Below are 144,179 nucleotides of genomic sequence, written 5' to 3' on the forward strand. Positions count from 1 at the left end.
ATGAGATCAAGAAGAAAAATGTTGCCGCAGAAGCTGAAGTACCCAAGAAGGCTACTGGAATTGCTCTAAAACCCGAAAAGCAAAAAGAGCTCGTAGAAGAGGAAGAAAATTATGATGATGATGAAGTCGCCCTCCTTACAAGAAGATTCGGGAATTTTCTGATGAACAAACGAAGTGGAAAACAAAAAGAGAAAGGAGAATTGAGCATAAGATGCTACAATTGCAAAAAGATCAGGCACCGCATGGCCGATTGTCCTCTCTTCAAAAACAAAGGCAACAATCAACAGGGAGACAAAAAGAAGTTCAAAGCAATGAACACAACCGAATGGGATGAACTGGATGGGACCTCAACTGACGAAGAAATCGAGGAAGAAGTTGTCCATTTCTGTGTTATGGCAGACGAACCAAGTGAGGTAAACTCTAATGATGAATATCTCCCTTCTTATGAAGAACTAGAAGAAAATTGTAGAAAACTCTATATTGAATTAAAAGCATCTAAAAAGAAACACAAACTCTTAGAAGAAAATCATTCAAGATGCAAACAAAAACAAATCTGCTCATGTGACACTTTGAAAGAAGAAAACGCATCTCTTAGTCTTGAAAATGAAAAGCTGACTAAGGAATACCTAAATTGCAAAGAGTCTTCTCAAAAGGAAGTTGGAAGCTTGAAAAGACGAATAATCGAAATTCTTTAAGAAAACTCTAAATTGAAAAGAAGGTGGAAGATCAAAACAATACCATTTATAAATTTACAAATGGTAAAGAAAATTTTGATAAGTTACTTGGAACTCAAAGGTTTGGAATTTTCAAAGAAGGATTAGGATACGACCTATCATCTTTAGAATCTATAGGATTTGCATATCTTTATCCTAAAAGAAGCTCCACATCAAAGAAAAATCCTGCACCTAAACCAAACCCCTCACATCCTAATAAAGTTTGCATATATTGTGAAAGAAAAGGTCATGTACGATTTACTTGTCCCTTCAGGGGAAATAGAGGAAAGAACATGAATTACAAATGGGTGATTAAGAATACTAACCCCATAGGACCCAAGAAAATGTGGGTACCAAAACAAGTCACTTAATGCTGTGTGCCGATATGCTTGAAGACCGACTCCATAAGAAACAAATGGTTTCTCGATAGTGGATGTTCAAGACACATGACAAGAGATGCAAGCAAATTTGTCTCTCTCACCTACAAAAAATAAGGATTAGTCACATTTGGAGACAATGCCAAAGAAAGAATCATCAGTAAAGGTAAAATAGGTAATTCATCCTTGGCTATTGAAAATGTTGCTCTTGTAGATACTCTCAAACACAACTTGTTGAGTGTTAGTAAATTGTGTGATAAAGGGTTAAACATTACATTTCAATCCACCAAATGTTTAGTAAATGATTTAAGTGGAAAAACCATCCTCTTAGGAAAACATGAATCCAACATATACACAATTGAGTTTGATGACATCAAAACTTGTAACGTTAAATGTTTAGCAGTTACTAATGAAAATTGTTGGTTATGGCATAGGAGACTAGGTCATGCAAGCATGGATCTACTTCATAAACTCTCATCCAAAGAACTAGTAAATGGCCTACCAAAAGACAATTATGTGAAAGACAAAATTTGTGATGCATATCAAAATGGAAAAAAAAAGAAGTTAAAACCTCTTTCAAAACCAAGAAAATGATATCTACCTCAACACCCTTAAAGTTAATTCATCTTGATTTATTTGGCCCCAATGACGTAGCTAGTATTAGTGGAAAGTTGTAAGCATTTGTTATAGTTGATGACTTCTCAAGGTTTTCATGGGTAATTTTTCTTGCAAACAAAAGTGACACTTGTAATGCATTCATTCATTTTTGTGGAAAAATCCAAAATGAAAAGGGAATGTCAATTGTACACACTAGGAGTGATAAAGGGAGAGAATTTAGAAACAAAGAACTAGAAGACTTTTGCAACGAAAATGGCTATTCACACAATTTCTCTGTACCAAAAACTCCACAACAAAATGGAGTAGTTGAAAGAAAAAATTGCACACTCCAAGAAATGGCTAGGACAATGCTCAACGAACATAACTTGCTAAAATACTTCTGGGTAGAAGCCGTTAGCACAGCTTGCTATGTTAGTAACTGCGTCATCATTAGATCCAAGTTAGGGAAAACCCCATACGAGATATGGAAGGGTAGGAAACCTAACATTTCACACTTTAAGGTTTTTAGATGTAAATGTTTCATATTAAATGATAGGGATCATTTGGCGAAATTTGATTCAAAATCCGATGAGGGAATTTTTATAGGATAAGCCATGAATAGCAAAGCATATAGGGTATTCAACAAAAGAATTCAAACTGTTCAAGAATCAACCCATGTTGTGTTTGATGAAACAAACCCTCACACATCCAAAATACCTATTGAGATAGATGAAGATAATCAAGTCACTACCTTTAGAATTCAAAAAGAATTTGAGAAACTTAAGTTAAATAATGATTAAGATAGAAACTATCAAGATACAAACATTGATCATCAAGAATTATCTCCTCAAAAGCCTAATAAACCAGAAGAAGAGAATCATGAACTACCTAGAGCTTGAAAGTTTGTAAAAAATCACCCAACTAATCTTATCATAGGTAGTCCATCCCAAGGAGTTAGCACCAAATCTCACCTAAGAAGTGGATGTAATCATATCGCTTTCGTATCTCATCTAGAACCAAAAAACTTTAAGGAAGCTGAAAATGATGAAAACTGGACAAATGTCATGCAAGAAGAACTAGATCAATTTGAAAGAAACAAAGTACGACACTTAGTTCCTAAACCCAAAAATACTATAATAATTGGCACCAAATGGGTGTTTAGGAATAATAAAGATGAAGATGGGAATATTGTTAGCAACAAAGCTAGATTGGTAGCCCAAGGGTATAACCAACAAGAGGGCATCGACTATGATGAAACTTATGCCCCTGTGGCAAGACTAGAAGCTATTAGAATGCTACTTGAATTCGCTTGCTACAAAAACTTTAAGCTATTTCAAATGGATGTAAAAAGTGCATTTTTAAATGGATACATAAATGAAGAAGTATATGTCAAGCAACCTCCAGGATTTGAGAGCCACACTCATCCCGATTATGTTACAAACTCTCAAAAGCCCTTTACGGACTCAAACAAGCACCAAGAGCATGGTATGAGCATTTAAGTAAATTTCTCCTAGACAATGGGTTCACAAGAGGAAAATTCGACACTACTTTTTTCTTAAAACATAAGGAGAATGATATGCTAGTCATACAAATTTACGTAGATGATATCATTTTCAGTGCCACCAATGAAACTTTGTGTTAGGATTTTGCTCAAACTATGCAGGAAACATTTGAGATGAGTATGATTGGTGAACTAACATTCTTCTTAGGATTACAAATTAAACAAATGAAACATGGAATCTTTATAAATCAAGCCAAATACGTTAAGGACATGTTAAAGAAATTCAATCTTGAAATGAGTAAGTCTAAAGTAACCCCTATGAGCATCACGACAAAGCTTGACGCTGATGAAAAAGGGAAAAATGTTGACCAAAAACTCTATCGTAGAATGATAGGTAGTTTGTTGTACCTCACTTCTAGCAGGCCCGATATAATGTTCAGTGTTTGTCTATGCGCTATATTTCAATCTTGTCCCAAAGAATCTCATATTCATGCAGTCAAAAGGATCTTTAGATACCTAGTAGGCACCCATGACTTAGGACTCTTATATCCTAAGAATGCTCCCTTTGACCTGACATGCTACTCTGGTGCTGACTACAGTGGTTGCAAAACCGATAGAAAAAGCACTAGTGGAACATGTCATTTCCTAGGACACTCTCTTGTGTCCTGGTTTTGCAAAAAACAAACCTCCATAGCTCTCTCAACCACCGAGGCTGAGTATATTGCAGCCAGTAGTTGCTGTGCTCAAGCCTTATACATGAAACAACAGCTTGAGGACTTCTGAATCTTAGTTAAAGGTGCTCCAATCCATTATGACAATACTAGTACCATCAACATTTCAAAAAATCCATGCCTCTATTCTAGAACTAAGCATATTGAAATTAGGCACCATTTTATTCGAGACCATGTTCAAAAGGGAGACGTTGAGTTGGTTTATGTTCCTATTGAAAATCAACTCGCCGACATCCTAACTAAGCCACTCAATGAAGAGAGATTCCATAAAATTCGGCATGCCCTAGGCATGTGTACTCCTTCAAATATATCATAGGGTCCTTATATTGGTTCTTCCTCCATTCTTTACCTCATCCTACGCTTAACTCAAATTTTTTTTTCTCTCTTCCTGCTCTCATCGACGAACACAAGGTATTCGTCGCCGAGAAGTCTGTCATATTCGTCGAGAACACATGGGTCTCGTCGTCGAATTTTTCTTAATTTCGTCGACGAACACAAGGCATCGTCGATGAAATCTGTCGTGACACTTCATATTCCCGCTCGCACAACCCCTTCTTTTGCAAACCCTAGCCATCCTTTTTCGATCCCTCTCCTTCCTCTCGATGCTCTGTCTCTCTCTTCCCTCCTTCTCTCAACCCGCCTTGTCCCAAGCACCCTCTCGACCATCTACCTCACTCCACCTCTCTCTCTCCTCCCGATACACACTCTCTCCATAGCCTCCCCTTTCCTTGGCTCTCCACTCGTCGCTGCGCCTACCATCTCCCAACTCTCTCTTTCCTCTTCATCCTTCAATGGCTCCCAGACCTAAGCTCCATAACCTTCAAACCGAGGCCGGTGAAGGTTCCTCTCATCGTTCTACCACCACTCCTTCTCCGACTGCCCCTACAAACTCCGACCCCCGTTTCGTCTCTCCTGAGACCGCCTCTCACTATCAGAATAACATTCTAAAGCGGCACATTGTTTATGGGAAGATTGTGCCCTTCGACTTTCTTCAGCTCCATTTTCCCACTCTCCTCTCCAAAATTAAAGCTCTCGGGTGGGATGCTCTCTTCGACCTTGATGAGCTTGTCTATGAAGACTTGGTTCGCAAGTTTTACGCTAATTTTGTTCCCTCACATCGCGGCATTGTCGCCTACTCCATAGTTCGCGAGACCGTCATTCAACTGTCCACGGACACATTCTCCGTTGTGCTTAGTTGCGACAACTATCCACTCCGAGGCCTCCCCAAGGCTTCTTGGCCCACACGGTTTGAATGGTTCAACTCGCACGCCGCACTTAAGCTCATTACTGGTAACCCTCGCATTCCCGCCAATGCCTGCCCCAAATCCAAGGACCTCACAGTTGAATTTAGGGTCCTCCACCACATGATCACATACAATCTTTGCCCTCGCACTAGTGGACGGGATTGGGTCACATTGGGCGATATTCCCAGTATGTACAGCCTCTAGGTTGGGCGTGGTATTTACTTGCCCTCCATCATTGTTCAGAATATGGAAGAGAGCCTCAAATGGCAGCGGGGTTGCCTTCCCTATGGTCGTCTCCTCACGACCTTTTTTGATCATTTCGAGTTCATCCACGCTGGCTTGCCTTGCATTCGTCCTGCGCTCGAGGATATATACACCGAGGCGACCCTTCATAGCATGCATTTTGAAAAGGACGATGCAACCAACACGTGGGTCAAAGCCCGCGAGTAGGGTCAAGTTCTGATCAATGAAGTTGAGGCCGCCATGGAGGCAGAAGAAGAAGAAGGCGAGGATGAGGATACTTCCTATGGCCATATCCTGGAGCGCCTAGACAGACTTCAGCACGCCATGACGCAGTCTGAAATACGTCACCGAAATCGTTTTGATTCCCTAGATGCGTACCTTGCCCGTCTAGAAAACACCAACCGCGCTCGTTTTGACACCATTGACGCTTCCTTTGCTGCCCTCTTCGACCGCCTTGGTCACCCGTGCGAGTAGCCCTCTGTTTCTGCTTTTCCCCAATTTTGATGATGGCAAAGGGGGAGAGATATAGGCCTTTATTCGGATGTATTTCCAGTTGGTGTAGTAGCTTAGTAGTCACTACAAGTAATGTAGTAGTTTAGTATTTTGCTGAAATTATTGTACTTTGCAGGTATTGTAATTATTGAACATAAATGCACTATCGTTCTACCAACATGGTTGAATGCTATAATGATTGATATACTAGACTGTTACATATCGATTTTATGCAAGAATACACAACTTGGGAAATGTCTTACTTATAGATGGCATGCTGCCGAAAATTTAAATAAAACCTTCATTCATATAATGCAAACATTAAGGGGGAGAATTTACTTAAATTCTAAACCTATACATTTAGTAAAGGGGAGCATTTATTTTTCAAAAAGAACACTGATGGATTGCCATCATCAAAAAGGGGGAGAATGTTAGACCAAGTGGTTAAGGGTCTTTCATTCCAACTGTATTTTGATGACAACAACCCATTAGTAGTTCTTTAAGGCTACTAACCTTTTTTCTCTAGTCCTGTTCAGCTGCACAGAACGGCACCAAAGCAAGTAAGTCTCAAATCAGCCAGAAGCAACTTGCGACATAACCAAAAGTTCAGCCACTCAAAGCATTCATGGACTCTACATAATATGCAAGTGTTCTAAAGATTGAGTGTGAGAGTAAGAGAGATTATATTGTAAATCCCTTGCATATGGAGTGACTCAAATAAAGAGCAAAGAATGGGCATATCACACACATACAACAAAGACAAATAAAGCTACTTAAGGTGTCTAAAAAATCTTTAAACAGACAAGTACCTTTCTTAGAACTTAAAAGGACATTTTTTAAGGTAGTAAGAAGGGACTCGTCGAGGAACACAGGGCTTCGTCAACGAGTATAACACATGCCCTCGTCAACGAACACAGGGTCCTTGTCGACGAGAATATACTGAGAGTGCCTAAAAGTTCAAAGCACTCCTCATTGACGAATACAAAGGACTCAGCGACGAGGTATGTGCAACATTAGTCGATGAACATAGGGTTCTCATCAACGAAAAGAAACCGAGACTTGTCTGAATGCAAAACCAGCAACTCGTCGACAAACATAGGGCTTCATCGACAAACACAGGGTATCTCTAAGTGAGTACCTTGTTAAAGATCTTTGTTAGCAGTTCTGTGTATTGGCTTCTCCTCCCGAAGGAGGATCATATAGTGGATTTTGGGAATTCTTGAGTTGGTCTCAAGGCGTGGACGTAGGCAGGGTGCCAAACCACGTTAATATCGTCGTGTTAAGCTTCTCTTCTCTCCTCTCTCTTTTATTTGATCATTCATTACCTTTTGCTGCACTTTTATATTGTGATATTATGCACTTGTTCTTGGTAAGATTTTTGTGTTAGTAGAAAATTTACATATCCGTGAGAAAGGTCTATTCACCCCCCCCCCCTTCTGACGCTCAACCGGGCCAACAGGTAATAAGGCAGTAAGGAACTTTCTCAAAAAGAAGAAATTTGAATACAACCCTAAAGGGAAAGATGGTCTATATTTCCCAATATTTATATGAAATTGTGTATTTAACTCCTCTAAGATTGTTGTTCCAGATTATCTTAGCAAACACTATGAAAATGGAAAGGATAACTAACGAAATCTATAATGCTTTTAGAAAAATTACTATATGATTAAAAAGGATTTGGATCATGAGAGAGAGAGAGAGAGAGAGAGAGAGAGAGAGAGAGAGAGAGAGAGAGAGAGAGAGAGAGAGAGAGAGAGTAGCTTAAAAGTAAAAAAAAAAAAAATTCAAATCAACTAGACTTGGCGAGCTCTAACAAGAAATATGGTCACTAGAAAACTAGATCTCTAATGTTTTTAGAAAAATTACTATTCAAATCAACAAGACCTAGCGAGCTCTAACAAGAAATATGGTCACAAATGCTTATAACTAGGCTTGGACAAAGAACTAGACTATAGTCGAGCTAAATGATAAAAGTTGGCATATCTCATTACTTATTCCAGGATAGTAGCTAAACAAGTTACATCCTATTCCAAAGCTAATCCAGCCAGCTATAACCTCTGATAAACTTAAAGTTCAAATTTTTATAATCCTGAAATGAGTAGAAATTTTTATGAGCTACGTAATAGAATATGAAAAAACCATATTTTAAGGAAAATAACTGATTTTAGAATAACTAATTTTAAAAGATTAATTTCTCCATTGAATAATAAGCTAACTAATCTTGATGCCCATATTACTGATTTCAAAAATACCACAAAATTATCTCAAAAATAGATTTTGAAGATGAGGTCTTGAAAAAATCTTATAAATCCAAAGATCAAGAAATTCTAGAGATTAATGTTGATAACCAAATTTTAAAAGTGTTAAAAGAATAAAAATTTAAGAGAAAGCTAAAAAAAATACTTCCCAAAGAAATTTTCAATAAAATTGATATAAAAATGAACTTACGAAGGACTAAGAAAACTCTTGACAAAACCATAGATTATTATATTTATGATTTTTTTTCACATGAAAAAACTCAATGCTGATATCTAGTTTGACAAATGGAGTATGGAAACTATTGAATGAGGACTTGTGAAGGAAATTGTTCTTAATTTCCTAGAACCATTAGTAGATAATTACTTCTCGATAATTGTCAAATTAATACGTGATTTATGAAGTGCCCAAGAGCTATAAAAAAAAAGACAATGACTTTTGAAGTTTGCAACTCTGTCTTTATTCCTGCAGCCTTATCTCATTCATCCTCTATGTAGATATAAGGGGCTAAGTCCTTTGAGAGGAGAGGTAAGGAAGAAAAGATCCATCTCTTCCTCCTTTATTATCTTTGAGCCTAGGGAGTCTTTAAGAGTGTGATTATTAGAAAGTGATATTCTTTTCTCAAATGTTATTTTTGTGCTTTAGGCGTTTATTATTAGTATGATCTTAATTTCTTGTTATTCCTACATATTATTTTTGCGTCTCTGGGTATTTATTATCGGTGCGTTCGTCTTGATTTCTTATTGTCCCCTAATTTCTTTAATTGATGATCTCATGTAATGAAGATATTTGCTATTAATACATCATTGGTTATTAAATTCTTTTAACTGCCTGTTATGGTTCCATGTTCTTGTGGGTTACTATTTAATTTTCATATTTGCAAATAGGCCTTGGATCACCGCATGGCATTTAGTCCACAGCCACCAACGGTCATAACTTGCATATTGAGGTTTAAATTTTCTATATAATTTGTCATTTTATACATTTTTATAACACTAATTTATCCACAATAATGATTAAAGATAAAAAAATGATAAATAAAATACTTTAATTTAATCATTCAATATATATGACCAACCAATCATACCGACAATCATCTTTCCTTAAATTATTTCAATGATTTAAAAAAAAAATTTGTAAAAAGTGTTTTTTAGATTGGTCTGACAAATTGATGATAATTTTATAAGCTAATTTTTTTTTTTAAAAAAATAAGATGATCTCCTTATTTCAACTCTTCTCAAGTATAAAAATCTACCAATAGTATACATACCAGCAAGATAAAATTAGGCATGATACCAATTGAAGAAATATGAAGTCAACAAGATGAATAATCTTTTATTTGTTACAAGGAAAGATAAGTTTTTGGGTGCAAGTTTAAGTATATGTGCATGTGTGAATGTGTGCACATGCGCATGAGAGAGAGAGAGAGAGAGAGAGAGAGAGAGAGAGAGTAATGAAATATTTGAGAGCGAGCTATTAATGTACCTAGATTCACCCACATAAAATAATAATATAACGAGTCAAATTTCACGCTAGTCATTGGAGAAATAGTTAAAATTCAATTAATATTCTCAAATGGCTGAAATTTTCACCTTGTGCTGAAACATCTGGGTACTGGGTATCAACTGGGGCAGAAGGAATTACAGGCCAGAGGCATTTGAAGTTGGCCGCATGGCATTGATTATTGTGTAATTGAAGGGTGGGTTGATGCGTGAGAGGTCTTCCTCCTTTCTTCTCGACATCTTTTAATGATTTGTTCAGTAACAGGAATGGAATGACATGAAATTGCTCTTCACAATTTTACAAATTTGCTTTATAATTTATTTCATCTCGCTCAATCCATTTTCACTCTAATCTACCAAACATTGCCATAATACCTTCGCATTTCGCATCATGAGACGCATTGATGGGATCTCATGGGTGCATGATAGCCCAGTGTGCACCACACTCGATGCTTCCTCTTTTAACATTGTTGTCCAGCTGATTCTCAACACAGCTAAAGGTTTGGGTCAAAAAGTTCCTCTATTCTATCGTCTTCCATGGCTGTCGATTCCTCCCAAAAAGCAAAAATGAAGGGGGGGAAAACGAAAAGGCAAAAAAGGAGTGGGCCATTTGTGTTACACGAGTTCAATTGTCTCATTTATTGGCTCGAGTTTAAAGCAATAGACTAGACTGAGATTGTGCATGGATGATCATGTTTATGGATAGAATATCTTAAAACTTGGCATTTCTAAAATCTCATCAACAAAATCAATGGCTCAACTCTCGAGTAGACATGGCATAATGCCCAATATAAATATCCCCTTTTGCCATCGCAACTACAAGTATGTGTACAAATCCCTTCATCAAAAAGAACAAAAAATGAACACAAAAATAATAACAAAAACATAGACAAAAAAGGAAAAACAAAACAAAAATGAGACCACGAGAAAGAGGATAATCCACTGGATAGAAATGTGGTCAATAGATTACTCTTTGCCGCAAAATTTCTTCAGAAAATTCCAGTCAGTGCAAGGTATCTTTCACCAATCTTTAAGAGAAGTAGGTCAAGATAAAGTCCACTTCTTCCAGCAATTCTCAGCACATTCTGATAATGGTTATTTAAAACCATTTTACCACATCACCAAGTTGACTGAACCACAGCACCAAATAGAGTTAGCTCTGCCCATTCATTCAACTTCACACAAGATGATCAACTGCCAAGAAATAACTCCCGACAATTATCAAAGATGCAAACCCACTACGAGCCATTCGCAGCAAAACACCACGAAACAAAAGATTCCTATCAGCAGGGTGGATCCCTGTAACTCTTTCAAACCTATTCCCAGGTCGTTTCCATTTGAGAAGCCTCCTTTCCATGGTGATGTACTGCAACACAAACCAAATATTATGTCAGTCTCCATACAACAGGTATCAAATTGGATGGTTGGTTTTTCATTTTTATTTTTTCTATAACAGGTGAAAATAAAAACATGTAAATGACCTCTAAAAATAGAAAGGACCAGAAGACCAAATACTCCAACTTGCAAAGAATCCATGCTCCTACAATCCAACATTGTAAGTGCAATACTCAAGGGGCAGTTGGAGCCGTGGAGGACCTGGTGGTATGGGATGAAGTAGGTTACATTTTGATGCAACTACGACCATGGGATCTGCAATACTCAGTGAGTCATTCTCCTATGGCTTTATTTGCTATTTGCCCAGCCTCGTTTCCTTCAGGGCGAACGCCACCATACCTAGGCCCAATACAAGGATTTAATGCACACTCAATGTGAATTTATCCTCATTCTTGATATTTCATCATCCAGACATAAGGGAGAGCTAGATAAGCAAAACTGGGGCTTCTCATTACATCCTAAAAGGAAATAACAGTTATGATGATGATATCCACGATCCAAAGGGATGCAATGGAAGGAGGTTATGGCAATCCTACATGTTTGTGGTAAAATCATGAAAAAGGCTAAATTAGAAAGCACATTTCCTAGTCCTCACTTAACTTGTGTTACAGTGTATTGTATTATGCTACCTTCAACTCCACCTTCCGGCAGTTCGTTCTCCAAGGAATTCCATCCAACTCATTCTGCTGGTATCCTTCAACTTACCTTATTTTATGATCTCATTGGGAAATCATACAAAACAATTCCTAGTTGATAGCTGTTTGTGGCATTTGTACAAGTATTTTAAGATTTAGGAAGCAATTTCTCATCATACAGATCATGTATTAAACTCCCATAACTTAATGATACCCTATTCTTATGAATTACTGCATTTATATGAGTGAGCCACAAACAAAGTATTTGTACAAGTATTTTAAGATTTAGGAAGCAATTTCTCATCATACTGATCATGTATTAAACTCCCATAACTTAATGATACCCTATTTTGATACCTCTCCTTTTCAACCGAAATTCTGCAGTCTTCAACTCTCTTTACTGCTTCAATGGGGGTTTTACTAGGTTTGCATCCAAGCATGTCAGTTTTAGTTAGGAGATCAAGGATATACTTTCGTTGAGAGACATTGATACCCTTTTTTGATCTAGCATCTTTCATTCCCAAGAAGTACAGCATTCGTCCCAGGTCTTTAACTTCAAACTCAGCAGGTAGGACTTTCTTCAATCTTTCCATCTCCACTGTATCATCTCCAGTTAGGATTATATCATCAACATACACAATCAGAACTGTTTTCTTCCCACTTTCAGACTGTTGGAAAAACATAGTGTGATCTGATTGCCCTTGTTGATATCCTTGGTTCTTTATCACCTTCGCAAATCTATCGAACCATGCTCTAGGAAATTGCTTGAGTCCATACAGGGACTTCTTGAGTTTACATACTCTATTTTCTTCACCTTTCTTACTGAAACCTAGTGGTATCGTCATGTAGACTTCTTCTTCTAACTCGTCATTTAGAAATGCATTCTTAATGTCAAGTTGCTGAAGCGGCCAATCCAAGTTGGCTACCAAGGACAGGAGAACCCGAATTGTATTCAATTGCCACCAGTGCAAATGTCTCCATGTAGTCAATGCTATAGATCTTTGTAAACCCTTTTACAACAAGAAGGGCTTTATACCGTTCAACTATCCCATCAACCCGATATTTCACCGTGAAGACCCATTTTGCAGCCTACTAGCTTCTTCCCTCTCGGAAAATTCATAACATCCCAAGTTCCATTCTTTTCTAGGGCCCGCATTTCATCCATGATGACTTCCCTCCATTCAGGAACCTCCAAGGCTTCCTGGATATTCTTTGGAATTTTTATCCTATCAAGGTTAGAGGTAAAAGCATGACACCATATAGACAGAATTTTATAAGACATGAATTTTAACCAGGGATAGAGAGTACATGACCTAGTTTGTTTTCTGAGAACAATGGGTAAATTGATGTCATCAAGTGCAGACTTATCAGAAGGAAGTTCATGGCCATTTGGATTTATTATCTAATCGAGATTGGGAGTGGACTCATGGTTGCTCGGAGCTATCATTGGTTCCAACTCTCTTGGTGCATCAGGTATGAGATTCTCCCTGTTCTTTGATTTTGGCTTCCTTGAGAAAACAAGTATCTCCTTGCTATTTTGTTTTTCTGCATCTCCCCCTCAGTTTAAGTGGTCTTTTGTACATGACAGATCAGGGCCAATGGTGTAATGACAGTGGTGTTGACAGACTCAGTGTATGGCGCAAATTCATCAATAAAGAAATCAAAGAACTGATCTTCAATCCAATTCTCCCCTTAAAGAGAGGGCTTTTGGAAGTAAGGAGTGGTTTCAAGGAACGTGACATCAAGGCTAACAAACAATTTTTTTGTGACACGATCATAACATTTAGTCTTTCCGAGTAGGAGAGTAACCAATAAAAACGCACTTAATAGCACGAGGTTCCAATTCTTCCCTATTGTGAGCATGAACATGTACAAATGTAGTACACCCAAAAAATTTTTGGGAGAGATTGGAGTTGAGCCGAAAGTTGGGAAAATATTCTTGGAATTTTTGGAGAGGAGTGACAAAAGAAAGAATCCGACTAGGCATTCTATTAATGAGATATATAGCTATTAAAATAACATCGCCCCAAAAATATTTTTTCATATTTGTAGTAAACATCAATGCCCGAGCTACTTCAAGAATATGCCTATTTTTGCGTTTGGCAACCCCAGTTTGTTGAGGGGTATCCACATAGGAACTTTGATGGATGATTCCATTTTCTTGAAGATAATTTCCAAAAATATTATTGAAATATTATGTACCATTATCAGTACGCAAGATTTGAATGTGAGTTTGGAATTGTGTTTGAATCATGAAGTGGAAATTGATAAAAATATAACAGACTTCAGTTTTATCTTTCAACAGGTAAACCCAACAAATACGAGTGTGATCATCAATAAAAGTAACAAACCATTTCATGTGAAGCAATTAAGAGAGCATGAGGGCCCCCCATAAATCACTGTGAATCATAGTAAAAGGTCTGGATGATTTGTATGTGAATTTTGGAAAGGACTTACGTTGGTGTTTTGCAAGTTCACAAATTTCACACTGAAAATCAAAAGATGTGTTATTTGAACAAATGGAAGGAAATAAACGTCTTAAGTATTAAAAATTAAGATGACCCATCCTAGAATGCCATAACAAAATTTCACTATCCCCAGAAACAGATACAGAATCACAAATAGCAGTTTGACATTGTTCACTCATATTCGCCTCCTAAAAGTAGTAAAGTCCCTCACACTCCTTAGCACTGTTAATCGTCTTCCGCAATGATAGGTCCTGAAAAACACAAAGAGAGGAAACGAATTTATTAGAACAATTGGAATCTTTTGTCAATTGGCTAATGGATAACAAATTGCAAGACAACCTAGGGACGTGTAGGACAGATTCTAGGGTTATAGAGTCAGAGATTCGAATACTCCCTTTTCCTGCAACAAATGAGAGTGACCCATTTGCAATTTTAACTTTCAAATTTCCAGCACAAGGTGAATAGGATGAGAACAGATGATAGGAATCGGTCATATGATCAAAGGCACCAGAATCAATTATCCATGGTGATTTGTAGTAAGAGATGGTATTTAAGGCAATCAAAAAATTACCTCAACGGGCTAAAGAACCAGAAGGAATACGTGTGGAAGACTGACCCGATGCTTGAATGGTAAAGCACATTTTAGAGTTGCTCCAACTGTTCTAGACTAAATGCGCCACTTGAAGTGGAATTATTATTTTTCTCACCATGTGGTTTCTTGGCTGGGTTATCAATAGCAGCTTGGTAGTCACGATTTTTAGGATTCTGTCTCAGCTTCCAATCTATGGGCTTCCCATGTATTTCCCAGCAAGTATCTTTTGAGTGGCGTGGCTTGCAACAATGCTCACACCAAGGTCTTCCTTTCTGTGTTTTTTGGCTTGTCCCAGCAAGAGTTCCTCTTGAAATGAGGGCAGACATTTCGGGCCCATTGTTTCCGATCAGAACCGGCTCCTTCAACATCACTTTGCGACGGTTCTCCTCTCGCCTCACCTCCGAGAAAACGACTCGAGTTGAAGGCAGAGAATGTCGGCCAAGAATCCCCCCTCGCACCTCGTCCAAGTCTCGGTTGAGTCCGGCCAAAAATTTGAAGACTCGTTCATTCTCAAGTCTTTTCTTGTATCGGGCACTGTCTCCAAGGCATTCCCATTCTTCCTCAATGCTCAGGTCAGGTTCTTGCCAGAAATTCGTCATCTCCATATAGTAGTCTGACTTCCCTTTCTCCTTGTCGCATCTGCCATAGCCGAGTTTTGATCTTAAATATTTGAGAGTAGCTTTCAACGTCTGAGTATGTCTCTCGGACAGCATCCCAAACGTCCTTCGTCGTCAGTAGGAACAGATAGGTCTTGCCGATTGAAGGTTTCAAGGAGTTCACCTACCACGTAGTCACCATGGAGTTCTCGGACTTCCACTTCTGCAGAGCTGCAACGTCGCTTGAAGAAGGCTTCTTCTTATCGCCGGTAAGGTAGCCTAACTTTCCTTTTCCGTCAATCACAAGTTTGATTGACTGAGCCCATTCACAAAAATTATTTCCGTTCAGTCTCTCCATCGAGAGTGGGAAGGACAAGCAGTCTAGCCCATTCAAATTCAGGGTGGAGGCAGCTTCAGTCTCGCCGTCGAGAGTTTCAGAGGTGCTCGATCCTCTGTTGTTGATGGCTCCTTCTGCCATTGTTAACTAGGATTATAGAAACTTGGCTCTGATACCATGAAATCAGAATAGGTTTTCTGTATTTCTAGAATGAATCATTTGTACAAGCCGATACATTATACTTATAATACAATCGGGTATGCTAAAGATGAAAACAATCTCCTAAAATAATCCCTCTTAATAACAGACAATTCTTTACTTAAATATCCCCTAAATCACTCCAAGACACTCAGGATTTCTACATACCAATCAAAGTCTCTCTTTAAAAATCAATATAGTATTCAACATTTATAGCAATGTTGTTATTTAAGTAAATTAAAAGTAATTGATGAATGCACAAACATTAGCACAAGATCTTAAATTTTGATTTCAACTCAAATTTTGGAGCTCCAAATGTATGAAAATTTCGACAAAAATTTAGATTTCAATGCCAATTTCGATTTCGATTTGAAAAAATAACATAAATTAATAATAAAGTATGGAATTAAACTTTAGAAATGGCTACTAGACATAAATAATGTAAGTTTCAGGACTAATTTATAACAAGTTAAATACATCTATGTTGTGTATGAGGTGGAAAAGTTGTAATATAATGTATATCAAACATATTTGTAAGATAATTTACATTAAACATATTCAGTTAATATAAATGAAATGCATAAATCATTTAAATATTATTTATTATACAAATAATAATAATTTAGACATGAATGATTAAATAAAATGTTTTTGTAAGTTTATTTTTTCATATAATTTCAAAAGTCGTCGTAATAATTTTTTTTCGATAAAAAATAAATAAATATAATTAAGAGAGAAATTTCACTTCACTCCTAAAACTCTTATTTGAATTCTGATGAAATTACATTCTATAGTTAAAATATCGACAAGTTTCGCTAAAATTTGAGAGTTTGATATATCTCAGCTGGTTCATTGAAATTTTGACAAAAATTATGTATGACAGAAATTGACTGCCATTTCAATTTCTAGGGTGATGGAAATCGGAAATTTCAACAGAAATTTTGATAATTTCATGGAAATTTAAGCATTAGCATTAGTGTCCAAATATTGTATATATATGCTTTCCAACAAGTTTACAAGAAAACGTTAAAAAAAAAACAAAAAAACAAAAAAAAAAGAAACAAACAAAACAAAACAAAAAAAATCATGATCACTGTATGTACAACATGTATAACATCGCACTGCTAATATGACAACCTCAACTGCCACACACTATGATCAAGATCTGAAACCATATATATGCATCATGGCATGTAGATAAACAATTTCACATCCCTAGTGTATCATAGCAAAGACATCATGCATGTCCTACAAAATGTAAACAACTTTTCAGATAGAAAAGACAATTCAAAACACTTGAACAAATGGCCCAAGGGAGGTCCATGCCTTTTGAAATATAAGGGATGTCAGTCTTTTACCCATAAAATTATGAACATTGAAAATTGTCACTGAACATTCAAAACTGCCTCTGGATCTGCTTTACTAGTAGTATTTCAAGTAAAAGAATAATTTTTGCATTTTAAATAATAATAATTTTCAAAAGTAATTGAGATTCTTAAATAAGAAATTGAGTAGTTAATTTTACATGCACTGAATACTGCTAAAAAAGAAAATGGAAAAGGGCGCAGTTGAATTCATCTCGCACACTTGTAAAAATACACCAAATCAACATCCCACCAAACTGAGAACTTGGACAACTGCAGGTAATCTATAGCCTTGCACCCTTATCAAGAATCTCTTTCAAGGAATCTTTAGAATTCCAACAAGCATCCTAGAAGCTAATATAAAAACCATTGCACCCCTTTTAAATGAATGGGGCAGTTTTACCAGAAAATTGGGAGCTGGAAGGAGGACAGGGAGGGCAGGGGGCAATTGAGATAGGAGCACTGGCAGGGGCCGGTTCTCATCCTGTCCTTATTAGTGTATAAAACTAAAAAATTCTTAGCTTTTTATCATTTCTAGTTATTTATTGATTTAACCCAAACCTGAAGGTTACAAGTCCAACTTACAGAAACCTCTCCAAATGTGGAGGTAAGCCTGCACATATCTATCATGCCCTCCCCAGACTCCCAACATGTCAAGGGAGCTTTGTGCACTCAAGAGCTCTGTTTTTTTGTTAATTAGTTCTAAAATTAAATATTAAGTTTATTTTTAGCATGTTTCAACAAATAATAAATAAACAAAAGCTATCAATGGGTGAGCAGGGCTGGGCAGGGTTACGACTGGAGGGTCCCCTCACAAAGTTGCAATCCTACATAACAACTATCAAGTGACATACCTTGGGCAGCACAAGACATTGCGATCGACATTTAGCTGTGTCAAAACAATGAGAAGCAGCAGCAGCAATTGAACCAGAAAATCCCGCTGCAAGACTAACAGCTAAAGGAGACAATGGACCAACTTCTTCATCGGTACTGTAAAGAGCAAGCACATTTTCACATGTTAAAAAAGGGGGAAAAAACGTATGGCAAATCTAAGCAGTAAATGAGGATAAGACCCTTTTTTTCTCTATAAGCTGCACAAGAAAAAACAATTAGACAAAAAAAATATGGAGTATCTCAGAAATATGCAAAGCAACATAAAGCTTTTAACTCTTTAACACTGGAGCATATGCCAGGTGTGTATGCAAGTCTACGTCGAACAAAGCAAAACCAATTAGCCGCTACACTAACACCCCACCCCCCACATAAAATAATAATAAACAAACAAAAAAACTATGGTACATTTCTTGCTTTTGCATGGAAAACCACAAGATCTAACCAAAAAGAGGGTAGGGAAGTGAGCTTTGGGAGTCAAGGAAGAATGATTTACAGCAATTTGTGCCCTCAGCCTGAAAGTCATCAGTTTCTGTGTGGCTGGCAACAGCTAGCCATTAAGTCCTTGAAGTCATCTTTACCAGGGGAATTTGCAGAAGATGGGCAGAGAGAGGGGCTAGGAATGGTTCACATAATGGGTGAGATATAACTAGAAACAAAATATCTGCCATTTTCCTTTTTCTTTTTTGGTAACTTATTCTAAGGCCACACGAAAACATAAAAAGGAAAGCAGCGGGAAGAGGGGGGGGGGGGGAGGAGGAATAGTGATGATTGATAGATTTTTCTAAATCATAAGTTTTTCGGAAGGTGAGTTGAACAACCACTAGGTTCAATTTTTGTAATATAGTTTGGTTATGACTCAGTCGAATTATTTTTGAGAACTGCATGGTATTATTGGTTGGTTCTTTAAAAAAAAAAAAAAAAAAGACCAAACCACCTTTTGACTTTATTGTCATAGTAACCAGCAAAAGAAATATGAAAAGTTAACTGAATAATGATAATTATTTAAGCTATGTCCTTGTTAAAAAAAGAAAAAATTCAGAACACCTCGATGCTCTCCTCTCGGCCGTCCTATCCCTGGGCCTCAAGTCCTCGAGTACAACGTCTCCTTCCTCAAATCTTCTCCTAGCCCTCCTTTCGTCAGTAAAGTTAACTCATGTCTATTGCAGTTGTACCTCCATCCTCATCAATACCCTCGCCTCAAGTTCTTACTCCACCCAGCCCTCCGCAAATTTCCTCCTCTGCCACTGGTAGTTTATTTGAACCTACAAAACCTAAAAGCAATTGCAGAGGACATCGTGGTGGTTGCAACTCCATCGCTGACCTTCTAAAAGGTCACAAACCTCAAAAATCCGTTTTCACGTCAGTCACTGACTCGAAGCTCCATATTCATCAACCAGAGGGGTCGTCCTCCGCTACGCTTCATCACCTTCTTATCCTGAACCCTTTTCCCCTTCAAGAGATATCCTAACACAGAATCAAAGCTCCAACAATCAACTGAACCATCCCTTATGCAAATTGTGTATCATTTCAGCAAGCCCTCCTTGGCTGTTAGTTTCGTGCAGGAGCATTGCCCTAGCTTCTGCCTATCTTTCTGCTTTCTCTGCCTTTTCATTTTGCAGCCTTCAGTCAAGCTCAAGGCTTGGGGACCAGAGATGGTTGAGTTTTCCACTGTTAAAATTGATAGGAAGGTGTTCAGATTGACTCGGATAGACTCTACAATGTTTTGAATCATGAAATTCGCTGGATGTCATACTTCCTACATTGTGCTGAAGATAGAAGACTTTATTTGGGTGTCGAATATGATTGGGGTTCTTTGTGAAGGACTGAAAATCGTTTCTTGTTGCTTTGCTGAATTTGTCAAAAGTGAACGAGACTGCAGCAGACAGTATCAAGGGGAGACTTAGATGTCTAGACTGTTGGTTGCAGGATATATGAAAGGGGCACGGAGAGGAAGTTGGATATGATTACAGAAAACACCTCTTTCACAGACATTGTTAGGGCTGCTCTGGCAAAGAAGAAGACGAAGGAAGTAAGTGCCGAAGCCCAGGATCACAAGGATTCAGAGGTACCGTCTCCTAATCCAGCCCCTTTAGTTAAGAGCATCACAGCTGTGGGGGACTGTTCAAAATCTATGAAATAGAATGGGTTTAAAGGGCTGGCTATGAGTGGTGCTAATATACAGTTGAACAAGTCAGATGGGCCTAAAAAGAAAAAATTCATGTCGGTTTAGAGAACAAGGGCCTCTCCCTCTAATGGGCCATAGGTGTGCTTCACCAGTCAACATGAAGCTTACTAGATCTGAAGATGGAGAGAATGACAAGCTAGGTCGCGATAAGATGATTTGTATGGTCAGGCAGAAGGATGCAGCAAATAACAAGTGGGGTTAATTGGAAATAGTTCAGAGATTGTTGGTGCCTCCCATAGTAGGAAGGAAAACCCACACTTAGAAAGATACCATTGGACTGTACTGCAGGAACCCAATTGTACTTCACATCTTCAATCTTCGCCTTAAAAATCAGTTTCAAAGGAAAAACAGAAGTTTGATATTGAAGAGGAAACAGAATTTGATTATTCTTTTGATGAGGATGATGACTTGAGCAGCTTTTGAAAGGCTGAAAACAAACTTTTAGTTGACCAGATAAGAGCTGAGCTCGATCTAGCAGAGGAAAGCGATCTATTTCAACTTTTTGAAGGGGAGTATGGAAATGATGAATTAAATGGATCAGAACAGAATGAACACAGAGGTAAAGCCTCGCAGCAAACAGAGCTAATGCACCAACATCAGATTCCTGAATGTACACAGGTAGGTAAAGACTCTGTTAATCACTTAAAAGCGTTCTTTTCTATCCAACCTTGAGCTTGTTTCTCCTCTTGCTGATAATTTGGATGCTTTTTCAATTTATGTCTTTTTTTTGGGGGGGGGGGGGGGGGGGAAGGTGTCTTTTTGAAAAGGTAGATGCTTCTTCAGGGTATCCTTGTTTCTCTAAAACTAGTAATGGTATTCTCCCCCTTCCCACTCAGTCTGCTCTTATTTCTAATACTTTATGCCAAAGAAAGATTCCTTGTACGGGAGAGGGCTGTGGGCTTAGCTGCGAGGAAGGTGAGAGAGACTTACAAGACTCCAATAAACTCCTAGAAGATTTAGGCCTAAAACTGGTGGATCCCTTAGGAAAGAAGGTGAGGGTGGGTTTGAGTCCTAGAACCCATAAGAGAAAGAAAAAGAAAAGTTCAAGAAGAATTAAAAAAGTTGGTCTCTTCTATTAACTATGAGGGTAGTAAGGGAATCGGGAAGGATGGTAAGCGTGTTAAATTATGAAGATTACCAAGTGGGAATGTTAGAGGAGGTGGGGGGGGAGGAGTTTGGAAAAGGATTTTTATTAAGGTTTCCCAAGACATTGTGTTGATTCAAGAAACTAAACTGGAGATGATTGATCAAGGGATCATTAGGAGTATTTGGGGTGTTAGTGTAGGGAGTGGGATTTCCTATCATCTCATGGCGCTTCAAGGGGCGTTTTATCATATGGGACTCTTGGTCTGTTTCCGAAGTGGATAATTTGGTGGGTTTCTTTTCCCTCTCAGTTCTTGTCGAAGTGAAAGGGGGGGGGGGGTCAATGGTGGGTTTCCTCAATGTATGGTCCTTTTAGACCTACTCTCAAGAGCACGGTTTTAAATAAAGGCTGCAACTGTTACATAACGGTTTTTTGAGTTGCCAATACCGTTACACACCGTGAAATCGATGTGAAGAAAAATCGCAATTGTAGCGGCCGTGACATAAAGGCCGCTATGACCGTTATGAAACTGCTACAGGACTGTTACACCAAAAATTTTATTTTATTTTTTACTTTCTCTTCTCACTTTTTCCCTCTCTTTCAAAAATCATTCTGAATACACCATGTGGCGAGAGGGGGGAAAGATTATAATGAGGATGACAATGATACAAAATTTACTATTTCTTCAAATACTCGCAATAGATGCATTAATTAACAATTTGAAAATACTAGTTAGGAAAATATTTTATTTTGATAATATTAGTAATGTGATATTTATGTTCTATTTTTTCACGTCAATCATCTTTCTTTTTTAGCTATTTAGATTAATGGAGTGTATAATGTATTTTGTTCTATTAATTAATTTAGCACACATAAGAATTTATCACAGATAAGAACAATGAGAAGTATAAATGCACACACACACGTAATTTTTCTATCAGCAGTGGTTTAAAACAAATGTAAACTTGTTGCCCTTACCAAAGAACTTAGTTACTCGAACTAAATGATCCAAAATACACAAACTCTTTCTAAGAAGGGCTAAAAGCTTAAAACATGCAAGTATGCTAGTATGCACAATGTTGTGCACGCTTCAAAAAAATTCACGGCTGTTACACCTACTTCCCGTTATGTAACATTCGTTACTCCCGCTTCCCGTTACTGTTACGCTACCCACAACCGCGATTTAAAACCATGCTCAAGAGTGCATTTGAGGATGAGCTTTATTTCGTTTTTAGGTTTTGTTCCCCTGCATGGATAGTGGGCAGGAATTTTAACATAATGAGATTTCTAGGGGAGAAGAAAAGGGGGAAGGGGAAGGGGAGTTACTGCTATTATGCAACCTTTTGACTTCTTGATCAAGGAGTGCGGCCTTAGAGATCTGCCTTTGAGCAATGCTACCTATGCTTGGCTGTTTTTTTGGGTGGGGGGGGCAGCTAGGGTAGTGGCTAGTAGATTGGATAGGTTCCTGTTTTGTAGTGATTAGGAGAGTGAATTCTCTAATCTCCCAAACAATTTCTCCGAGACCTACTTCTTATCACTTTATGTTCTACTATAATCTAGTAGGGTTGCTTGGAGTCCCACTCCTTTCAAGTTTGAGAATGTGTGGTTAGATCATGCTTCATTTAAGCCATTAGTGAGAGAATATAGGGAGGGGTTGGGAAGGTTTCAGGTTTATTAGGGAGTTCAAGCATTTTAAGGAAAAGCTAAAATCTTGGAATGGGGGTGTTTGGTGATGTTAGGGTTAGAAAATCCAAAATCCTAGGTGAGTTGGAATCTTTGGATAAAAAGGAAGAATAGACAAATCTTTCAGAGAATGCAGAGAATATAAGGATCTCTTTAAAGAATGAGCTGGACAAGGTGGAATTTAAGGAAATGAAAAGTTGGAAGCAAAAAACTAAATTTAAATGGGTCAGGGAATGTGATTGCAATACTAGTTTCTTCCATAGGTTTGCTCATGAGACAAAATTTGATTAGAGAGCGGAGGTGGGGGGGAGGGACTAATATTAACGATCCTAATAGGAATGCTTTTGAGATCTCTATTTTTTATTTTATTTTCCCTAAAAAAAATCTCCATTTGAAGAGGGGGCTTGGAGATTGATGGTTGAGGGGTCAGAGTAGAATCCCATTTCTAGAGTTTGGTTAGAGAGACCATTTGAGAAGGAGGAGGTGAGGAGGGTAGTTTTTGGGATGGATAGGGATAAGGCTCCAAGTTTGAATGGTTTTAATTTGGCTTTCTTTCAAGACTGTTGGGATATTATTAAGGATGACCTATTTAAGGTTTTTTGTTGAATTTTATGGGAACAGGGGGCTGAGTAAGAACATTAATTATAATTTTATTAGCTCGTGCCTAAGAAATCTAAATCCATTGAGGTAGAGGACTTCAGACCTATCAATCTAGTACTCTAGTCTCTAGTGTGTATAAGATCATCATCAAAGTTCTAGCTAATAGGGTGAGTGAGGTGCTAGATAAGACTATTTCTAGAGCTCAAAGTGCTTTTGTTGGGGGGGAGGGGGGGTGAAGACAAATTGTGGATGCTATCTTGGGGGCTAATGAGGCAGCAAAGGATATTAGTAGGAGGAAGAAAAGGGGATTTTTTTTTTTTTTTTCCAAATTGGATTTTGAGAAGGCCTATGATAGAATTAGTTGGTGTTTTCTAGATAAAATTTTTGTGAGACAGGGTTTTGGTGAGCAGTGGTGCAAGAAGATAGGGAGTTGCTTGTCTAGTACATGGTTCTCTATAGTAGTGAATGAGGAACCTACGTCCTGGTTCAAGGCTTCGAGAGGCATTAGATAGAGGGATCCTCTTTCCCTTTTTTGTTCGTCCTAGTAGCTAATGCGTTGAGTAGAATGGTGGATAAGGCTGTGGATAGGGGGTTGGTAAAGGGTTGGAAGTAGGGAGAGAGGGAGTGGGGGTCTCTCATCTTTAGTTTGCAAATGATACCATTTTCTTGTTAGAAGATCACAACCTTTCTTTTGATTGTGTTATGGGTATCCTATAAAGTTTTTGAGAGAAATTTTTTTGGAGCTTAAAATAAATATGGGGAAAAGTGGTTTCACAAATATTAATGTGCTTATTAGTTAAGTTAGGGAGTGGTCTTTTGTTGTGCAGTATGGTATATTAGAGTGACCTCTGACTTATCTAGGGGTCCTGTTGGGGGCAATCCTAGATGTGCAACTTTTTGGAATTCGGTAGTGGAGAGAGTTGCTAGAGGTTTGACGATTGGGAAGGGGGCTTTTTTTTCTTTAGGGGGTAGAATCACTCATCTAGGCCTGCTTATCTAGTATCCCACTATATTGCGTCTCTTTTAAGAATGCCAATAGGGATTGCTAAGAAGATTGAGAAAATCATAAGGGGTTTCTTGTAGTCTATGGTAGGGGGTTTAGGGATCATTTAGTAAGATGGGATGAGGTTTGTAGGTATAAATTGAAGGAAGGGCTGGGTCTTGGAAATTTGATGTCTAAAAACATTGTCATTTTAGCTAAGTGGTTATGGCATTTTCCCTTAGAAAACTCCCTTTGGCATAGTGTGATTAGAAGCAAGTATGGGGTGGATGAGAATGGGTGGGGTGCCAATATTAGTTTGAGATTTTCATTGGAGAGCCCTTGGAAATCTATTTCTCAAATCTATCCCTCGTTTACACCTCACATTAAATTTGCGGCAGGGGTGGGTTCTTGGATTTGATTTTGGAAAGATATATGGTTGGGGAATGATATTCCAGCCACATCTTTTCCACGCCTCTTTGATTTTTAGCACAAGAAAAGATAGTATGATTTCCTTCTTTGTGATCGATTTGGTTAGCCCTTTTGTTTCTTGGAATCTTCATTTCAGAATACTTCCTAACGATAGCAAACTATTGGAACTTTCATCCTTGTTATCGTTATTGAAAAACTGCCATCTTTCTTTAAATAGGGATACTTGATCTTGGGTTTTGGATCGTTCGGGGGTTTACACTTGTAAATCTCTTTTTGAGTTTTTGACCCAATCTAATCCTTATTTTGCCGTTTGGAGGGCAAAAGCTCCTCCAAAAATTAAGGTTTCCATATGGCTGATTGTGCTTTATAAAATCAACACTAATAACCTGTTGCAGCTCAGGAGACCTTTGAAGGCCTTATCTCTAGATGTATGCATGTTATGCTATTTGAATTCTGAAACGGCACCTCATTTATTTTTACACTATGACTATATGCTTGAAGAATTTGGGATACTTTATTTGGTTTGATGGAAGAATCTTGGGTCTGTCCTGCAACGGTTGAGGAATTGTTGTCTATTTCCTTTGAGGGGTTTGGTAGAAGGAAGGAGACGATGACATTATGGAAGTGTGGGGTTTTTTTTTTTTTGCAGTGTTGTGGGGATTATGATTGGAGCGTAATGCACGTAGTTTTTCAGGAAGAAAATTAATTTGGTAGCTGATTTGGGAGAAGATTCATTACCTGGCTTCTCTATGGTGCGTTGCGTTTGGTTGCTTTAAGGGAGTTAGTTCTTCGAATATTCAGCGAGGCCAGAGGAATCCTCTCCTCTGATTTTTATGTTTTTTTCCAGTTTTTGTTTTATAAGTTTGTTTTTTCTGCTTTATTCCAGAATTTTGGGGGGGAGAATTCTTTTTCTACTTTATGTAAATTCTCCTCTTATCAATGAAATCTCTTATTTTGCTATCAAAGAAAGAAAAAAAAAATGTGGTTTCTTGCATAATAGAAAAAATCATAAAAATATAAAAAAAAAATCTATAAAAAAACTATTATTGATCATTGTTAGATCATTAAAAAGTTTTTTTCCCCATCCTGATTCAAAATAGTGTAACAAACAAGTGACCCAGTCAAATGTTTCAAAGCGCACAAAAACAATAACAAGCCTTATGTATATGTTCATTTCTTACTTTATCTTTTAATTTTAAACCACTCATGCACCTTAACATTTGCATCTCAACAACTTTTATTTTTTGTACAAGTTGTTTCTTAGTTACCCAACATTATGAACCATAAAGCATAGCTGGCCTTATAGTCATCTTATAAAACTTTCCTTTTAATTTTAAGGGTATTCTACGATCACACAACAAACCTGATGCAGTCCACCATTTTACCCAACCTATTTTAATTCTATATACTACATCTTCTTCAATTTCCCTCTTCATCTATACATCCAAGATATTTAAATCTATCAATGCTATTAATCTCTTGATTATCAAGTTTAATCTTGTTTCTATTGTGACTCCTTACATTACTAAAACTACATTTCATATATTTTGTCTTATTCCTACTTATCCTAAACTCTTTAGACTCTAATGTGGCTCTCCAAAGTTCTAGCTTAGATTCCACTCTGCTCCTAGTATCATCAATCAACACGATATCATCTACAAACAATATACACCAAGGGATCTCCTTTTGGATATTCCTTAAGATAGGGACTCAAAGTAGAACCTTGATGTACAGCTATTGTGATTGGAAAATCTCTAGATTCTCCTACAGTCCTAACGCAAGCCACTTCTCTATCATGCATATCCTTGACCTCCATATATATACTGCAAACTCCCTTCTTTTCTACGACCCACCAAAGATCTTCCCTAGGTACTCAATCATAAGCTTTCTCTAGGTCAATAAAAACCATATGCAAGTCCTTCTTCTTTTCCCTAAACTTTACCATTAACTTATTAAAAGATAAATAGCTTCTGTTGATATCCCAGGCATAAAACCAAATTGATTTTCTGAAATCTTCCTTTCTAATCTTCTTATATGTTCAATTACCCTTTCCCATAATTTCATCATATGATTCATGATCTTAATTCCACGATATTTATTGCAATTATGAATATCGCCTTTGTTTTGTATAAAGGTACTAACGTACTTTTCCTCCATTCTTCTAACATTTTCTTGGTTTTTTACAATACTGTTGAATAGATTAGTTAACCAAATAATTCCTTTATCTCCTAAACATTTCCAAACTTCAATTGGTATTTTATCTAGTCCTAAAGATTTCCCACTTTTCATCTTTTTAATGCCATCTTAGCTTCAAGGACTCTAATTTTGCGAATAAATCTCCTATTTTTAATCTTCTCCTCATTTGTCACTTCCAAGTTCAATCTTTCACTTTGGTTTTCATTAAACAACTTATCCAAGTATCTCTGTCACCTCTCTTTTATGTCTTCTTCTTTAATTAAGACAATATCATTCTAGTCTTTTATACCTTTTACATCACCTAAATCTTTGCATTTTCTTTCTCTAACTCTAGCAAATTTATAAATGTCTTTTTCTCCTTTTGTATCTAGTTTAGTATATAAAGTATTATAAGCTCTATGATTAGGTTCACTAATAGTATTTTTTGCATTTTTTTCTCGCTTCTTTATATATTTCAATATTTTCTATATTTCTACAATTTTGCCACATTTTATACCATTTTTTTTGTCTTAACAGCTTTTTGGACTTCTTGATCCCACCACCAACTTTCTTTACCACCCAAGTATCTTCCTTTGGACTCACCTAAAACCTCTTTTGCTATCCTTACGATAGAATTTGTCATTTTATTCCAAACAGTATTTGCATCAACCTTATCCCTTATTATCACACTCTTTGTTCATTTTATCTTTGAATTTTAATATATTATCTCCCTTCAAGTTCCACCATCTAGTTCTCTTGCATTGATTTATGCTGCTACTCTTCCATTTTTTAATATGTATATCTAATACTAAGACTCTGTTGTATAGCCAAAATTTCACCTGGAATAACTTTACAATTCTTACAAGATAGACGATCCCCATTCTTAGTTAAGAAGAAATCTATTTGGTTTATATTATACCCACTCTTAAAGGTTATTAAGTGTTCTTCTCTTTTTATAAAACAAGTATTCAATATAACCAAATCATAATACATGGAAAAATCTACAATCATATCACCAGCATCATTTTTATCTCCATATCCATGGCCTCCGTGCATCCTCTCAGACCCTATATTATTCTTTCCAGTGTGATCATTCAAATAAGCTCCAATGAATGTCTTTTCAGACATTGTTATCCCTTTTAAAATATTATCCATATCTTCCCAAAATAGCATTTTAAGATTGTTGTATAATGATCGAATATAAGATGCACAATGGAATAAGTAAATCAACAAGCAAATGAAACACAACCAAAAGATTAAGAAACAAACAAGAATCAACACAAGGTTTACGTGGTTCAGCAAAGCCTACATCCATGGAAGCAATTGGCACAAGAATTTCACTAAGAAATGTCAAAGTACACAATACACTTCACAATGATCTCTCACTTCTGTCAATACATGCTTAGAAAAACATAAATAAGACTCCCTCGGAGGTTTCCCTCCGAATTCCCAACCACCCCAACTTTCCAATTCAAAATTCAAATTATTTCTCGCAGCCCATATGCACTCGTCAACGAGAACAGGGCACTTATCAATGAGCTAGAGAAGGCAACTCGTCGACTAGTACGGCCACTTGTCGACGACCCCATTTTTCTGCTCTCGGTATCTCAGAAACTCTAAACTTTTGGACCTCTCGGTATCTACTCGTCGACAAGTCCATGCTGTGCAATACCCTTATGTTTTTCTTCCTTCTTTTGTTTATGAAACTCCAAGTATAAAAGCCACACCATAAACAACAATCTCCACCTTAGCAATTATACGCCCCTAAGGAGAACCCGAAAAACCTATCTAACTGCTCTACCTTAAACTTGAAACGCTAGGTTGGGTTTGTCTCCCTCCTACCAATTCGAGACATGGAGTAAGTTCAAGCAATGCTTGAGCTTTTCACTAGTCACCGATTTTGTCAAAATATCCGCTGCATTTTCAGACGTGTGAACCTTCTCCAATACAAGTTCACCTGAAGTAATCAATTCCTGAACCCTGTGGAACCTCACATCAATATGCTTGGTTCTAGCATGGTACACTTGATTCTTGGCTAAGTTAATAGCACTCTAACTATCACAATGCAGCACAACCCCATCTTACTGTAATCCCAGCTCTTTGACCAAACCGGTAAACCATAAGGCTTCCTTTGCAGCTTCGACAACTGCCACATACTCAGCTTCAGTCGTAGACAATTTTACCAGAGATTGAACCATAGATCTTCAACATATAGGTCCTCCTACAAAAGTAAAAACATAACCCGTTGTAGACCTTCTGTCATCCATATCCCCTACATAGTCAGAATCAACGAACCCCATAACTAAAGGACAACCCTTTTGCTTGCCAAACATGATGCCATATCCTGATGTGCCCCGTAAGTATCTAAATATCCATTTTACGGCTTCCTAATGTTGTCTTCCTTGTTTAGAGAGAAACTTACTTACCACGCTCACAGCATGTGCCAAGTCTGGCCTCGTACACACCATGGCACACATCAAACTCCCCACAGCGCTAGCATAGGGGACCTTTGACATGTCCCAGATATCCTCATCCGTACTTGGGTAATCTGCAGTAGACAATTTAAAATGACTCACTAGAGGTGTGCATATCGGTTTTGCATCAGCCATGCCAAACCTCTCCAACACCTTCTGTACATAACCGCCCTGAGATAACCATAACCTCCCTGCAGTTCTGTCTCAGCGAATCTCCATCCCAAGTATTTTCTTGGTTGAACCAAGATCTTTCATGTCAAACTCCTTATACAATAGTTCCTTTAATTGATTCACCTCAGTTAAATCTTTTGCAACTATCAACATGTCATCGACGTACAATAACAAGAAAATAAGAGAACCATCATCAAGCTTATTCACATATACGCAGTAGTCACTCACATCTTTTGTAGCCAATCTTGATCATGTAGGAATCAAATCTTTTATACCATTGCCTTGGAGACTGTTTCAACTCGTCAAGAGATTTCTTCAACTTGCAAACAAAGTTTTCTTTCCTCAGTTCACTGAATACCTCCAGCTATACCATATAAATCTATTCCTCCAAGTCACCGTGAAGAAACACCGTCTTCACATTCATTTGCTCCAAATGAAGATCAAAATGAGCTACCAATCCCAACGCAATCCTAATAGAAGTATGTCGGACCACAGGTGAAAAGATCTCATCATACTCTATCCCCTTCTTTTGTGAGTACCCTTTTGCCACCAACCGTGCTTTGAATTTATCTCCTTCCTTTTTCTGAAATTGTCTCCTTCTTTCTATATACCCATTTACATCCTATCAGTCTCTTCCCATCTGGAAGCTCCACCAAATCCCAAGTTTGATTTTTATGTAGTGATTTCATCTCCTCAGTCATTGCAGTCATCCACCTACCTCTCTTTTGGCCGTGCACTGCTTCTTGAAATGTAGTTGGATCATTGCAACTGGTAAGCAAAGCATAAAACACTAACACTTCAAACTCATACCTTGGTGGTGGTCTAATAGTGCATCTGGATCTCCGTATAGGAAGATCGTCAACTTGCTGATTTCTCGAGCTAGAGCTCCTGCAACCATAGGACCATGATCATTGTCGTTGCCCTGAGCTTCCAACTCCACCTGCACAATATGTTCATCTTTGCCCCAGTTTTCTGGCTCATGTTTTTGTTCATCACAATCTTGAGTAGACTTCACCATAGCCTTCTCATCAAAGACTACATCCCTACTAATCACCACCTTGTTTGGCACTGCGTCCCACAACTTATACCCCTTCACACCTTTTTGATATCCCAAAAAGATGCAACGACGAAACTTTGGGTAAGCTCTCCTCACTAGACACGTGAAGATAGGCTGGACACCCGAATACTTTCAATCCAAAGTAATCTACTGCACTTCCCATCCATACCTCTTCTGCCTCTTTACCCTCTAGTGACGCCCTTGGTGATCGGTTTATCAGAAAACAAGTCATACTAACTACCTCGGTCGAGAAGTTATTCGGTAGCCCTACATTAAGTTTGAGACACCGAGCTCTTTCAGCCAGAGTTCAGTTCATCCTTTCAGTCACACTGTTTTGCTGAGGTGTCTGGTGAACGGTAAAGTGTCTCTTAATGCTCTGCTACTCACAAAATTCCATAAACCGAGAATCAACGTACTCGGTCCCATTGTCCAACCTTAGATATTTGATTCACCTCCCCATTTGGTTTTCCACTTTAGTCTTCCACAACTTGAACCTGGCAAACATATCAGACTTGTGCCGCATGAAGTATACCAAGACTTTGCGTGAGTAAAAGTCAATAAAACTCACATAATACACATGCCCACCTTTTGATGCTACTTTAACCGAACCCCAAACATCAGAATGCACATAATCAAGAATACCCTTCGTCTTGTGAAAAGCTTACTTGAATTTTGCCCTATTTTGTTTTCCAAGAACACAAATCTTGCAAGTCCAGCTCACATGATTTCAAACCCTTCAAGAGTTTCCTCTTGTGTAAATCCTTCATACCATGTTCCCCCATATGCCCAAGTTGCATATGCCACAAGACGGTTTCATCAGATTCAGCATCTACAGCTGCAGCCCCACTTAAAATAGTAGTTCCCTGCAATGTATAGATATTCGCATCCAGTTTTTGCCCTTTCATCACCGTCAAATTTTCTTTCCATACTTTCATTACTCTACCTTCGGAATTGTAATTGAAACCATTACAATCCAAGGTGCCAAGTGATATCAAACTTTTTCTTAACTCCAGAATTTGTCTTACATTGCTCAAGGTTCTCACGGCACCATCAAACATTTTTATCTTAACATTTCCTATGCCAATAATCTTACAAGAAACATCATTCATTACCCATAAGAACTGAACCTGAATTCACTAACCAGTAAGTGCAAAACCACTCCTTGTTTGGAGTCATATGGTAAGAACATACCGAGTCAAGTATCCAAGAGTCCGTAAGGTTATCTGACTCCGATGAAACTGAAAGAACATCACCATCACTACAAACTGAACCTCCTTCTTGAACCACATTCACTGATTTCGAAATCCCCTCATGCTTTTCAGCATTCCCTTTCTTCCAATCCGAACACTCCAATTTAACATGCCCCTTTTTACCGCATTTATAATACCGAATTTCCTTTTTCTTCTTGGACTAAGTGCGGGATTTCTGACTTGACCCACTTTTGAACTTTCCTTTGCCACGCCCATTGTTACCTTTTACCACAATTCCTTTTCCTTCATCACATATTTTCAGCCTTTGATGAAAATTCAGTAAAGCACTTGTTACCTCTTCTAGAACATGAGTCTCTTTTCCCCACGTAAGAGTGGTAACTAGATTTTCATAGGTATGAGTTGATGGCAAAGAGCTTAGTAACATCAAAGCCTTATCATCTTCATCAAACTTAACATCAACTCTCATCAAATCACTTATAAATTGATTAAAGGCATTGATATGTTAATCTAAGTTTGATCCTTCAACCATCTTAAGTCAATAAAGACGCTGCTTAAGAAAAAGTTTATTATTGAGTGATTTGGACATGTACCGGCTTACTAACTTTCACCATATAGCCACTGGAGAATCCACCTCCATCACATGATAGAGCACTTCGTTGGCCATACACAAGTGTATTGTAGAAGCGGCCTTTGCTTGCAATTCTCCCCCATGTTGCCTCATTCATTTCATCTGGTTGAACACCAAGTAAAGTCTTTCCCATTCCTTGTTGCACAAGTACATCCTTAACTATCCTCTGTCATAGACCGAAATTTCTGGTTCCATTGAATTTGACAATGTCAAATCTTGCATAAGAAGATCCTAATGCCATGACAACAATCTCTCTGACACCAAATATGTTGTATAATGATCGGATATAGGATGCACAGCAGAATAAGTAAATCAACAAGAAGCAAATGAAACAACCAAAAGATTAAGAAACAAACAAGAATCAACACAAGGTTTACGTGGTTCGGAAAAGCCTACATCCATGGAAGCAATCGGCACAAGAATTTTACTAAGAAATGTCAAAGTACACAATACACTTCACAATGATCTCTCGCTTCTGTCAATACACGCCCAGAAGAACATAAATAAGACTCCCTCAGAGGTTTCCCTCCGAATTCCCAATCACCCCAACGTTTCAATTCAAAATTCAAATTATTTCTCGCACCTCAGATGCACTTGTTGACGAGAACAGGGCACTCATCGACGAGCTAGAGAAGGCAACTCGTCAACTAGTACGGCCACTCGTCGATGACTCCATTTTTATGCTCTCGGTATCTCAGAAACTCTAAACTTTTGGGTCTCTCGGTATTTACTCGTCGACGAGGACAAGGCACTCGTTAATGAGTCTCTGCTATGTAATACCCTTATGTTTCTCTTCCTTCCCTTCTTTATGAAACCTCAAGTATAAGAGTCACACCATAAACAACAAAGATTTTCTATTAAACCTATTTGGGAAGCATATGCACTAATGACGTTCACTGTCTCCAGACCTAAAGCTATCCTGATTTTAATGATCCTATACCATATTCTTTTAACATCTACTACATTATCTTTTAGATCTTTGTCTACAATAACACCCACCCCATTTTTATGTTTCTCTTACCAATGTACCAAACTTTAAATCCTAATTTTTCAATTTCTCTAACTTTCTCTCCTACCCATTACATCTCTTGAAGGCAAATTAAGTTAATTTTCATTCTAAACATTATTTTCTTTATTTCCATACTTTTTCCCTTAAGAGTCCCTATATTCCAAGTTGCTAATCTAATCTTAGTTTCTTGTGCTAACTTATTAATCCTCTCCCCTTTATATTGACTGGGTCCAATGTTTTAAAAGGCGTAGGCATAAGGCGAGGCGTTGGGGCGTAAGCCTATTGAGAATTTGTTTTTTAAGATAAAAATTTGTTAAATAAATTTCATATATTTTAAAAAAAAAAAGTAAAAATTAAGAAAATCACAAATATAATGTAAAAAAGAAAAACTAGATGTACTTCGCAAAATACTTGTTGGTCATTCAAAAATTGTCAACTTGAATACATGACATAAATCATGACAAGAGATAGCTATACCATTACAAAGTTCTAACTATTTTCATGACTTAAGATACAAGTCCAGTTATTTTGGAAAGGTTGAGGTTCAAGAGTTTTAGAAATAAACTCATATTATAACATTCCTTTTGTACAAACATATAGTTAAAATTTTCCAACCAATTCTAACTTGAGAAGCACACACCCAAAATGCGTAAGCCTCAACTAAAAAGGCGCAAAAAGCGTGTTTTTTGCAAAAATGTGTAAGCCTCAGCATGTAATGCGTTAGCTTTTTGGAATTTGGTATTTAAGATTCAACCTCAAGGCGTTTTAAGCATGCCTTGCCTTGAGGCGAGCCTTGATTGAGCCTTTTAAAACACTGACTAGGTCTATTCCATTGACTGACTGGGTCTATTCCATTGACTGACTGGGTCTATTCCATTGACCTAGGTGAATTTGGTAAGAATTCATGATAATAAGATTTGACAAAGCTTTAGGTTGGCTGTTAGCTACCTAACACAACAATACACCTTTATTTGGGCTTGGGACCGACTATGTGTACAAGGAATTTGCGTTACACAAGCGAAGTACACGTTCGCATTTCTTTTTCAGATAAACAATTTTCTAAATCAAACCCTACAACTAGTAGGAACCACACACATAATAAAAATGCATTAAAAAAAAAAATTAAGCATACACCGAAGGTAGACTACAATTTTTATAAAAAAAATGCAATATTACTTTTTTTAAAATATTTTCAAAGCACACCATGATCCAAAATAGCATGCCACCTAAACCTACCACCCATCCTCATACCATTAATCAACTAAGTGGTGTACCCTATCCCCATAATCATAACATGGCCCAACGTATCACATTCTAGGAAACTAAGGATGAAGCTAAACATCTAATAGCATTTTCATCTTTGTAGTTTAACTTTGTTCTACCACTTAAAATGCAGGGGAGAAGACATAACAAATTGATGTAAGGAAATATGAGGAGAGAGAGAAAGAGAGACAGGGGGACATTAATAGATTGATGTAAGGCAGCAGAGAAAATGAGCAAGAGGGGCAGGGGGTAGGAGAGGCAGAAAGGAGAAGAATAAGGAGGAGAAAAGGAAAGAAGGGAGAAGGAGAAAGAACAAGATGTGCTGTATGTAGAGATGAGAGACAGACACTCAAGGGAAATTGTGATTGATTTCAGATTTCAACTTATTTCTCACAATGCAACTAACAAATATTTAGAGGGCGAACCTTGCCTCAACAATAAGAATGTTACACCAAAATCTGAAGGTCAAAGGTTCAAATCACATAAACAAAATCGCGAAGCATTGAGGTAAGACTCGCCTTGCCCTTCCCAGACCTCAAATGAGATGGAATCCTTATGCATTGTGTATAGTCTTACAACTACCAACTATTTAAACACCCTAGAATTAACAATCTCTCCCACAACTAAAAAGGAATGCAACTTTCAAGTGTCTCAATGCAATCTCACAAATGTCATCCTCAGTAAGCCATGTAGCATTTGAAGTGGGTTGGCCTTTCTACTAAACCAAATATTGCAAAAAAAATCAATCTGAGGAAAATTGATGAACTTATCGCCTAGAACAGCATCAGTTGTATCGGATTTATTTTTGAAGCAATCAATGATGAAAGCCATAATAGTACCAAATCGCTAACAAATCACTCATGGGAAGTAGCTCAGCCACAAAAGTTATGAACCTCTGAAATAGTCCTAAGCTCACGCCACTCCCTAATGGTTCTAATCTAATGCTATCCTTGTGCAGAACCAAATATATATATATATATATTGCAAAGTTCTACGAAAAGTTGCACTTCTCAAGGCTAGCGTACAACTTAGTCTCCCTCAGGGTGACACAAATGTGACAAAGATGAATTAATTGCCCCACACTAGTCCTACTATAGACTAGTATGTCATCAAAACAGACACAGAATTTCCTACCAATGGTTGCTAGACCTAGTCATAACTCTAAACACTCATAGAGGAGCAAGGGTCAATAGAAAGTCCAAATGTATGACTAACAACTCACCATCTTGAGTGTTAAATGCATTTTTTTAATTGCTAAACAAAGTTTTAATTGCAATTTTTCACTCATATCCTAATCTAATTCTAATCTAGTGGTATTCAGTAAGATCAATCTTGGAATACCAACTAGAACCAGCTTATATATCAATTATGTCCTTAAGCCTAGGTATTGAAACCTATTGATGCTGCACACAAACAATACAATTTGAATTTTGGTAATTTTTCTTCTATTTTCGTTTTCTTTATTTATATTAATTAATTTACATAATAACCTTAACATTGTAAAAAAATTTCTTGAGATTTTATAGTATTATTATTTAGGACTGTTGAATGTTGCTCCTGCATCACCTCTACTAGATGGTAATCTCCCCAATTACTACTATCTATGCGCATACTCCAAGATCCATATTTTGGGTCAAAAGGACACACACAATGATTAAGGCTAGGCCTCACAAAACCTCTATCTAAAAGCTCTCCTACTTGCCAATTCAATTCAACACACTCCTTAATATTCAAGTATAGTGTCTAAGGTTAGGTAACTAGGATGAGAACCAAATCTATGGTAGCATGCTAAATATCTCTCATAGGTGGCAACTTAGGGACCTCACCTAGTACAGCATATGAAACTCAGTTAACAAATCTCCCATAGTAGGAAACATATCATATTTAGAATCTCTGACATCCAAATGGGTGTTAGTAGCAGCAAAAACTATCAAGTAGTTACACTTCCCACTCGCACTTTTAAATGCCTTATGTCTAGGATATGGTTTCTTTTGTTGACTAGATGTGAACATTGACTTCTTCTTGTTCTTGAAGTCCTTGAGTGTGGGTTAATTATGTCCTTTCCCACGTACCTAACTACACAAATATTCTCCCCACCATGGTTGGTTGCATTCAAATCATATAACAAGGGACATGATAACACACCATAGACCACTTCTATGCGTAACACATCACAAGTAAGCCTTATCCCTATAGTCCCTCCTAACTAAATGGATACTACAAACCTCATTGTGACCTGTAAAATGGTCTAGCTAACCCAAGCCATCATAAGAGCCACACAATATTCATACTACTACTCCATCAATGAACATACAAAATCTATTACATCAAAGGAAGTGGGGAAGATAGCGGTCCTCTTTCATTGATCCTTATCCACTGTAGAGAACAAAACAAATCTTACAAAAACATAGGCATCATTAACCTCAAAATCATCAACCATCTCACCCTCATCTCCAAAGCATGCAACTACATCAACAAACTAATCCTTACTACCCTATGAATCACCTAGCCCATACTCTAAAGCCATGGCTCGTTAGGACTCCAGGCATAAGAAGGATCACAAAAAGAGGGCTAGGATGAGTGATGGACCAATGCTACGCTGTAGTCATAGTGGTACTCTCCTTAGAAGCAAACTGTGAATGACCCTTGATTATGAAATACGTCTAGACTCTAGATTAAAAGACCTAATCCATAGTGACTCATTCACCTAAATAGATATCCTACAAGGAGTAATCTTCATGCACCTCTCAATGGCTAGGGTTTTTTGGTAGGCATTTCGAGAGTTTCAGGAGAACATCATTAAATCTCTCCCCAGTTTCATCAAGACTACAGGCAAACACAGTGACGGTGTGACATGTATACCACAACAAAGCATAAGCTCCTTAAAATGGTCCATATAACTAGTCTCATATGATTTATAGTTTGTTGACTAACTTATATTATCAAAATTACCCTCTTTAAACCAGGACTTCAAATTGACTTGAGGCTGAATACAATGAATAAAATATACTGCATGGTCTAGGAGCCGGACTCATCCTATTGAGTGCTGCAATTGGGTTGCTTACTGACTAATCTCGATCTCCTACCATAAGCCCTTATCATAAGTTCTTAACAACTTTATGACTTGTGCAAATTGTTTATTGAGTTGCTCAAATTTTGGTCAAAAAAATCCTGGAGTGTGTCAAGTATGGACATATAAAGCTTGAGCGTCAATCTGTGCAAGGTTAACCTATAAAGTTGAAGAGTCTACTGCATTGTCTAGGGGCTTGACTCATCCTATTGGGCACTACAGAAACTCTAGAGTGGGGAGAATACCCTGACCTGACCTAGAAATATGGAAATCCGTTGGGTTACTTGACTGATCAATCTTGGTCCCTGCTATAGCACCTTATACCTCACCAAGTACCTTAAAAACTGCCTTCCAATCATTCTCATCTGTTCCTACAATTTCTCAGCCATCACAACCAATTTTGTGCATTCTTTAATTTCTACAAGTTTTATCTGAAAATTGTGCAAAAAATTGACCAACTTCTCACAGAAAATCTCAAAATGTTGTAGATGAATCTCAATCTGATTGCTGGCAGGCCTAATTTCTCCTCCAAAACTCCTTCAAACTTCTGAAATTTGCAACTAAAGTCCAAGATGTCACAGCACATGTCAAAATACTGCAAGCAACGTTAAACTATTGTGAGATTTAGTCAATTTATGTGGTAGAGCGTTCTGTATGTAACAGTGGTGGAGGCGTCCCAAAATATTTCCGGTGTAGTGGTGTTTGAAGATGAGAGGCAGTGATTGTAATTTTCTGGGTATTTTCTGGTGATAAACAGTGCAACAACTGGTCTGTCTTTGCAATTTCAGGAGAGCTTCTTTTGTCTTTAATGGTTTAGTCAAAGAAAGTCAGAAAGCTGTGGATGTCACTCAAAATAATGCTCAGGTTTGCAGCTGTAATGCCACCGACAAGTTCTGTGTATATGTTTCAAATTTGGGCTCTGATACCAAACATGATGTAGGACAGCAGGAACATGGGAGATGAGAAAGAAAAAAGAAAAAAATGAAAGAACAAAAGGAAGACGAAGATGAAGAAGAGGACCTGTACACGGGAGAAAGACACAGGCGCGAAATTTGTGTGGAGAAAGACACACATGGGAAATTCTAATTGATTTCAATTTTTCAACTGATTTCTCCACAATGTAGCTACCAAATATTTGAACATCCTACAGTTGACAAAATAAATAATTACACAATAACCCTTAAGTAACTAAAAATACAAACAAACATAATTATTGATTTAACACATGAATCTTAGTTTCCTACACCTATGCTTATAATATGTGCATGTGTTCCAAATAGGCGGCCTAAGTGTGGCGGTGGTCCTCCATCATGGGTCTCTCTCTGCATGTGTGTGAGCTATCCTCTCTCTCTTTCTCTCTCTAAACCAGTGAGCATACATCCAGGCACCCCTATGGTAGTTTATTAGAGAAAAGAATTTTCCACAAGTAGTTACAAAACAAGAAAAATCCAAGAACTGAATCCAATTGGGCAGTTATAAAAGAAATGAAAATAAAACCTAGGAATGGGATCCATCCCAACTGCCTTCCAATTTAGCATTGTTAGGTGTAGGAATTGCCAGCTTGAAAAGAATATACCACCAAAAATGGAATCTCGAACTACTCCTGACCGAAGGCCTCTCCATAAAGCACCCCATCCTTCAAAGGAGATGATGTCTGGCAGCCTCCTAACATCACAGACAGAGGGTGGCCTCCCAGACCCAGTTATCATCCATGGGTATTCCTTTAAAGCACCAATCATATCTGGATGTTTCGTAGTCAAGGTCGACAAAAGACCTACTGAATGGTTCAATGCCTTCATATCTGGACTATATCCATGCAGTAGTCTTGCAATCACAGGTGCTACAGCTCTCTGTTCTGTAGTAGAGGTACAGGTTGGTATTCGAGATGCAGAAGTCACCTGTGCACGAAGTTTAATGAGTTCAAATGGGGAGCTGACAAGCGATTCCAGGGCACCAGCCACAAGCCCTGCTGAAAGGGCCTCAGAGACATGCACATAATTGTCTTCTTGACCATCTGCAAGGAAAGCATTTGTCACAACAACATAATTTCTCCACAGCAATGTATTGTGTGTTTATCAAGAATATAGTCCAATCATCTATATAAAAAATATTAGTAACTCATCTAATCATATCAAATTCAACGAGAGAGAGATCTGGTTGGACTATCTCATCTGCAGTCTCCATAGAAGTGTGTGCTTATCAAGAATAAAGCCCAATCATCTATATCAAACGAGAGATCTGGTTCACTTGTTATATCACAACTGCAATCTCCATAGAAAACAACTGCATGGTTGCACAAATTGTGTTACCATTGGCATTTGGCCCACAAACATGCACCTACTTCTTCACATAACAGGCTAGATAACATCAAGGTTACACCCTTTATTTTCTTTTTCAGTTGCATTCCCTTCTATTTTCTGCCTTACTTTGTGTCCCGAGGCATATATTTCATCTTTTCTCAAGCACTATTGTTTGTTTATGGGTGCTTTCGACTTTAGTAGAAATCAGAACAATAAGGAGACCAAGGAGCTCTCCCCACTTGTGACTTTGTTGGATTCCTATCAGTATTCTCATTGTGAGAATGTTATGATGTGTTGCTTGGATTCTTCTGGCATTTTTTCTTGTAAATCTTTCCATTCTAATCAAACCAGAACTTCTCTTTTTCCTCTTGCTAAGCAACTGGGGAAAGCTAAAACTCCTTCAAAGGTTAAAGGCATTTGTATGGACGATGGTTCTTGTTAAAAAACCACTTTACCCAAAAGTTTAGGTTGTGGGCCAACACAGTATAACAAGCTTTAACACTCCCCACAAATGCAGCCCGATAGCACGTGGAGAGATAAACAAACGACAAACAACACCCATTACAGGGAATAGAAAAAATTTTGAACACCACACAACAAACGTGGGCTACAAGACTAGATCTCAGGACTTCCTGATAACCAGCTCTGATACCATGTCAAAAAACCACTTTACCTAAAAGCTTAAGCTATTAGGCCGTGGGCCAACAATGTACACTAAGCTTTAACAGTTCTTGATAGAGTTAACCCGAAGAATTTAATGCAGTAATATGCGTTGTGCTATGCTAGTAGTGAGGATCATACTCATTTACTCTTCACTGATCCATAACTTGTTGCACTTGTCATCATTCTTTACAGGCTTTTACGTTGATTGGTTTTAGAGGTTTTAGGAGGCAAAAGAATGCGAAAAACTTTGTCATGGGACGCAATTTTTGCTGTTAAATTGGTACTTTGGTTGGGGAGAAATTCTCAGATCTTTAGAGATTGTGCTTCACTCTTGATTTGATATGGAACAGAATCGTTTTTTTGAGCATCCATATGGATTTTCTCTACAGATGTCTTTGGCAGCATGGCCTTTTCAGAAATTCAGGGTAATTGGTTGGCTTTATTAGCTTAATTTTTGTTTCCTATTGTGTTAAAATTATTTTTTGCTATTCAATTTTTTCCTTTTCTTTCCCGAGGATCTCCCATCCTCCTTGTACATTCTTCTCTCTTAATAAATTTCTTTTTTATATCTAAAAAATTTACTAGTTTAAGATACAACAGAGAAGCTTGACTCCTTCAAGACTAAAGCTTAAGCAATCATTAACCCTGAACATTTTACGCTCTGAATGTTTAGTGTTACCAGATACTACTTCACTCCACAGACCTAAGTGCAAAATGATCCTCCAAGTCACTCAGTAAACCAAGTTTAGAAATTTGCAAATCATAAACTAAACCACATCAGCTATCCAAAGACATCATGTGTAATTTGTAAACTAAGTGATGTAGGACAAGAAGCAAGACCTTGGGAAGATCCTTGCCCGAGAATAATTAAGATAAGTACGGTTAAGGAATTGTTGGGTTAAGTTAGTAACTTAGTATGTGTTTAGTTTAATTAGTATTGTGTGTATTAGGGGGCTTCTTTGTAGTAATTATATATTCTAGGGGTATGTATGTAGTTTTAGGGGTTTATATGTAATTTCAAGTGGAGAGGCTTTCTTACAAATAGTGTGTGAAAGCCATGTTGTAGGCAGTTATTGATGAATTTGAATTGGAATTGAATGTGAGTTTCCCCCTGGCATCTCTTCTCTCCTTCCTTCCCTTAACTTCCTCTCTTCTATTCTTTCTAAATTCTCCCATGGCTGCAGAACGTTGATGCTGCCCCTACATGATTTGGGAGCAGGGCCCAATATCGATCTCTATTCTTCCATTTCAAACCCCCCATCTTCCCTTCTCTCTTCTCTTCTACCATATTCTTCTTCTCCTTGTCTTCTTCTTCTTTCCTTCTCTCCTCTGTTCTGTAATTTCTTGCTCCCTCTCCGCTGCTTCTTCTTTCCTCTCTTCTTGTTCTCTAGCTCTCTGTTCTGTTCTCTCACTCTCTATTATGTATTAGTACTCCCTTCTTCTCTGTTCTGTCTTCTCCCTCCTCCTCCTCCTTCTTCATCATCTCTCCATTAATCTCTCCCTCTCCGTGTTTCTAATCTCATCATCTCTGTTCTGAACTTCAGTATTTAAAAAAAAAATAGAAAAAAGCAGTTCTGCAGTTTCTGAACTTCTCCAGAAATTCCAGTCATGTCCCCAAACCTTGAATACCACTTTCCAGCGACCATCCTGCAATACCACCCACACCATCAAACACAGAACACACCAACACCCCTTCCCCTACAATTTCATTGCCCTCCGATCACAGGAACACTCTCACATGCTGGAAAATATACTCCAGCCGTAGTCCTTCAAGAATCCCTAATTTCCTGTGTTTTTCTCATCACACCACTGTGCTTCCAACCCACTGATCTGCATTGACTTGAAGTTTCATCTCCGGAATTTTGCCTTTGGCGACCCACACACCCCACGCGCCAGTAAAGCGGGTGAGGAAGTTTCCCAGATTCTTCTAAAATTTCCTGTCTTACAAGAAATTGCCAGCAGCCACAATATTTTGAGTTTTTCCACAATAATTTGATCTGCAGCTTGATACTTTGATCGCGGGCACAATATATTGTAAGCATGCACGATAATTTGGCACAAAACCCTAAAAATTGTCATTGCCAGCATCAAAAATCAGGTTTTGTTGCTGTAATTTGTGAGTTTTCTTTGTGAATTTGTTTCATTACAGCAGGGCAAACAATATCAAGGTGAATTGAAGATAGTTTTTGAGAAATTAAGAGTAAGGCTTGCGGGAAATTGTGTCAAAGGGCTGTTGGTGATATATAGCTGCAGCATATATATGCATAAATTTGGCAACATGGTGACAAATTATAGGAAAAAGGAGTGCTCTTTGGCAAACTTTGGGCACAATTTCAAGCTTTTCAACATCTTGCTCAAATGCAGAGAAAAGGTTTGCAAATCACCATTGATGGAAGATGTCCAATGAATGTGCTTTCCATAAATGGAGTCACTCGAATGCAGCTTCATCTGGAACCTCACCCAGAGGCTTATGTGATATCTTGGGTTGATAACTCTACTATACATGTTTGCGAGAGAAATTTGGTTTCTATCCAAATGGGTGAATATTTGGCCAATGGTTAGTGTGATATCCTATCTATGAAGATTGGCCATGTACTCCTTGGTTCTCCTTGGTTGGATGATTTGGGTGTGACTCAAGTACATGAGAAGTGAGAACACATATGTCTTCCACTATAATGGAAAGAAAATCATTTTGAAGTCTGCTCTACCAACCAACCAGGACAAAGAATATGAGATTATTGATCACATCAAGATTACTAAACTTGAAGACACTGCAAGGCAACGAATGTGTTTGAAGAATCTAAAGTCTTTTAAACATTTCTTTGTAGAGTTTGTCATCCCCAATGAGTTCATTGATGCTAACTCCCAAGTCAAGTCTATGGTGCTGCCAATGGAACATGGTTTCTTATCTCATTCAAGTGTTAACTTAATCCAAGTTGGCTTCACCCTTTTGATCCTCCTACATTTCAAAATTTGAGGCCAAATTTTTTCTAACTGGGGGAGAGTTGATCTAGGACAAGAAGCAAGACCTTGGAAAGATCCATACTGGAGAATAATTAAGAAGAGAAGGGCTAAGGAATTGTTGGGTTAGGTTAGTAGTTTATTATGTGTGTAGTTTAATTAGTAGAGTATTATGTGAATTTGGGGCTTGTTTGTAGTAATTGTGCATTCTAGGGATATGTTTCTAAAGTAATGTAGTTTTAAGGGTTTATATGAAATTTTATGTGAAGAGGCTTTCTTATAGATAGTGTGTGAAAGTCGTGCTGTAGGCAGTTATTGATGAATTTGAATTGGAATTGAACAGGGGAGGTATCTCCCCTATCCTCCCTTCCCTTTCCTTCCTCTCTTCTATTTCTTCTAAATGCTCCAATGGCTGCAGAACCTTGATGCTGCCCCTGCATGTCTAAGCTTAAAGTCTGGTGGACACGAAATTTACACTTTTACAGTGAAAATACATTGCATATCCCATTAATAATGAAAAGATCATATACGGTAAAGAAAGGTAGTAAACCTCAGTTCCTGTAAAAGGAAAGCACATGAACAAAGTGCAAGATATCATAACAGTCAATACCTCACAGTTCCTAAAATAATTATTAAAAAATGTATGCTTAAAAAGATGCCAAACCTCAGTTTCATTATAATTAAAGTTGCTTGCAAAGTACAACATTCCATAAAAATTAATATGATATTTACAGTGTAGAAAATTCCACTCTTACTCGATTTTCTATTGCAAAGCAAGGTACCATATCTGTTTTACAGGAGGAATATATGAAGTTTCTACAAGTTTCTCTTCACATTGCAGCTCTTGCTTAGATGGGTAATCTAATCTCTCTCCCACTAGTCCTTCAGTTCTGATGGGTCAACTACTACAGTTAAGGGAATATAAACATTAAATCCTACTCCCTCTATCTCTCTCACTCTCTTCTATTTTTGTAAATTCCTAAGTTTCCCCATAATCTTATGTTTGTAAGATTATAAAGTCCATAAACTATTCCATATAACCTTCTAATGTAGGACAAGAACTAAGACCTTGGGAAGATCCTCGCTAGAAAATAATTAAGAAGAGTTGGGTTAAGGAATTGTGGGGTTAAGTTAGTAGTTTATTATGTGGGTTCAGTATTAATTAGTATAGGATTGTGTGTATTTGGGGGTTGTTTGTAATATTTGTGTAAAATAGGGGTACATTTGTAATGTAATGTAGTTTTAGGGGTTATGCATAATTTCATGTAAAGAGGCTTTCTTATAATTAGTGTGTGAAAGCCATGTTATAGTTATTGATGAATTTGAATTGAATTGAACGTGAGTTCCCCCCCTGGTATCTCCTCTTCCCTCCCTTCCCCTTCCCCTTCCCCCCTTCCTCCTCTTCTAATTTCTCCATGGCTGCAGGACCTTGATGCTGCCCCTGCATCATTTGGTATCAGAGCCCAACCACAATCTCATTCTTCCATTTCAATTCCCCCATCTTTTCTTTTCAATCTTCTTCTTGCCCCCTCTTCTTCTCTTCTTCCTTTCCCCCACTGTTCTGCAACTTCCATCTCCCTCTGCTACAACAACTTCTTCTTTCTTTCTCCTCCTCTATTCTGTAACTTCTCCCTCCCTCCCTGCTGCTGCTTCTTTCTCCTTCTCTTCTTCTTCTTTCCTTCTCCCCTTTGTTCTGTAACTTCTGCTCCCTCTCTGCTGCTGCTTTTTCCTTCTTCTCTTCTTGTTCTCTGGTTTTCTGTTCTGATCTCCTGCTCTGTCCCTAATCCTTTGCTGCCCAGCAGCCTTCTGCCCTCTTGCTTCTTCTCTGTTTCTCTTCTCCTTCTCTTCTTCCTCTTCCCTTTAATTCTCTCCTGTAACTCTCTCAACCCTCTTTCTCATTTCTGCATTTTGTGGCTGTCTCTTGGCAGTTCCTGACAGTTTCTGTCCAGCTACTCCTCTAACCTCCCATCTTCTTCTTTTCTCTCCCATAACTCTCAACTCTCTTTCACATTTCTGAATTATGTGGCCGTCTCTTGGCAGTTTCTGCCCAGCAACTCCTCCAACCTCCCATCTTCTTCTTTTCTCTCATTCAATTTCTTATCTCTCTCTCTCTCTCTCTCTATTTCTGAACTTCAGTTTTTCACACCAAAAAAAAAAAAAACCGAAAAACAGTTCTGCAGTTTCTGAACTTCTCAGAAATTTTAGTCGTGTCCCCAAATCTCAAACACTGCTTTCCAATGACCATCCTGCAATACCACCCACACCACCAAAAACAGAACCCCCTGAAACCCTTCCCCTCAAAATTTCATCGCTATCCAACCAATGGTGGAACCCTCACACGCCAGCCAAGCATACTCCAGCCATTGGCCTTCAAGTGCAATATTTGACACGAAACCCCAGAAATTGTCACTGCCAGCATCAAAAATCAAGTTTTGTTGCTGTAATTTGTGAGTTTTCTTAGTGAATTTGTTTCATTTCAGCAGGACAACCAATATCAACGTGAATTGAAGATAGTTTTTGAGAAACTGGGAGTAAGGCTTGTGGGAAATTGTGTAAAAGGCTGTTGGTGATATAAAGCTGCAGCATACATACATATATATATATATATATATATATATATATATATATATATATATGCTGCATAAATTCACCAACATGGTGACAAATTATAGGACAAAGGAATGCCATTTATCATACCTTGGGCACAATTTCAAACTCTTCAACACCTTTCTCAAATTAGGCGAAAAGGTTTGCAAAATCATTATTGATGGAAGATGTCCAATGAATGTGGTTTACATAAAAGGAGCCACTCGAATGCAACTTCATCCGGAACCTCACTCAGAGCCTTATGAGATGTCTTGGGTTGATAACTCTATTGTACATGTTCATGAAAGAAGTTTGGTTCCCATCCAAATGGGTGAATATTTGGCCAATGTTTGGTGTGATATCCTACCTATGAAGATTGGTCATGCACTCCTTGGTTCTCCTTGGTTGGATGATTTAGGTGTAACTCAAGGACATGAGAACACATGTCTTTCACTATAATGGAAAGAAAATCGTTTTGAAGTCCGCTCTACCAATGAACCAAGACAAAGAATCAGTCATAATTATTCAGCTTGAAGACAATACAAGGAAGGAAATGAATGTGTTTGAAGACATCCAAAGTCCTTTAGACATTCTAATTGTTGAGTTTGGCATTCCCAATATGCTTATTGATGCTAACTCTCAATTCAAGTCTATGACGCTGCCAAAGGATCATGGTTTCTTGTATGACCCAAGCACTGGCTTTCAAAGAATCCAAGTTTGCTTCTCCCTTTTAATTCTCCAACATTTCAAAATTCGAGGCCGAATTTTTTCTAACTAGGGGAGAGTTGATGTAGGTCAAAAACTAAGACCTTGGGAAAATCCTTGCTGGAAAATAATTAAGAAGAGTTCGGCTAAGGAATTGTGGGGTTAATTTAGCAGTTTATTATGTGTGTTCAGTATTAATTAGTATAGGATTATGTGTATTTGGGGGCTTTTTGTAATATTTGTGTAAAATAGGGGTATATTTGTAATGTAATATAGTTTTAGGGGTTATGTGTAATTTCATGTAAAGAGGCTTTTTTATAAATAGTGTGTGAAAGCCACATTGTAGTTAGTTGTTGATGAATTTGAATTGAATTGAACGTGAGTTTCCCCCTTGGTATCTCCTCTCTCCTCCTCCCTTCCCCTTCCCCCCCTTTTCCTACTTCTCTTCTAATTTTTCCATGGCTGCAGAACCTTAATGCTGCCCCTGCATCACCTTCTTTCCCCAATGTTTGTTGTCATCTAGAATTTGAAAACAAGGAAAACAATTGGCACATGAGGGTGGTGGCTTTTACTACTTTGGGTCGCCATCCTCTCCTACTGCCTGCACTGCTGTTAATACACCACTTCAAATCTATTATCACCTTGATCATCCTTCGCTGGACAAGTTAGAACAGTTGATTCTTACTTTTTGAGTTCGGTGCCTACTTTTAAGTGTTAATTCTTGTTAGTTCAAAAAGCACCATCACGTTTCGTCTGAATCCCAAGTCAATAAACAGGCAGACAACATGGTTTTAAATAACGGTAACATCCACGGCATAATGGTTGCAGCCATTGAGGACATTGCATGACAGGTAACAAACACCATGCTCAAGAATTCATTTTTTGGATTAGTCTTATTAAAAAACATATTGATTCACATATTTTGATCCGGGAATCATATAAACTAATGCTTTAAATGATTATTTTAGCAAATTTTAATCAATTAAATTTAACATATACGACAAGTATTGGATGTCATCTTGGTTGCTTTAGCTGCTATTGGCAAGAAGAAGCATGCATTTGCTACTTTTCACTACTTTACTGATTATAAGTGAAGTTTAAACTAAGAAATCATAAACATAAAGAAATATAAAATATACAATGCCATCTTTTGCACTTTCTTAGTCTTTAATGGAATTTTTGCTATACAAAAAGCAAAATATAGAATGTTCATATGTCAAACGAGAACAAAAATGCATAGCAATAGAACGTACTTTTGTCTCCAAATTAGGTGTAAGAAAAACACAAAAAAGAAAAGAATGAACTTACAATACAAACATATGCTATTTAATAAGACAAAAGTTGGTTTATTTGAAAGCTAGTTATTTAAAAAAAACAAATGCATACTAAATATCAAGGAAAATAAACCCAAAAATGAATTCTTTATAAAAAATTACTAACTAAAAAAAAACCAACTTAAAATTGAGTTCATAAGCATCAAGAAAGGCAAAGAAAGGAAAAAAAAAATGTAGAAAAAAAAGGACTTGAGAACCAATTTTAGTCATTCACAGTCAATCTAACATTGTGACAACCCGTAACGACAAATATCAAGACCATAATGATCGTTGTGGTTGTAAATGACAGGACCTCTGAGATATCACCCTATAATAGTCTCGGGAGCCAACGATACTATTACGCAAAGACCATAACAGCCATCATGCACTGATTTTAAAACTACAGCAAACCACACTTTCATGTTAGCTCATTCTAATGTTTGGGGCACTAGACTCCAAGTTGTGCTACGTTAAAGTTGGGCTTAAAATATTTTGTCACTCTCGTATATGATTACTCAAGGAAGACTTGACTCTATTTAATAATGAATCATCTTGAGTAATTTCAAATATTTTGTGTCTTTTCTTCTAAAATAAAGGCTCAATTTGATTTGCATGTCATTATAATTTCTAGTGATAATATTAAGGAGCATATCAATATCCAACTCACTACCTATATGACTATAAATCTAGTATGATTCAGGAATCATCTTGCTCATTGAGAAGAAAAACAAACACATACTTGAATTCACTTATACCGTGTTGTATCACATGAATGCCCATAAAGTAGGGAGTGATGTCATGTTCATTGCTTGCTCTCTTATCAACAAAATTCCATCCTTGTCCTTGGTGATAGAATACCCCATTTTTTTATCTTCCTAAATACTCATTTGTTCTCACTACCTCTTTGTATGTTTGGGCGTGTGTCACTTGTTCAACAATTAACTCCAATAGTAAATAAGTTGCATCATTGTGCTACAATTGTATTTTTCTAGGCTACTCTTGTACTCAAAAGGGATATCAATCTTATAGTCCTACTCCGCATCATTTCTTTGTCTTCACTAATGCTACCTTCTTTCCTTTCAATTCCTTAAGTTTTGCTGATCTTACTTAATCCTTTCCTCCACCTAATCTTTTGGATTTTAGCCTATTTCTCATCCCAATCCTACTCCTAAGTTGTCAACTCAGTTGAACAATTCTAGTCACTTGGATCATCCTTATTTGTAGGCAGACACACAACATCAACTCAAGGGAACAGATCCCCCTCCAAATTTTAATATTGCGCCCTTGATTTTCTCATCTGATAATCAAACTCCCCATGATATTTACCTTCCTATTGCCATCTGTATGCACATGTGCCCAACATCCAATCTTTGTTTTTATCTTTTATGATTTCTTGTCACCCTTACACTACTATTTTGTTACCACTTTTTCCACCATTTCCTTCGCAAGTATGTGTCTGAGCCTTAACTCACCATAGGAGGAGAGTTATAATGGTAAAAGAGATGTGAGTCTTACAGGGTATGCTTGGGAATTGATGCCTCTTCCAATGGATTACAAGTTTGTGGTTGGACGTTGAATGCATTGTGATGGTAAACTATGATGGTTCTATGGATTGCCTAAAGGCCCGTCTTGTTGCCAAAGGGTATAGTCAAGTATATGTTTAGGATGATTCTCACACATTTTCCCCAAACATGAAACTTGTATCAATCTGGATTTTATCTCCTTAGCCACCACTTGTCATTGGCCTTGCATTAGTAAGATGTGAAGAATACCTTCCTAAATGGTAATTTTCAAAAGGGGTACTATAAGGAACAACCTAGGTTTGTTGCTCTTAGGAAGTCAACATTGGTGTGTCATATCAAGAAATCCTTATATGATCAAAAGTTATCTCCCAAAGCATGGTTTGGTGCATCAATGCAGTAATGCTTGAGTTTGGTGTGTAGGAGTTGCAATAGATGATGAGGGTACCTAGAGCTTGAAGCATTTTCTTCAAGTAAAGTTTTAAACTAAAAGTTTGAGGCAATTGAAACACTTCTTGGGTATAGAAGTATCCAAATCTCGTATAGGAACCATCTTTTCACAGAGGAAGTATGTTCTAGATTTTTCAAATGAGATTATGTTGTTGGGATCCAAACTTATTAATACACCCATAAGTCCTATGAACAAATTGTTGCCAGAGACTCAAACATGTAGGAGATACTTTGGAAAGTTAAAGCTCACAGTCAATCACTCAATTAGATATATCTTTCACAACAAATTTAGTGAACCAATTTTTCTATTCTCCTCAAACAAGTTACATGGAATGTTGCCATTTGTATCTTGTGGTCCCTCAAAAGTGGACCTATGAGAAGTCTCTAATATCAAGATTGGCATACTCATGTTCAAGGATATATAAATGCAGATTGAGCTAGGTCACCCCCAACAAAGTATCCACCCCTTATTTGTTGTAATGTGGTATCATGGAAGAGAAGAAACAAATTGTGGTGGCCCAGTCGAGTTGTTAAGTTAAAATATAGGGCCAAGAACATGTTGGAAGGATTTGGTTTTTCAAAGTTTTAGCCTATGAGGTTGATGATGTGTGACAATCAAGTTGCTATTTATATCGTCTCCAATCTGATCTTCTATGAGAGAACAAAACATATTAAAGTTGAGAGTCAATTTGTTCAAGAGAAACCCAAAAGCTTGGGCAAAAGCTCAGTAACCACTTAAGTGAAGTCTAAATACCAACTTGCTGATTTGTTCATGGAAGTTTTTTGGGACGCTCGAGTTAAATCAATTTGTAACCAGCTAAAGCACATGATATCAACGCTCCAATTTGAGAGAGAGTCTTATTCATCCTTTAGTAGCATTACTTATCTTAGTAAGCATGAGTTAATAAGAGTATTATGGTCATTGTAATGTATTTGACATATACTATAAATAGAGGGGGAGATCTATAGCTAGGTTTTCCAAATTACTGAACACTGTTAACAATTATTTCCTTTTCAAAGACAACAAAGAAACTCTGCATGAATAAAACATCAAAGAACAAGGGTCAAGCCAAAACAAAATGACCATCTATGAGGAAATATTGAAGTAGCATACTAGCATAGAGAGGGTACCTTTATAAAAAGCTGTCAAAATTTCATAGATTCCAAAGCGAGTTCCAACACCCGATATCCTCCCCAACACTGACCAGCCAAGACCGCTATACAAACCTACAATGCACAGCATAATAAAATTGAAAAAAAAAATGATTAGAATAGGGATTAAATTCATAGTAGACCATATTTATAAAAGTATTGAAGACGGAAAGGGATGAACAAAAAACACTATTAAATTAAAAAAAGTACAAATTGAGCAAAAAAATCCCCACAAAACCTTTAGCTCGATTAAGTGTTTTTCTTGTATCTTTGTTTGCAATACTTCTCACCATTGTAGAATGTTTGAAAGCATTAATCTTCCATAATTCAGACCATCAAATTTAAGACCTACAGAATCTCCTATTCTTACTCCATTATGGTTCCCAAAATCATAACTGCCTATCATATCAAGTTCATTCTCACTATACCTCCATTATGAAGTGGTAAACAGCAAGACTTTATTTACAATCCAGCTTAAATACCCACTTCAAATCCAACATTTCCCAGCAAAATTAGTAAAAATTGTAATATGCCCTTCATACTGAATAAGTTATTGAAATCATAAATTTGTTCCGCCCCAACTCATAAAGACTAAAAACATTTAAAAATCAATTTATTCAAGTAATTCGAAAGAAGAGAACATAAAATGAAAATTAATGAAGAATTAGAAGTTACCCGAATTTCCTGACAATGATCGAACTCTATCTAGCACTTGAGCTGTGGTTAGAACTTTACTGGAACCTGACCCAACCTGTTCTCAAATTCCATCTCAACAAATCAGCACGATGGATTAAAGAAGAAGCAGAAACTTATGAAGCGTTATTGCCAATCAAGCATGTCCTTGAACAAGAAAAATCAAGGAGTGAAACAGGGGTTAAGATGAAACCTGGATAAGGATTTTGATGGTATCGAGAGGGTAAGTGAGAGCAGTTCCCAACGTCACTGACCCAACAGCGGCAATCGCATGGGTTGCAAATACCTGGTTCTTCAACAGTTCCTCCATCACGAACATTTACATCTACAGACAAGCCCTGAGATATTAAACATTGCATGGGTAAGTGAATCACTCAACTATTTAATTTTTAAAATTTATGATTATTTTCAAAATTTTATGAAACCGATTTAATTAAATACCTATTTTTATTTAATTAAATACCTATTTTTAATAAGTTTTTGTATTGAAAATAAAAATACCTTTCCTATATTGATCACACATTAGTATTTAACGGTCATCTTCTTGAAATATTTCTTAAGAACATTAACATGAAAAATCTATATATATTCTTGAAAATATTATAACATAGAAAATATTTCCGTAATAGACTTTCCATTTTGAAAATGAGATTTTTAAAAATATTATTTTATGTAAATATTTTTTATAGCGCAAACTATATATCCTCTAATGATTTTCATGTTTTATGTTAATGCTATGACTACTTTTCATGATATATTTTATTCAAATCCATAAATTCAAATTCAATAGCTAGTGAGAGACTTTGTTATTTTTGAATAGTCGGAAAGACAATTTCTTCCTCCTTCCCATTCCACCATTATTTTTTAATCACTTCAATTATGAAAAGAAATTTTCATTTTCAGTTTTCAAAACAATTGCAACTCTATTACCTTATTTTTAAATTTTTCATCATTTACATAAAAACTTTAAAAGCAATTCTTATAATATTATATTTATCCAAATGTACACAAATACAAATTTAAAGTATCTCTCGAACATTTCGATTCAGTTTGAATAAAAGAATACAACAATTCTCTCAAGAAAATTTTCGTAAGTTAACATTTTCATGATTAAGGCGATGAGTCCACAAACTATCCAGACTCCATGAACGCTATGAATTTGATTATAAATCTAAAATAATAGCTATGAATCACAAGAAGAAGAAGAACAAGAACGACATGTCGAAGAAGAATTAGGGGAAAACCTTCCAATGTCCATTAAAGGTATGAATTTAATCACAAAATAGTTACGAACAAGAACAAATTGAAAAAGATGAATTGGGGGAAAATTTACCTGAACGGCCACTCTACGAGTAGTAATTAGGGCTTTTCGTGTTTCTGCACGAACCGCAGAGAGCGAAGCGCAGGCGGAGCGCAGAGCTGCTGCAGCCTGCAAGTTTGCAACGAGCTCTCAATTTATTTTGCTTTCACACTTTATTTTTAAGTTTTCGAAAATTATTAAAAAGACTCACTGATCTTTCAGATATTATACTTTGGCCCCTAATCTACTAGCTTTTGTTTAGTGGGAACAGCTGGAATCCGCAAATGTAGCGGAGGCAAAATAGGGTGCCACTTGCAAATTATTAATTAAAATTACTTGTGGACCTAATTTGCCAAAGACAATATTTTGTCATTTTTTTTGGGTAAAAAGTATTAAACAAAAAATAGTGAATAAATTCTGTAATTTAGGTAGATAATAATTTTAGCATAGCTTCTATTTGGTACCATTGTTATTTTATATATTCTATTTTTCTTTTTGTTCATTGAAAAAATATATTATAAAAATATATTTATTTATGTTATCAGTCTTTTGTTTCTGTGGTTAGTTTCAACTATTTGCGAAAAAACTAAAAATTAGATTTTATAATTTTCACTCTAGGGATAAGTGAAAGCAATGATGCTAGCATTAAGGTATTCACTCTGTTGCAGTAGGTCAAGTCAATCAATACGTCAAATTCAATTCGACTGAAAAACTTAAAAAATGAAAACTCAGTTTGAAATTGATGACAAAATTATTAAATTTGAATTAAAATCTTTTAAAATTTAAATTTGACTTACTTAAATTTGATTTAATTATAGATTAATATTAAATATTTATATATATATTGACTCAAGTAAACGCATTATAATAGTTAAATTTGATTCAATTGAAAAATACTATGATTGAAAAATTTAACTCAAGTTTGATCGATTCTAAAATTATTAAATTCGAACTTGATTAGGCTAAAAGTTTTTAAAATTTGAGTTTGACTCGATTAACTTCAACTTAATTATAAATGAATATTATAATAATTGAATTTGATTTGGTTGGACAATATTAAGATCGAAATTTGTCTCAAAAACTTGATTCCGTCAGAAGTTCTTAAAAAATTTGAGTCAACTCAATTAAGTTTAACTTAGTTAGAGGTTAATATTAAATACATGTATATAATAAATAACATACACGTCTATATATCTATACTATATATAAAAATACAAATATTGTAAATCATTTTAAGGACAAATATTATTATCTTGAAAAAAAATTAAAAACTCCTATTTAAGATGTAATTGTAAATTAAATTTGTAAAATATTTTTATTTTTAAAAGTAAATTTCAATAATACCAACATTCCAAAGAAAAGTAAAAGGCTATATAAGTATGGATGGTATAAATTATTTTATTGACAAAATATTATTACTATTTTAAAAGTAAGACCAAATATTCCTAAAAAATAATTGTATAATATAATATAGAAAATAAATTCAATCAAAATTAGATAAAACTACATTTAAAGAGTATGAAAAAATGTTTGAACCTAAAGGAAAAAACTTTCATATAATTAAAAAAGAAATAAACTAACATTGTATGTAGATATTTATATTTACATTTATACTTGTAGTAAATTAATAGAGACAAATAAAGTTAAACATTTTTTTGGAAAAATGTTAGTATATTTTAAAAGTAATATAAAACATTCCTAATAAAGAATAAATTCAACCAAATTAAGATTAAGTCATATTTATAAAACATATGTTAAAGTTTGAACATAAAAAATAATTTTTTAGTCAAAAAAGGCACTGTGTATGCATATCATATATAGTGTGTATCTATACTAAAGTTTTAAAGGAGATCGTTCTGCCTTCAAATCTCTCCAAATCCCAAGCTTAATTTTCTCATATTTTTGAAAAATTTTAATTTCTAACTATTATCTCATTGATTAAAAATTTAGATTTCTCAATTTGATTGGTTGGTATATTTTTAAAATATAATTAAACATCAACTTCTTCTCTATTTATTCATCACTCATTATGCAACTTTTATAACCATTTTAACTACTTTTATTACCTTATCCAACTTAGCAACATTAATTTTGCCTAACTTTTAGCATTTTTCACTTTAAAAACCCTCACTACCTCAGTTATTCCCTAGTCTCTATACTCTCAATTCCATCACCTTCTGCTTTCTCTTCCCAATTTTTTTTTTTTTTTTTTTTTTTGTTTTCTTCCTCACCAATTGTGACAGGAATGGTGTATTCTAGGTGAATTGGGTATTTAAAAAATTTTAGATTACTTTTTTCCCAATTTCAAAACTCACAATCAGTATATCGCAACCTAAGGTCGTTATAAGCAATCACCAATTCCACAAATATAAAGATATGCAAAAATTTAAATCATGCACAACAAATTAAATATATCATTCAAGTGCGGAAGTTAAAGAAATAAGGAAAGAGAAAGCTCAGACACGATATTTTTATCGAAGTTCGACCAAACCAGCATGCGTCCTCGCCTTGAGCCAACAATCCAAGGATTCCACTATGTGCTCACTTAATCGGGCGGAGCGACGCTATTTACACTTCTACTTACGGGCGGAGTCACCCCAGCTCACTTACGGACGAAGCCAAACTACTTCTCCTTATGGACAGAGTCTCCCCAGCTCACTTACCGAGTTGAGCCAAGCCAAACCGGTTTTCCTTGCAAGATAGAGTATCCCTAGCTCAATTTATCAAGTTTAGTCAAACTAGTTCTTTCTTATAGGGCGGAGTCTCCCTAACTCAATTTACTAGGCCAAACCAATCTCATATAAGTATAAAATTTTTTCATACAAGTAAATGCTTCTCAGAAAGCAAAGATGTACAAATATGAAACTCAAAAATGTACTCTCAAATGATATGAACTTAAGCTCTGTAAAGTATGTATGTTTTTCTCAAAACAACTTTTGCAATTTTTGAATAAAATATATATGATAAATCCTTTAAAGATTAAAAGCCAAATAAATTTCTTCAATAATATTTTTCAATAAAAAGTAGGAGAATTTAGGGTTTTACCTTCAAATGATTTTTGCCCAAATAAATGTAAGATACCTTTCAAGCAAAGATATGTAAATAAAAATACGCTCAAAATTTTCTTAACCTACCTAAAGATTTTCTCAAAAATATATTTTAAAATAAATATAGGAGAAGCCTAGGGTATTTGCTCAAGAAGATTTTTGCAATAAAAAACTATGTGAACTTTTGGATTTTGCAATAGATGTGCAAAACGATTCACAAGCTAGAATAAGTTTTTCCAAAAATATTTATCAAAAAAATATATGGAAGAAACTTTAATCTTACTCTTGAAAATTGTTTTTCAAAATGAAAGATGAGTGAGAGTAAGTGTTTTAAAAATGATGGTATAAACGCCCACAAGAATTATTCTAAAACAACCCTCAAATGCAATAACCTTGCAAGTGAAGGGAGTAAAAGAAATAATTAAAGCTCTCTTAAAGAGATTTTTCAAAGGAATAGTAAAGAGAGTATGAATTTAAAGCACAAAAAATTTAGAGAGAATTTCAAGCTAATCAAGGTGCTAATTATGCTTTGGAATGGGCTATATATAGAATTCATTATGACCGTTGGGGACATGCTCGTCATTTTAGAAAATTTTAATTAAAAAATTAATGAAATTTAATGCTGAAAAATCTGGCCAACTCGAGAGGTACGGTCGGCTGGGGAATGCGCCGGTCAACCAGCCTAAGGCAAAATTCGAATTTTCTCAAGAGTTTGGTCGACTGTGCAAGATGTTGGTCGGCTGGCCATAGGCGATATGTAAAGTTATAATAGTTCGGTCGACCGAGCCTTATGAACTGGTCACCTGGGCATAAAGGCCGATCGACTAAGGCATTTTTGTTCTAAGATGGCCAATCGGGTGGGCTACACAAACTTGGCCAAAGTTAAGGCTAGTCGGCTTGGCATTTCAAGAGAAAACATGCTCGGTCGGTTGGACATATGTATCTTAACCAAAAGACTATGGTCAATCAAGTGAGGTGATTATAACGTGCATGGGTCGGTCAACCGAGATCATTGAAAACCTAAGTTTTTGTCCTATTTTTTTCATAAACACCATTAAAAACTCTTGCTTTGATACCATGTGAAAAAGAATATTTGGTGTTGGCAAAAAATTTTGTTACTATATGAATATTTATTTTTGAAATTACAAGATGTCTTCTCCCAATATATATATACAAAGCTAAGACAAAAAATCAGCAATCAGCTCCAGAACCAGCAAGCTGCTCCTCCAATTTTCTTGAAAATTAGCTCCAGCTTTCCTAAAAATCAGCAAGCCGCTTCTCCAGCTTTCTTGAAAATCAATATGCAGCACTGTCCATATTTAATGCATCCTGATTTTCTTTCTGATTTTCCTTTAGTTTTCTCAATACCTATACAAATTTCTTCTCTTTGTTTTAGCTTGATTCTTGAATTGTTCATCTAAGTTATGACAATGTTTGGTCAAAAAATGACTATTAGCAATTGCAAAAAGGAATTTTCACAAGCAATTTTTAAGGGAAAAAAAAGTAATTTTTGAAAAGCAATTAAGTATCATTTTTTTTTTTTCACTTAGAAATGGTTACTCTACATAGGCAACGAAAAGGTTGTAATTTTTACAGCTTCCCTCTTCTCTCCCCTCTCTCTCTCTCCTAAATTCTTTGGACGTGTGCATAAGGACTAATAGCTTGCTCTCTCCTCCCTACTCTTGCTGCCTCCACTACCAAATGACATCCCCCCTCCTCTAGCTTACGCCAGAAAGACCCTAAACCTTTTCTTCTCGGCCTTATGTCACCTCCACTACCAAATCTAGTGGTGCTTTGCCAAATCACCCTCTCTTTCTTGGGCCTGTGTCGAGGGAGGGACCTTGGGCATACCCCTCCTCTACCTCACACTACCTCTGCCGCTTCAATGGTGGTGCTTTGGAAAGTTCTCTCTCTCTCTCTCTCTCTCTCTCTCTCTCTCTCTCACTTGTGTTTAGGAAGGGCTCCTAGGCCTCTTCTCTTTTTTCACCTCATACTATCTCTCACTGATTCTAGTAGTGGTTCGCCAAGTCTAGTGGGGCTTTGCTAAGTCTCTCTTTTTTTTCCTCCCAAGGCACAAAACCTAGGCTACACAATGAGGTAGCCCTCTCCCATCCACCACGCCCTCCTACCCTTACCAAGATTCAAAGTTGAAACCTCGAACAGAAAAGTCCCCATCTCTTTCTCTCTCTAAAGAATATTAGGAATTAATGATGATATATAAAATTATTATCAAACTAATAATATTATAAACATAAATTAATGATATGTTCATCAAAAAATAATAAAAAATAGAAAATATATAAATGTTAACAAACATAAATATTAATTAAATTGTTAATTAGAAAACACTTAAAATGTTAATTTAAATATTAATTAAAACCTTTAACAAAAAATTTATTTAATAATATTACCAACATAATTTAATAATCACATACTGTTTTATATATGTTATAATATATTAGTTATTTGTCCAAACATAATATTACACTTACTATGTATTCATTAGGCTTTGAAGATAAAGTGATTTCCAAATGCCACTCATTTTACTAGCACTTACAATCAATACTAATTTTTAAACTCAACCACAGTAGTTATGACTTTGGACACTTCTAGTCTGTAATTATCATCAACTCAGTTTTTTTTTTTTTTTTTTTAACTTTTGGTTAAAGGATACTTTTTCTTAAGTCATTCCAGAAAAATTCTTACAATATTATACTTCACTCTTTGGAATTTTATTTGTAACAATTTAAACCTTACAATTTTATAATTAAACTAGTTGAAGTCCTAACTCAGGAACCTCATCAAAGCCAAAATGAATGCTTTAAAGATCAATCACTTGCAATTAAAGCTTTGGAGAGTGACACCAAATACTATTTTCACAAAAACGAAAACTTTAATAATAATGGTAACAATGAACCGCACCTTGAGCTCAAGTGGTTCATCCCCTGGCTCCCTGTGTAATGTCCAAAGTTCAATCCCCTGGAGTACATTTCCTCCTGATATTTTAAAGTGAAAGGAGGGGGTCAGGGGTTGGGCATCGAGGGGTTTGTCCTTATATATATATATATATATATATATATATATATATATAAACAACTCAGTATCTTCTATTGGGAAAGGGGGCAAGTTTGCTCCAATTGAATGTTTCTTGTTTTATTATACATCCAGAAAGATTCAATGCATCCGGCTGTTTCACCACTTCAACCAAATATAGTTTTAAGACGACATAAATTGCAAATTGCAACTACAAATTATATAAATCAAACTTAAGCACAGAATAATAACTCTACGCCTGCTCCTCACAGATCAACATCACAGTATCCATGTCATTGCTTGTAAACATGAACCCTAGCTTTGCCATGTTTTAACCCATCTGATCTGTGAAGAATCAGTAACCTAATATCATGATTTAATGGCACAAAAATTTGGCACGCCAATGCTAGTAACAAATTTTTTTTTTTTTTTTTTTCGGAGAAGCTCAAAATATTTAGTTCCCAAACAAAGAAGTCAAAAATGCCAAAACAGCAATCACAATCATTATATTTAGAAAGTAGTTGGACTGGAGAGGCTTATCCGGGCTCCCGCCGACTGCTACATACTCTGCTCGGATCTTCTGCTTCATGGCCTCTGACAGCTCTCTCTGCAATTCAAATAGGCAAAAGACTAATTGAATTTTATTCCTTTCTCCTTCATTTAGGCTACCCAAGTTTTTGGGCATGAGTTTCACAGGATTTGAAAATTGCTTCTTCTCGTGTTATTAAATTTATGGCCAACTAAACATGACACTCGTTTCTTTTAATCCTGCAGCAGATCATGAAATGCAAAAGAGATGAAAATTTTGCACATAAAATTTCTGTAATGAGATTCTTTCATGCAGGAAAATGCAAGAAAGTTTCCACAAAAACCAATAAAATGAATAGTAAGATGAGTTTCTCAATATTACAACCTTTCCAGATGAGTAATTGGCAGCCACAAACTTCTCAGGTTGATCTTTTGCAGGACCATCATCAATAGAGATACCCTGACCATCAACTTACAGACGGGTTTGTTAGAATATCCATTGAACTTTCATATTTTTTTCCTTACTTTCCTAAAGTTTTTTTTTTTGGTTTGGCTTCCTTAAAGATTGAATGTGGTATTAGCAAGCTCAAGGAGATCAAAAATAAAATCTGAGATTAGCTGAACGTGCAAGCGAACAAGGGTCACATTAAAGAGCTACCAAGCAAAAAAAAAAAAAAAAGTGTGCCATAAGAGGGAGTCACGACAAGGAATCATCAGGATGCCTCACCCTCCCCCTGGTCCCCTGTCCTCAACCAAAAGGAAGCAAATATAATACAATTCAAAATTGTTATTCAGTCACAAAATTAAAATTTAGAAGTAAATATTAACTGGCACTGGAATTTTTCAGAATTCAGATAAAATTGCAAGGGATGTTAAGGAAATTGCCAGACAAAGGCAAATTCATCGGAAGCAAATAAATGCAGGAAATCATGCTTTGAATTAGTCAAAACAACACAAAAGGAATACTCACCAGACATGGACTGATTTGTAATGATTCGGATTTGATTTAAGCATGATTTAAGTAATTTTTCCGTAAATCTATGTGTATAAATACTCTTATAGTGCATTGTAATATTAATACTGAGAAATACAAGATATAAATTTTTCTCTCTTCTTCTCATCCTCTATGTTATTTCACATTTTGAATTTCTTCATGGTATTAGAGCGTGAAATTTCTTTGGAATAAAATTTCTTTTCTTTTCTTGCTCAAAAAAATCGGAGTTTTTTTTTTTTTTCCTTTCGAACAGGTGAAATACACCATCTGAAATGCACTGTTCAGGACTATTGAAGAAAAAGATCACGTGACCAGGCCGTGATTCACCAATATATATATATATATATATCTGATTCCTCCTTCCCAATGGCTTCCAATGTTGAAAGCACACAAAGTTCTCCACATTTTGATGATCCGAGTCATGCCTTGTATCTCCACAATTCTAACAATCCGGGTGTTACTTTGGTCTCTCATCCATTGACCGAAATCAATTACACCACATGGAGTCGATCCATGCTCATTGCACTCAACACCAAAAACAAGGTCAGCATCATTGATGGCACCATTCCCAAGCCTTCAAAATCCTCAACTGCAAAATACTGCCAGTGGTTACGTTGCAACAATATGGTAAAAGCATGGTTGATTAATTCTCTTTCAAAGGATATTTCTACTAGTGTTATTTTTTGTGATCTTGCTCGAGATATTTTGGTCGATTTGAAGGACCGTTTCTCCCAAGTTAATGGCCCTCGAATGTATCACCTTGAACAAGAAATTCACAACCTTGTCTAAGGCAATACATCGATAGCCACCTACTTTACTAAGCTAAAGTTCTTGTGGGATGAACTTGCATCACTTCAATCTCATTTGTTCGAAGGAGATATAATTCAATACCAACAGTACCAGCAAACCATGAAGTTCCTCATGGGCCTCAATAAATCCTATGGTGCCATCAGTGCTCAGATCTTGTTGATAGCAGCCATAGGAATCCTTTCCACTCCAAAAGATGGTAAGACTTTTTCGTAAGACCAAACTGAAATGCACTCACTGTCACAAAGAAGGCCACACTATTGATCGTTGCTACTTCATCCACGAGCTCCCATATGGCTCCCGCAAGATTGGATCGGGTTCCAAACCAAGTGTTCACCAAGTCTCTTCCACTGACAACCAACCATCCACCAACAGTTTGTCTTTCACCAACGATCAATGCCAACAACTTCTAGCTATGCCCAACCATGCCACCCAGACCCCTTCTATGACACACCATGTAGGTAATGCTGAGTCATCCTTATCAAGTATATCATCCCATCTTTCTCCTGAAACTCTTTGCATTCTAGACAGTGGAGCCACCGACCATATGGTGTGTTCTCCCGCTAATTTAACATACTCTATCCTTGTGCATGATCATACTGTATGACTACCAGATGAATTTCATGTTGTGGTAATCCATATTGGATCCGTTTTTTTCTCCTTTTTTTTTTTTATAAAATGTCCTATGTGTTCCTTCATTCCACTTCAATTTTATATCCATTCGTGTATTATGTCAAACTCTCAATTGTCTAATCATTTTTTCAGCTCATATGTGCCTAATTCAGGACCTACGCTCAATGAAGATGATTGGACTGGGAACTCAGCGGGATGGTGTGTATTACTTTACAAAAAAAAATCCTGCTCATTGTCAAGTGGCTACATCAAACTCCCAACTTTGGCATCGCCGACTCAGCCATTTATCCAATAAAATTATGTCTTTACTTTCCAATAATGTTTCTGGCATTTGTTCACATTTAGAACCATGTTTTATTTGCCCATTGGCTAAACAAACTCGCATTGAATTTCCTTCTAGTTCAATTTCTTCTCCTGCATCTTTCCATTTAATACATGTGGATATTTGGGGCGGTTACCGTGTTCCATCTCTCACTGGGACTCAAATTTTTTTTACCATTGTAGATGACTACACTAGATGTACCTGGTTATATTTAATGCGTCATAAATCGAATACTTATCCTCAACTCCAGTCTTTCATTTGGCTCATTGAAAATCAATTTTCAACCACTATAAAGATTATACATAGTGATAATGGGCCATAATTTGATATTTCCTCCTATTCAAAAAAGGGAATCACTCATCAAACTAGTTGCGTCTCTACTCCCCAACAAAATGGAGTAATGGAACGTAAACATCGTCACCTTTTGAAAGTTTCTCGAGCCTTCCTATTTCAAGCCAACATGCCTAAACATTTTTGGGGTAATGCTCTCCTCACAGCAGCTTACTTGATAATAGAACAACTACTCCCAATTTGGGTGGAAAATCTCCTTATGAAAAGCTATACAACACCCCACCTACACAATCACCTACGAGTCTCTGGATGTCTTTGTTATGCCTCCACTCACTTCCGACATCCTTCAAAATTTGATCCTCGAGCCATCCGTTGTGTCTTCCTTGGATATCCATACGAACAAAAAGGTTATCAACTTTATGATCTTACAACTCAACACATTTGTGTCTCGTGATGTGGTATTCTGCGAGGATCAATTTCCATTTAGCCAAACTATTTCTGAGTCACCCTCTCTTGTTTTACCTTGTCCCATTGACTCCCCAAATTTTCTCTCTGAACCTTCCAGCCAGACACCTCCTTCACTTATACTTGACTCTTCCCATTCTCCCACTCCCACCATTCCAATTCGGCGATCCACATGCCCCATACAGCCCCCTTGCCTACTTGGGGGATTTCCATGTCAAATAAGCACTCCCATCTTGGCCTGCTCCATTTTCTAACTCGGCATCGATCCACTCCTTAGGAATTCTTTATCCCCTCTCACATTTCCTTTCTTATGATTCTCTTTCCCCTGCACACCGTGCCTTCACCACTGCCATATCCCTTAAACAGGAGCCCAAGTCCTTCATACAGGCGATGCAGGATCGTCAGTGGCATGATGCTATGCGTGCTAAGATTGATGCTTTGAAAGCCAACCATACTTGGACTTTGACTTCTCTTCCACCCAATAAGAAACCTATTGGTGGCAAATGAGTGTACAAAATCAAACACAACCCAGATGATTCTGTGGAATGTTACAAAGCTCGTCTTGTTGTCAAAGGCTACAATTAGAAAGAAGGTATCGACTACTCTGAAACCTTTGCTCCTGTTGCCAAAATGGTTACTGTTCGGACGGTTCTCGCCCTTGCTGCCGCACAAAATTGGCATTTTCATCAACTTAATGTCAATAATGCCTTCTTGCATGGTGACCTTGATGAAGACGTCTACATGCACCTTGCACCTGGTTTCGGACGAAGGGGAGAGACTAGAATCTACAAACTCAACAAGTCCCTATATGGCCTCAAACAAGTATCAAGGCAATGGTATGCTAAGCTTTCTTCAACCCTCATTAGTGCTGGATATAAATAGTCCAAAGCAGATTATTCTATGTTCGTCTGATTCCACGAAAACAATTTTACCATTATCTTGGTATATGTAGACGACATCATCTTGGCAGGAAACAACTTGGAACAGATTGACGCACTCAAGAAATGCTAGGGAGAATGTTTCAAACTCAAAGACCTTGGTACTTTGAAATACTTTCTGGGAATAGAAGTGGCTCGCTCAAAAACTAGCATCTCTTTATCACAAAGAAAGTATGCCTCGGAGATAATTGAGGAAACTGGATTTATGGGTGCTATAAACTAGGAAACCTATCCATGGAACCAAATCTGGTTCTTAGTGAGGCTGATGGAGAACTACTCACAGATCCATCTTCATATCGACGATTGATTGGGAAACTCGTATATTTAACTATCACAGGGCCATACTTAGCAAACGCAGTACACATACTGAGTCAATTCATGGACAAACCTCAAACATCTCATTTAGATGCAGCACATCGAGTCTTACGATACCTCAAACAATCACCTGGACAAGGAATTGTCCTATCAACTTCCAGTGATATTCAAATACATGCATATGTAATGCGAACTGGGCTCGATGTAGAGATACTTGTCGGTCTGTTAATGGGTATTGCATCCTACTTGGAAAATCACCAATCTCTTGGAAGACCAAAAGACAAACAACAATTTCACAATCCTCAGCTGAAGCAGAGTACCGATCTATGGCATCAACTTATTGTGAAGTCACTTGGTTAAGGCAACTTCTAACAGATCTCTGGATAGCACATCCACAATCAGTCAAGCTATATTGTGACAACAAAGCAGCTATTCATATTGCATCAAACCTAATATTTCATTAGCGAACAAAGCATATAGAGATCGATTGTCATATCATTTGAGAGAAAGTCCTAACTCAAGTTATTTAGACTGTCCACATACCCACAACTCAGCAGCCCGCATATTTATTTACCAAAGCACTTGAACCAACACAATTCTACCTCTTACTTAACAAGTTGGGTGCCATTAATATCCACTCCAACTTGAGGGGGAGTGTTAAGGAAATTGCCCAGAAAAAGGCAAATTCACTGGAAGCAAATAAATGCAAGAAATCATGCTTTGAATTAGTCAAAACAACACAAAAGGAATACTCACCAGACACGGGCTGATTTGTAGTGATTTGGATTTGATTTAAGCATGATTTAAGTAATTTGTCTGTAAATCTGTGTATAAATACCCTTACAGTGCATTGTAATATTAATACTGAGATATACATTTCTCTTCCTCTCTTCTTCTCATCCTCTATGTTTTCACATTCTGAATTTCTTCGAGGGATTATGAAAAACATATGAAGACACCTCCAAAAAATAAAATCTAGCAAGAGGCCGGGGGATAATTTATAATTTAAAAAAAAAAAAGGAAAAAAAAAACTTCAACAATGATATTGAGTAAAGAAGAAAAGCCTTTGCGGGAGGCCAGCAAAATATGGCACATAAGCCTTTTAACCGTAAGGCATTTCAAGTGAACTGACTCCTCCCTTGAAACAGCACTGCTTTTGTTACTGGAATTAGTTCGTCCAAACCTGTCTGTTCAAACCAAGCTGTCTACCAAAAAAACAAACAGGAAGAACAATACAGAGGCTACAGTGATCAAGGATCACTTCAACATTGTTCAGGCAGATGTGATCAATTTGGACTGGAGAGACCAAAGCCATGGCCTCATAGAGCAGAACCCATGCAGCAATTAAACAATACAGCCAAAATACTGCAGACTTCCATAGAGATGTCGAGGACCTCAACAGCAAATTGTCAGCTGTGTTGGCTCACCTTGATGCAATGACAAAGTGAAGGGAGTGGTCAATGTTTGGTCTCCCAGAGCAGAACTCATCCAGCAATTAAACAACATAGCCAATATATCAGACTTCCATAGAAATGTCGAGGACCTCAACAGCAAATTGTCAGCTGTGTTGGCTCACCTCGATGCAACAACAAAGAGAAGGGAGTGGTCAATTATATTGATAGCTACAACTCAACTATAATAACTGAGCAAACCCCAAAGATCCATCCTGGTAATTTCCATTATGCTTGGCACCCCAAGCAACCATGATATTCAAGTCATGATGCATGATTTGAATGGCATATGACTTACATGATTGGCTTAACCAACTAGAAAGTATATTTATCAGGAGGTTAGGAATGGGGATAAGATAAACCTAGCCATCACAAGTTTTAAATGATATGCTAGCATAGTAGCATCTTGATGGGAGAATATTGAGTCACAGCACAGGAATCACTTGGACAGATCAATAATTGGATGGAACCAGATTAAAAAATCCAGAAATTTGTACCCGTCAACAATGCCTGGGAGGTCCACTCTAGGTTGTGTCCTCTCAGACAAGTAAGGACATTGGCACGTATGCCAATGAGCCTCACAAATTCAGTGCTAGGTGTCAGTTTAATGAGAATGAACATCAACAGGATATTCGATACATCACTAAATGCCTTATGGCATGATAAAGCACAATAATCGATATTTCAACTCCATTGATGAAGCTATGCCCTCCACTAAAGATGTGAAAAAGAAGCTTATTCACATGAAGGACAGCTGGAACAAGTGGGCATATCATGCAGAGCCTTAGGGTGCAGTTACTCCAATCCTGCCAAAACCAGCGACAGGCCAACAACTGGATAAGTTTTAGTTGGAGACTTGGAGTTTTATGAGTGTAAAAGAAGCATTTGCATGTGGTGAAAGAGAATATGGAACCAAAGGAACCGATTGTGTGCATGAACTGTTGGCGCCTGCTAGCAGCGAAAAGGAGGTTTTAGATGGTGAGTCATATACATGGATACTAGTCTCTGCACTATTCTTCATCATCATGGTATAAAGCCTAGCCCAAGACCACCATTCTAGCTGGATGAGCTTTTCTGGTATGTGGGTTCAAGCCATGAGGTGTTCCCAAGATGCAGGTGATTGTTGACATAGGGCAGAAATCAATCTGAAATCAGCTCAGGTCACTTGACAGTTGGGGTTGCATATATTCCAAACCCACACAATGAGATAACAGTATCAGCTAGGTTTCAATTTTCATGGATGTCTTCTTGTGTAGACCTTGGAGTTGGTACAGTGAGGAATTGTCTTCTAATTTCATAATTATGTCTACTATTTGCTTACTTATGACATATTGATGGGAAGGCCATGATGGTTCAACAATCACATGATCTATGATGGCCACGAGAATGTCATGAGCGCCCAATATGATCTACGTTTCTTGATGATTAGCTCGGAAGTACTTATTTATAGAAATGCAGTGTAAACACTTTTGGAGGGAGGCATTTAATTCTTAATGAATTAATTTGGTCATAGGAATTTTGGGTTACCCATGCATGTGTTTTCTGAATGTCCTGTGCTATATAAGGGACTGCTCATAAATGATCTGTAATTCAGGTTATACATGAAAAGATCAGTAACGCTAGATGAAGCCTACTGCATATGTCAGAAACTTTGTAACGTCTCAAAATATCTCTTCAACCAGAGCAGGAATAAAATAGAGGCTCATATGGAAACATATATCTGGCATCATTTACGGAACCAGATTAAACATATTTAGATCCTCAACAGAGACAACATTCAAAAGTATGGCTGACAAACCTCTGGAGGATCAAATTTAGCTCCAAGGTTGCTGAGTTTGGCATGGGATTCCGCATAATCCTTGAAAAATGCTTCCTGATCTTCTGCATATTTCTCAGCATACACCTGGAAATTAAGTCAAAATTCATTAGATATGGAGTTACACCTCATAAATTTCTACACCAACACCTCATTCTGTCCACCGCTCCACCTTGAATGATGGATCTTCAAAAAGAACAGCATCAGTTGGCAACACCAGTAGATCTTCATCTCTTTTTTCTTTGATATCCTGTATGCATCAATTATGATTAGCAAACTGAAATTCTGTATCCTCTCCATCACCCACAAATCAAACCCGGGGAAAAAATAATCTGCTATTTATTCAAAATTTCGAATAATACAAAATAGTTGTTCTGAGTTCATACCCTGAAGTAGGAATTATCGAACTTCAGCCATTGTACTGTCCAAGATTGTCCTCCTGGTGCCCCTGGTCCACCTTTCTGTAATGTAAGATAATGCAATTCAATTTCCTATTCTTGTTGTTTATGTTGCTGTTATTAATGCTACAAGTAATTTAGTATTAGCGTGTTAAGCAGCAGCCAACAGAAATACTTGCTGCTGTTGGTTCAACAAATTCGGATAATTTAAAGATGCAGATCAAATACCGTATAGCTGGTTTCAGGCTTGCCCCAACCACTGCGTTCTGGTCTGGACCTCCCCAGAGTGTGTGCACCAGATAATGCTACTATTTCCTGCAAAAGAAACAGTTCCATGTAAACTCCAGACACCATTCAAAATAGCATGCAGTATTCAAGTTACAGTAAATAAAATAACCTTATCATTCAATCCCATTCTGTAGAAAACATCACGAAGATGACCAGCAGGTGAAGGGGGCCCAGCATCTACAACTCAGAAAAATAGTTTGAAAGTTAGAAGGTAGCAAAAAAGGATGAAGAGAAAGCAGGTTCTTTGTTTAAGAAGCACCAGCAGCAGAGCTTTAGAGCGGCTAAAGGCTATTAAACTTTTTAATTTTGATACTGGAAAGCCATAAAGAAAATAATCTATAAATAAACTTCAACGAAAACATTTGGATTTTTTTATAAAAAAAAAAACTAAAAATCAGTTTATTAAAAAGCACACTTTATTAAATTTGGACCCCTGAAAAAGATTGACAAGCTTATGATCACATGCATGCCTACAGTTATTCACTAGAACAGCTCAGTAATCACTGCTACTTTCCTAAATAGATATCCAACTGGAAAGAAAATAATAATGAAAAAGAAGGAAAGAAAGCAACAGTTTCTTACAGCAGGAGTTGATGATTGACATAAAGGTATGAACATTCTCATTACATTCAAACTCATTTTTGTGGGAGGCTGGGGGCAATTGCCCTCAGCAGAATTTTATAAAACAATAGGATCTATACCAAATTACAAAATTTTCCTAGTTCAAAATATGGTTATGCCCACCACAGAGATGCTACAAACTGAGAGCTGTAAAGTAAATTCACCAATGTCAATTTTATTGAAAATTAAACACGACCAAAGAAGAAATTTTCATCCTTGTTATAATACAAACATTTAATTTTCTGACATTTACGTTTTCAATATTTTTCTTCTACACATACATATCTTATGCCCTCAATGAGAAAATTTTTGGGTGTGCCACTGTTGAGAAACAATAAGAAAGTATAAAAGAAAGAGAATGACATGCCATCCAACAAGAAAAAATTACAAAAGAGACACCTTCCAATCCCTTTGCGTGCCAGTTAAAGAAACATCTCATCCTCAAGACACCTGTAAGGCTAAAGCACAACGGAGGCCCGAAAAAGAGAAAAACAAAAAACCACCTACCAGACATAAGAAATGGGAGGGTATAACTTGACACTTAGAATTCTACCATTCACTTCCCTCCACAAAACCAAAAAGTAGCAAACCAAGCAGACTGCATCAGAACTTCCCTTTCTTACTCTAACCAAACCCCTGAAACTTCATTCTCACAAAATTACCCATGTCATAGGGGCACATCAATGCCTCTCTGAAACAGAAAAAAAATAATAATAATAAGAAGCTACGTCAAAGTTGCATAGCCCCTCAACTATGAAGAAACAAGTGCTTACCAATCTCATTCAAAGTTAAGCACGTCACACAGATATCTATGTTGTTTGCCTTATTAGGCCTCCCCTTCAACAAACCATTAGTATTAACCATGTTAACAGCAAAAATCCCAGTGAATGCCTTAATTTTGGGGAAACCTTGGTATTTCAAAACACTTTCTCCGGGGAAAAGAAGAAAAGGAATTCAACAGTTGCAACAAAAAAGATTTCAAAAACAGATACCAGAACCATTGTGATTGCTTATCATTATGAGTTTCTCACGAGGATAATATACTCTAACAAGTATAAATACCACCAAGAGATAAACTTTATGCGATTACTGGCATTTAAAAAAGCATTATCTAGCCACAATGAGTGCTCAAGATTGCCCTTAGTGCCCCAAGATTGTCCTGTATGGCACACACTTCAAAAGATGAGACTTGGCCACCTACACCCTTTTCATACCTCGGCCTTGCATGCCAAAATCAAATGCTCAGGAACCTTCTTTTTCCATGCTCTATATCTAGTGTTAAATTCTAATCAAAATTAGACAAAAACAGTGAAAGACCACAATATTAAAAAAGAAATGAGACAGAAGAAAAGTGGAGGTTTGAGCTAGTTGACAAATTTAAAAGAGAGAAGGGAAAGAAGGAGAAGAGGACACAGGAAAGGGGGGGGGGTGTCAGCAGCCCTACGAATTGGCTCTTGAAAATCAAAGATAGATATCCCTAATTCAAAGCCTTTTTTCCTTCTAGGCTAGTGAAATTATTTTCTGAAACCAGTTAAGTGCTTTCTTTTTGACAATTTCATCCCCACCAAATATAGAATGCTATTTTACTTTTTTAAGACTTTATTAATTAATTTATTTATTTTTGTTAGGCACAGGTCATTAATTGGCCATGCTACAATGTAGTTGGCAGCTTAGTTGTTCAAGTTCCTCCAACCAGCAATTGCATCTCTGAACAAGCTTTCATTGTTAGATACTTCTCTTCCCTCCTAGTTTTTGGCTTACCCACATGCAGGATCATACCCGACTCCAGCTGTTTGTCTACATGACGATAGAATTAAAATGTTATCAATACATCTATATATTTGCATTTTTTTGTCTAAATAATACTTTTTCTTGGGATAAAAACAGGTGCACATGATCATTCTTTAGCCTTATGTTATCACTTGCCTAGCAAGGGATCATAATCATACACATTATCTTACATCTTTGTCTCTAAAAATATAATCAAATGTGTCAAAATTCAGAGGCAAGCAAAAGACAAAACCATTTAGGCTGACTGGATAGAGGGCATATGGCCAGGGTACCAGGGTAGTTGCCTCATGTGCGGAGAGAAGTTAATGACATAACATCAACTTTCCCTATTATAGAGAATCATGCAGCACCATGATCTATACACAATCATGTCTATTCAGCTGATGCATCAAGTTAAAGAAGTGCTTTGTTAGATACAAATAGCAAGAACAGATATAGGCCAGGCACATTACCAGGAAGCCTCCCTTCTTCTGGACACTGCTCAGATCCTGAGACATCCACTCTACCATATTTCATGGGGATTTTAGGGCCCCCAGCCTCCTGTGATTTCCATGGATTATGTCAGTACAATCTTTTCCCAATTATTTATTTCCATTTATATTTAGTAGGAGGAAATTAGACCTCAACAGCTGTAGCACTGGCCAGTTGGAATAAGTCAGCATATGTCACACCAGAATACTTGTCTTTGATAGGCTGAATAAGTTTCAATGCATTTACGAGACCTAAAATGCCAGCTTATTAGGCAACATGATCATCAACCATGGTAATTTACAAATACAGTTGAATCATAACCTGCATTGGCAGCATGTTTTAGCTCAATTTCAAATCTCAAACTTCCATTGGCTCCACCTCTTTGTGGCCAATCCTCAATATTCTTGTTGTAGGTACCAGCATCATGCCAGCCAAGGCGAACCTGTTGTCAAAACTAATTCAAAAAAATGAGAATTCTTTTTCCTCATCTTAACAATTTCTATATTACATCAACCAAAATTTTAAACACCATGATTAAGAAAAAAATAACAATAAAGGAAAACCAGAAAACCTTTTAGCAAATACACAAGAAAAAAAAAATCAAGAACTGGGAAACCATAAATAAGAATAAAGAGGATATAAGATACAACACTTGAAGTGTATCAATCTTAGAGAGTTGTGTCATGAAACTTTTTGAAGGAGATGATTGAGAGGAAAACAAAAAACAAAAAATGAGCATAATAAAGCTGGCACTATGTTGAAGCATGAGGCCTATGGCTCCGCATGCATTTTGAAAAGTTACAGTTATACTTCTATTTGAACTCCAAAGCATTAGATAATTGTGCCGTGAAACTTTTTTAAGAAGGTGATTAAGTGAAGACAAAAATGACTTTGATTAGGAGTGGCACTGTGTTGAAGCTTTCAGGCAAGCTTGGAGAAAAATATACATTCATCCTTGTGGCATTTGAAGTATGCGCCATGGTAATTAACTGAAGACAGAATGGAGCATAAGTGAGGGTAGCACTATGTTTAAGCTTGATGCCCCCGACAAGCTTTGTGGAAAATATATATTTACCATCGTGCCATTTAAAGCATATCACACTTAGGGAACTGTGCCATGAAACTTTTGAAGAAGGTAATTTAGTAAAAACAAAAGTGAGCATGATTAAGGGCGGCACCACACTATGTTGAAGCTTGGAGAGTCCTGGCCTCCACAGACTTTGTGAAAATGTACATTTATCCTTGTAATTCATCAATATTAGAAAATTTGTAGTAGGCAACCCTCTCAATATTAGTAAAACATATAATTTCAACATTATATTTATTGCAGTTTTAAAAATTTTAATAGCTAGTTGCCTAAATATTCAAATTCTTGAATGACCAGCCAATCAATGTTTTATAACTTCACAGTTTTAAAATATCTTTCAACCTCCCACCCCTCCACTCTTTAGAATTCTAATTGCATCCCTAAGCATCCAGTGTCATTTCAAAGTTAGAACCTAGAAGGTGAAAAGACACTGGACCTCGTTATCATGTTTAATACGAATGGAAATCTTAAAAGGAGCGTACTGTCAATAGCTTATGACTTTTTATTGAAAGGCAGTGTTCAAACATAGTTTGAATTATAAAACTATCACTCACATTCCAAATGGTCTGGGACAAGAGATATCACTATAGTGTCAGCAGCCAATAAAAATAAATAGTATGGCTCTTAGCAGCCAGGTTGAATGTAGTGCTGCCAGTCTGCCACCAAACATCTTTTGCAAAACATGCTTCCACTTTTGAGATGAAAATTCTAGATTGCGGGCAACACAATTAAAGTATTAGAAGAGGCACTTCAGTCTAGGAGAACATGGTTGAGGGAAAGAGTCTATGATATCATTAATGAATTTGATTAATTGTATCATATCTGGAGAGAGGTAACAAGGATGGATTCATTAATGCATTTCTATATATTCATCAATGGTTTCTCTTTGCAGCTATTATCTTGGCTTTAGTTTGGCAACTACTGGCCAGTGGAAAAAGCTGACCAGCTCCATCCAAGAAGAGACAGAATTCACTATTTCCCACTATGATCGAATCACACTCCAAGAATGAAAAACCATGAACAAGGCTATGGATGCCTTTAGCTGCTTAAATTTTAAAGGGAAAACTTGGATTATCAATGACCATCACATATGTTCCACTTCTGGGCATATGGAATTGAAATTGTGAGGAATTAGAGCATTGAATTTCATCGAATCCAACATAATCAAAACCCAACACCTGACTAATTTCACTCAGTTCCAAATCCAAGCCCCCAATTCCATGTCCCTAAACATAATGACATTGTAGAAGTTCTGAAATTTCCAGTGACTGGGCCAGGCTTCAACCCATTAATCTCAACATGTCTTCTTCAAAGAGTCATGGCGAGACATACATTAAACTTTCCAACAAAATAGGTAAGAATCTCTTTTCATAACTTATATATTAGGCCACGACAATCTGAATCCCAAATATTTAGGAATGGACTAGGTCGTGGCAGTTTCCCTTTTATTTTGGTTTTCTTGTACGTGGCTTTGCTTATTTAAGCAGCCAAAAGTTATCAATGAAGGGGCAGAAAATCAGTTTTATCCAAACCCTGCAGTACTTTCTCACAAGAAGAGAAAAACTATTCAAGAAATTGTGGTACATTCTCACCCGAAGAGAATATTTTCGTGAGTGCTCTATTTGCATTTACTGCTGGACTTAACATTATACCTAATGGCAGGGAACTAAAAATAAGCGCCTTCCCGCACCCCCGGTCCCCCAAATAAACCACAAAATAGAAAACATTTTTTCCCCTGTTCTGTTTTTAAAATATGTAATATTGAAATCCGAAAATTCTTGTTAGAGTTGAGAAAAGTGGAGGGCATCCCCTCAATTTTGCTCGTATAACAGTTACGCTAGTCATCTTTGAAAGCAGAACAACTGGAGGCACATTATGCAAAATGTTCCTTTCCTGTGCTTCCTCTGAAATCAAAAACCTGTGCGTGAACTCATGCTTACTAACACTGTGTAACCCTCATATAAAACAAATATGTCAATTACACGAAACCAGAAAACCACCGAAACAGAAAACTACACTACCAAACAAAACCAGTTTACCAATACGATGATTCCAAATTCGTACCAGCACGTAACAAAAAACTTACCAAAATAGGATGGCAGAACTTAGCGTTAAGAAGTTCTTTGATGTCCTCTCTAGCACTCTTCAACTGATCAGGGTCGGACACAAAGCACTTCGGAGAAGCAATTGTGCTGAATCCCCCGCTGGAGACGTGAACAGATGATCTCCTCTGGTATAGTGGCATCCATGAGAAGGAGTCAGCCACAAAAACAGCCAACAGAGAGAGAGAGAGAGAGAGAGAGAGAGAGAGATCAAACCTGGTGGAGAAACAGAGGAGAGGATCTGATGCACTTGAGAGAGGAAAGAGAAGACGATGGTGGAAATGATTGGGATGAGAGAGAAAGCCTAGCTCTGGCCGCCGTCGGGAGGAGGCGCGAGGCGGCGGTGCTGCTCAGGGAAGCGGCCATGGACGAAGATGGTGGCGAAGCGAGGGAGAGACGCTCGGCCATCTGATTGTGGTCTCTCCTTTTGGATTACGAGCGGCTAAGGGGACGCCAAGGTTCTGTTTGGTTATGGGTTTGTGTGTGTTTCTCTCTTACCAAACTCTGAATCTGAACTACTACGAGCAGGATTTTAATGCCACATTGCCAACCCTGAAAATTACGTAATTAATTTAATGTATAAAGTCAATTTTTTCCTCATAAAAAACATTATTAAAGGAAATGACACTAACCGAGAAGAAGGTTTTTTAAAGAATTGCACCCCCTCATTAAAAAGTTTGAGTCCAAATAAATCATATTTGGGGCTATTTCAACTTTATTTAGTTTTTTTAATTTGAAACTAATTTAAATAAACAAGATTAGATTCCTATCAATATTTTCTATAATTTCATCAAATATATTAGAATGTTAAGTTATTTTATTATGAGTTCTAATTTTAGGTAAATCTTAAATTGTTTTTTTTCTTCATTGAGTCCTAAATTTTTGAATAAATTTTTAGTCACTTATATTGAGAGAGAAATTTTCAATACCATAACAAATTGGTTTATTATAGAGCAATTTCTAAACATGAAAATTTGTCGAGTGCAATTGTTAGAGGGTTTTATGAAAATATTAAGATAAAAAAAAAGAAAAAGAAAAAATAATAACCAAAATCGACTTTTGGAAAGTCGATTCTGGCACGCCACACCATGCGGCCTCCCATCTTCCACTCAGTCTCCTGCTTGGCTTGCTCCCCCGCGTGTGCGCCCCCCACCCCCCCAAATACCCCTTTCCCCTCAACCCCTATTTAAATTTCCCTCCTGTTCCTTCTCTCTCCCACTTGTCCTTTTTTTTTTTTTTCCTTTCTCCTATAGCCTCCCCCACCAGCTTCATTAATTTCTAGTTTTCACTTTGATTTTATGCATCCATTTCATTTAATATTGAGGTATGTTTATGATTGTGGTATATTTAATAAAAATTATCTAATACTAAATAATCATTTTATTAAGCATACGTTTATTTTTTTATATGTTTGCATAGCATGGATCAAGGTTCGACCGATCCTTCCGTCCTGACGTTGGGGTTGGGGCTCTTCATCCCTCTTACAAAGCGTGGGAGGAGGATCATTCTAATACCTTTAAAGAACATCAGTGCGCACACACATTAGAGACACAATGGTATGTTGATGCTAAAATCATTCCATGGATTCAACGAACAAATTTTTATCCACTATATTAGATTCGGTACATTCGGCCTAAGCACCATTTAATTAGCTCATTTCTAGAGCGCTAGAGGCCTAAAACTCACACCTACAATGAGGTGATAGTAACTGTAAGAACCCAACCCGAGATAGGTTAATTAAATAAATAAGAAAAGAGAAAGAAAATTAAAAATGGGAAAATCAACAGGGCTCGTCGACGAGGCTCCTTCTCTCATCGACGAAATCTCTTGTGCAGCTTAGTGATGAGATTTAGTAGCCCGTTGACGAGGAGATATCGAGGGATTTTGGGAAAATCCTGAAATCTTAGTCTCGCCGACGAGTCCACCTTGACATCGACAAACTTCCTTTTGCTGCTTTTCGACAAGGATGTCGTCTCGTCGACGAGGCTGGCTGGGTCAACTTGGTCATAAATATCTTTTGGCTTTGCTTAAGAGTTAAGAAATCAAAATCCTTTCTCTCTCTCTCTCTCTCTCTCTCTCTCTCTCTCTCTCTAAAACTCGAACACATACACACACACATGCTCTCTCTTTCTCTAAGATTTCGGGTCGTCTATTGCCAGAATCAACAATCCGATGTTGCCACGTGGATTAGGAGGAGAATCTATACGTTTATAGCAGATTGGAATTTCGTTTCGAAGATTTTCAGATTTTGACCCAAAATTGAGGTAAGGCTCTGAATCTATTTTTTTTTTTTCGGTAGATCTGTAGAGAATAGTATTGTAAGGAAGTATTATTCTTTTTTGTTTAGATTTTGGCAACTCAGTTCACTGTTTTGGAGCCGTAGAGTTCGGGTTTTTGGTATTCGGGAAAAAGTAAGGGGATTATGTTTATATCAGTTATTTTTTTAAATTAGAATCGGTAAATATGTAGTTTACGATTGTATGTATAATTTGGCTACTTATTTGAAAAAATCTATCGAGTGAAAATACGGGATTTTCGGGTTACTATTTTGGGAAAATTTGGGGGATTCGGGTATCATCTCTATTTCTGTTGGAAAATTGAATGTTGTATAAAACAGTGATATTGAGATGACTTTACCTATATTTGTATTAAACTGTATTCTCAAACTAAAAACGATATGATTTGTTGCATATCAAATATGTGTGGAATGAACTGTTGTATGTAAAATGTTTCAGGTGTGTGAAAATAGTCGTGACAACTAATTATCGTAAACTGAGAGGTATAGGAATATGAGTTCCAAAATGTTCCAGGTTTTGTGAAATTGTCACGTCTCAGCTAATTATCATGGGCAAACGCCATGTCTCGGCTAAATACCGTAGGCGAGAGTGTCTGAGTCTATATATGAGGGTGTGAAATATCGTCTGTTTGTTCCGGTTGGTCACCGATGGGTATGAGTGGACATCGTATTAGCAACGATAGCTCTGTGGGGATTCAGCTAATGTCAGGTTATCAGGTGCTCTATGTAATGCGGTCGGTTTCGGCCAAAGAGTGTGACAGCACTAATCGTATGTTTTGTATCGTTTGTACTATAACTGGATTGTGAAAATATTGGAACTGTATCATGTTATGTTTTATGTCGAAATAATACTTGTATGACACACACTGATATAACTTGTTTCTTCCTTACTGAGAGGTGTCTCACCCCGATTATACAAATGTTTTTTAAGACCTTCGAGTAGCCGTCATTAGCGTCCTAGCGTAATGGGAGTGTGGTTGTCGGTTAGCTGTGTATAGTACTTGTGTAAGTACGAATTTTGTAACCAGATTGTCATTGTTGGGTTTTGTAGACACCTGGGCTGCATACTTTATTTTGGAGCGTAGACTCTAGTTATGTATAGACTCTGGTATGGTACGTTGTATGTATTAGAAAAAACATTTCGGCTGCATATGTGATGTGTATGTATGTGTATTTGAATGTGTATAGGGTATACGTGTACCCCACGGGTCGTACCCTCATTCAATGTAGTATCACGTATATTTTTAATTGATACAGAGACAGGTTGGGTTACTAAATTCACACTTAGGGCCCATCTGTGAGTTTGGGACGTGACAGTAACATTGCATAATGTCGCCATCATTACAGGATTTCTTGTAGATGGTGACGTTGTGATGGGCACAACACAGTAGGACTGGCCTAGCCTGTGTTTTAGACTCCTTGGATGCAACCCCTCCCCCCCCCCCCCAACTAGCCAAAGCGAATGATTTGGCTACACCCTGTCGATGGTATGGATGGACAGCAACCTACCGAGGCTTGATGACAATGCATCGTAGGAGCAATGTAAAGACCTTGATAAAGGAAAATTTGGTTTGGTGCAGGACCAAACCGTTGATGGTTTGATGGAGCTCAGGAAAACCATCTACGGTTTCAAATTACCAAGGGCCATTAAATGTAAATACGAGGTAAAAAGTGGAGGTAAAAGTGCAAACTGTCAACGGTTTCGTCTAGGGCGACAGCCTATAAATTGGACTTAGCTCAATTTTTTTAGGAAAATTTTACCCTCTCTCTCTCGGGCTGCGGATTCTCACTCTATAACTCTTCAATTTCTCCCCAAAACTCAGCCAAATTGAAGGATAAACACTGTTTTGGAGTCCTAGCTTCAATCCTTAGTGTTTTAACTGGGACGGATTCGTTGTTTGGGCATCGTAGGCACCACTCCAGGAATAAGGTAAGAGGAATAGATTATGTTAGTTATTTTAGAAATTTAACTGATTAAATGAAGTATGTGATTACAGGAATACTTTATATGATTTTTTGAATGAATAAGGGTAAGAAAATGATAGTTTTACTTATTATATACGCATTTGGGAAAAACCTAGTATTTTGAGTTTAAGTAAACCCTAGAGATGATTATACCTTTATTTCGCATTTGGGAAAAACCTAGTATTTTGAGTTTAAGTAAACCCTAGAGATGATTATACCTTTATTTTTTAGCAAAATATATATTTTTTCCCGGGTAGTTATTATATTATGAATTATCACTCAAATTGTGTGGCATGAGAAATTGCTGACCTTATAGGTCATATCTCGTTTTGATCATGACAAATACTCTGATATTTAATGTCTGTCAAGTTTGTGTGCATGTTCATTTTGACAAAATCATATGACAGCGCACAGTAACTTGAAGCAAAAAAAGACCTAGAATATTTTTTTATTGTAATTTATATTATACTTCATTCGGGTATGTAAGAGTAATATATGAAAAAGGTCTATAATAATCTGCATATCATGCATGTATGAACTACAAGCTTAAAGGCCTTAGAATGACCCTAGGTCCCTACACATTACTTGAAAATCGAGAGACCTTACACAAGACTTTGGTCGACCAAAATTAGGTTTTTTAGGCTACATTAAAATACCTAAAACCTTAGAATGATCTTAGGTCCTTGCACATGCACATAAGATAGTCCTCAATATCACATATATTATCAAGGGAATTAATTGGCTTAAAACAGTACTTAAAAGGTCAAATGACCAAATTTCGGGTGACCGAACCTGGCAAGTCAAATTGCCTCAGTCGACTGAACCATTGACCGGTTAAAAAGTTGACCTGGATTCGGGCGACCGAACTCAAATGACTTGAGTGTCCGCAGTAAACTGAACTCGTACCACGTTACTTTTCCATCATCCACGGGCGCCCAAACTCTTAGTTCATTTTCACTTTGGGCATCGAACTTGAAAGTTCGGTAAACCAAACTCAAGACTAGGCAACCGAACCTCGGACAAAATGAAAATCGTCTTGGTTCAGCCACCTGAAGTTTTCATCGGACACCTGAACTTCAAAATTGTCTTTTACTATTGTGAATGTTCGGGGGACTGAACCTAGAGTCTGGGCAACCAAAACTCTCGGGTTGCTTAATTTTTAGCAGTGGTCACTCAGGTTAGTTAAGGGTAAATTGGTTATAAAATTTATTAAACAAATTTAATAATACCCTTCGTGTCCTAACGGTTATATTTTTGTTGAAGGCTATATATATATACCTTCATTTGCAAAAATTAGTAAGAGATTAGGGATTTGATTAGCCAAGATTTCCTCTGAAATTTTGTAAACCCTATTTCTTCATACACATCCTATATACTCATAAACTACCATTCTCTTGATAAATCAAAGTCTTGTGAGTGTTTATTCATTATTCTAGTGTGCTAGAAACCCTCACTTGCTCATACATATTTGATTTTTGATTAAGGGTTAAGCAAAGGATTTTTCCCCTGATTTTATTTGATAAATCTTTGTGTGGGAAAAATCTTATAGTTAAGCGAGTCTCTACATTCTTATTGCAAGAATTATTGGGCTTGTATTTTGTGTGTGCAAAAACATTTTTATAAACTCATATTTGAATATCTCTTTGTGCTTTGATATTGAGAAAATGATTTTTGAGATATTCTAAATTTATATTGGTTTGAATCTTTGAAACCCTAAACTGTGATTGAGATTTTATCTTTACATAGTTTCAAAGATAAGTTTGATTGATACACTCTTGTGCTTGTATTGAGATAGTCACTACTTAGAGTGTTGATTGCACATATACACCATTGAGCTTATAGTTCTTAAATTATTGGTGTGCATTGATTATACTATATTGTATTGTAGTACATACCTGCTTGTGTAAGAAGCATTTGCTTGTACGTAAATCTCTATATCTGTTGTATTCCAGGCGTGAGCCTAAAGAGGGAGACTAGCCTTGTTGAATAGTCCCGGATTAGCTTATACGCGGTTAGGCAGTATTGGCTGAACCCCGATAACATATCGTGCGTGTACTTTATATTTCCAGTACTTTATATTCTTGTACGTGTATGTTATATTTGATATATTGTGAATGTTGTGCATGATTTGATTTCTATATATTATCTGTGCATTTAGGTTTATGCGTATATAGAAAGACCCTAGGTTGTGAAATACTACTGTTGGATTAGCTAAACCTAGGCAAAAGTTTTTAAATACCCAATTCACCCCCCTCTTGGGTACACACCAAAGTCAACAGAAATGATTATGTTACTGCATAAATAAACCTGTTAAAATATTTTATGACAATATACAACAGAGTATGGTTTTATGCTGATCTCAAAAAATGTTATGAATATTGTGGAATCATGAAATGACAGTTTTATACTGAGTTATGATATGATGATTTTATACCAATTTATGAATATGACAGGAATGATACGGATTTGTGAATATGGCATTTTTATACTGAATTGTGAAAAGGAGATCATGTTACTGTATTATTTTACAAATGGCATTATATGGTATAAGAACCTGATGGACGAGATATGTAAGAAGTTTGGTACCGTGGCTAGTATAAATTGTTAGTGCGGCCACTGTTGTGTAAGTGTAGGCAATTGATTGTCGATTTGGCTAGAGAAGAGTAGAGTACCCTCCTAAAGTTTGGACCATCTTAGGTAGGCAAATCGTACTTACAAATATATATTATGTTGACTTAGCCTGGTGGTAGGTCAGCCATGGTTAAGTCCAGGCTTCAGACCGCACAACCCGATCATGTGGAATTAATACATGATGTTATATGATTATCCATTCAGGGAGGTTCTTTTATGCATATATGTGAATTTACGTACAAAGAAAAAATTATTAAGTTAGAGCATGTTTTTGAGAAGAAAGTAAGTATTTTTCAAATATATAGGTGCAAGTACAGTTTTACATGATTTCTCAGTTAAAGTTAATTTAATTAATGGATAAGTTTTTGCTATACTAAAACTTATGTGGCCACACATTGATAATAATGTATTCCATCTTACTGAGAAGTGTCTCACCCTAATAATTTTAACATTTCAGAGAATACAAGGAACCAAGCCTAGAGAGCTTCGGGGTGGGACTAGTTAGTTTTGCTTGAAGTAAGTGCTTGTGAGACATTGATATGCATATAAATATATTTTTTTGGTTTATTTGGGATGTAATATGAATGCTTGGAGATACATGTGTAATTAGGATGGTATTATAATTCTAGTATAGTATTTGGGGGTTTATGTATATGTTTCCACTGCTTGTTTTAAAATGAGTTATGGACAGGTGAACCTGATACCCCACTTCAGGTTTGGGTCATTATAGTTATGGTATCATAGATATATGTATGGAGAATAACACTTCAGGCCCCGCCAGGTTTGGGGCGCTATAGTGGTGGTATCAGAGACTAGGTTGTTAGGTTTTGTAGACTTCAGTGGATAATAATACTAGAGTATAAGTATGAATTTTGATGAGGGTATGAAATTGGTAGATCAGGATTTTAGTAAGTCTTTATTGGAAGTTAAAGTGGAATTTTGGTTTTCGTCTTGCAGCCTGGAGGCAGAAATCCCTTCACGGCCTTCTATGATTTTCTAGAAATGAAAGTTTCAGGAAAGTCATGGCAAACCATCGACAGTTTTGTTTCTGAGTAGTGAGATTGGAACTTGAAATGGGAAACTTGGATTTTAAATTGTTTGTTTGTGTGAGGGAAGCTTCTAAGGGGAAAGCCTAATTAGTATCAGGATATAGTATATTTTATAGTTTCTTAGTTAGATGATTGCACATTCTAAGATTATTTTCTGTCCTATCTTCAGGATGGATCCCAACGATGGCAACACAAATGCTAGAGGGAGTAGCAACGTGGGGACTTCTAGCATGGATGGCAATGATTATAATCCAGTGCTGCATAGTATAACCCAGCAGGTCATAGCAGAGAATGCACAGAACTCAAGGGGACAAAATTGCCCACTAGCTGAGCAAGGCTGCACTATAGAGCAATTTACCCATATGAATCCCCCAACTTTCTTAGGAGGAGCTGACCTATTTGTTGTAGAGAACTGGGTTTAGGAGATCGAGGAAATACTAGTAGGTCTTCCCTACACCGATGAATAGAAGGTCTTATATTCCACTTTTAAGATGACGGGAGAGGTCAAGTGTTGGTGGACAGTTGTTAAACTACTTGAGGAGCAGAGGCCAATACCTGTAGTTTTGACCTGGAACCTTTTTAAAGAAATCTTATCCGATCGATACTTCCTCGCTACCACTAGAGATGTTAAAACGGAGGAGTTTTTGAACCTAACCTAGGGGTACTTGACAGTCCAACAGTATACAGCCAAATTTGTTGAGTTGTCTTGCTTCGCCCCATATGTGGTTCCAGACGATTCAAAGAAGACATGAAGGTTTAAAAAAGGCCTAAGACAGGGGATCTACGAGCAGGTGGTGGCTTTATAGGTTTAAAAATTTTTGGAGTTGGTGAATAAAGCCACTGTAGTGGAGACAAGTCTATAGAGAAGTGCAGGGGTACAAAATTAAAGGAAAAGGCCCATGCCTCTTGGTTTTCAAGCAGGTACCAGTCGGGGTTCGTAAAGGAGAAATAGCAACAATGGAGGCTAGAGACAGGAGATGGGGAATCGAGCTGATCAGGGTAATTCATCACACCCTCCTGGTCCTAGGCGTAATGTGAGGCATTGGGGGGAATTCCGAGTTAGAACAGTTATTTGTTATCAATGCAGTAGACCTGGACATATTGTACGAGATTGTCGTGTGCCGCTGAATCATGCCCCCACTCCTAGTAAATACGGGGAGAATAACCAGGCACCCCGAGGCAGTAAATAGAGGAACATTGCCTAGGTGCGAGTTTATTCACTTACACCAGGAGACACAAAGAATGCTCATGACGTGGTGACAGGTACTATTTTTATGTTTTCAATTAAAGCTGTTATATTGTTTGATTCAGGGGCAACACACTCATTCATATCTCGGGAGTATATAAAAATGTGTGGGATAGAAACTCGCCAATTAGAAGCCGAATTATCTGTGGTCATACCAACAGGAACAGTAGTGGTATGTAGAAAGGTTCTTAAAAACTATCCAATCTGTATTCAGGGAAAGATGCTACTCGCTAATCTAATTGGTTTTTACATGCATGGATTTGATGTGATTTTGGAAATGGACTGGCTAGCCTCTAATTATGTCAATATTGACTATTATAAGAAAGGTGTAGTGTTTAGACGTCTTGGGGAGTAAGATTACAGGTTGTTTGGATCGTGTATGCGTTCCTCACTACAAATTCTGTCAGCTATACAGGCAAAAAAGCTACTCCGAGAGGGATGGAAGGGATACCCAGCTTGTGTGAGGGAAGCATTAGAGGGACAACTAAAATTTGAAGATATTCCAGTTGTGAGGAAATTCTCTAATGTATTTCTAGAGGATTTACCTGGGTTGCCTCCCAACAATGAAATCGAGTTTGCCATTGAACTACTTCCAGGGATGGCACCAATCTTTAAGATTCCATACAAAATGGCTTCAGCAGAATTAAAATAGTTGAAGGAATAGTTATAGGAGTTACTGGATAAAAGATTCATCAGACCCAGTGTGTCACCCTGGGGAGCACCAGTGCTTTTCGTGAAAAAGAAAGACTGGTTGATGAGAATGTGTATCGATTATTAGGAGATAAATAAGGTGACAATTAAGAATAAGTATCCACTTCCCCGTATAGATAATTTATTTGACCAACTCTAGGGAACACAAGTCTACTCTAAAATCAACCTCCAATCTGGGTATCATCAGGTGAAAGTTAAATCAGAGGATGTTCCAAAGACTGCTTTCCGAACTAGGTATGACCACTATAAGTTCTTGGTTATGCCTTTCGGACTCACTAATGCTCCTGCTGCATTTATAGACCTGATGAACTGGGTCTTCCATGAATATCTAGATCAATTTGTGGTAGTATTCACATATGATATTTTGGTTTATTCTAAGAGTCTCAAGGAGCATGGAAATCATTTGAGGTTGGTACTATAGGTACTAAAAGAAAGGAAACTTTATACTAAGTTCAAGAAAAGTGAATTCTGGCTGGAAAAAGTTGCATTTCTAGAGCACGTGATTTCTAGAGGTGATATTTCTATGGACCCGAGTAAGATAGAGGCGGTAGTGGATTGGGCGAGACCGAAGAATGTTCATAAGGTTAGGAGTTTCTTAGGTCTAGCAATGTATTTACATTTAACAGCCCTCGGTAATTTGAAATCGTCAACAGTTTTCCTAAACTCCACTAAACCGTCGATGTAAATACGTGGTAAAAAAGGCAGGTAAAAGAGCAAACTGTTGACGGTTTTAGGGAAATCGTCGATGGTTTTGTTTGGGGTAGCAGTATATAAATTGGACTTAGATAATTTTTTTTCGAAAAATTTTACTCTCTCTTTGTCTCTCTCTGGGGATGCGGATTCTCTCTCTCTCTCTCTCTCTCTCTCTCTCTCTCTCCCTCTCTCTCTCTCTTCAATTTCTCCCTAAAACTCAGCCAAATTGAAGGATAAACACCGTTTTGGGGTCCTAGCTTTGATCCTCAACGTTTTAACCGGGACGGATTCATTGTTTTGGCATCGTAGGCACCACTCCAGGAATGAGGTAAGGGGAATAAATTATGTTAGTTATTTACCTTAGACAAGGTATGACCACGATGGTCATTATGGGGATCTACACGAATGTGACTAGCGTAGGAATTATCACACCGACTAGCATATGTACTACAGTCGTACCCTCCAGATGTGGCAACGGAGATTGGGCTAAGTCGTACACATACTAACTAAGCTTCCACTCCTTAAGCCTACACCTCTATGGGTCAAGGATGGATATAGTTAGTGGTACTGGTCTATCACTATTCACTACATCAGCAGGACTACCGGTCAACATATGACAATGGTGAGTGAAAAAAATATTCAATGCATATAGTGAACATGCAACTATTTTCAATAAATTATTAATATTTTTATAACATTTTGTTATAGGAGCATATGATTAGGTAAATTCAATTATCTGACTACATCTTGACAAGTCTGGCTATACCAATTACAACAGCTTGTATGTCATTTATGGCAGTTGAAGCTCATTGATCAGTTCACAAGGCTACCCATGCCAATAATGAGGGTGGACATATCGTCATATGGGATGATGATGCTACAAATATTGAGCAGGCGTCACATAGAAGACATCATGTTGGACCTTTCCGGAGCCATGGTGGGGTCGATGAGGGGGGAAGACCAGCCTAATTGGCACAGTGCACGGAGGGTGATATGGGAGCATCAGCGTAGCAGTTTATGCCTACACATACCTTTCCTTGGCATGCTTTGGCTTCTTCTTCCCATACGCCTTATGAGGCATCTTAAGATCCATATGGGGTGTCTAGTAGTACACCATATGTGTCAGAGCCACCGCTGTCCATTCCATTCTACCCATCCCCAATCTACCAAGGACAACAACAATATCAACATTTCCTGATTTCATCACCGATCCCATTTGATCTATTTGGTGATCAGGCGTCGCATGATGCTGACTTGCAGCAACAAATCCCTCAAACATCACATGTTAACGAGGGTGCATATGGACGTGGAAGACAACAACATGTGCAAGATGTCCACTCAGAGGAGCAAGAACCACATTAATAGCCATAGAGTTAGAGGAGACGACGACCATATGGGACTTTATTGTATTTTTTGGTGCATTATTGTATATTTTTTTCAAGATATTATAGTATATCTATATGTTCATTTTTTTTTTTTATAGTCTGTATGTATACATTTAATTATTATTTTCTATTAATCAATAAAGAGACCATAACTTACCTTATATATATATATATATATATATATATATATATATTAAGAAATCATGCAGGTAAATTATTATTATTATTATTATTATTATTATTATTATTATTATTATTATTATTATTATTATTACAATAAATTTGAGAAGGAAGATGCAAATGTATTAAGTTTCTTTTATAAATTATTGTTTAGAAAACAAATGTACTGTCCATTTACCTTAGGTTTTTTGTCCAGTCTATGTACCTATTTAATAATTACATAATTGCCACTTTATTTATCAAATGTATCATTTATTCAAGGACAATGAATTTAGAAATTAGAAGAAGGCTAAGAAAATATTACATAATACACAACAATTTATGTGGTTTGGCTATAAAGCCTATGTTCACGATAAGGGTTATTGTTCCAATATTAAGAAAATAGTACATCAAGGAGATCAATACATCACATTTACAAACAATAACAAATCATAGACAAAGAGTATGCTACTAACATGTACAGAGATAAGCACGAAAAATCAAATATACTATACTCATCAATGTGATGGTCTAGCTCTATCATGACCTTTAGTCCTCCTTGGATACTAAATGCAGTTGTGACCTTCTTCGTGGCAAAAATCGCACCGCATCCTCCTACTGTCCTCTTGTACGTCTATTTCGTTATGCAGTCTAGAACTCTTCGATCGTTCTTTTTGCCTAAGCAACTGCCAATTTTCCTATAATATTGGCGCAACTGGATCTGTCCAATATTCTTCATGGAGGGTGGGAATGAAGTCTATGGCATATGTAGCATAATGCTCAATTTCCGTTGAACAAGGGTCAACATAGCAATTGTACCCTAATCTCCTCGAGCCACAAACATCTAACAAGTGTGAACAAGGGCAGTGTAGATTTTGCCACTTCCTACATGTACACTAACATCCCTTTATGTCAATAGTTTGAGCATTCTGACCCTTATTTGACTAGCACAGTGTAGTTTGAATACTAAATAATCCTATTTTAATATTAAAGTTAATAAACTCATGTCCGTTATACACCATTTACCTCCGTTGAATTTGTAATAACAAATATGGGGTGTAAGCATTTCCCAATTGCATCGCTTGGCGAATGCCACCCACCGGACACTAAAGTACTGCGCAATGAGATAAAATGTCATCTATACAATAACAGTTATTAGCAAACTGCGAGTTCCTTTTAGGACAACATTAAAACATTTAACCAGATTTGTGGTCATGTTTCCATACCTTCAACTACCATTATGACATTGCATACACATGTGAGGATGGATCTCTTCAAAAAAAAAAAAAAAGATTTTGCAATTGGTCCACCTTTTGTTAAGACCTTTTCCATCAAACTATTAAATTTCCTTGGGTTCCCTACCAACAATTTCAACCATCTGCTTCAACATGGTATTGTGCACCCTCTCATTGAAGTTACTAAGAACGTAACGCAAGCAAAATCTATGGTGTGCATGCGCTGGTTGCAAGTCAACATTATGACGAACGACACCAATAATATCCGTGTGTCTATTTGATATAAGACACAAATTATCGCGATCAGTCAATTCATCTCGAATTCATTGAAGAAACCAGGACCATGTCTATAGACTCCCCTCCTCAACAATTACAAAAGCTATAGGAAATATTTGCTGGTTTGCATTAGAGGTTGTTGCAATTAGTAATTTCCCTTTATATTTCCCATATAAGTTTGTTCTATTTACACAAAGAACTAGATGACAATGGAAAAATCCCTCAATTGAGCGTGCAAATGACCAAAAAACACATGTCAAAATAGTAAATTTGTTAGCATCAGGAATATCTCTCCATACCCACTTCACCTTTGTACTGGGATTTGATTCACACATAGCATGAATCCACTTTTGGCAGTATTTGATATGAAAGATCTCATTCTCCAAAAACCCTTGGAATTGCCATTTGCTTTCCAAGTTATACCTTTTTATATGATACATGGTATTGATACTTTGACCTTAGGTGTGCCTACAAAGCTGCAATTGAAGCACCAATATCACTATTGATAATTCCTATTATTTCATTTGCAACTAAGGTCAACTTCAATTGCGATGGTCTTACGAAAGAGTCTCATTGATACATATATGGGGGCCTCCGTACTATATAATTTCAAAGAGCCCATGCTTTCTATGTTGATAGGCATGCAACCTTTAAGCGTAGCTCTCATCTGCATTGAACCTAGACACCTATGTTGTTGGGCTAGATTGCACCACCTTGAAGTTGTGGTGTGCTTGCGCATGGTGCAAGTGCATAAAGTGTATCATATCATCCTTAGTGTTGAAAATAATACCCTTACAAAATTTCGAGACACCATCCCATTGAGTGCCTTCAAAGGAACTTTCAAATTAAGTTATGATATGATAAGCTTTGACATCGATCACGTACGCTAATGGCGGCATGTTGCATCCTGTATCTGACCGACAATTGTGTTCTCAAGAGGCATGCCAACTTCTTCATGCTTAACTTCATAATCATTTGATCCATCAACCTTATTTACCCGTGCTTCTGCCTTTTCAAAATCCTCTGCTAAATAATCTTCTTCCTCTAATTCACGATCACACTCCATATTAGGTTGCATTGGCTCGACCATGTATACCTCCCTCTCGTTCATAACAATTGATGGAACCATTTGGAAGTCTAGTATAAACACAACTCCCACTGAACTTTGGTCATGCCCATACTTAGTTGATTGACGTGGTTCATCATGAAAATTGTGTCCCACATTGAATCCCTAAAAATTAGCCTTTTCACATCCAAACTTTGTTGACAAAAATTCTAGCTGAAATGATGTACTAGGGACGTCATTCAAATCTAAAGTTGTTGTCACCTGTGAAAGGTGATCAAATAGCCTACTCGTCTTAGCAGTATTGTATTCATTATATGATTGAGGATGAAAAACTCTTACATCTGCACAATTGAAGCTCCATTCATACTCCTACTTCGAGGGATGCGTTTAACAAAATTTCAACTATATACACATCAAGACAAAGAACTCTACGGGTTCAACGCAATTAGGACATTTGCATCATCTTTTACTGGGACATCGACATACTCTGAATTTTCACCACCCCCTCGTTGCGGATATCTCGAACTCAATTCTAATATGTATTCATTCGAATCAGTATCTAATCCTTCATATATTTTTTGTTTGAAAATTTCTAACTTCATCCTGCTTCTAACTTGAATCGCCTTCATTGGCCTTGTGTTGTACTCAATACCGGTCAATCCATGCATAATATCACCATCAACATATAATAAGACCGTAACTTTGTTAGTTGGTGAACTTGACGTCATTCTAAATTTTCAACATAAATTAAGAAACTTAAATTTTCAACTAAAGTACTATTTCTTTTCTAAAAAAACAAGAAATTAAATTAACCTCGTGTAATTATTATTTTCTTACAAAAATAAAGTTTAACCGCAATATAAAATTTTTTTGACACAATAATAACTATTATGATTAAATCACAATAATATCGAACAAATATTATTTCATATATATAACCATTATCTCATGAAAATATAATAATATAAATATACCATAATCATAAACATACCTCAATATCAAATGAAATGAATTTACAAAATCAGAGCAAAAATTAAAAAATTAGTAAAAATGTCACTGACAACGTCGTCACTGACCCTTGAAAGAAAGCAGTTGCAAGAGTAAATTAAGGGAGTGCATGGGGGTTTCTCACATAATCTACATGTCAAACCCAACTTTCGAAAGGTCAATTTTGACTCTTTTTTTTCCCACAAAGTGGCCTCGGGAAGGAGCGGGGAGGAGTAGGGGAAGTAGTTAGTCAGTGCTATTTTTTTTTAATACTCAAATCGACTTTTGAAAAGTTAGTTGAGTTCAAAACCGTAAATATAACCCCACCTACGCCATATTTGTGTTTTTTTATTTTTTTCTCTTAATATTTTCGTAAAAAACTCACAATTGTTAAATGTATCTTTTTTTATAAATGAATGTAGTGAAAATTTACTTTTTTTATTTTTTTTCTAATTATGACTTCAATGTCATGTCCAAAGGCATGATGTAATTTATTGTTTGATTTGCAAAATAGTTATTCCTTATAATAAGATGAAGTATAATGAGAAATTTGACAGTAGAGAGAACAGTTATTCTCTATATATTCCTTATTATTTCATCCAATATGTAATAAGAAAAGAATATACATTTCTATGATGAAATTTATGAATAGCTATCCCTTATCTATTTTTTTTGTTGTGGATTTATAAAAAGTTTCACTTTATTACTTTCTTTATTGTAACAACATAATTTTTTGTATAACTAATTATTACAACTAACATATTATAACTAATATATTCCTAAAAATAGACATGGTATTTAATCTCTCATCCCATGTCTCTTCCCACCCCTTTTAACTTTTTAACTTTTTTTTCCTTTTTTAAAATTTTCAAAGTGCCAAAGTCAAAATACAATAAATATAAACTAATATGCAAACACACACACACACACACACACACACATATTCACATATGCAGCCATAAATTAATTTATGTATACATTCCTTAACACATGTTAAATACATGCATAAAACATACATAAATACTAGATATATAAATATACATACCTAGCTACATATATACATATACATATGTTTACATGAATATACCCATAGATTTATGTATATGATTTACATACATGACATATATACATACACTCAATATTTACACATATATAATTAAACACATATATACATGTGTGTGTGTGTGTGTGTGTGTATATATATATATATTACTTACATATATATTACAATACATATGAATGTATATACATTAAATATATATACATGCATTATTTGTAAATGTTAACCACACAGGTTGCTGGTTTGTTAGCCTTAGCAGCTGCATAATCATATTTGATGTATTTTGATGATATCAACCTAATTTTTAGTTCCAAGTTAACCTATATTTACATATCAAGTTAGTACAAGTACAGGTGACAAAGACATGAAGGTACTAGATCAAATGCAAAGATTGAATGGACATTCAATTAGGAAAGATCAAAATGGACACTCCCTCAGAAGAAATCAAGTACATCCAACAAAGTCATAATGTTATAGGGAGTGTTTGAGGTAGGAACTATTGTAACTTTTGTGGTATTATTTCTCGCAAGATCATTGAGCAAGAGTTGAGCAAATTGCATGTGCATACTATTTCATAAGAGTATATAGGATTTCACTAAGTCATAAGTTTAATACTCGTGGTTTTCAAAGACAAAACAAACAGTTTGATAAAAATATCCTATACTCAAATGTATTTTAAGATGGGACAAGTTTTAAATTATCTTAGTGTTGTAATCTTTTATACACTTGGCCACGATTGGGTTAAAACCTCATTTAAGCACCTAAAAACCAAGTTAATGAAGAAACAGGGCAAACTGTTGACGGTTTAGCCCAAGTGCATCGACAATTTTAGCCAGAGAGTTTAATGGATTTTGGCTTGAATGAAATCATCCATGATTTGGGGGAAACCATCGACGGTTTGAGGGGAAACTGTCAATGGTTTGGGGAATCCATCGATGGTTTGCATCGGGATTCAAAACCCAACAGCTATAAACGACTAGTTTTCAAAGAATTTAATTATTTTATAAAGCCAATAGCCAAAAAATGGTTACTAGTATAATTTGCCTATAAATACAAGTCCAAAGAGTTGTTAAAACATGAGATTTAGTAATTACATATCATTTGCAAGCACACTAAATTTTAGTTCATCATCTTTGCATCTCTTTTGCTCTTCATTCTTGTTATGATTCATTACTTTGAGAGAGTTTTGTGAGGTTTTTATTGTATCAAATATCAGCTCATTGAAAGAGCATTGTATTTGTAAATCATTTTCATCCTCTTGTCGTAAAAGGGTTCTTGGTGAACCTAGTTCAACGGGTTCTTGATGAACCAAAGTGTAAGGGTTCTTAGTAAACCAAATTGCAAGGGTTCTTGGTGAACCTTGCTGAAAGGCTCTTAGTGAGCAAAAGAGATTTGTTCCCGTGTGTAAAGGCTTCTCCACTAGTGAAGGAGACTGTGATAATGGATTGAGAATCCTTAAGTGTGTCTCAAGGCGTGGACGTAGGCAATGGGCTGAACTACGTTAAAATTGTTTGTCGAGCTTTTCTTCTTTACTCTTAAATTTACATATTGTGCATGATTTATATTCTTTATATTGTGATATAATCATTTATATCTTGCAAAAATTTTATATTTTATAGAGAAAATCGAAAATGTAGTGACCCGAAGAATAATAGCATTTTAATAATAAGAGGGAGAGAAAATAGATACAGAAATAGAAGGAGGCCGTAGACTTCGTCGACGAATGCTCCGTGTTCGTCAACGACATTGCATTTTGGAGATAATATTAAATAATCAAAATTTCAAGAAATTGCCTAACTTCGTCGATGAACACAGGGCTTTGTCCATGAGAAAATACTGAGAGACGGTTCAGACTGTTCTAAATTTCATCGACGAACACAGGGTCTCGTCAACGAATTTTGTGAAGGGCTCGTCGACGAGGTAACGTGTCTCATCGACGAACCTAACCCTATAAATAGTGGAAACCCGGGATTTTTTACCATTTTTCATCGAGCTCTCTCTCTCTCCTCTCCTCTTTCTCTCTCTCTCTCTCTCTCTCTCTCTCTCTCTCTCTCTCTACGTCTCCCTCTCCCTTCTCTCTTCGATTCCAGCCCCATCCGTCACCGAATCAACGATCCGAAGCTACCACGACACTCTTAGCGGAGTTCTCTACGAATTTGCCGGAGCGGATCGTTAGAGAAACGTAGTTGGATTTTGTCTCAAATTTAGGGTAAGAACTTTTATCCAGTTTTTGACTTCCTGACAGTTATAGAAAATGATGTAGGCAGAAAAATACTGATGTTTAGTTCTGGAAAATATCATTTTCAGGGTGTTGTATAGGAGGCCCTGCTGATATCGGGCTAGAGTACAGTAGGGACTTTTCAGAGTTACGGTAAGGGAAATATGTTATGCTAGGCATTTCTTAAAATATGATGCAATTTATTTAATTACAAAAATTATGTATTTAGTATGATGTGGCTTGTGAATATGTATATGGTACAGGGATATGTTTTACGAATTTAGTTTCATGATTTTATGAATTTCAATATTATGGTTATGCGAATTTCAGTACAATGATTTTATGGATTTTAGTATCATGATTATACGGATCTCAGTACCATGATTACACGAATTTCAGTATTATGATCATGCACCTTCAGTATTATGATTATTCAGTTCTTAGTATTACTTATGAATTACAGTTATAGTTTATGCAGCATCATAATTATTTCAGTACTTCATAATCATGACGAATCAGATAGATATATTATATATATATATATATATATAGAAATATATTATATGATATTAGACCCTTTTGGACTTGCAGCTACAGAACATGGTATCGTTGCTACAGATACTATGTTACTTATTTAGTGCAACCACCTATTTAGATAATACGTGGTAAGGTCGACCACCTAGGCCCTTGAAGAGGTTAGGCTCCCCATCCAGATATGGGTTGAGGTGGGCAGGTCGACTAACGGAGTTAAGTGATTTATTCTTGGTTGGCCAGCCAGGGTAAATCCAGCCTATGGGCCGCACAACCTCATCATGAAGGGCATGTCATGACACAGATAGCCACAGGGAACAATTTTAGGTACTATTACTTACGTATTGATTTACAGAAACGAGGATCCTACTTATATACATTAGAAGTATTTTGAATTATAACCATAATACTGATATGTCAAGCAATAGGGAAAAAGGGGTGGTGTACTTTATTATTTGTGTTGTACTGTTTGTACTTAGTTATTCATGTTTATATGAAACAGATTTTATGATATATATATATATATAGAGTAGCTCATTTGCCACACACTAGTAATAGCATATTTCTTCTTACTGAGTGTTGGCTCATCGCAGTATTGAAATATTTTTCAGGTGATCCAGGTAGGCGAGCAGACCAGGCTCACAAATAGAGAGGCGTCTGTAGTGCCTTGTCAGAGAGTGAGTATCATTTTGGGAACGTTTTTGTAAACCCTAGCTAGCTGAGGGTATTTTCGGGAAACAAATACATGTATATATTTTAGAAACATGTAGTACTCTGGTATTATGTGGTATTGTATAAAATAGTTTATGGTTATGTTTGTATGATTTTCTGCTTCCTGCTGCTTAGGTTAATGTTATGGTATCAGAGTATGTTATTTGCTATAAAAAAAATCAATTTATTAAGCAGGTCGTTACAGAAAATACGCAAAAGAATCTATTCAACCCCCTTTAAACTCGACTCTAGGGTCAATAATTGGAATTAGCACAAGGTGCTTACATTATCAGAGTAACTTCTAGAGTGGAAAGATCAATGGCGTACATGGTGAACACCTATTCTTCCCTAGGACAATCCGTAAACATACCACCAGAATTCAACGACACCAACTACCCCTCGTGAAAAAATTGAATGACCGTCTTCATTCAATGATACGATCTGGATATGTGGGAGATCATCTCAAATGGAAACTTCTCTTTCACAAAGAAAATTGACAAGAATAAAGATAGTTTGAAGACGAGAATGAAGCTATCAATAAGAGAAAAGAGGTTAGTAGAACTCAATTTTAAAGCAAGACATTGTCTTAACTGTGCTTTGAGTGATGATGAATTTAATCGCATTAGCGGATGTAAAACTGCATGCAAAAGAAATATAAGATATGCTTCAAAACACGTATGAAGATACTTCTCAGGATAAATAGTCAAACATATGCATGCTAGTTAAAGAATATGAGACGTTCAAAAGAAATAAAGGTGAAGAAATTACATCCATGATCACTAGGTTCACACACCTTATAAACAACTTAAAAGCAGTCGATAGAACTTATTCATTAGAAGATTATATTCAAAAAGTTCTCCAAACCTCACCCAAGTCATCAATAACCATTGAAGAAGCAGAAAATCTAAAGAAGTCTAAGAAAGAAATAGGTATTGCCTTAAATTCATCTATTGCTACTCACTAAGATATATTAAAATAAGATGAAGATAATGAGGATGATATAGCATTCTTCACAAGAAAACTTAAGAAACTCTTAAATAAGAGAAGACAATTGGGTAAGCAAATTAGAAGAGAAGAATCAAGCAATAATAGCTTTAAATGCTATGATTGCAATAACACTGGGCACGATATGATAAATTGTCCTCTAAATCAAAACGAATGGATTTTTCAAAATGGGGATTATAATGCCATGAATGTTGTTACTTGAGATAAAATCAATGGATTATCTACCGATGATGAAATAGAGAAAGAAACACATTCTTGCTTCATGGCTAACGAACAAGAGGAGGTAAGTTCTAATGATGGTGATGATGATTATACTTATGATGAATTAGTAACTAAATGCACTGAATTATTTGATCAATTAGTTTTAGTCAAAAGAAGGAACAAAAAATCTTGAAGAAAAAACTGTCAAAATGTAAACAAAAGGAACTTTCTCTTTGTTCCTCCTTAAAAGAAGAAAATATCTCTTTTAAAATTAAAATTGAGGAGCTTAGTTCAAATGCTAAAAAAGACCATTTCAAGTAGAAGTAGGAAATTTCAAAAATCAAATTGGAAATATTTTAAAAGAAAATATTCTCTTGAAAAAGAAAAAGATCATGGTAAAACTATTGATAAATTCACAAGAGGAAAAGAAAACTCCAATAAATTCTTCGGAGTAAAAAGAAATAGTCTTTACAAAAAGAATTTAAGTTATGGTTCCTCTTATAAATCACATGGTTATGCCTCATCAAGTAAAAATAGAGTTAATAAGACAAAATCTTCACATGCAAACAAAACTTGCTTGTATTGTGAAAAAAAAAGGTCATATTTGTTACTCTTGCCCCTTTAGAAGTGCTAGAGGTAAAGAAAGGAAGTTAGAATGGGTAGTTAAGAAAACAAACCCCTTGGGACCCAAGGAAGAAAGGGTAACAATACGAATTACACAATTTTTAGAATATTGTTTCCTTAGAACCTAGGTTTAGTTAGTAGGATTTAGGTAGATTTAACCATACCTAGGCAAAATGAGATAAGTGTTGACTAAGTGAGTGTATATAGTGCAAAATTAAAGACACTTGCCACAATAGCGCTCAAAGTATAAAATCCCAATTTACACATAATAATTTTTGGATTACTACGCTGGGGACTTTAGAAAATTAAGCCAATATGATGAATTCAAATGATAAATCCAATATGATCTTTTAACTATATATATCCTCATTGTTTGGTCACTCTTTATGAATGAAAGTATTGGCTATAGTTTATGCACACCCTCATAAGCTCTTTATTCAAGCTTATTTGTAGGAATAAATTTATGGGTGATAATAGAAAAACCTTGTATTTATCAGATGAACAATTTAGGTTATCTACCTTTGATTAAAATCTTAGAAGCATGCCCAAGTAACCCATCTCTTATAGACAAGAGATGTCTTCCTTAGTCATATGAGCATATGATGGTAAAACTTATGAATATGCATAGTCAGCATATTTCTTAATATTGAGTCTTAGGGAAATTAATCATAACAACATGATTACTACGTACCATCCAATCCCTAACTCATTTTGGAACATTTTAAGCCAAAAAAATAGTTCCTTTCTTTTTGATGATGATCAAAGGGGGAGAAGTAGGTTGGTGTTGTAGGTTGAGATCAATAGGTGGGTGTATTAAGTAGAAATCTGTAGTGTTACTTAAAATGATTTTAATGAAAGTTTAGATTTGTTACTTAATCTATTTTAATGAAAATTAAGTTTATTTGTTGATTTTTCTTATATAAAATTAACTTTCTAGTTTGCATAATCGTATGCTATAGCTCCACTGGATACGAAATATTTAGTTGAATGTTTTAATAATGCCTTTTATGCATATAGTAAGGGGGAGAAAATTTTCACCTTATTCAACAATATACATAAATTAAAGGGGAGCTTACAATTATATCTTATGAGAATACCAATGGTTAGTCATCATAAAAAAGGGGGAGATTGCTAGGCTTTGTGGTTATATGATCCTAATTGTCATATTTTGATGGTAACAACCCATTAGTGGTTCTAAGTAAACTAATCTTTGCATATCAAGCTATGACAATGTCTTGCTTTAAAATTGAGTTCTACTAACCTATTTTCTCTTATTGACAGCTCCGTTCTTTTCTTTGGAATATATTATTCTTTTCATTTTTCTTCATGAAGGAGAAGTCTCCATTTGAGATTATCTCCAACATATCCAGATCGTATGATTGAATGAATATAGTCGATTTTTCCACGAGAGGTTGTTGGTGGCGTTGGATTATGGTGGTATGTTTACGGATTGTCTTAGGTAAGAAGAGGTGTTCACCATATATGTTATGATCTTTCCGCTTTAGAAGTTACTTCGATAACGTAAGCGCCTTACTCTAATACCAATTGTTGGCCCTAGAGTCGAGTATAGAGAGAGGGTGAATAAACTCTTTTGTTTATTTTTGATTTTTTCCATAAAATATAAAATCATTGCAAGATACAAATGATTATATCACAATATAAAGAATATAAATTATGCATAAAACGTAAATTAAAGAGTAAGGAAGAAAAACTCGACAAACAATTTTAACGTAATTCAGCCCCTTGCCTACGTCCATGCCTTGAGACACACTCAAGGATTCTCAATCCACTATTACGATTTCCTTCACCGACGGAGAAGACTTTACACATGGAAACAAATCCCTTTCCCTCCCCAAGAGCCTTTCAGCAAGGTTCACCAAGAACCCTTGCAATTCAGTTTACTAGGAATCCTTACACTTTGGTTTACCAAGACTCATGGAACTAGGTTCACTGAGAATCCTTTTACAACAAGAGGATGAAAATGATTTACAAATATTATGCTCCATGAATGAGTTGATATTTGATATAATGAAAACCTCACACAACTCTCTCAAAGTAATGAATCACAACAAGATTGAAGAGCAAGAAAGATGTTGAGTACAAAGATGATGAACTAAAATGTAGTGTGCTTGTAAATAAGTAATTACTAAATCTCATGTTTAAACAAGTCTTTGGACTTGTATCTATAGAGAATTTGAACTACTAGTCATTTTATGGCCGTTAGCTTTATAAAATAATTAAATACATTGAAAACTAGTTGTTTGTAGCTGTTTATAGTTATTTTATGGTCGTTGGCTGTTAAATGTTTTAATTATGCGTTATATGCATATAGTATGGGGGGAAAATTTTCATCGTATTCAACAATATGCATAAATTAAGGGGGAACTTACAATTATATCCTATAAGAACTCCAACGGTTTGTCATCATAAAAAATGAGAAGATCGTTAGCCTTAGTGGATACATGATCCTAATTATCATATTTTGATGATAACAAACCACTAGTGGTTCTAAGTAAACTAATCTTTGCATATCAAGTTAAGACAATGTCTTGCTTTAAAATTGAGTTCTACTAACCTCTTTTCTCTTATTGATAGCTTCATTACTGCCTTCGGAATATCTCCATTCTTGTCTTTTTTCTTCGTGAAGGAGAAGTCTCCATTTAAGATGATCTCCCACATATCCATATCGTATAATTAAATGAAGAAGGTCATTCGATTTTTCCATGAGGGGTAGTTGGTGTCGTTGAATTCTAGGGGTATGTTTACGGATTCAAATTCAAAGATTAAGTAAACACTCAATAGGTTCGACATCATCAAGAAGGGGGAGATTGTTGGTCTTAGTCGTTACATAATCATATTTGATGTATTTTGATGATATCAACCTAATTTGTAGTTCCAAGTTAACCTATCTTTGTAGATCAAGTTAGTACAAGTACAAATGATAGATACATAAAGGTACTGGATCAAATGCAAAGATCGAGTGGACATTCAAGTATAAAAGATCAAAGTGAACACTCACTCAGAAGAACTCAAGCACATCCAACAAAGTCATAATGTTATAGGGAGTGTTTGAGGTAGGAACTATTGTAACTCTTGTCGTATTGTTTCACGCAAGATCATTGAGCAAGAGTTTAGCAAATTGCATATGCATGCTAGTTCATAAGAGTATATAGGATTTCACTAAGTCATAAGTTTAATACTCATGGTTTTCAATGACAAAATAAAGAGTTTGATGAAAATATCATATACTCAAATGTATTATAATATTTGACAAGTTTTAAATCATCTTAGTGTTGTAATCTTTTAAATACTTGGTCCCAGTTGAGTTAAACCTCATTTAAGCACCTAAAAATCAAGTTAATGAAGAAACAGGGCAAATCGTCGACGGTTTGGCCCAGGTGCATCGACGGTTTTAGGCTGAGAGTTTAATGGATTTTGGCTTGAATGAAACCATCCACAGTTTAAGCAAACCATCCACAGTTTGGGAAAAACTGTAGACGGTTTGGGGAATTCATCGATGGTTAGCGTCGAGATTTTAAACCCCATGGCTATAAATGGCTAGTTTTCAAAGTATTTAATTATTTTATAAATCCAACGGCCAAAAAATGGCTAGTAGTTCAATTTTCCTATAAATACAAGTCCCAAGACTTGTTTAAACATGAGATTTAGTAATTACATATCATTTGCAGGCATACTACATTTTAGTTCATCATCTTTGTGCTCAACATTTCTCTTGCTCTTCAATCTTGTTATGATTCATTACTTTGAGAGAGTTGTGTGAGGTTTACATTGTATCAAATATCAGTTCATTCAAGGAGCATCATATTTTAAAAATATTTTCATCCTCTTGTTGTAAAAGGGTTCTTGGTGAACTTAGTTTAACGGGTTCTTGGTGAACCAAAGTGTAAGGGTTCTTAGTGAACCAAATTGTAAGGCTTTTTGGTGAACCTTGTTGAAAGGCTCTTGGTGAGCAAAAGGGATTTGTTCCCGCTTGTAAAGGCTTCTCCGCTAGTGAAGGTTTACTTAGAACTTTTAATGGGTTGTTAGCATCAAAATATGACAATCAGGATCATGTAGCCACTAAGGCTAACATGGTTTTTAGTTTTCAGTTTCTATTTTTGGTTTTTGTTTTTGTTTTTTATTTCTCTAATTTTTTATAGTGATAGTAAGTGGCCCCTTAAAAAGCAACATTGATTCTATTGAAAAATGGTGATCTAATAATGGAGAACCCCTTAACACCAACATTAATGGTTTCCATGGATACAACTTTAAGTCCACCAAAAATATAGCCCTTGCTTTGATATAATTCATTATCCCAAAAGTAAGCGAAGAGGAGCGGTGAATTAGGTTACATTAAAATTTTAACTTTAATTACAAGAATTTAATGCACACAAACAATCAATGCAAATACAAAAAGTAGAGAGATAGAGAGAAGAAAATGCAAACACTTTTATTGTGGTTTGAATTATTCAAGCCTATGTCCACTCTCTCAAGGTCCAACCCGCCTTGAGGTTCCACTAGATTCGAAAATCCTTACAAACCCATTGCTACTCATTGAGGTTTGTTACAGGTTAGGTCGGTCAACCGCTTATAGACATTGTTTGACTTGACAATAGTCGTTAGAGTAAAACATTGGACCATTTAAGCCAAATCTAGGTGGACTAGTCGACTATATATAGGCCGATTGTCTACCTACTACTACTACATGGGTCGATCAACCATCTCAAGATACATAGCCTGGAACAATCTCCTTGACCTCTCTTTTTCCTATGTTTAGTTACTTTGTGCCATGGTCATTAAATTTATTTAAGATTATGTACAATTACAACTCAAATATAAGATCAAATACACTTAAAATTACAAAACAACAGTGAAAAAGTCTTAATTGATCTTCAAGCTTCACCAATTTTTGTGTCCTTAATAATTACTTCTATTGACTTTTTGAGTCCGATCCCTAGTTTTAATAATGACAAACCGCATGTTTTTAACATGTGTGCCTAAGTACTTGAATAGGTTAATCATTCAGAACACACACATGAAAGTGAAGTGGATACTAGAAAGACCTTAAAGAGCATATATTCCTAGCATATTCAATGGAAAAATGAAAAGCAAAAGAAGAAGGTATGTTGTGCTCTATTGTATTGCATTTTGGTTTTATTTTGGGTTTGTAATATTAATATGGCCTAAAATAATGCCTCTGTATGCATGATAGGGTTTCAATGCTCAATGACCATAGATTGACCTTAGGATCCCATGCACATAATGAAAAGTCTCTTAGACTAAAATGTCACATTTATACAAATAGGGATAAAACTTAGGGTCAAAATTATGTTTTTGAATAGGTCCGTTTATGGTAATAACCAACTTGGTTAACCGAACACTCAGTGGCTAAAAAGTCAAAATGTTGACTAAGCCACAATCGACCGAACCATTGGTAGTATAAATGTCATGGTCGACCCCGAACCAGTTAGAAGTCAACATGCTGATTTCGCTTGGTCGATCGTTGTGCTTTTGAACGTATCGCCCCTGGTTGACTAAAGCATAAAAAGTCTGTCACCCTAACAACCTAGTTAATCGTTTGTGTAGTTCAAATTGGCCACGGGCGACCTAGATGGGTGGTCAACCAAACCTTAGCCATGATCGACTGAACCTATGAAGGGTTCAAAATTGCCTTGAGATGGTCGATCATTTCTGTAGTTCAAAATCGCCATAGTCGACCGAATTTAGCAATATGGTCAACCGAACCTTGAAAATGGTCGACCGAACCTCTCGGGTTGGTCATATTTTTACCGTGGTTAATTGGGGTTAAATTTCATTAAATTTTTTCAAAATACCTAATGTGTCCCCAACGACTATTTTTTTAAGGTATTTTATATATACCCCTCATTTGTTTTGATTAGCATGAGATTAGCAAAAAGATTAACAAAAAATCCTCTCAAGTTTTTTATAGTCCCATTTGCCCGTACTTCATACCTTCAAGCCAAGTTTTGCATACTCTCTCTTACATTCTTTGCAAAAATCATTTAGCAAAAGAGAGTATCATTCTTGTTCTCCTCACTTGCAAATTAATTGCAAGTTCGAAAGGAGATTGATTGAGCTTCATTGTGTGCTTCAAATTCTTGTTTACAAAATCCATACTCTTACTTTTTCATTATTTTAAAATCCTTTTTAAGAGTATTATTTTAAAGTTCTTCCCATATTACTTGATTGCGACATATTTATCTTTGGGAAAACTTTTTAAAGCTTGAGTGTCTTTGCAAATTCATTGCAAGACTCAAGAGCTTCTTTCGCTATTATTGAAAAATATTTTTGAAGCAAATCTCTATTGTTGCCTATACTTGATTGTAGAAAACATATGTGGTAGACATAATATTGTGCATTGATAAATATTTGAAGTGCGTTATATCTTGAATGAAGGAACTCATTCATTAGCATCTCTCACATTATCATATTCCTTATTTGATTGAGAGATATATTTGACATACTTACTTGAGCATTAATTCTTTATCATACTTGAGTGTATTTATCATACTGTGCTTATTACTGGTACAAACTTGCTTATTGGAGAAGCATTGATATTGTACACAAAATTTGTTTTGTTTATATGTTGTATTCCAGGCATGGCGTGAGGGGGTGTTGATCTAGCCCGTAAGGATTGGTTGTAAAGGTTAGGATCTGTCTTCTTAATCTGACCTAGGGTTTCCCTTGCAAAGTAAGGAAAGGAAATTGTAAATGGTGTCGCTCCACCTGTGAAGTAAGCTAAGAATGGGCTACAACATAAAAGCATTTCTATAAACAAAACAAAACATGTAGGCCAATAAAAACTAAGAATTTCAAAAGCATGGGCTACAACATAAAAGACCTATGCCCATTCGATTAAAAGGTCCAATGATATTGGGTTGGGTTTTGCACAAGGATAAGGGATAGTAGAAGGGAATGAGTGATTTTATTTTAAGGTTTATAAGATTAATTTGGAAGGTGCGTAATTTAGGCATATAATTGGTTGAACTTTGGGCTAGAGATTGAGGAGAGATAGAGGAAGAGACATTGTTTTGTGAACAAAGATATTTACGAGGAGATTACTTATATAAGGTAACAATGGAATTCAAGAATGTGAATTATTTTTAAAAAATAAGGTAACAATGGAATTCAAGAATGTGACTTAAAATATAATTTAATAATAATTGACCAATAAAATATAAGAACATTGAATCACAACAAATCAACAATTAGTTTTAAACTTTAAAACTTTTTTAAAAAAATTCAAAATACTAAAATCGAAGGATTGACATTTTTGAACCAATTAAATTCAATTTCAAATAGAAAATTGTAATAAGTTTTGTGATGGAGAGATTTTGGGAGAGAGGGTGGGACACGGGACGAATAAGGCAAACATAATATTTTTTATTATTAATTTTTTGAAATAAATTTCAATAATAAGAGACAAATAGAATTGCACAATTTGAAATATAAACCAGTGAGTAATTATTTTTAAATTTTTAAATGTGAAAAACTTGAGAATTAAGAATTAAGTTATCATATATTTTACTATCGACTACATTATAAATAGATAGTATTTGTTTGAGTTTTTTTATGATAGAAAAAAAAAATATGATTGAAATTAATCTAACTCTTTCAATGCAAGAAACAATTTAATTCAAAGTTATTTTTATTTAGTGAAGATTTTTATTTGTCATAATTTTATGATACAGATCATTGTTGTACATTTTAGTAATGTTTTTTTTTTTTTTCTTGATAATCTGGGAACTCCAGTCACCATCGGGTCACTTTGGATACTATGGTGCAGCACCAAATTCAGGTGAGTGAAAGTCACCCCGCCCATTGACGTACCCTTGGTAATTCTTCGGGATAAACTCTTAAGGGGAAAACAAATTCACACTTTCTTTAATAATGTTAAAATACAAAAACCTTCGGTGAAGGAGAAGTTATGCAAGTAATATTTTTCAAATTTGAATAAGGATTGAAGTTTTTGTTGCGTTTAATGTAACTAAAGAAAAAATAAATAAATGAATAGTTAACACAGAGCAGAGGCTGGCACTGGACTAAGCGATCCAAGCCTTAAGTCGCCTAAGGTCAACTCTGGGCCTACGCAATCAGCCCGAACCCACATCCAATGCGGCCCGCTAGGACGTATGCCAGCCCACTTGTTTCCGCTGAGTTGGGCCAGCTAGATTCGGCATTGGGGAATTGCGGGTGGCCCAAGCAAGTCCCCCCATAAGTGATATCAAATCGTGAAAAACTTAATTTGGAGGTTGTAAAACACGAAGGAAAGGGAAAAAAAACATATGAAGAAATTTTTTTTATTTTTTATATTTGATTATTAAGGAAAATAAGAAAGAAAATTAAAAACATAATAAATTAATGAATAAAATTTTAATTTTAGGCATCAATAACATTATTTTTCTTAATTTTTAATTATATTGGAATAAAGTATCTTTTTTAGTATTAAGAAAAAATATAATGAGAGTGAACTCTTACTATCCACAGTTTTCGCTTATTTAGAGAGTAAATTCTCATCATCCACAAGTACCACTGATTCCGTGAATGTATTTATCTGAAATTAAACCCCCGATGGTCCTTACATACTGATGTCTTTCTACCGCGCCATAGTCATTTATTGACAACATGTTTGGTTACCATTTTAAAAAATAAGTAAATTATAGAAAATTAAATTATTGGTTTTCTTAACTCACTCATTTTATTTTGAAAAACAGATTTTTCACTTTATTTTTTTAAAAATAAAAAGTAAAAAGTAAAAAAAAATAAAATTTTTTTTCAAAGAGTTTAGGCTCGGGAGTACCTTTGTAAATAAAGAAGATAATTCATCAATCCTTTAAAATAAGGATTAAGCAGTTAACACCCTAAAACACTCATTTTAAGAATGGTTACAGCTTTTACATTATGTTTGTATTTTTCCTTCAAAAGAATTTAATTTTTTGAAATAATAATTTCAATGATCACTGCAAATATATATATATATGAAAGAAAGCAGAGATCACTGGACTACCCTCAATGGCTAGTTAGCTTGTTTTGTTCTTAGGTGAGGCCAATTAACCGCTACTCTTTGAAGACTTTCAGAGAGTCTATGTAGAGGTCTAAGTCCTATCAAGACTCCACTACTCATTATCTTTTAAAATATACTAAAACAACATTAAAAACAAAAAAAAAACAGAAGAACACAAATAAAAGAAAAGAATTTTGTGTGTGTGTGTGTGTGTGTTTTTTTTTTTTAAAGTTATGGATAGATTGCCTACATACTTTCTTAAAAAATGCATCAAGACATTTGTAATTCTGCAAAACACTTTTAAATGTACTTAAAATAAGATTTTGGAGTTTTGAAATAAATCTTGAAACCTTGAATTTTTTTTTTGACAAAACATGATTTTTCTGAAAAAAAAAATATATATATTCTTTGACTATATAAAATTGTGATAATGTTTCAGTTTGATTATATGAAATATATTATATGGTAGTAGAACCCTGATGGGCTAATTATGATTCAGATTTGGAACACGATACCGTTGCTAGTATGATATGTCGATGCAACCACACTATTTAAAGAGTATTGATAATGGAAGCCGATTTGACTTGTGAAGAGTAGAGTTACCCCCTGGAGTCTAGACCAGTTGGGTAGGCAAACTATAGTACAGACCAGGTAAAATTTGACTTAACTTGGTAAACCAGTCATTACAAAGTTTCGCTTACGAGCCACACAACCTGGTCATGTGGGATTATTATATGACGAGATATGTGAATGTCCTAAGGAAAGTTATATATATAAATATGATGATTTACGTATACAGAAAAATTTAGATGTCAAAGTATCTTTTTGAAAGAAAGTATTTTAAAATATATATATGTAAAGGTATGAGTATAGTTTTACATGATTTTCTCAAGTTAGAGTTAATTAATTAATTAATGTGTTTTTGATATACTAAAACTCATATTACCACACACTGATAATAATATATTCTGTCTTACTGAAAGGTGTCTCATCCCATGATTATTAAATATTAATGGATCGCTTGATCCATGGATCTAAGTGATCCAAGCCTTAAGTCACCTAAGGTCAACTTTGGGCCTCCGCAATCAGCCCGAACCCACATCCAATGCGGCCCGCTAGGACGTATGCCAGCCCACTTGTTTCCGCTGAGTTTGGGCTCGCTAGATTCAATGATTGTTGCAAATAAATAAATAAATAAATATATATATATATATATATATATATATATATATATATGAAAGAAAGCAGAGATCACTCGAGTACCCTCAAGGGCTAGTTGGCTTGTGTTGCTCTTTGGTGTGGAATAATTAACCTCAGAAAATTTGTAATCATCCCAACTCTTTGAAGACTTTCACGGCGTCTATGTACAGGTCTAAAGCCCTATCAAGACTCCACAACTCATTATCTTTTAAAATATACTAAAACAACATTAAAAAAAGAAGAAGAAGAAGAAGAACACAAATAAAAGAAAAGAATTTTGTGTGTGTATGTGTGTGTGTGAGTTTTTTTTAAGTTATGGATAGATTGCCTACATACTTTCTTAAAAAATGGATCAAGACTTTTGTAGTTCTGCAAAACACTTTTAAATATACTTAAAATAAGATTTTGGAGTTTTGAAATAAACCTTAAAACCTTGAAATATTTTTTGACAAAACATGATTTTTCTAAAAAAAAAAAAAATACTCTTTGCAAAACATGAATCTCCTTCCCACAAATGCCCGAATCTTAGTGTTTTCTTTATAGTAAACCATTTTTTTTTTATTACATAGGAACTTCAGCCACCAACAAGCCCTTCGAACCCTTTGGTGCGGTACCATACGTACGGATCAACGTCCTCCCTCTAGGTCTCGCTTATCAGGTAAAGTTTGGAATACAGACACGACTTCTGTGTATCAGTTGGACGTTCGGCTAACCCGACCCCCGGGACACATCTCTATTACCATCCACGGTCCCCGCTGGCTCACAGAGTAAATTCTCACCATCCGCAGGTACCACTGGCTCCGTGAGTGTATCTACCTGAAATTAAACCCCCAATGCTCCTTCTTACATGCTGATGTCTTTCCACCGCTCCATGCCCGTGGGGGCATAGTAAACCCTCTCTTTCCCCTATCATTGCATGCCCAAAAAAATCTTATGCGTAAACTATGCAAAGAGTGGGGAATGAAAGTTTAACTTTTGAGTTTTAAATTAAAAATTTCAACTTCCAGAACCACTAATAATTGACAATTTTCTATGTACATTGACGATTACATCGAATGCAATGACCCCAAAAATAATAGGTGTTTAAGTGTAATCCTAAAATAAATATAAAATTAATTAATTAATAATAATTATTAATATAATATATATACACATACATACATAAGGAAACTTTCTTGATTCACCAGGAAAGTTTTCTGAGAAGCCAAACCCCCCCGAACCGAAGGCTTTCTCTCTCTCTCTCTCTCCTCAATTTTCTCGGTAAAACGTGCGCCGATTGAAAAACAGAAAGTATCCTTGGGTTCCAATTTCTATCACGAACATTTTAACCGAAGTGAATTCGTCATTGGGACGTCGTAGGCACCACTTTAGGGCTAAGGTAAGGAGAATAAATTACGTCAATTGTTTTTAAAGATTAACCGATTAAATTGGAAAATAAGAATATATGGATATTAGGTTGGTTGTTATTTCAAAATCTAATCGGTTAAACGGGAGTATGTGAGATTAGGGATGTCATAATAGTTGTTATTCCAAAGTTGAACTAATTAAACTAAAATATATGAATACAGGGCTTCGTGCTCCGAATGCTACAGGCATCGTTCCGGGATCCCTGTAGGCATATTTTCAGTAAACAGGTAAAGGGAATATATTATGTTAGGTATTTTTAAACATTTAATTGATTAAATTGTAATATGAGATTACATGAAATATATATACATATATATATATATATATATATATATATGTTTTTCTGGATATTCTGGTATATGAAAATGGGGATTTTAAATTATGATTATTATAGGTATATATATTTTGGGAAAATGGGTATATTGAGTTGATTAAATCCTAGAAGATGATGATTCTTTTAATTCTCAATAAATTGTATATATATTTTTCATGTAGTCATTAAATTATGAATTATCACCCAAATTGTGTGGCATGAGTATATACTGATTTTAGAAAATGTTGTAAAAATTACAGAATTATGATATGAGTACAAATGGTTGTGTGCCGATTACAGATGATTGTGTGCCAATTATAGACGGCTGTGTGCCGAGTACAGATGGTTGTGTGCTGATTACAGATGATTGTGTGCCGATTACAGATGGCTGTGTGCCAATTACAGACGGCTATGTGCCGAGTACAGATGGATGTGTGCCAATTATAGATGGCTGTGTATCTACTTATAAAATAATGATTTTATAAAGACTTATGAAATGACAGTTTTTATATAGAATTTTGATTATATCAGATTTTATACAAATTTATGAAAATGTGACAATGTTACAGTTTGACTATATGAAATATATTATATGGTAGTAGAACCCCAATGGACTAGTTATGATTCAGATTTAGAGCATGGTACCATCGGTAGTATGATATGTCAATGCAACCACACTATTCAAAGAGTGTTGGTAATATAAGTCGATTTGGCCTATGTTAGCTTTGGTGCAATTCCAAGAGGGGGGTGAATTGGTATTTAAAATTTTTTCTTAGGTTTAGCTAATCCAGCAGGTAGTATTTCACAAACTCAGGGTCTTTCTACGTATTCACAATCCCAAAAAAGCATTCAAATAATAAACATAAACATATAGGTGCAGAATGTAAATTGCGGAAAATAAAATCAACACCAGATATGATATCGGGGTTCAGCCAATACTGACTACGTATCTGCCTTGGCACACCCGCACAAGGATTACACTATAAGCTCACTTAATGGGTAGAGCAGCACCGTTTACAACCACGTCAATTAACGGGGCTGACCTCAACCTACACCTTACCTGAATAGTGCACCTAACTTTCCTAACCGGGTCTAAACTAATCCGAGACTATTCAACATGGTTAGTCTCCCTCTTCAAGCCCACGCTTGGAATACAACAGATATGGAAATTTTCATACAAATAAACACTTCTTACGCAAGCAAATATGTACTACAATACGCACAGTATAATCAATGCATTACCAAAAGATAGGACTTGATAAGCTCAGTGTAATCTTAATGTCTATTCTCAAAGATTTATGCAAATATTGCAATCAGCACGTGAGAGTATAAGTGATAGGATCTTTGTGTTAAAAATAGTCTCAATCACAATGCAGCAAGAAAGATCACAAGCACACTTCAAATATCTCAACAAATAATTTTTCTCAATATAAACCACAAGAGATATTCAAAAAATGGCTTGTAAAAATTTATTTGATCTTTGTATCAAGATGATAATCTCAATCAAAAGGTATAGCAACAAAGATCTTTAGCACTCAAACAAATATCTCAAAATGTATTTCTCAAAGACAAGCACAAGAGATATTTTTTAAAATGATGTATAAACTATTTTTAGCAATCAAAATTCAATGTGAACTCCTTGAGTATTGCAATGACAATGCAAAACTTGAAGACTCAATGAAGTTTTTACTACAGAAGACTTACTAATAAAATCTCTCAGGAAAAACTTAATGCTTTGCTCTCTAAGAAAGTAATCTCAATTAATCAAGCAAGAGAGAGCAAAAGTCTATTGATAATAACACTCAAGCATACTTACAAGAGGATTTTAGGAATAAAAAATAGTAAGAGTGGGAATAGGAGGCTTGGAAATGAGTATAGGAGATTTTGAGTTTCAAAGAATTTTTTTAATCAAGATTGCTAATTAGGTGCTAATCTTTTCAAATGAGGGGGTATATATAAAGTACCCCAAAATTATAATCATATAGGAGACATATGGTATTATCAGGATTGTTTTAAAACGTTTTAACACAATTAACCCTTTTAAAAAAAATTAACCGCAATAAAAAAAATTTTCCAACCTGAGAGCACCTGTCGACCGAACTTGAGGTTCGGTTGACCAAGTGACAAAGTTCGGTCGACAGTGCAAAAAATGAACTGAGAGTTTGGTCGATCGGACTAAGGGTCTCAAGGGTGATTTTTCCAATTTTGCACTATTCGGTCGACTAGTTGATTTTGAACTATGTAGTTCGGTCGACCGAAAAGTTGGATTCTCCCACGTGGGGGTTCGGTCGACCAGAGCGTTGCTTGTATAAATCTGGTCGGTTGACCGAGGAGCCAAAACATTGACTCTTGTAAGAGTTCGGTCGACCAAGTTCTGTGAACTTGGCAAGGTACGGTCGACCGAGCTATGGTCAAACTGTTGACCTCTGACTGGTTTGGTCAACCGAATGCTTTTATACATTCCAGTTCGGTCGATCGAACATGCATTTTTAATACATTTCAGTTCTAATCCCCTTATACAATGACCATATTCATATGATGATTAATGTTGAGACTATGGGGCATATATTTATGAAGTATAGGGAGTCCTAAGGTCAGTCTAGATCTTTTAAGCATATACCCTAAAAAATCTAGTGTCTGTCGACCAAAAGGTGATCCCTAAGGCCATTTGGTTTCCTTATGGTCATTTGAAAGACATTAATTATTACAGACCATTTTCCTATATTACTATTACAGACCCAAATAAAGGATTGAATTACAATACAATATGAAATAGTTTTCAGGGTCTTCAGGTCTTCACTTCATGTACCATGTGCGTGCACCACATGATACTTCTGATTGGTCCTGCACACAAACTCATAAACCATTAAATATCAGAGCATTTGTCATAATAAAAATGGGATATGACCTATAAGGTCAACAACCTGTGAAGAGTAGAGTTACCCCTTGGAGTACGGACCAATTGGGTAGGCAAATCGTACTATAGACTAGGTAAAGTTTGACTTAGCTTGGTAGACTAACCATTGCTAAGTCCCGCCTACGGGCCGCACAACCCAGTCATGTGGGGTTATTACATGACGAGATATGTGAATCTCCTGGGAAAAGTTTTATATATAAAAATATATATGATGATTTACGTATATAGAGAAATTTATATGCCAAAGTATGTTTTGGAAAGAAAGTAAGTATTTTGAAATATATATAAAGGTATGAATACAGTTTTACATGATTTTCTCAAGTTAAAGTTAATTAATTAATGGATGTGTTTTTGATACACTAAAACTCATGTTGCCACACTGATAATAATTTATTCTATCTTACTGAGAGGTGTCTCACCCCATGAGTATCAAATATTTTTCAGATGTCATGAGGAGCATAACAGTAATTAGAGTAATGCAGTGGAAGCGTGGGTGGGATAGAAGGTTTTATTTATAATAGATATTTAGTTAAATTATATTTTTGATATATTTAGTCTATTCTTTTAAGGATATGAAAATTGTGATGTTAGAAATGATATTGTTGTTATTGTAGTAACCCGAACAAAATATATATATATATATATATATATATATCTTGGAGGAGATATTTTTAGATATCTATATATAAATATCTTGGAGGAGATATTTTTAGATTATTTAAGGGCTAAGTTATGTTTATTATATAACTCTCTCTCTCTCTCTCTCTCTCTCTAAGATCTCGGGTGGCTTGTTGCCTGAATTAATGATCCAACGTTACTATATGGATCAACAGGTGAATCTCTACAAGTCCTATAGAGTAGAATCTCGATTTGAGGATTTCTAGGTTTTTACCCCAAAGTTGAGGTAAGGGTCAAAATGAGCCTAGTGAGTTGTAGATCTGTACTAAATAAAGTGATATTGACGTATGGTCTTTCAATTTTATGATTTGGGAATCCGTGTGGCTGTTTCGAGCCGTTTGGAGTCGTGTTTCGGTATTTGGGAACAGGTAAATGGATTTGTTTATATTAGTTATTTTTAAAATTTGATCCAGTAGAATTGTAGGTTATGTTTATATGGATGCTTTGTTTGGAAAATTTCACCGGGTGAGATTGTCGGTTTTTCGGGTGTGCAGTTTTCGAAAAAATTAGGGTTTCGGGCATCGTCTCTGTTTCTTTTGGAAATCGTTTGTTTGAATAAAACTAAAGTATAGAGATGACCGTACCTTTATTCTATGTTAAACTGTATTGCCAGATCAATTATCATATGATTGTTTAATTATCCAAATAGGTGTGGCAGGAGAGGATATTTTGTGATGATTGAGTTGTGATGTGTTTGAAATGGTATATAGGAACTAGAGTTCCAAACTGTTTTAAGGAATGGTGGTTACTGACATGCTGGTTTCATTACCTTGGGGTCAATAATGACATATCGGTTTGATTTCGTGGGGTCGAGACATTCCAGATTAATACCGTGGGATCGTAAGACATGCTGGGTTAATATCGATGGTTGTAAATTGACGGTTTACGCCAAAAAGTGTGAAAACACTAGATTTGTACCGGTTCAATACCATGGGTCAATAATGACATGCCAGTTTGCCGGATTATGGTTACTAAAATGCCGGTTCAATATTGTGGGGTCAATAATGACATGCCGATTTGCCGGATAATATCGAGGGTTGTGGAATGCCGATTCAATACCGTGGGTCAATAATGACATGTCGGTTTTCCAGATTATGGTTACTAAAATGCTAGTTCAATACAGTGAGGTCAATAATGACATGTTGATTTGTCAGATAATATCGAGGGTTGTGGAATGCCGGTTCAATACCGTGGGTCAATAATGACATATCGGTTTGCCGGATTATACCGATGATTGTGAAATATGCTGGAACTGTTTGTGAAAATACTGTAAATATGAAATGCTTTGTTTCTTATTGGAATAACACTCATGTGCCCACACACTGATATAACCTAATTCTCCTCTACTGAGAAGTGTCTCACCCCAATCATACAAATATGTTTCAGGTCCTTCAGGTAGTTGGACCTAGCGTTCTAGAGGGTTTTGGAGCGTAGTATTCTGTTAGTTTTTGTAAGTACTATTGTGAGTACTGAACTGTAGCCGGGATGTCATTTTGGATTATGTAGGATACCTTGGGTTGATGTTTTGTATGATACAAATACATGTTAAGTTCTTAGATCACACCCTAGGGCCCACTTTCGGGGTCCGGAGCATGACAGTTATATTGGAATAATTAGTACCCTGGTAATTTGCATTTAAGGTCTTTCACTATCTCTTTCAGTGATAATTATAATATGAAATATTCAAGTTAATACAAGTGGTATCAAAGAAATTGAACGAAATTTTTTGGGTCGTCACATCAACGGTTTCTTCCAGTAGCCAATTAGGAAGAAAACTGTCAATGATTTGATGTAAGCACATCAACGGTTTCCTCCAGTGAAGGAAAACCGTCGATGGTTTGATGAGACCATCGATGATTTTGTGCAGTGTTGTTTTTAAAATTTAAACTGGGAAGATGAATAGGTTGGAGATACGGAGGCAAATCCTCTGCGGATTGATACAGGGGTATTTGGGAAATTTTCTAATCCCTCTGTACGTGTAGGGTTAGCATAAATATAACGTTGTAACCCTGTTTTATGATTGATAGTGAATTTCAGCCAACGTTTGCTCTCATGGACATAGGCATTCTACCGAATCACGTTAAATCTTTGTGTCGTTTATTGTTTTCATTATCAATGTGTGTTTCCTTATTATTCATGGTGATTACTACATTGCACGATCGTTATTTCCGTAACAACATGAGCCAACCTTGTTTACAATTTAGATGGCTTGATTTGGGCTTGGGCACTTTTGGGCTTGCAAATCTTTTTCATTTGGTAAGCCTTTCTTTTGTTTTAAGAATATAAATTTTACATTTAAAATCGAGTTGAAACTAAACTGAACAGTAGAAATTCGATTTACAATTAAACTAAACTACTGGTGTACAGTTCAGCTTTGATTTCAGATTTTGAAAATCAATTTATTTAGTTTGGTTATCGATTTTGGTCAAAACTGAACCAATATAAACCGATTACACCCCTACTCATACCTTGCAACTCCCATCCCATGAAGTGAGTTTCCTCCGCTCTTAATCCATCAACATTAATCCCTAATATCAATAAAAGAAAAAAAATATAAAACCCTAATACAAAAATAAGGCAGGACATGAAGAGAGAGGGGAGATGAATAGATAGTTTATCAAGAGGGAAGGGTAGAGAAAGAGACGGGGTGAGAGAAGCATCCTTCATGGAGTTGAGAGTGCTAAAAAAATATCCAAATAAGAAGATATTTTCAAATATGGAATTTGTAATCTTGGTTATGGTTGGGCATGAAAATCAAAAAATAAAAAAGTCAAATAAAATGTTAAAAGGAATAAAATAAAATAAAAAAAACTAGCTAATTTTTATTTGATTCAATTTTGATTCAGAATTTTAAATTTTTTTGGTTAAAATTTTAATTTTGGTTTTGCCCATATAATAATTGTGGTTAATGGAACCAAACCGATATCAAAATATATATTAAAAATACATAGTATGCAATTATATATTATATAATATATAATTTAAATTTAAATTTAGATTCAATTTTTTGTTTTTTAATAACAATGTAAAACTTGGGTTGGTTACTTCTATGCTATTTTTTTTAATAACAATGAAAATTCAATGATTAATAATTTGCAATTATATATTAAGAAAAGATATTTTATTTAACAAATTGAAATCAATTATTGGCAGAAGGGCAGGAGAATAAATGTGAAAATAGCAAACCACCAAGTCAAAGAGAAAATAATCCAAAAAGGAAATGAAAAAGTAATATTGAGATTACGAACAATATAGTTCCCATTTTTCTAGCATCTAATAGAAACGTGTCAAACACGTTCCATTAAATTATATTTACTATGATTGCGCTAGAAAGAGATGTCATGTCTCAAAACCATTTTTCCTTCCTTATCAAGGAAATTAAATCAAATTCGACCATCACTTTCCCTGATGAAAAAATCACCATCAGTCCATTATCTCAAATCCTCAATATATTTTCCTTACTTTGGTTTTTTGGATAGGTCAGGAAAAATTAGCTTAAAAATTGTGACACCCCAAGAATTTTAATATCAAAGTAAATGCATGAACAAATAACAAAGAACAATCTCTATACATACGGCAATTTTGATACTTCAATTCGGTATTTCTGTTTTGGTTTTGAATTTTTTTATTAAAAAAATGACTTTTAGTTTCAATTTCGATTTCACTAAAAGCTAGAACCGAAAAAATCGAAAACCGATTATAATTTTAAAATGCTTATTTTAAAAACTGCATAAATGTGCATTATAAAATGTACATTATGTACTATTTATTTAATTATATAACTGAAAGCATTTAATACTTTGTTTTATTATTATTTATTTTTTTGACTTATTAAATTAGGAAGTGTACAAATTCTAAAAAAATTAAGAAGAGAATGTCGCATTAAAAAGGAGGAAGGACTTTCTTTTAATTGGTTCATATGCATTTATGATTTCAAATTGACACCTATATTAATTATAACTTCTCCTTTTAATCTGATTGAGAGCGAAAGAAAAAAAGTCTTAAAAGAATAATATGAAAAAAGACTTTAGAAAACGACTTCGTATTGTATCTACGTGGAAACAATCGTCGGGGGTTCAACAAACCAAACCTAAAATTAGTAGGTAAACTCGGACGACGCATTTCCATGATTACGTGCAAGCAACTGTTCGTATGAGGATGGTGGTTGAACCAGTTTGGCAGTTTTCCTTTCAACAGACAACTCCACTCTCTTACCGACTTTCCAACCTTGAAGCAAAAACAGGTGGGCGACCCACGCTGGGGCAGGCAACTTCAAAAATCTTCTTTTGCTCAAGGCGGCCCCTCCTCGTATCTTAATTGTTTGCAGAAATGAAATTAATGGGCACGTACAAGATCCATGCTGTGGGCCTTACATTTGTTATAAAAGATGTAGAAAAATAAATAGATACGAGACAGGAATTTTACGTGATTCGACTCTACTTACTTTACACAGGGCCGGCTCTTCCATTAGGCCACTGAGGTACTTGCCTAGGGCCCCAAAAATTTTGGGGCCCCTAAATATTTTTTTAATATAATAATATTAATATTATTTATGAAATTTATGTGTTTGGTGGGTGGAGTGCAGATACAGTGCAGTTAAAATTATTTGATATACTTAGAAAAATTAATTTTAAATAAAAATAAAAATTAAATAAAATATTAAGGACCCCTAATTAAATTACTCGCCTAGGGCCCCATATTGTGAAGAGCCGCTACTGACTTTACGAATGGATGAGATAAAAAATTTCACTATCTTGAAAAGAATTATAAGATAATTTGGAACCCATCTTGTAAAAAATATTTCTCTTATTTCTTATCTCTCATCTTTTCTCATCATTTCTATTCATCTGCACATTTCAAATTTTTTTTTTGTGTATATCAAAATGAGAGGGAGATGGGGCTCTTTTATAGGGCAATAAAGGTAGTACATAATTTATGGTGGTGGAAAATGAAGGGGTGACAATCATTAATTTTTATACTTTTCATAATACTCCCCCTTGGATGTCACCCATATATTGACTTCTTCTGTTAAGATATTTAAGATATTTCATTTCGATGAGATAAACTAATTTCTTGAATGTTATTGTAGGCAAAACTTTGGTGAACAAATTTGATAGATTATCAATTGATCGGATCTGTTGAAAATCTATGTCACCATTCTTTTGGAATTCATGTGTATAGAAGAATTTTGGAGAGAGATGTTTTGTTCTTTCACGTTTTATGTATCCTCCTTTTAGTTGAATTATACATGCAGCGTTGTTTTCATATAAAACTGTTGGAATACCGTTAATTGATTGAACACTACAATTTGCTTGGATATCAGAAATTATTGATCAGAGTCACATGTATTCTCTACTAGTTTCATGAATAACTAATATTTTAGAATGACTGGAGGATATTGCTGTAATCGTTTGCTTTATTGATTTCCAAGATATAACAATTTTTTTGTAAAGAAATAAGTAACCAGTTTGAGATTTAGTAATATTGTGAGGATCAGATAGATATTCAGCATCTACATATCCTACTAGTTGAGACTTGGAATCAAATAAGTATAATTAGACCCAAATCAGATATGCCTTTCAAATAGCGTAGAATGTGCTTAATTCCATTCTAGTGTTGCTGAGTATGAGTAAAATTATATCTTGCTAGTAGATTTACAGCAAATATAATGTTGGGTTTGGTATAATTGGCTAGATACATCAAAGAGTCGATAACACTTAAATATGGTACTTCAGGACCAAGTAATTCCTACCCCATATCATGAGGTCGAAATGGATCTTTCTTAACATCAAGTGATCACACCATCATTGGAGATCCTAAAAGGATGAACTTTGTCCATGTATAATTGTCTTAATATATTTTCGTTATATTTAGATAGATGGACAAGAATTTCATCATTTACATGTTCAATCTGTAGGCCAAGATAATATTTTGTCTTTCCTAAATCTTTCATCTCAAATTCTGTTATTAAATAATTAGCAACTTTAGTGAGCTCTTTTGGAGTCCAAACTAAATTCAAATCATCAACATAAACAACAATTATAGCAAATCCAGATTTTGATCTTTTAAAAAAATGCATAGACAAATTGGATCATTTATGAATCCTTCTTCCGTAAGGTACTCACTTAATTGATTGTACCACATGCGTCCAAATTGCTTTAATCCATATAAAGAATATTGAAGTTTAGTTGAATATAAATTTCTAGGTTTTGCTTCAGGCAATTTAAATCCTTTAGGGATTTTCATATATATTTCACTATCCAACGATCCATATAGGTATGCTATTACTACCTCCATAAGTCGCATGCTCAATTGTTCAGTGACTACTAGCCTAATTAAGAATCTGAAAGTGATTCTATCCATTACGAGAGAATATGTTTCCTCATAATCAATTCCGAGTTTCTACAATAAACCTTGTGCCACAAGTCTTACTTTATATTGAGTAATTTCATTATTTTCATTTCGCTTACGCACAAATACCCATTTGTGCAGGTTGGACATCTTTTGGTGTCTAGACTATAGATCCAAAAACTTCTCTTTTTAATAGAAAGTTTAATTTGTCGTGATAGCCTCTTTTCTTTTTGGCCAATCACTTCTATATCGACATTCTTGAACAAATTCAGGTTCAGGATCCTCATTACTTCTAGTAATGTTAATAACTACTGCATATGGAAATATGTTGTTGACAACAACTTTATTTCTATCCCACATTTCTCTTATATAATAAATTGAGATCTCATTATTATTTCAAGTACCTATCCCTTTTCAAGGGATGTCACTTCAGAAGTTTTCTCTTCAGGAGATTCCTCTTTAGCAGGTTCCATAATAGAGATTTCATTTTTAAGAGAAACGAGTTTGTGAATTTTGAATGGATTATCAACCTCTGTAACCTCTTATAGAGTGTTTATAGATTTTAATTTTCTTCTTTTGGAAGTTTTATCTTTTGCACCAATAGGCCTTCCATGCTTAACCTTCAGTTTAGGTTTCTTAGTCTGTTGTTGTCCTTCAAGGACATTAATATGTGCTGAAATATTTGCAGCAAGTATATGAGATTTTAGTATAGCCTCGGTATCTGCAAAAGAATCTAGTAACTGATTTGTAATCCCTTGCAAATGTATAATCTTCTGAACTTCAAGTTCACTTTGATTTGTGCAGAATCTAGATGAGATAAACTCATAGCATTCCATGTGATTTCATGTTGTGCTTTAGGCACTGATTTTGCTCCCCCTAATGCAAGGAATATTGCTTCTTTAAAATGACAATCTTGAAATCATGCTTTAAAAAAATCACCTGTTAAAGGTTCAAGATATCTAATAATAGAAGGGGAATTAAAACCAACATAGATACCAAGTTTACGTTGAGGACCTATTTTAGTTCTTTGAGGAGGAGCAATAGGAACATATACTGTATAACCAAAAGTTCTTAAATAAGAAATATCATGTTGTTGCTTAGAAACTAATTGCATGCGTAAAATTTTATTGTAAGCAGTTGGTCTTATACGAACTAAACATGCAACATAAAGAATAGTATGTCCCTAAACAGATAAACACAATTTGGTTCTCATAATCATAGGTCTAGCAATGAGTTGAAGTCTCTTAATAAAAGATTCAGCTAAACCATTATGTGTATGGGTATAAGCAACGGAATGTTCAACATCTATTCCAAGTGACATGTGATAGTTATCAAAAGTTTGAGATATAAATTCACCGGCATTATCCAAATGAATTGATTTAATTGGCTAATTGAGAATATGAGCTTGTAATCTAATCAATTGAAAAAGAAGTCTAGAAAATGAAATATTACAAGTAGAAAGTAGAGAAACACGTGACCATCTAGTAGATGCATCATTTATGTAACAACCTGTCTAATTTACCATACATTTTTTTTTCCATAATTCATTTAACAAAATAAATTTGACATCCTATTTTACTGAATAACATAAACAACCTGGACCTATGGGTACTAGGGATATACCCAAAACACCACTCTGATACCTATGCAGCAGGAAATGCAATCACATACATATAATCCAGCCAACCACAATACCAGAGTTCTACTAAACCTGTTATATATACAAACATCCACAAAAGGCCAAAAGTACTCTAGGGTCTCAGCCCAAAGATAAACTTGACCCTAATTCAACAACTCACCCTTCTGACAGGGTAGCCCCACCGGTCTTTACTGTCGCATAGCTCTATTCGCTCCTCTACCTAGATTTCCTGAAGTGTTAATATAGCTAGGGTGAGACACCTCTCAATAAGTGAAATAAACTAATATCAGTGTGTGGCGCTGTGAGCATTTTTCGTATTATACATATAAACAGTATAAATAACATATCTAATAAAATCTGTCTGTAGTAGAACTAAGTAAAAACATAATTTGTCATATTGTAATAGAGCATACTCGATTGCTATACATGAAAATCATCTTATATAATTGTACAATACTGAAATACACTCGGGATGGATACCTAGCTGATGTCATGTCTTACCCCTACATGACTAGGTTATGCAACCCGAAAGAGGGACTTAACAATGGCTGACCGACTATGCTAGATCAAACATAAGTCTAAAAATACAATGGGCTCGCCCCTACCTAGTCTCAGGACTGCCAGGGGGACTACTCCACTCTGCACTAATGCCACATCGACTGCCATCTCCCACACTTCTGGTTGTGTGGTAGTACTATCATAAATCTAAACATATAGCTACGGTACTGTGCTCCTGAAATTGTACTAAACTATGTCATCTGGGTTCTGATAACATATAATAAGTTCCATATACTGAACATAGTTGTTTTGTATTTCATAATAACAACTTTCATGTAAATATTTCATAAATTATGTCTGATCATACTTGATTATGGCATTTGGCCAACATGAACCTCGACAGCTGCGCTGGCATACATAACTTGATATACTCAACATAATTTTTCTATACTGTTTAATATGTAAAATCATGATTCCTACACTGTTTTATAATTGTCATAAAAATTATCACATCATGTTTGATCTGGGAAAAACATTTCATTCTGATATACTCATTATATGGAAATTGAACTCATGCCACACAAAAATAGGGTAATCTCCTGACTGTAAAATCTGTTGCAAAAAACATATTTTCTGACTAAACACATTTAAATCATATTCCTATACATATCAGTATTTCCCAAACATAATTATATAATATACATACTTTCCTGAAATTTAATGTTATAAATTAATAAATAATTTCGTGAAAAATTTATGACTTAGTTTATCCCCTTACCTGGTTTACTGGGAAGCCCACAAAAAATTCAATCCTACACCTGCAGTGTTCCTAGCACAACACCCTGAAATAAACATTTTCTCTAACAAAACTTCATTATTTGCTTTCCTAATATATTATCCTCAGAATAGAAACTCCAAATACCCAATAATACTGAAATTAACTAACTTACCCAAAATTTGGGATGGTTCCCAAGTTAGCCTGACTTACAAATCACTCCAACAGATGTGAAGAGAATCTTCCCAAGAGTGACGTGATAGCTTCAGATCCTCAATCTGGCAAAGAACGATGCCAGAATCGAGGAGAGAAGTTGAGGAGGGAGAAAATCTAGAAAGAGAAAGAGCCACATGCAAATTTCCTGTGTTGAAATTTGATTTTGGCATACTTATACACTTACCTTCGTCGACGAGGCACGTCACTTCATCGACAAGATCAAGAAGGGGGTTCATCAACGAACTCATAACCTTCGTCGACTAATTTCAGGCCCTGAAATAGCCCTATCGGTAATTCCTCATCTACGAGACACATGTCCACGTCAACGATTCCCCCAAGTCTGTTCGTCAATGAACGCGCTGCGTTCGTTGATGAGACTCTATAGAAACCCTTAAGAAAATTCTTTTTCCTCCCTCTTTTATTATTTAATTGTTATAATTCTTCGGGTCTTTACATTCTCCCCTCCTTATAAAAATTTCATCCTCGAAATTTACTATTTGAGTGATTCACCATCCCTTAAAGAAAATTAGCTACTTATTTTTTTACTTTCCCTCACTTATGGCGTAAGAATATCGTGGTTAGATTCAAGGTTCTAGGAGATTACAAATACATAAAATAAAATTCTCCCAAAACCAAAACACTACCTACAACTGAAAATTATTACATATACTGACTAACCTGCATAAAAGAAACATTACATATCTACTTGTATCCCTTCCTGATCACTGCTATTCCTTGCTAAACAGACGCGGGTATTTCTATTGTATTTCTTCCTCAAGCTCCCAAGAAGCTTTTTCCATTATGTGATTCTTCCACAGGACTTTTACTAGTGGAATCCTCTTATTGCATAATTCCTCTTCTTTCTTGTCCAGAATTTGCACTAGAGTTTCCTCACAAGCCAAAGTATCACTGAGTTCTAACTCGGTATAACTAATGATATGGGAGGTGTTAGCCTTAGTGGCTACACCATTATTGTTTAATGTGTTTTGATGATATTAACCTATATGTTGTTCCTAGTGTTTTCCTATCTTTGCATATCATGTTTACTATAGGTACTCGTACATGAATTATTTGATTGAAGGCAAAGATCGAACCAAGTAGACGTTAAGAAGGAAAGATCAAATGGACACGTACTCGGAATGACCCAAGCACAACCAAAGAAGCTTAATTGGAGAATTATTTGTAATAAGGGTTGTGTGAGGTAGTACGTTTTGTAACTCTTGTGAGTGTGTTTCTTGCATGATTTCTAAGCAAGAGTTGAGAAAAGCACATGCATACTAGGACACATGAGTTTATAGGATCGCACTAAAGACATAAACACAAACTCACCTTTTATGACTTTCTAAGTTAAAACAAAAGTTTGTCAAATGAATCCTAAAACTCAAATATGTTTTCAAAGGGAGAAGTTTTTAACATCCTAATTTTAAGAACATTTTTATACTTAGTCCCGATTGTGTTAAAACAAGTTTAATGTCCTAAAGGTTCAAATAAAGTCAAGTATATTCAATAAAGGACATACTAAGCATATAAGATATCAAAACAAGTTTTCAAATATGTTTTCATAAAACAAGATATCTTATATTTATGGGGAAACTCACTTGGACAAGTTTTAATCTTCATTAGACTCAATATATTTCATATACTTTTGTCCAAGAATGTTTTAAGTCATTAAAATGCTTTTTGACCAGGAAAAACAAAGCAATCATCACTATCGTAGTGCAATCTTGAGTCCTAAACACCTTACGGTATTTTGAACATAACTTTTTTTATAAAAGTCCAAATGGGACGATCTTAGTCTCCCTAGAAAGCTAAGATAAAATTCCACAACTTTCATGTTGGTGACTTTTTCTGTTTTAGGGACCTCATAGACGAAATTCAGATTTCGTTGACGAATTCTGGGCAGAAGCGCCCCAACAGGCGGAAAACGGCTAGTTTTCCAAATAAAGTATTTTTTCTTCCCCCCAACGGCTAGTTAATGGCTCCTAAGGTTCTTGGGCTATAAATACAAGCTTTTAGACTTGTATTAACATGGTTTTGAGCATTGTTGATTATATTTGTGAAAAATATCATTTTATCCAAAACCTAAGCACTTTGTACTTTGCACTTTGCATTTTAGTTATTCTTCACAAGTGCTCAATCCTCTCTTGCTCATTTATCTTGTAAGATTCATTCCTTGAGAGAATAGAGTGAGGATTTGGTTGTGTTTCATATTGACTCTTTTAAGGAGCATTAAATTGTATTTCCAATCTCTTGTAAGCTTCTTTGTGAACCATTGTTGTAAGGTTCTTTGTGAACCGAAGCGAAGGCTCTTGGTGAGCACGGTAGGGGTTCGTTCCCAAGTGTAGGGATTTGTTCTCGAGTTGTAAGGCTTCTCCGCTAGTGAAGGAGTATCTTTATTGGATTATGGAATCCTTGGCTTGGTGCTAAGGCGTGGACGTAGGCTTGGTGCCGAACCACGTAAAAATACCGGTGTTGTTCTTTCTCTCCCTTACACTCTTTATTTTATATCTTGTGAATGATTTATATTTATATTGCGATATAATTTCTTGTATCTCGCCAATAGTTTTTATTTTATAGAAAAATACATATTCCGCAAAAAGAGTCTATTCACCCCCGCTCTAGACTATATACTCCGGGCTGGGACTCCCAATAGGAGGAATCTGGGACGTATTTCCTTAACATGGAAACATGAAATATGTTGTGAATTCTAAATAAAGCTGGTGGTAAAGCTAGCTGATAGGCAACTGATCCTACTATTTCAAGGATCTCAAAAGGGCCAATGTACCTAGGGTTCAACTTATCCTTCCTCCCAAACCTCACAACTTCTTTCAATGACACTATCTTAAAAAATACATGGTATCCTACTTCAAATTCCAACTTCTAACAATGCGTATCGGCGTAACTTTTCTGTCGACTCTGAGCTGCACTGATCTTATCTCTGATGAGTCGAATGTTATCGTACGCCTGCTGCACAATTTTTGGTCCCAAAACTCGCCTTTCACCAATCTTGTCCCAATAAAGAGGAGATCGACATCTCCTACCATAGAATGCCTCATAAGGTGCTATGACAATGCTGGCCTGATAGCTATTATTGTATACAAACTCTACCAGTGTCATATACTGGGTCCAACTACCCCTAAAATTCAGCACACAAACCCGCAACATATCTTCTAATATCTGAATCACCCTCTCAGTCTGGACATCTGTCTGAGGATAAAACGTCGTGCTGAAAGATAATTGAGACCCCAAAGCCTCCTACATGCTCCTCCAAAATTGTGACGTGAATCGTGGGTCTCGATCTGATGCAATAGACACTGGCACTCCATGTAATTGTACAATCTCCTGAATATATAATTCTGTCAGTCTGTCTATGGAGTAGTTGACTTTAATAGAAATGAAGTGAGCAGACTTCGTCAATCTATCAACGACCACCCAAATAGCATTTTGACCATGCGGTGCTGATAGTAAACCCGTCACGAAGTCCATAGATACATGATCCTACTTCCACTTTGGTATGTAAAGTGGCTACAACTAGCCCGCTGGCCTTTGGTGTTCAGCTTTTACGTGCTGGCACGTCAGACATTGCTGTACGAATTCGGCAATTTCCCTCTTCATGCTGCTCCACCAAAATGACTCTCGTAGATCTCTATACATCTCAGTACTACCTAGATGAACTGTATAGAAGGACTCGTGAGCTTCCTCTAAGATTGTCCTCCTGATGTCCATATCTGCAGGCACGCACAACCCCTAAAATAACATGCCCCAAAAATGCCACTTTGTTCAACCAAAATTAACATTTACTGAACTTGACATACAATCTCTTTTCTCTAAGCATTTTAAGTACCAGCTGTAAGTGTGCCTCATGCTCCTTAAAACTCCTCGAATAGACCAGTATATCATCAATGAAAACCACAACAAACTGGTCTAAATACTAATGAAAGATTCTATTCATCAAATCTATGAATACTGTAGGAGCATTCGTCAGACTACAAGGCATAACAAGGAATTCATGATGTCCATACCTGGTCTTGAAGGCTATCTTTGAGACGTCTTCTGCTTTTACTTTCACCTGGTGGTAGCCTGATCTGAGGTCAATCTTAGAATAGACTCGCGTATCCTAAAGCTGGTCAAATAGATCGTCTATGCGAGGTAGAAGATACCTGTTCTTGTTTGCCACCTTATTAATCTCCTTGTAATCTATACACATCCTCATAGACCTGTCCTTTTTCTTTACAAATAACAATGGAGCTCCCCACAGTGATACAATGGGCCCAATAAAACCCTTATCTAGTAAATCTTGCAACTGATCATTTAGCTTTCCTAACTCTGCTGGAGCCATTCTATAAGGAACCTTAGAGATCGGTGCCGTTTTGAGAAGTAGATCAATAGGGAAATCTACCTCGCGGTTAGGAGGCAATCCTGGCAATTCTAAGCTTCAACTGGTGTAAGCTTCTAACTCCTTAACCACTGTGTATTGCTAAGCTTCAACTCATTTCCTAACACCTCCTTTACAAAAGCCATAAACCCTTAACAACCATCTAGGAGTAACCTTCTCACTTGCACAGCTGACACTAACTGAGGTGGGGAACACACCTGCGGTTGAATTCTTGTTTGCCTGGTGGTCTGAAAAATACCTCTTTCAAATAGTAGTCAATATTAGCATGGTTAGCTGTCAGCCAATCCATACCTAGTATTACATCAAACCCATGCATGTCCAGTACAATTAGATCAGTAGGTAGCACTCTCCCCTGAATTTCTACGGGACAACCCCTGAGCACCCTACGACACTTTATCACTAAACCAGCTGGTGAAGCTACTGACATTTCTACATCTAATAACTAGGTCTCGCCTCTAGACAATTTAATGAAATTCGCAGACACAAAAGAATGAGTAGCACCTTAATCAAATAAAACAATAGCATGACATGACAAAATAATAAGGGTACCAGTCATGATGTCTGCGGCCGTCTCAGCGTCTTTTGGCATCAAAGCATAAACCCTCACTAGGGCTGCATTCATCTGTTGACCTCCACGAGGCACCTAGTAACCTCCCCTAAACTGTTTGTAAGCAAGAGCAGTACCAATAGGTGTAGGACAATCTCGTGCCAGATTCCCCGATCCTCATAGCGATAACATATACCTATCCCTGCTCGACACTACCCCAAATGCCTCTTTCCACAAATTTGACATACAAGGTAGGTTTGAGCACCCTGCACCTCATGGCCTCGAGTCTCCTACCTCTGACCTCTGCCATAATTTCCTTTCCTCCACTGACCTCAACCAAAACCCTGCTGAAAACCTAAAGGTGTGGACCTCTTCTTCTATCCTGTTCTGCTGCACCCAACCACTCACCGACCTCAGCCAAAGCTGTTCCATCAACTAACTCAGCAAAATCCTATATTTTCAACACCATAACTTGCTTGTAAATCTCATGCCTCAATCCCCTTTCAAAATATCTTGCTTTCTTTACTTCATCAGGAACAACATACGGGGCGAAGCGAGACAACTCAATAAACATCGCCGCATACTGCTGAACCGTCAGCTGTCCCTACTTCAAATTTAGGAACTCTTCCACTTTTGCTTCCTTGACGATCGCTGCGAAATATCTGTGAAAAAATAATTCTTTAAATCGGTCCCATGTCATAACTATCGGCGTCATCCTTTTCTGCTCCAAAAGTTTCACCGCAGTCCACCACCTCTTGGCTTCCCCTGTCAATTTGTAGGTGGCGAGGAGGACCCTTTGCTCCTCCGTACACTGTAATACTGCCAAAACCTTTTCAATCTTCTACATCTAATTCTCAGCAACTGTAGGATCAACTCCTCCTAAAAAGGCCGGAGGATTCATCTTGGTAAATTTCTCTATCGTGCACCCATGACCTGCAGATGGGCCAACCTGCTCTCTGGAGCTCCTAGCGATCTCAGCCATAACCTGCTGACCCACACTGCATAATACCGCATCAGAGTCAACCCCATCTGCACTCTATGGCCCTGCACAGTCACTACCACTCACATGGGTGCTACCTCCTCCAGGGTCCATCTTGAAAAGACAATAAACATGACTTAGGGACTATATCCTTATAACTTGCATATCTAACCAAAATCGAGTATCTTGACATCCTTATCTTATTTCAAAATCCAGTCTTACATTCTAGAAATACAACCTGACAATAGTTTACTATGACTTTTCTGAAATCTTCACTCCAAGAAAGACATAGAAACCATTATGGAAGTCCTGCCTCTAAACTACAAAACAAAATCTCAAATCCTCTTCCTATACTCTGGTATTGTTCCCTCTGTATACTAGAGTCTACAAAACCTAGCAACCTAGGCTTCGATACCAAACTGTAACAACCCGCCTAATTTACCATACATTTTTTTCCATAATTCATTTAACATAATAAATCTGACATCCTGTTCAACTGAATAACATAAACAACATGGACCCATAGGTACCAGGGATATACCCAAAACACCACTCTGATACCTATGCAGTAGGAAACACAATCACATACATATCATCCAGCCAACCACAATACTAGAGTTCTACTAAACCTGTTATATATACAAACATTTACAAAAGGCCAAAAGTAATCTAGGGTCTCAGCCCAAAGATAAACCTGACCCTAATTTAACAACTCACCCTTCGACAAGGTAGCCCACCGGTCTCTACTGCTGCAAAGCTCTATCCGCTCCTTTACCTAGATTTCCTGAAATGTTAATATAGCTGGGGTTAGACACCTCTCAATAAGGGAAATAAACTAATATCAATGTATGGCGCTATGAGCATTTTCGTGTTATACATATAAAAAGTATAAATAGCATATCTGATAAAATCTGTCTATAGTAGAACTGAGTAAAAACATAATTTGTCATATTGTAATAAAGCATACTAGATTGCTATACATGAAAATCATCTTATATAACTGTACAATACTGAAATACACTCAAGATGGATAGCTAGCTGATGTCATGTCTTACCCCACATGACTAGGTTGTGCAGCCTGAAGACGGGACCTAACAATGGCTGGCCGACCTTACTTGATCAAACATAAGTCTGTAAGTATGATGGGTCCGCCCCTACTTGCTCCCGGGACTGCCAGGGGGACTATTCCACTCTACACTGATGCCACATCGACTGCCATCTCCCACACTACTGGTTGTGTGGTAGTGCTATCATATATCTAAACATATAACTACGGTATCGTGCTCCTAAAAGTGTACTAAACTATGTCATCCGAGTTCTGATAACATATAATAAGTTCCATATACTGAACAAAGTTGTTTCGTATTTCATAATAACAACTTTCATGTAAATATTTAGTAAATTCTATCTAATCATACCTGATTATGGCATTTGCGCCAACATGAACCTCGGCATCTGTGTCGGCATACATAACATAATATACTCAACATAATTTTTCTATAATGTTTAATATGTAAAATCATTATTCCTGTACTGTTTTATAATTGTCATAAAAACTATCATATCATGCTTGATCTAGGAAAAACATTCCATTTTGATATACTCATTATACGGAAATTAAACTCATACCACACAAAAATAGGGTAATCTCCTAATTGTAAAATCTGTTCCAAAAACCATATTTTCTGATTAAACACGTTTAAATCATATTCCTATACATATCAGTATTTCCCAAACATAATTATATAATGTACATACTTCCTTGAAATTTAATGTTGTAAATTAATAAATAATTTCATGAAAAATTTATGACTTAGTTTATCCCCTTACTTGGTTTACTGGGAAGCCCACAAAACACTCAATCCTACACATGCAGTGTTCCCAGCACAACATCCTGAAATCAACATTTTCCCCAACAAAACTTCAGTATTTGCTCTTCTAACATATTCTCTTTAGAACAGAAACTCCAAATACCCAATAATGCTGAAATTAACTAACTTACCCAAATTTTGGGATGGTTCCCAAGTTAGCATGACCTACAAATCACTCCAACAGATGTGAAGAGAATCTTCCCAGGAGTGACGTGGAGGCTTCGGACCATCAATCCGGCAAAGAACGGGGCTAGAATTGAGGGGAGAAGGTGAGGAGGGCAAAAATCTAGAGAGAGAAAGAGCTGCGTGCAAATTTCCTTCACTAAAATCCGATTTTGGCATACGTATACACTGGCCTTCATTGACGAGACATGTCACTTTGTTGACAAGGTCAAGAACGGGGTTCGTCGACGAACTCATAACTTTTGTCAACAAATTTCAGGCCCTGAAATAACTCTCTCAGTAATTCCTCGTCGACAAGACATGTGTCCACGTTGACAATTCCCACAAGTCTGTTCGTTGACGAACGCGCTGCGTTCATCAACGAGATCCTACAACCTTTAAGAAAATTCATTTTCCTCCCTTTTTTATTTTTTAATTGTTATAATTCTTCGGGTCTCTACAATTTAAGACCATGAAATATCTAAATGGTCCAGATGGTGGATGTATTGGTTTGCATATATCACTATGAATTCTTTGTAAGAAACTAGGAGATTCAAGATTTACCTTTGAAATAGATGATTTGACAATTAATTGCCCTTTAGAGCAAGCAGTACACATGAAATCACTTTATAAAAGAATCTTTTGGTTCTTTAGTGGATGACCATGTGAATTCTCAATGATTCTTCACATCATTACATCTGTAGGATGTCTAAAACGATCATGTCAAAAAGTAAATAACTTTGAGTCATTGCACTTCTGGTGCAAGACATTATATGATTTAACCGCTTTAATCTTTGTATAATACAATTCAGAAGATAAAGTTGACAATTTTTCTAAAATTTGTTTTTTCCCAAAAACAATAGAAGTAATATAAAAGAATTTTTTGTAGCCTTTATTTGTAGCTTCAATGTGATATCCATTGAGTCTTAAATCTTTATAGCTTAACAGATTTCTTCTGGATCTACTGGAATATAAAGTTTCATCAATTTGTAATAAAACACCATTGAGTAACTTTATATTAGCTCTTTCGGAACCTTCAATCAAATTTGTAGAGGTAGATATTATATTAAGATATATTCAAGTAATGGAAATATTTCCTATCTCTAAGAATTATGCGTGTTGTAGCACTGTCAGCTAAACAAACTTCTTCCATAGACATCTTAGAATTAATCAAAACTTTAGGACAATCCACGCTAGAATACATATTTTAAAAACTCATTATTATAATTGATCATAACAATAATAAATACGGTAATTTATTTATTGAAATCCAAATACGATATTTCTTACTTTATATCTTAAAATATTACATCATTATTTTCGTCTTGATTTACAAGGAAATCAGCAACATCAAGATAAACAGAGTTAGATGGTCGAGCATCAAGGTCTATTGGAACAACATTATCAGCAAAATTTATTTCAACTTCTTTACTCTTTTTCCTTTTCTTTTATAGAGGCTTGGTATAGATCTACCAAGTGTCTAGGCATATGATAGGTATGCGACCAATGGTTTTTTCCTCTGCATCTATAGCATTTATTTTCATGGTGCCTAGGTCATTGATCCTAATCATTATCCCGCTTCTGGGTCATCCCTCTTCTAGGGGTTATCCCTATTTTGGGGGATTGCAGTCTCACGTTGATGCCAGTGATTATTTTTGTGACGCCTTGATTTTCCTTCCATTTTTTCCAATAAATAATAAATATTCATCAAACATCGGCCATGTCAAAAACTCTGATACCATTTAAACATAACCCTACCCGAAGCGAGTAATGGGTAATCAGTCATACAAGCAATTCCTAACAGTGGAAGTCAATATTTATAACCATTCATAATTCTAATATCCAAAGTACTAAACACGTATGTATGTATTTGTGTGTGTGTGTGTGTGTGTGTGTATATACACATATCCAACACATTCCCTAAAATCAACCAAAAACTCTAGGGGAATCATTCATCCCTAGCTCAAAACACTCACCCTGTCTATTAGGATACCAACTCCTCTCTATCTCGGAGCTCTATCTCTTGGTCTGTCACGGTTCCCTGAAATATTTAGATATTTGGGTGAGACACATCTTAGTAAGACCAAATAAATTATTTGCAGTGTGTGGTAATAAAAGTTTCATTATATCATAATATTCTCATTTCAGTGATAATACCATATGAGAAAAATATACCATTTAAACTCATAATCATATAAATATAAAAATAAATAAACTTTTAAAAGCTTTGATTCCATTTTTCAACTCATTCACATGCAACCCATGTTTATCATCGAAAGTTCTTGATGATAGGGAAGGTTACACGCCCATACATGCCCTTCTCGATAAACTCGGGTTGATTACGCGTCAAAGATGCTTAATTAGGTGTTTTAATTCATGCATTAAGGATTATATTTTTAATTAAATGCCTAATTACTTTCAATATTTTAACATTGTGTTCTATTTATAATATTTGGGTTTTATTGAGTAATTTATAAATTTTTGACATTTTTTTATTGCATGGCAATTATTGGAAGCTAAAAAACCAACCGTACTTTGTAATTTGAGCGTAACTTTCTCGTCCGAGCTTTGATTAAGATGATTTAAAATTTTGGGGAAAGCTGAGGAAGTGCTCTATGACTTTTGTGTTTTGAGTTTTGAGAGATACGGACTTTAAGAATGCCAAAATTAGACTTGTGCACTGGAAGACAAAAAAAAAAAGAAATAAGAAAAGAAAATTAAAAAAAATTGAAGTGGGTCAGGTCTTGATGTGACCCGACCATGTAATTCAAAAAAACAAAGGGCTTGTATGTGTGTGTTGGCCAAAGTGAGGCCTTGGTGCGCTGGGAGAGGTAAGGTAGTTGTAACGCCCCAAAAATAATTATTACAGGAGGATGTAGTGGATCTTTAAAAAAATAAAAATAAAAATAAAAATAAAAATAAAAATAAAAAATATTAAATTAAATTAAATAATTAAATAATTAATTATATTAATTAAATAAATAATTAAATAAATAAATTATTATTATTAATTAAACATTATATTATATTATATGTTATATATATATATATATATATATATATATATATATATATATTCATCAGGAAGGAACTGAATTGAAATTAAAAAGGAGGCAGAGGCAGCGCCCCCCCTGTACGTCTCTCCTCATTCTCTCTCCCACTCTCATCAATTTCTTGGCAAATATTCAGCCAATCAGAAAACAGAAGGTATCGTTTGGTTCCTAGCTCAGCCACCGACATTTTTACTGGAGCGAATTTGTCGTGAGAGCGGCATAGGTGCCATTCTTGGGGTAAGGTAATCTTTCCCTATTTTCTTAATTTCTCCTTAGATCTTCAACCAAATCGACGATTGGGCACCACCACGGGGTCCTAGTCATGATCATCATCATTTTAGTTGGAGTAAATTTTCAATTTGGGTTTCCTATGCACCATTCCAAAGCGAGATTGGGATTTGAGGAATTAAGTAAATTGGTTATATTTGAGGGTATAATTATTTATTTGGAATTTATGGACCTAGAAAATATTAAAATAATATTTTATTTAAGATTAATTTAATGGAATTAGGATTTTTGATTTAGGATCTGAGTGAGCGCTGCATGACATCAGTTTGGGATTCCTGTTGGTATAGTCCAATAAACCAGGTAAGGGAATAAATTAAGTCAGTATTTTTCATGGAAATATTTACTATTTTACAACATTTTATTTCAAAAAATAATGTATAGCATAGAATTATTTTTAGAAAATTTACTACTGTTAACAAGAGATTGTTTTAATACATTTAATCAGGGAAAATGATTTCAGTACATATTTAATCAGTAGAACATGATGATTTACTTTTGTGTGACATGGGTATAAAATTTTATGATTTTATGTAATGGTAAAATACTATGTTTTCAGAATAAGCATGCTATCACTGTTTCAGGAAATTTTTAAAAACAGTATAGAAATATGTTTAAAGTATATTTTAATGCAACGGCGCAAGGGCCGTAATTTATATGATACCATGCAAGGGTCATAATTTATATGAAATGGTGCAAGGGCCATAATTTATATGATATGATATGCCGGCGCAAGGGCCGTGATGTATGATATGCTATTTCATGAAATTATTATTATATCAGACATTATAATGAAACAGTTATGTTCAGTATATGAAACATAGTATATGATATTAGAACCCGGATGACTTAGTTTAATTCAATTTTCAGGAGCACGGTGTCATAGATATATATATATATATATATATATATATATATATATATATTCAGATTATGATAGTGCACAAACATGAGCAGAGTGTGGTAAGGTGGCAGTCGATATGGCTTTAGTGTAGTTTGGAGATGTCCCTTTGATAGTCCAGACCAGGTGGGGCAAGCCCATTGTACTTACATATAAGAGTTTTTGATCTAACATGGTCGGCCAACCATTGCTAGGTCCCACCTTCGGGCCGCACAACCCAGTCATGTGGGGGTAATACATGACATCAGCTACCTATCCATTCTGAGATTTATTTCACGTATTATACAATTGTATAAGATGATTTGCACGTACAGAGATATAGTATGACATGTATGTTACTTTTAAATATGTTTATTCAGTAAATTATCAAACAATTTTCACAGATACGATTTATATACAATATATGCTTATGACAAATGAAAATACCCATGTTGCCACACACTGATATTAGTTTATTTCCCTTACTGAGAGGTGTTTCACCCCAGCTCTAAAACATTTTAAGGTATCTAGCTAGAGGAGCGGGTAGAGCTCCGTAGTGTTAGTGGTCGCCTAATCTACCCTGCCAAAAGGGTAAGTCGCTATGCTGGGGCTAGATGGGTCTTTGGGTAGTGACCCTAGGGAACTTTATGATCATTTTGGGATGTGTTTATATTTATATGACGGGTTTGTAAAACTCTAGTATATTGTATTTGTACGGTTGGTTTGTTATGTATAAGATGTATGTTTTCCGTAGCTAAGGTGTCAGTGATATATGACAAGTTTTTTTTCCCAATACCCACAGGTTTGGGTGAATTATGTTTATGGTTATCATGATTATTGTCATGCTATTATATGGAAAAAAAAATAACGAATATATGTTAAATTACGTAGGTCATTACAGTTTGGTATTAGAGCCTAAGTTGTTAGGTTCTGTAGACTTTAGAGTGCAGCAAAACAATACCAGAGTTTTGAAAGGAATTTGAGGTTTTGTTTTGTAGTCTAGAGGCAGGACTTCCATGGTGGTTTATGTGTCTTTCCTGGTGTGACGATTTCAGGAAAGTCATGGTAAACTATTGCCGGGTTGTGTTTCTAAAGTGTAGGACTTAACCTTGAATAAAGAAAATAAAGACAATATAGTGGGGTTTTGGTTAGATATGTAGATTATAAGGACACAGTCCCTGAGTCATGTTCATGTTTTTTTCAAGATGGACCGAGGAAATAGGGGTACGAATGTTGGGGGTGATGGAGATGGAACCTCAGGTGTAGGCGGAGGTGATTCAGTTGTCGTACTACACAGTGTGACTCAACAGGTTATAGTTGAGATCGCTAGGAGCTCTAGGGAGCAGGGAGGCCCGTCTGCAGACCCTGGTTGTACGATTGAGAAATTCATTAAGATGAATTCTCTAGCATTCTCAGGAAGGGTTGATCCTGCAGTCACCAAGAATCAGATGCAGGAAATAGAGAAGGTTTTGGCGATGCTGCAGTGTATTGAGGAGCAGCGGGTTCTATTCGCTACTTATAAATTGATAGGAGAGGCAAAGCGCTGGTGGACTACTGTGAAACTCCTGGAACAGTAGAGGACGATACCAATAGCTATGACGTGGGATCGATTTAGAGAATTGTTCTTTGACAAATACTTTCCAGCCACTATCAAAGAAGCCAAAGTGGAGGAGTTCCTAAATCTGAAGTAGGGACAGCAGTCAGTCCAGCAATATGCGGCAAGGTTTATAGAATTATCTCGTTTCACCCCATTTATTATACCTGATGAAGCAAGGAAGGCGAGACAGTTTGAAAGAGGGTTGAAGCGTGAGATCTATAGACAGGTTATGGTATTGAAAATACTGGATTTTGCTGAGCTGGTAGATAGAGTCGCTCTGGATGAGGCCAGTGAGCGATTGTGTGCTGAGGAATAGGGACAGAAGAAAAGATCTGTGCCTTTAGGTTTCTAGTAGGGGTCCAGATAGGGTTAGTGGAGGAGAGGAAACTGTGGTAGAGGATGGAGATAGGAGGCTTGGGGTCGTGGGGTTCAGCAGTGCAGACTTACCCTGTTTATCAGACTTGTGGAAAGAGACACTTGGGAGAGTGTCGAGTGGGGAGTATTGTCTACTATCGTTGCAATGGTCCAAAGCATATGGCACGGGATTGTCCTACACCACATGGTACTGCTCCCGCTCCCAAGCAATTCAAGGGAGGTTACCAGGCACCCCGTGGAGACCAACAAAGGAACGTAGCCCCGGTGAGGGTTTATGTTCTGATGCCAGGAGACGCTGAGACTGTAGCAAACGTAGTGATAGGTACCCTTACTGTATTATCATGTCAAGCTATTTTTTTATTTGATTCGGGTGCTACTCATTTTTTTGTGTCTCCAAATTATATTAAATTGTTGGTGGTGAGACCCAATCATTGGTGGTAGAATTGTCTGTAGCTACATCATCAGGGTCAGTGGTGAGGTGTCGTAGAGTGCTCAGGGGTTATCCGGTAGAAATTCAGGGGAGAGTGTTACCAGCTGACCTAATTGTGTTAGATATGCATGAGTTCGATATAATACTGGGTATGGATTGGCTGGCAGCTAACTATGCTAATATTGACTGTCATTTGAAAGAGGTGATCTTCAAACCACCAGGCAAGCAAAAATTTAGATTTGTGTGGTCCTAAGTGCATTCTCTGCCTCGATTAGTATCAGCTATGCAGGTGAGAATAATACTCCTAGAGGGATGTCAAGGGTTTATGGCCTATGTAGAGGAGGTGTTAGAAAATGAAATGAAGCTTGACAATGCACCAATGGTTAAGGAGTTTCTAGATGTTTTCCTAGAAGAATTGTCAGGATTGCCTCTCGATCACGAGGTAGATTTTGTTATCGATTTACCTCCTAGGACAGCACCAATATCTAAAGCTCCTTACTGTATGGCTCCAGCAGAGTTAGGGGAATCAAAGGATGTTAACTTTGGTGTATTCCCAAGAGGGGGGGTGAATTAGGTATTTAAAAATTAATCCCCTAGTTTTAGCTAAACCAATAGTAGTATTTCACTACCTAGGACATTTCTATATACATATAAACCCAAATGCGTAGATAATATGCAGAAATTTAAATCATGTTCATCATTCACACTGTAACATACATGTGCGGTAATTATAAAGTGCGGAAATATTAACGGACACACGATATGTTATCGGGGTTTGGCCAATACTGCCTACATCCCCTCCTTGGCTACACAAGTACAAGGATTCCACTACTGCCCACTTAACGGGTGGAGTGGCACCAGTTACAACTAGGTCAACTTATGGGGCTGACCTCAACCAACACGCCTTACTAGGATGGCGCACCTTGCTTTCCTAACTGGGTCTAAGCTAGTCTGGGACTATTCCATAAGGTTAGTCTCCCTTTTTAAGCCCATGCCTGGAATACAACATATGTGTCTAAAGTTTTGTGTACACAGAAATATTTCTTACACAAGCGTATATGTACCACTACGCACAATATAATTAATGCACCTCAATGATGTAAGAACTATAAGCTCGATGCTCTACGTGTGCAATCAACACTTAGTATAGTGATTATCTCAAATCAAGCGCATAAGTGTTTATACAAGCTAATCTTTGAAACTAGGCAATGATAAACTCTCAATCTTAGTTTAGGGTTTCAAGGATTCAAACTAATAGAAATCTAGAATATCTCCAAAATAATTTTCTCAATAACAACGCACAATGAGATATTCAAATCTAAGTTTGTAAAATATTTTTGCAACAAAAAATTATAGGTTAAGGTAACTTGTAATGGCAATGTAAGAACCACAAGCCACTAAGTATTCCCACACAAGATTTATCAAATAAAATTGATGGGAGAACTTAAAGCTTTACTCTCAACACAAATCAAACAATCAATATAGCAAATGAGAGTTTGAAAAAATTAAAATGATGCACAAGCACACTAAATATACTCACAACACTTGAATGATCAAGGAAAAATAAGTTTTGAAATGTATGGGAGTATTATAGGCTAAAGAAGGATTTTTGAATTTGAGAGAGTTTGACCCTAATCAATTTTGCTAATCCTTGCTAATTATGACAAATGAACAGGTATTTATAGGCAAGGAGAAATTTTTTATTGGGGACTCAATGGGGATAATTAAATTTATTTTAAAATCAATTAAGAAAATTAACCCTATTTAATTTTCAGTAAAAATTAATTTTATCCGAGAGATTCGGGTGGCTGAACCGAGGTTTGGTCGCCCGAATAGACTTTTCTTGAAATAACTCATTTTAAACAATTCAGCAGCCTGCGTGTAGGTTTGGAAGCCCAAATAAAAGTCAGTAGCATTTGTTTGTAGATTCGGGTGCCCGGGCAATGGGTCGGTAGCCTAAACACAGAGGTTCGGTCGCCTGGGGCCTATTTTGAACTGAACTACTTAGCAACTCGAGTTGGTGAAAAGGTCACATCGAAGGGTTTGGTTTCTCGAGGGAGATAGAGTCTTTCTTGGTTCGACAGCCCGAACGCAAGTCAAACTGTTGACTTCCCAACAGTTCGGGCACCCAAGGTGATTTGTTCACCTAAGGTTCGGTCGCCCGACCTCTCTCAATTTTTGCGATTTAGCCCAATTTCTCTTCATTTAATTCCCTAGATAATATATGTGATTATGAGGACAATCTCAAGTGTTGTGTAAGGACCCAGGGTCCTTTCTAAGGCCATTTTTATTGCCAAAAAAATCTAGCATCCCTAAGGTCTCTAAGGTCTTAAGCTTTATAGTTCCTACATGCATGCCATGCAATGATTATTACAGACATTTCCTACTTAAATATTACAGACCCTAACAAAGTAATGATATAAAGTACAATAATGAGAAAACTTCAGGGTTTTTGTTTTCTTCAAGTCTTCATGTGTCATCAACTGATTTCGCCAATATGAACCTGCACACAAACTTGGAAAACATTAAAAACAAAGAGTATTTATCATTGTCAAAACTGGGAATGACCCATAGGGTCAACAAAGGACCAGAAGCAAGACCTATTGAATAAAGGATTTATCAGACCTAGTGTTTTGCCCAGGGGAGCTCCAGTATTATTTGTAAAGAAGAAAGACAGATATATGAGAGTGTGTATAGACTACAGGGAGATAAACAAGGTAACCATTAAGAACAGATATCCTCTACCCCATATAGATGACTTATTTGATCAGCTCCAGGGTACACGGGTTTGTTCTAAGATTGTTCTCAGATATCATCAGGTGAAGGTAAAAGTAGAAGACGTCTCGAAGACAACTTTTAGGACCAAATATGGGCATTATGAATTTCTTTTTATACCTTTTGGTCTGACGAATGCTCCTGCAGTATTCATGGATTTGATGAATAGAATCTTTCATTAGTATTTAGACTAGTTTTTCATGGTTTTCATTGATGATATATTGGTCTACTCGAGGAGTTTTGAGGAGCATGAGGCACACTTACGGTTGGTACTCCAGATGCTTAGGAAAAAGAGTTTGTATGCTAAGTTCAGTAAATGTGAATTCTGGTTAGAGAAGGTGGCATTTCTGGGGCACGTTATCTCAGGTGATGGAATTTCAGTGGATCCCAGCAAGATTGATGCAATTGTGAATTGGGCCAGGCCGAAGAATGTTTAGGAAATCAGGAGTTTCTTGGGGCTGGCAGGTTATTACCATTGATTTGTTGAGGGGTTCTTAGCATTATCAGGGCTTCTGACGCGACTGACTAGAAAGAATGTCAAATTTGAATGGGATGACAACTGTGAGCAGAATTTCCAGGAACTGAAGCAGAGGCTCGTCACTATACTAGTGTTGATCATCCCATTAAGGGGTGATGGTTATGTTATCTACAGTGATGCGTCTTTGGAAGTACTTGGTTGTGTATTGATACAGCGAGGCAGGGTAGTAGCATATGCTTCCAGGCTGTTAAAATAGTATGAAAAGAACTACCCTACCCACGATCTTGAATTGGCTATAGTGGTACATGTGCTAAAGATTTGGAGGCATTACTTGTACAGTGAAAGATGCAAGACATTCTTCGACCACAAAAGTTTAAAGTACTTCTTTACGCAGAAGGAATTGAATATGTGGAAAAGAAGATGGTTGGAACTTATCAAGTACTATGATTGCGCTATCAGCTACCATCTAGGTAAAGCAAATTTGGTAGCAGATGCACTGAGTCGTAAATCAGGGGTGCAACATAGTTAGCAGCAGTAATTCAGCATCCGATCCTGATGGATCTAGAGAGATTTGACATGGAGTTGGTTGAGTGCAATCACTAGGCTTTTTTTGCCAACCTGGTGGTGCAACCTACGTTGTATGAAAGGATTAAGCAGCCTAGAAGAATGACATGGAATTGGTGTAATTGATCGAGAAAGTGCAAGACAGACAAGGGGAGGAGTTCAGTATTTCAGATGACGGAGCTTTTCGATTCCGTTCTAAATTATGCGTGCCTACAGATGTTGATATTAAGAGGATGATCCTTGAGGAGGCTTATAGGTCCTTGTATACAGTTCATCATGGTAGCACTAAAATGTATCAGGATCTACGGGAGTCCTTCTGGTGGAGCGGCATGAAGAGAGAAATTGGCGAGTTTGTGCAGTAGTGCTTGACGTGCTAGCAGATTAAGGCTGAGCACCAGAGGCCAGCGGGCTAGTTGCAGTCACTTTTCATCCCAAAGTGGAAGTGGGACCATGTTTCTATGGACTTGGTGAAGGGTTTACCACCGGCGCAACAAGGGCAGAATGCTATTTAGGTTGTCTTTGATAGATTGACAAAGACCACTCATTTCATTCCCATTAAAATCAACTACTCCATGGATAGACTAGTAGAGTTATATATTCAGGAGATTGCGCGATCACATGGAGTGCCAGTATCTATCGTATCAGACTGAGACCCACATTTCACGTCACGTTTTTGGAGGAGCTTGCAAGAGGCTCTGGAGTCTCAGCTATCTTTCAGCACAACATTTCATCCTCAGATGGATGACCAGACCAAGAGGGTGATTCTGATATTAGAAGATACTGCAAGCATGTATGCTGGATTTTGGGGGTAGTTGGACCCAGTATATGCCGTTGGTAGAGTTTGCATCAATAACAGCTATCAGGCCAGCATTGGCATGGCAACGTATGAGGCGCTCTACAATAGGAGGTGTCATTCTCCTTTATACTAGGATGAGATAGGTGAGAGGTGGGTTTTGGGACCAAAAGTAGTGCAACAGGCATACGATAAAGTCTAACTCATTAAATAAAGAATTAGTGTAGCTCAGAGTCGGCAGAAGAGCTACATTGATACTCACCGCCGGAAGTTAGAATTTGAAGTTGGAGATCACGTGTTTTTGAAGATAGTGCCACTGAAGGAGATTATGAGGTTTAGGAGGAAGGGTAAGTTAAGCCCTAGGTTTATTGGCCCTTTCGAGATTCTTGAAAGAGTAGGGTCAATTGCCTACCGGCTAGCTTTACCACCGGTATTGTTCAGAATTCACAACGTATTTCATGTTTCCATGTTAAGGAAATACGTCCTAGATCCCTCTAATGTCATCAGTTATGACGAGTTAGAACTTAGTGATACTTTGGCTTATAAGGAGATACCAGTGCCGATTTTGGACAGGAAGCTACATGAATTACGCAGTAAGAGAATTCCATTAGTAAAGGTCCTGTGGAGGAATTACACAATTGAAGAAGCTTCTTGGGAGCTTGAGAAAGAGATATGACAGAAATACCCGTATCTCTTCAGTGGAGATCAACAGTAATCAAGGAAAAATATAGGTAATTATGTAAAGTTTTTTTTTTTGTGTAGGTTAGTTAGTAAATGTTATAATTTTCTACTAGTAGGTAGTGTTTTGGTTGTGGGAGAATTCTATTTTATATGTAACGGTATTCCTCCGCCACAAGTGAGGGTAAGTAATAAGATAAGTAGCCCATTTTTCTCTAAGGGATGGTGTATAACACAGACAGTAAATTTCAAGGACGAAATTTTATAAGGAACGGAGAATGTAAAGCCCAAAAAATAATTATTACAAAAGGATGTAGTTGATCCTAAAAAAAATAAAAATAAAAAATAAAAATAATAAATAAAATTAAATTAAATTAAATAATTAATTATATTAATTAAAATAAATAAATAAATAAATAAATTATTATTAATTAAATATTATTATTATTATTTTGTATATATATACATTCCTTCCTGATTCTTCAGGAAGGAATTGAATTGAAATTGAAGAGGAGGCAGGGCAGCGCCCCCCCTGTACGTCTCTCCTCATTCTCTTTTTCACTCTCTTCAATTTCTCGACAAATATTTGACTAATCGGAAAATGGAAGGTACCGTTGGGTTCCTAACTCCGCCACTGACATTTCTACTGGAGCAGATTTATCGTGGGAGTGGCGTAGGCACAATTCTTGGGGTAAGATAATCTTTCCCTATTTTCTTAATTTCTTCTTAGATCTTCAGTTAAATCGATGATCAGGCATCACCACGGGTCCTAGTCGCGATCATCGTCATTTTAGTTGGAGTAAATTTTCAATTTGTGTTTCCTAGGCACCATTCCAAAGCGAGAGTGGGATTTGGGGAATTAAATAAATTGGTTATATTTGAAGGTATAATTATTTATTTGGAATTTATGGGCCTAGGAAATATTAAAATAGTATTATATTTAGGATTGATTTAATGGAATTAGGATTTTTTATTTAGGATCCGAGTGAGCATCGCAGGCATCAGTTTGGGATTCCTGTTGGCGTAGTTCAAGAAACCAGGTAAGGGAATAAATTAAGTCAGTATTTTTTATGGAAATATTTACTATTTTACAACATTTTATTTTAGGAAATTATGTATAGCATAGAATTATGTTTGAGAAATTTACTGCTGTTAATAGGAGATTGTTTTAATACATTTAATCAGGGAAAATGATTTCAGTGCATATTTTATGAGTAGAACATGATGATTTACTTTTGTGTGACATGGGTATAGAATTTTATGATTTTATGTAATGGCAAAATGTTATGATTTCAGAATAAGCATGCTGTTTCATGAAATTGTTAAAAACAGTACTGAAATATATTTAAAGTATATTATAATGCAACGACATAAAGGCCGTAATTTATATGATACCGCGCAAGGGCCATAATTTATATGATATGATATGCCGGCACAAGGGCCGTGATGTATGATATGCTATTTTCATGAAATTATTATTATGTTAGATATTATGATGAAACAATTATGTTTAGCATATGAAAAATAGTATATGATATCAAAACCCGGATGACTTAGTTTAATTCAGTTTTCAGGAGCACGGTACCATAGATATATATATATATATATATATATATATTTTGATTATGATAGTGCAACCACATGATCAGAGTGTGGTATGGTGGCAGTCGATGTGGCTTCAGTGTAGTTTGGAGATGTTCCCCAGGCAGTCCAGACCAAGTGGGAATGGCCCATCGTACTTACATATCAGAGTTTTCGATCTAACATGGTTGGCCAACCATTGTTAGGTCCTGCCTTCAAGCCGCACAATCCAGTCATGTGGGGATAATACATGACACCAGCTAGCTATCCATCCTGGGATTTATTTCACGTATTATACAATTGTATAAGATGATTTACACATACAAAGATATAGCATGACATGTATGTTACTTTTAAATATGTTTATTCAGTAAATTATCAGACAGCTTTCACTGATACGATTTATATACAATATATGCTTTTGACACATGAAAATACCCATGTTGCCACATACTGATATTAGTTTATTT

The 144,179-nt window shown here is 36.1% G+C and overlaps 2 protein-coding genes across 5 annotated transcripts; both read right to left on the bottom strand.

Annotated features, from left to right (window-relative positions):
- Positions 1–10,351: 10,351 nt before the first annotated feature.
- On the bottom strand, positions 10,352–53,993 carry LOC131161960 (probable S-adenosylmethionine carrier 2, chloroplastic). Of its 2 annotated transcripts, none has more exons than XM_058118031.1 (7): positions 53,833–53,993; positions 52,693–52,837; positions 52,482–52,557; positions 51,786–51,881; positions 39,654–40,170; positions 18,096–18,231; positions 10,352–11,022 (listed from the first exon to the last, which is right to left on the bottom strand). In XM_058118031.1, the coding sequence occupies exons 2-7, from the start codon at positions 52,816–52,818 to the stop codon at positions 10,834–10,836; spliced, it is 1,140 nt and encodes a 379-aa protein (XP_057974014.1). In that variant the 5' UTR covers positions 52,819–52,837; positions 53,833–53,993; the 3' UTR covers positions 10,352–10,833. The 2 variants fall into 2 exon arrangements, with proteins under 2 accessions (XP_057974014.1, XP_057974015.1); XM_058118032.1 differs by having other exon boundaries at positions 52,693–52,824; positions 53,833–53,969.
- A 6,293-nt stretch (positions 53,994–60,286) lies between these two features.
- LOC131161961 (probable L-ascorbate peroxidase 6, chloroplastic/mitochondrial) lies at positions 60,287–75,740 on the bottom strand. 3 transcript variants are annotated; one of them, XM_058118035.1, is made up of 12 exons: positions 75,414–75,740; positions 75,182–75,325; positions 72,330–72,450; positions 72,159–72,259; positions 71,990–72,077; positions 69,235–69,302; positions 69,066–69,152; positions 68,826–68,900; positions 68,612–68,689; positions 68,422–68,526; positions 60,793–60,867; positions 60,287–60,647 (listed from the first exon to the last, which is right to left on the bottom strand). In XM_058118035.1, the coding sequence occupies exons 1-12, from the start codon at positions 75,603–75,605 to the stop codon at positions 60,642–60,644; spliced, it is 1,140 nt and encodes a 379-aa protein (XP_057974018.1). In that variant the 5' UTR covers positions 75,606–75,740; the 3' UTR covers positions 60,287–60,641. The 3 variants fall into 3 exon arrangements, with proteins under 3 accessions (XP_057974018.1, XP_057974016.1, XP_057974017.1); XM_058118033.1 differs by having other exon boundaries at positions 60,287–60,486; positions 75,414–75,731; XM_058118034.1 differs by lacking the exon at positions 60,793–60,867 and having other exon boundaries at positions 60,287–60,486; positions 75,414–75,731.
- Between the last annotated feature and the right edge of the window lie 68,439 nt (positions 75,741–144,179).

Source organism: Malania oleifera, chromosome 8, assembly GCF_029873635.1.
Source record: "Malania oleifera isolate guangnan ecotype guangnan chromosome 8, ASM2987363v1, whole genome shotgun sequence".
NCBI lineage: Eukaryota > Viridiplantae > Streptophyta > Magnoliopsida > Santalales > Ximeniaceae > Malania > Malania oleifera.

Excerpts from the sequence above, each read along its gene's own strand:
- LOC131161960 (XM_058118031.1), bottom strand. The coding sequence starts at position 52,818 with ATGTTCGTGATGGAGGAACTGTTGAAGAACCAGGTATTTGCAACCCAT. Across the intron at positions 52,558-52,692 it reads CCATCAAAATCCTTATCCAG|GTTGGGTCAGGTTCCAGTAA; the intron begins GTTTCATCTTAA and ends ATTTGAGAACAG. Across the intron at positions 51,882-52,481 it reads ATCATTGTCAGGAAATTCGG|GTTTGTATAGCGGTCTTGGC; the intron begins GTAACTTCTAAT and ends TGTGCATTGTAG.
- LOC131161961 (XM_058118033.1), bottom strand. The coding sequence starts at position 75,605 with ATGGCCGAGCGTCTCTCCCTCGCTTCGCCACCATCTTCGTCCATGGCC. Across the intron at positions 69,153-69,234 it reads GAATGGGATTGAATGATAAG|GAAATAGTAGCATTATCTGG; the intron begins GTTATTTTATTT and ends TTTCTTTTGCAG. Across the intron at positions 60,868-68,421 it reads CTAAATTTGATCCTCCAGAG|GGTATCTCTATTGATGATGG; the intron begins GTTTGTCAGCCA and ends GTTGATGGTCAG.